The sequence below is a fragment of the Xenopus tropicalis genome, chromosome 5, assembly GCF_000004195.4.
Source record: "Xenopus tropicalis strain Nigerian chromosome 5, UCB_Xtro_10.0, whole genome shotgun sequence".
NCBI classification, from domain to species: domain Eukaryota; kingdom Metazoa; phylum Chordata; class Amphibia; order Anura; family Pipidae; genus Xenopus; species Xenopus tropicalis.
The window spans coordinates 41,461,786-41,567,080 of NC_030681.2; the positions used below are offsets into that span (position 1 = coordinate 41,461,786).

The 105,295-nt window shown below is 39.6% G+C and overlaps 5 protein-coding genes across 18 annotated transcripts; 3 read left to right on the plus strand and 2 right to left on the minus strand.

Annotated features, from left to right (window-relative positions):
- Positions 1–2,083: 2,083 nt before the first annotated feature.
- On the plus strand, positions 2,084–39,662 carry actn2 (actinin alpha 2). 2 transcript variants are annotated; one of them, XM_031901656.1, is made up of 21 exons: positions 2,084–2,224; positions 12,944–13,058; positions 13,937–14,056; positions 15,076–15,162; positions 16,145–16,232; positions 17,655–17,733; positions 19,523–19,604; positions 21,270–21,355; positions 21,815–21,907; positions 22,025–22,255; positions 23,007–23,154; positions 25,124–25,274; positions 26,493–26,601; positions 27,567–27,707; positions 28,551–28,733; positions 30,584–30,718; positions 32,696–32,875; positions 33,756–33,902; positions 34,500–34,565; positions 35,720–35,878; positions 38,077–39,662. In XM_031901656.1, the coding sequence occupies exons 1-21, from the start codon at positions 2,099–2,101 to the stop codon at positions 38,233–38,235; spliced, it is 2,685 nt and encodes an 894-aa protein (XP_031757516.1). In that variant the 5' UTR covers positions 2,084–2,098; the 3' UTR covers positions 38,236–39,662. The 2 variants fall into 2 exon arrangements, with proteins under 2 accessions (XP_031757516.1, NP_001005053.1); NM_001005053.1 differs by lacking the exon at positions 2,084–2,224 and adding an exon at positions 3,306–3,608 and having other exon boundaries at positions 38,077–38,458.
- A 6,024-nt stretch (positions 39,663–45,686) lies between these two features.
- Positions 45,687–62,897, minus strand: lgals8 (lectin, galactoside binding soluble 8). 5 transcript variants are annotated; one of them, XM_012962795.3, is made up of 11 exons: positions 62,389–62,897; positions 58,272–58,360; positions 56,278–56,316; positions 54,726–54,814; positions 52,512–52,722; positions 51,820–51,939; positions 50,253–50,309; positions 50,136–50,162; positions 49,056–49,144; positions 48,278–48,443; positions 45,687–48,153 (listed from the first exon to the last, which is right to left on the minus strand). In XM_012962795.3, exons 3-11 carry the CDS (start codon positions 56,314–56,316, stop codon positions 48,004–48,006), a joined length of 948 nt encoding a protein of 315 aa, XP_012818249.1. In that variant the 5' UTR covers positions 58,272–58,360; positions 62,389–62,897; the 3' UTR covers positions 45,687–48,003.
- LOC100491826 (centromere protein H) lies at positions 62,156–75,657 on the plus strand. 6 transcript variants are annotated; one of them, XM_004914691.1, is made up of 10 exons: positions 62,156–62,246; positions 67,833–67,973; positions 68,192–68,247; positions 68,436–68,478; positions 69,861–69,932; positions 70,562–70,618; positions 71,931–71,994; positions 72,088–72,139; positions 72,666–72,823; positions 75,437–75,657. In XM_004914691.1, exons 2-10 carry the CDS (start codon positions 67,927–67,929, stop codon positions 75,524–75,526), a joined length of 639 nt encoding a protein of 212 aa, XP_004914748.1. In that variant the 5' UTR covers positions 62,156–62,246; positions 67,833–67,926; the 3' UTR covers positions 75,527–75,657. The 6 variants fall into 6 exon arrangements, with proteins under 6 accessions (XP_004914748.1, XP_012819275.1, XP_012819274.1 ...); XM_012963820.3 differs by lacking the exon at positions 62,156–62,246 and adding an exon at positions 64,856–65,323 and having other exon boundaries at positions 72,070–72,139; XM_002933885.5 differs by lacking the exon at positions 62,156–62,246 and adding an exon at positions 65,111–65,323.
- Positions 75,658–81,281: 5,624 nt separating this feature from the next.
- Positions 81,282–92,877, minus strand: LOC100216148 (uncharacterized loc100216148). 4 transcript variants are annotated; one of them, NM_001142121.1, is given in 7 exon segments: positions 81,282–81,723; positions 81,778–82,841; positions 83,547–83,683; positions 85,442–85,538; positions 86,573–86,763; positions 88,078–88,237; positions 91,591–91,942. In NM_001142121.1, coding segments are annotated over 6 exon segments (1,437 nt in total). In that variant the 5' UTR covers positions 91,775–91,942; the 3' UTR covers positions 81,282–81,723; positions 81,778–82,173.
- A 715-nt stretch (positions 92,878–93,592) lies between these two features.
- On the plus strand, positions 93,593–102,401 carry LOC116410964 (HEAT repeat-containing protein 1-like). The gene is made up of 3 exons (XM_031902700.1): positions 93,593–93,667; positions 101,722–101,892; positions 102,093–102,401. Exons 1-3 carry the CDS (start codon positions 93,593–93,595, stop codon positions 102,384–102,386), a joined length of 540 nt encoding a protein of 179 aa, XP_031758560.1. The 3' UTR covers positions 102,387–102,401.
- Positions 102,402–105,295: the final 2,894 nt, after the last annotated feature.

Consider the following 105,295-nt stretch of genomic DNA (forward strand, 5'->3'; position numbering starts at 1 on the left):
CCCTGAGCACGTGTAAATGAAACGCAGCCAAGGGAAGCGGCAACAGGGATTGCGTCTGGGCCGCCAGGTTTTTTCCAGGTGTCCTAATGGCCCAGTCCGACCCTGCTGTTCTAGTTCTGTAAAACCTGCATTTTTTCTTAACAGAACAGTGGCTCCTTTGGTTGCAGAGGATTGTGGTTTACTATAGAAAATGTCTGAGAAGTAGCAATGTAGTTGCTTAATATTGTTTTGTGTCACTATGTAATCCATAACCTAACATACTATAAAGTAAAGCTTAAATACAGTATTTTAAAGGTGCAATCATTATTAAAAACTCTCATAGCTCACATTCTGTACAGATTGCATATTGTAGAGTCCTCCAATGATTCTTAGCAAAGTTCACAATCATAGTAAGGACTTTAAAATGCACATCCAAAATGTTTGAAAGTGTCTTAAAGTGAACCATATTAACCATCTGCAATGATTAAAATGTGTAATTGCTTAAAAGGGACATATTGTGAGAAAAACGATAAAGGAATGTGCATTAAAAAGTAGTGTTTCAGGCTGGTTTATTGAAATTTTCTCCAAAAACCCTACTAGTCCCACCCATCTGTCCCACTTCCTTCTGCCCACTTTCCCAGGCTGCCCAGGGCAGGCAGCAGCTGCAACACACTGCACTGTAGAATAGGAACCAATCAGCAGCTAGGCTGACCTGATAGGGAACTGGAGCCTGTCTTTGCTTGTGTGACTCCTAATGCGCTTCTGACAGGATTACACCCACCCCTCATTTGAAACACAGACAGAGACCTGAGAGGATCTATAGGGAGCTCCAATTAAGGGGCCATTTTTACAGATAGTATTTTTTGACCAAAGTGAAACTACAACTTATATTATTTATAATTGCCTACAAGATTAAAATTTTTATGATTATCTTATATGTCTCCTGTAAAAGAAAAAAGGCAAGCAGTTCATGTTTTGGTTATGGTACCAGGTGTGCCCACATCCACAGTATTTTCTCAAAGTATCCAGATTAATTGCTGGGAGTTTGTGGAAGAAGCCTCAGTGTCTGCTGGTTCTCCGAGGAAATAAACTACCTTGTTTTCATGCCTGTAGGGTGAAGAAGAAACCACATTTGTATGAAATACTGTTTTCCCCATGTTATTTGGTCATTTCTTTTTTTTTTATTCTTGGATGGGAGATGGTGCCGAGTCTTGTTTGATTTCAGTATGATTAGATTCTAGACTGAGTTTGGTTGTAAAACTATGTAAACAGCAAAGAATGTTGTGTGAGTGATGAGCTATGGGGGTCTCTGTCTCCAACTACTATTCTCAGAGTCCTTGGCCATTTTACAAAGAAGATAGATGTAAAGTTAGCTTTTTGCATGATGTGAAAAATGGTATTATATATTTGCATTTGGTCTTAATTTTGTGGCTGGGCATTTCAGCTTATTTTTGGTTGCCAAGGGTAAATTATCCTAGCAACCAGGCAACCAATAAAACTAACATACACTAGCCAATAAAAGCTGCTAACTTGGTCCCTCTGCATGTAGATCAACTATTTACGAGTGTTTGAGCCAAATTTCAGGCATATTACCACTTACACCTATACACATTCTGTGTTGTACTGTATCAAATGCTTTAACAAAAATGAAAAATATATCACATCCACTGCCACCCCAAGCGCTAGCCTTCTGCTCACCTCATAGATGGCAATATCTGTTGCACATAAAACAATGCTGACACAAACTTAAAGTACTGTGATTTGCAATGTATTCAGGTACTGTATCGTATCCCTTATTACCTCATTAAAAAGCTTTCCTTTTAAGGGCCGTGACACACAGGGAGATTAGTCGCGCCACGTCAAATCTCCGTTGTCAAGGGGCGACTAATCTCCCTGCAATGCCATCCCACCAGCTAGAATGTAAATCACCGGTAGGATGGCATACACGGCGCTGAGATTTGTTGAAGTTGCCTTGAGAGGAAACTTCTGCAAATTGCGGCGCTGCGTATGCCATCCCACCGGCGATCCATCCATCCTCCTCACACATTGCATACTTCTAGAACCAACATTTTCAAACAAATCAAAGTTATAATAATCAGCTTTAGCTCTAGCCACCACAATGACGCAAGCAGTGACCAATGAAACATACAACTATTGCTACGATGAAGAGGAGTATATGAATCAAGAGGAAGAATGGGATCGGGACATGCTTTTGGATCCAGCATGGGAAAAGCAGCAGAGAAAGGTTGGCAAAATGCAAATTTAATTTGTTGAATAGTTTTTGTAGGTAGAGAAAACACATCATTACTAATGCAGCATCTAAATAGGGTTTTGAGAAATTTAGGTGGGAAAATGCAGCAGTTTTAAGAACTGCCACCCTTATTACCTCATTAAAAAGCTTTCCTTTTAAGGGCCGTGACACGGGCGTGACGTGCGCCACGTTAAATCTCCGTTGTCGTAGGCGAAGAATCTCCCCGCAATGCCATCCCACCGGCTAGAATGTAAATCGCTGGCGGGATGGCATACGCGGCGCTGCGATTTGCCGAAGTTGCCTTGAGAGGAAACTTTGGCAAATCGCGGCGCCGCGTATGCAATCCTACTGGCGATTTACATTCTAGCCGGTGGGATGGCATTGCAGGGAGATTAGTCGCCCGCAACAACGGAGATGTGCGACTAATCTCCCCATGTGTCACGGCCCTAATGAAGGGGTAAGGACAGGGCCCCATTGCAGACTGCTCCTCCGGCCATTCAGGGTCAGGTACGGGTGGCAGAGGGGACACCTACGTGCCTCCCCCCATGACCCCTAATGCAGACAGCACTTTATTCAAGGGGTCTATGCAGTGTGCACAGTGAAAAAAATGGGTGGGCTTTTTTTTTTTTTTTTTTTGCATTTTGCACACTGCGTTTTACCATAACCCTTGATACTTTATTCAAAATAATATTGAGCAAAAACACTGCTTAGATGTCATGTAACAGAATATCAGATGGTAAACTTCCACGTGTCATGCAGTCTTTTTACCTTTTGATATTTGCTGAAAATAGATGATGATGCACTGAAAAGCAATGTGTTTAGGGCTGTCCTGACAAAATCCTGGATAAAGTAATATGGCTGGCAAATTTAAACTATGAAGTGATTATCAGGACTTTAAGATCACACTATGAGCAGCACATTGTTATAAGATATTACAGTGATAAGTGCAGCTACTAAAATAGCCTCCAGTGGGAGTGTTTTCTTATCTGGCATTATTTAAAGGGCATGTCACGTGGCTGTTGGGGATAATAGACAGCTGCATAGCTGAGAGTGAGCCGCACTAGGAAGGCAGATACGGCTGTTCAGTAGGGAGGCAAATGAATTGAGTGTGAAAGTTAACAAAGGTCATATCTTCCAACTTCAGCATCACATTTTTACTCTTGCATCCATCCTCACACATTGCATACTTCAAAAACCAACATTTTCATACAAATCAAAGTTCTAATAATCAGCTTTAGCACTAGCCACCACGATGACCCAAGCAGTGACCAATGAAACATACAACTATTGCTACGATGAAGAGGAGTATATGAATCAAGAGGAAGAATGGGATCGGGACATGCTTTTGGATCCAGCATGGGAAAAGCAGCAGAGAAAGGTTGGCAAAATGCAAATTTAATTTGTTGAATAGTTTTTGTACGTAGAGAAAACACATCATTACTTTTTTTCCTTTATATAATATTTCATGTGACCTCTTAAGAAGTTAATACAATTGACTGGCATTGTATTTTAGGGAAAAGCTTTGTATTGTAATTTGATAATTGCTTATGTTCTCTAGCTGGTAATCAAAGAAAATTGCAGCATCTAAATTCGGTTTTGGGAACTCTAGGTGGGAACTAACCACTGTGTTGCTTGGCAATTGTTGCAGAAAGTTGTCAAGTGGATTTCCTTTCACTATTTTTATTCCTTCTTTAATAATTTGCATTTTAGGGGTATTAGTAGTTAGCACTGCTGCCGTGTAATGCTGGGATTCCTGCTTGCACAACCTGCAAAGATTTATGTGTGAGCCTTATGTGTGCTTAGGTGTCTTTTCTACATTTCAAAAATACACAGGCAGATTAATTGGCTCCAGATGAAACTGACCTTAGTGTGTGTTGTTTGAATGAATGATTGTATGTATATCTTTATTTATAAATCGCTACTTATGTACATAGTGCTGTACAGTAGAATAGGTTAATACAAATGGGGTTATTAAAATAATAATAGATAAATACAAAAAGTATAACAATAAATACAAGGTACAGTTGCAATAAGTTAAGAGTTAAAGAGACAAGAAGATGAAGGTCCCTGCCCCGTAGAGCTTACAATATAAATGGGAATGTGATAAAGAAGACACATTTAAGGCTTCCATGGGGCAAGGACTGAATAATGTAGAGCACAAAAAGAACAAAAAAGTTGGTGCTATATAACTAAAGGACAATAAGAATTTTCACATTCACTAGGATAACAGATGTCAAAAAACATGTAACACAACTGTATCAGTAGAACAACACCCTGAATCTGAACTGAATTTGATTCTGCAAATTAGGATAAGGAAAGATTATAGACAACCGCATGCGCAACGTGCAGTAAAAAATGTTCAACTTCCGTTTCCATTTATGTGACAAAAAGTTACGTGGTTTTAAGGCTTCACATTCAGTTCGCCCAGGAGTGTGGATTAAGTTGAATCCTGCTGAAAAAGGTGGAATCTTGCCAGAATCCCGAACCAAATCCTGGATTCCGTGCAACCCTGTTACAAAGGAAATGCATCTTATAGGCTCATGAACCCAGTACTGCACAGTTATAAATGGAGCCGCAAGTGTGCTAGCTCTATAATGAACTTAATTACTACACATACTGACAATATTCATATAAGGAACTTCCATCCAATCATGATCCTCTTACATGTATTTTGCTATTTTGCCGGCCCATTCTCTCTAATGAATTATGTGCAGGTGGGCCTGTTGATGCAAGAGAAACCCGGAGCTACCGTCACCTCTGTGTCGGACTGGGATGTGCTGGGCCCACTGGATGCCATCATCTCAGGGCCCACAACTCCAGCCACAGGGCCCCCAATCTCTGTCATGAACCCCTCCTGCCCCTGATGCAAGCCCTCCCACTGCACCTGATACCCCACCTCGGCCGCCACAAGTTTATCACCCCGCCCCAGTCCTGGGCTGTGCTCCTGGGCTGTGATCTCCCAATGCCCCACCAGCCCAGATCAACACTGTTTCACCCTAAAGATGGCAGTAATTTCAACTGCGGGTTGAGTCAAAAGGTGCTTCAGCATCTAAGAATCATTCAGAGTGGTGGAAATAACCCAGACAAATTTGACTGTAACTTGCATCTGATTTGTCCAAGTATGCACATGCAATTGTGAATGTTTTAACGCAATGAATGTAATTGCAGCAGACGTAAATCTGTGTGTGGCCACAATTATGTTAAATTTATAGAGAAAAACACTTTATTGTGGGTAAACATCCAAAATTGTACTTTGCACTTGCTGTCGTAAATTATCCCTGTAGCGTTGTACTTTTTCTCATCAATATGTGTTTCATAAGAATTTCTGCATAAATAACAGTTTATTATACAACCAGAATATATGCCTGGAATTTTAAAATGTGTGTAGTTTCATTCAGTAAAATTACAGTAAATTCTAAATGAGATTTTTTTAAACTTACTTACAATGCAGACCAGCACCATTCATTTTCTATATATTAACCCATTCATTATGATCAAAATCAAAATATTTGTATTAAAGGTTTATCCAGCTGAGAACAAACTTTCATTTGAATTGGAAACTGAAAGAATGAACCTAAAACTATCCCCTATAAAGCTATTCCAAATGAACAGTGAAGAGATCATTCCTACTATATGATAACATGATTGTACCTGTTATTGTATGGTCTTTGTGTATTTGGCAGTTCATTTATTGTACCAATTCTATAACTACTACAAATGTCATTCTGCAACAAACTGTTTCATCACATGGGAGTTTGCCTTAAAAACCAAAATGTCTTTGAATTTTGGCCACCTTAACTCAGGAACCCAGAATTTATCGACCCTGTCACCTAATGATACAATGATGTAAAGCTACGGGTGTAGGATCATCTTTCCAGCAAGGATTTAGCATTTGACATTATCTGTTGCCATAATGAACTGCAGGTAATCCTCCCCTGAGCTAGAGTGCCATTGAATATACCTAAATGTCACACTTCGACTTCATCACTGCCTTTAAAGGGGAAGTTTACCTAAATATTATACCACATATAATAATATCTTTTATTTGTTACATTTTAAAAATGAATTTGTTTAGTTCCCTCACTATCACATTTTGCAGTAGCAGCTTGCTAAGCATGGTTGCCAACTCAAAAAGTGGCAGCATAATAAATGGTTTCAGTATTACACCCATTCTGTAAAAAATCTATAATACCCATAAATCTTTAGATATTCATATGGGAAAAATATACCTTCCCTTTATGCTAATTCATGAGAATACATGGCAATACAAAAAAAAAAAAAAGAATGTCTGACAGTAATTATGCTAACAAATAGAAAGACAATGAACACAATCTTTTTCATACTGTATGCAGTCTTTTAAAGGCTGTTTTTATTTCTTTTTAACTTTGCTATTTACATACCTAGAAATTAAAACTAAGTAAAATGCTGTCAGTAGTTCCATGATACACTTAATATCACATTGAACAGTAAGCCTTCCCAGCCTTTCCTGGCAAGCATTGCACATGTATGTCCTATGAGACAATCTCCTGGAAGAGAAGAGATATATCCATGCCATTGTTACTATTGTGGGCAGCAAGCTCTAGACTGTTGCCATTTGGCTGATATGCATGGTATGAAATCTGTCAACAGATGCTGGTAGCAAATGATAAAGTTTGCTGGATTACAATGGATGAGATAGCTAATTTTAGCTGCAGTTGGTAAGGAATCATAGTCGCCAGTAATCCAGCTGTCTTGATTTCAGATTCTTTTGTTGGAGGAAAAGCAGATATGGAACACAAGTTACACGCTGGATCCAAAAAAACAATATTTTCCATGACATTTTTAGCATACATGTATTTTCTTCAGTTAGTAGTAATTTTATTACAGAATATTGCATAATAACTGCAGTAAGCCTAACAGATAATGCTAAAATACTGCTCACTGTTATGGTCACTTTTCACATTAATATATATGTATCCTGCAGCAGATAGAGATATTTTGGAAGGAATATGGATTGGTGGGGTTTACCCCAAGTTTACCATCAAGTATCTCTGCACCCGTCAACCACACACCATCCTCTTCCATATTGCATTCTGCCACGAGTGGGAGAGACCCTGGTGCAGTCATGGGTATTAAGAGGGGCAAAGTTGGCAGCACTTTGCCTATTTGTTACATCATTGAGATGGGCAATTAGAGAGAAAATTGTGTTTATTGTGGATGGATATTTTGTATGCCAAAATGTCTTTTTATTTTGCCTGTGTGTTAAGAAGCACTCTTAAATCTATGCAATCGCCAAGTAAAGCTGGCCATACACGGGCAGATCCGCTCGCTTGGCGATGTCGCCAAGCGAGCGGATCTTCACCCGATATCCCCACCTACGGGTGGCGATATCGGGGAGGCATGTAGGCAAATTCGATCGTTTGGCCCTGGGGCCAAACAATCGAATTCTGCACGCAGCAATGGGGCAGTCGGTTCGGGGACCGCATCAACGAGCCGATGCGGTCCCCGATCTGACTGGATTTTCTAACCTGGCCTATCGATATCTGGCCAATTTCAGGCCAGATATCGGTCGGCCAGGCCCCTCGTTTCTGCCCCTACACGGGCCGATAAGCTGCCGAGTCGGTCCAAGGGAATAGCAGCTTGGAAGGTGAAGGGCCTGAATAGAATTATAAGTAGTAAAAATAAATATAATTGTAGTTTCACAGACCAGGGGTTAGTGACCGCCAACAACCAGATAACATTTTAAAATGCAAGCCAGAATGAAGCAGAAGAGGAAGACAAATAATGCCGTAAATATAAAAACGTAAAAATGATAACTGATTGAAAAGTTGCTTCGAACTTGCTAAAAGTTTATAAAAATGCATTAACCTTAATTTGGTGTAGACAGTTATGATCCAAGACAATTTTGTTATTCACATTTTTAGGTCTGCAGCACTCAGGGCTTGGGAACTGCTATCCTTTTGCTGGGGTCAGTGACCCAAAAAACATAACGCATTTTCAGTTGCAGGCTTAACATAGCAGAATGAAAATAGTTAAAAAAAAAACATAACAAATGAAGAGCCAACTGAAATGTTGTTAGTAGGTCCATATATTACATTGTAAAATGTAATACTTAAGCTTTTTGTGTTCTAGACTTTTGACAGTTTTAGTTGCACATTATTCATCCTATGGATTGGCACCCAAAACTGCACTCTATGAACTGAATCTACAAAAGGGCAATTATGCTTTCATCTAATAAGTCAATACCCTTTATTATAGCTGAGCAGTAACTGACAAACATTGTCTAAAATATTTTTCCACAATGGTCCCCAAATCCTTGTAGGTTAAGGCTAATATCACGCAGCAGTTTCCACAGTGGAGTGACAGCTAATTTACTCCCCCTGCCAGTGCTCCCATTGCAGATTTCAGCCCAAATATACACAGGAGACTTGGCATCCAAAGCCACCCCTTGAATTTCCACATAGTTATGCTTGGTGCTGCTGTGTCCCTCCATCCTCCTGTTCCAAACTGTCTCTATTGATGCTGGGGAATATGGGACCTACTGTCAGTTCAAAGGTGGTGGTAGCTTAGGGTTCCCACAGCAGCTTCCATCAAACAGAGCCAAACAAACACATGATTCAAAGGGTTGAATTTGGTGGACTTTGGCCTTTTTTCAGCCCAACTTAACTATGTAACTATGCAACTTAACTATCATTTGATGCCAATGGCGGAAATGACACCGCTGCATTTTCTAAAAAATCTTAGTGGGGAGTAGTTGATCCTAGTTACAAAAACTAGCTCTCTAGTTACACCACTGATGAATCACATCCCCTGCAACAAGGGGTGGGTCAAGCCGATTGGGCACCCAAGGCCACCTTGCCCCTGCACCCTTCCCCCTGCATGTATGCAATGCCATTGAGTGAGGGGGATCCCCCGCTGTGCAATGACAAGCGGCAGTGGCAGTGACAAGGGAGTGCAGATTACGGGTAGGCTGCCTTGAGCCCCCCCCCCATTGTTGCACCCTAGGCAGGTGCCTCTTCTGACTACTCCTAGTTCCCCCCTGCCTGCAACCTTTAGATCTAGGTGTCCTCTTTAGATCTAGGTGCCCTCGTAGAATGCAATTAGACTTGCACTAGCAAGTGCGGCCAGGTGTCTGATCCCAGTAGGGAGTCCCAACCAATACAATAATCCAGATTTATGAATATAGAATTTGCGGGGGTTGTTGGATAATCTGAGGGGTGCATGATTTGCATGGACCATTATTTACCTTCAAATGATCTACACGCTCCAGAAGCATTTATACTTATTATTGAATTGGGTCTACTAGTGACTGGGTATATTTATATGTTTTGTATTTAATGTTTGTTCCCAGCCTGTATTATTACGGCACTTTGTATACCAGTCATCATCATCATTATCAAAAGTGCAACAACCCTGGTTCGATCTTTGTTTTCCCAATAGTTTCAAAAAGTCCCTCTGCAGGGCTTTCCAGTTTGGCAGTCCTAGCTTTATTACATCACTAATAACCCAATCTTCCCACCAAAGGGGAACTCCACTTAAATTCAACTTAAGCTTTTTAAAAAGTAAATATAATTTCAAACAACTTTGCAATGTACATCAATTAAAGAATATAAATCCCTTTCATGATTTTTAAAGGAATTGTTCAGTGTAAAAATTAAACTGGGTAAAATAGATAGACTGCGCAAAATAAAAAAATGTTTTCAATATAGTTAGCCAAAAATGTAATCTATAAAAGCTGGAGTGAGCAGATATCTAACATAATAGCCAGAACACTACTTCCTGCTTTACAGCTCTCTAAGCTGTTAGCAGTCAGTAACTGCACACTACTTGTACACTGAACACTACTGGTCTCTTGACTTCTTCTACTTTGTTTTCAGTGTCAGAACCAGCAGTTCAGAGGACAGTAAAGGACAGTGATATAGTTTGTGGAAGCGGTGTCAGACTGGGACCTCAGGGGCCCAACAGAAAACCTTAGACCATAGGCCCACTATCCAAACTTTCCTCACCCAACCTCTTTATTTTCCTAGTCTCTTTTATTTACATTTTAGCATCTATTCTATTTACCATCTATTTCTCCTCTTTATTCCCATTCAGATATAGGGAATGACCCTGAAGCAGGCCAAATGGTCAGGAGCAGGAGGGCCCTGGTATCCTGGTGGGCCAGTCCAACACTGTGTGATAGCATTTACAAATTAATTTGTAAAACTGTAATAAAATGTATGTTTAGATTTATAATTTTTTAGGCAAAATTGTATTTTTAGTTTTGTATATCCTTTAAAGCTTTGGACAGTTAGTGATATATAAAGGCTAAAATTAATAATTCAGCTGCAATCATTATCAACTGCTGCACATTAATCAGAAGGATATGTAAGACTTCTGAGGGAGGTTCCCTATATGACGCCTGCCAAGAAGGAGTTAATGAAATGCTATGCATCCAGCAATCCATTGATCTAGTGCCCCTTTATATAAACATGTTTCAGAATATTTTGCCTCAAATGAAATCTATGACTTAAAGAATGAATTCCAGATAATATATATTGAAATAAATGGGATAATAATGGAGCCCAGCTCAGTCCATGCTAGTTGTGTTTCAGTTTGTTATTTCAGTCATACATTGCCATTGAGATGGGATGTTTTTTGTACACAGTGATGTCTGCGTTTTTGTAACTAAGTTTACAGTACAGTAAATCCTTTTGGAAGAACTCTAGGGAGGCTTGTAGTTTTAACAGTCTGACTAATAGGCTCTTGATAGACTGTCCTATCTATTAATATGTTTTTACAAGCCTTTTTAAATATACAGAATATAAAGGTCATAGCAATGGCCATACCTCATAATACACCATGAAAAATATAATAAAATAAATGTATTGTGGTTACTTTATGTTTAGTTATATTGTTTCCAACAAATAAAGCCAAGCAAGTTTAGTACTAGTTTTGACTGGTAAGCTGGTTACAAATTTATGTCTTTGGGTGAGTTCCCACATGTATGAAGAACCCTTAATTCAATGATAAATAAGACTACTTCTGCTTTATATCTTTAGTTTTCATAGAAACCTATGACAATCCAACAAATTGTAGTGACAGGCAGATGCGTTTTCTGCCGCTACCTACATTTTTCTGCCAGTGTATGACACTAGCCATAGGTCTTCCTAAACATAATAGTAAGCATTTAAAGGCAAAGACCTGCCCATTGCATTTGCTTGTATATACTTATAAACATTTGCTTACAGGGTAAGATAAATTTCAGTGGCCATTTTTGGTGATGCATTTTTGCATCTGGAAGTGGAATCTTCCTGTATCAGGTTGGGTCCCCTTTATTACCCATGGAATCAGTTAATATCTTCTTGTAGCCCCAGGTGCACGCAGTACCCCACCCTTATTACCCATGGCCCAAAGCAGTCATGTTTCTGGAGTCCCTGATTCACTGACCTTGTGGGTGGCTCTGGGTACCCTGCCCTACACTCTAATCCCTCCAGCCTGGCTGAGAAAAAAGATGACTGGTTGATCCTCCTCCGGAGCGAGATCACTTCTGCTCCACAATGACATCACAACTGGGTTTTTGGTTCCTGGGTCAGAAAAAAGTTAACCCTTTTTGGGTAGCAGGTCTGAGGAAAGAGGCATAACGATTCAGTTATTCCTTGATCACTATAACCTGGTACTTCCACAATTATTTGGCTTGAAACAGAAGCAAGAAGGACTCAGTCTAAATGCCAGTTAGGGTAAGATTTGGAAAAAGTGCTAATTCTTTTCTACATAAATCTAAAAGTTCAGCTTGGATGCCAGTTAGGGTTATATTTTCTGCCCCATATATTCTTGGAACTAACTGTAGTTGAACTACAGCTTCCAACATCAGATCTTTGCCTTGATATTCTGTATCCTTGCAGCCACTGCCTCCGCTCTTGAATGCAAATCGCCAAGTACCTTGATAACTTCCTGTGTTACCTGATAAAAAATGTACATTGTCACTATTATTATTATTATCAATAAGTAAGAGTTACATACAAGTAAAACACAAAGAAGTAGTAAGAGGGAATGATAAATGAGGACAAGGCTTTGATTCATTTTGGCTACAGGGGAATGTATGTTTTTTGAGGAGCATTTTCAGGACATATAATTTATCCTTTGTGCATTTGTGTATCATGTTACATATGCAACTATGTAAAACCCACTGTTTTCTTCGGGATGTGCTTTAAAGGGTATTTTAACTTGTAGGCAGTTAGTTCAACTTATTCAAGATCAGCTATTAAATTTGTACCCATTACAGCATTCACTCTCTCTCTCTCTCTCTCTCACATGGATTGAAAAGGGAACTCAAAAAAAAAAGTTTTTTGCATAATTAAATAAAATTTAATTCTAAGTAACTTTTCAATATATCTCAGTTAAAGATTTTCAATAGTTTTAAAGTTATTTGAGAATATAATGACAATTAAAACTAGTATTTGTGTATCCCTTTCTGTTGCTGTTCTGACTCTTGAAAGAACGTAGCAGAAGTCAATTTTCCTCCGGGTCTGTTAGCCAACTAGCGAGGAGTTTCAGAGAACTAGAAGGGCAGAGCTTATTATTTACAGCCAGCAACATACTGCTTTTGATAGCAGTTATGTTTACCAATAACATGCTGTATATTGGAAAGTTGCATAAAATTCCATTTCCTTCCATTATGCAAAAATAGCTGTGGGATCTTAGCTTCAATTTTTTCGTTTTCAGATTCTAACATTAAATATATGTATTTTGTAGACATTTACAGCCTGGTGCAATTCACATCTAAGGAAAGCAGGAACAATGATTGAGAACATTGAAGAAGATTTCAGAAATGGCCTAAAGCTGATGCTTCTTTTAGAAGTAATATCAGGTATGTTTCAAAGGCCAACATTTTTATTTCATAATTTCTGTAACCATGATATTTATTTCTTGCCATTAATGTAAAAATGCAAGGATGTTTGATTCAAAAGAGTGTGCAGTGGGCAGGGTTGGGAAGGAAAGCAGCATTTTGGTATGGGGCCTGACTGATATCAGTCAAGCAGATTTGACCACATCAACATGCCAATGCAGCGGCCTACATTGGTGGCTATTATGATCTGATCATTGGCTTGAGGGCCAAATGACCAGGTCAGCCTAATATCGCCCAGTCCAAGGTGTTCACTTATTTGGCAAGCCCACCAAATGAGCAGATCTTTAGGTGTCTCCCAGGTTTCTTTGTTAACAGACAGGCAGGTTGTACAGAGGATTAGGGGAACCAGAGGCAATAAGTGACTCTTTGGGAAAAGGCAGAATCTGCAACCAAGGTTAGGAACACATTTAGCAAAAGCAAGAGTAAGCTTTATAAAAGAAAAGTATAAATCTATAAAGGCTATACCAATAAAATACTTGGTCTCAGCATTGAATTTAGGTGTGCAAGGCCCAATGGGGCTACTACCCCAGGGGCCTCCACACTTGTTCCCACTGGCCCGGTCCGGCCCTGCTTGGTCTCTTTTATATACCCTTTGAATTATTGACTGTGCCTCTGGATAATTTTCCCCTTCTCATCTTTTTCTTTGCTACCTTTCAGTGAATGGAGGAATTAAGGGATTATAAAGTTTAATGCCTTCATGATTATAGCTGCCAGAGAATTGAACTCTTTCCAGAACTCATACCTGGGTGTGTTTCTCTTTTTACTGATGAGAAGGTTAAGGATGTGAGAAAGCATGCCACTTTATAACTGTTACATTGGCTGTCAATTTTATTCTTTAGGGGAGCGGCTGCCGAAACCAGACAGAGGAAAGATGCGTTTCCATAAAATTGCCAATGTCAACAAAGCTTTGGACTTCATTGCCAGCAAAGGAGTAAAACTAGTATCAATTGGAGCAGAAGGTATTTGGATTATTGATTCAGAGGCCCTGCTAAGTGGTGCTACTGTATGCCAAGCAATACCATATCCAGACTGCATTCACTTTAGTACACATTCCACGGAACTACAAAGCTGAAGAACATTCTGCTTGGAATGGATCTAAAATATGTTCAGAACCATAATAGATCACACCTAGGCTGTACCAATGATGTACCCTCATTTGCCCGGATGCATTTACATCTGCACATATTCTTTCTATCATTATCTTATTCCAGGCTTTGGCTATGTTTCGTATTATATGTTATATGGACTGGGGATGCAGGAAGGCTGACTTCCAGTCTGATGATAAACATTCAAATCTGGGATATTCAATCTGTTACCCATTGCAATTCCCAGCACTCTAGGCTCCACAAGGCTATCAGTGAGAAGTTAGATTTGCAGCTCAATGACAGCTACAGGGCAGCATGTTGCACATCCCTCCTGTATATACTGAACATATCTAAGGGGGCCATTTACTAACATTTGTGTTTTTTCCACAATTCGTGTTTTTTGTGCAAACTTGATTTTTTGTGGCAAAAAAATGCAAGTTTTTCACAATTTATTACACATGAAAACCATAAAAAAGCAAATGTAACAATGTACCATCTAAAAACTAACGAGGTTATGTAGAAGTCAATAGGAGCTGTCCTAGGCAAATTATAACAATCTTTATTTCATTCATGGTTATAGAGGTTTTCAGGTTTTTGTTTTTAAGTTCATGAAGATTCAGATGAAAACATAAAAACAAAATTTGTGGTTTTTGTTTCATTTTTGCGCCACATTTTAATTAATTAATGCTTTTTCAATTCAAATGTTTTAATAAATGACTAGACATTTGTTTTTTTTGTAGAAATTGAGTTGTAATTGTAATTTCAAAAACTTTAAAACCACTAAAATCGGAATATTGTTATATCGGCCTTCATGCATTATAAAATATATGCCAGGTAAAAATGGCAAGCGTAGGTAAATAATATATTTATTTTATTTTATTTTTTTTATAAAGAAATTGTTGATGGGAATGTAAAGATGACACTGGGCATGATCTGGACCATAATCCTTCGCTTTGCTATTCAGGACATATCTGTAGAAGGTAAGATGAGGGCCAGGTCTGTCCTGCAGAAGTGGTTGAAATAAGGCAAATCGGAGGCCACAAATCACATAATTTGCCAATTATATAATTTTGTTTTCTTTATGCAGGTTCAGAGAGTGTTAAACAGCTACTATAATGATTCTGTAACAGCAGCACCACCATCTGGTCATTGGGGGATTGACTGCAGTAGGCAAAAAAATTAGTTTTGAGGATAGAATCCTTCTGTGCTGTTGCTTTACTTAGGAAATGCAGGTTCCTTCGGGTTTCCTTTTTTTTCAAACTTAAAGGGCTAATTATATATTTTTATTCATTTCTATAAATTTTTTATTCATTTTGTTATAGTGTTTGGATTATTTGCCTTCCTCTTCTGCCTCTTTTCATCCTACAATGGCGTTTGCTGTCCCTGGTATCTAAAAAAACGATTGCTCTGTGAAGCTGCAATTTTATTGTTAGTTTTTAATACATATCTTTCTGTTCAGGCCTCTCCTATTCATCTTCCAGTCTCTTATTTAAACCACTGCCTTGTTGTTAGGGTAAACTGGACCCTAGCAACTAGATAACTTCTAAAACAAATAAACAATGAACACCAATTGCAGATTGTGTCAGAATATGACTTTCTGCATGATAATAAAAGTAGGTGAATGATTCCATTCTTTTTTTTTCCAAGTTGTAGTCGACCAAATGACTGGCATCTTATTCTGTGGTTATAATCTCATAATAGCAGCCATTAAACAACAGCTAATATTCTGGAATACTAGTTAATGTAAGTTGCAAAAGTGTTTAGAGCTTTATTCATAAATAAAAAGCATACATTAGAGGACACGTTTAACAGTTTATTCTTAGAGGGGAACTCCAATTGAAATTTCTGTGGGCTGTGGTTCTGCCTGAGCACAGTGCTGTAGCTGAATAGCCTTTACTCTCTTGTTAATTGTTATGCAAAATATATCCATCATATACTTGTTTTTTTTTTTTTATTTATTAGAAACCTCTGCCAAAGAAGGTTTGCTATTATGGTGCCAGCGGAAGACTGCTCCGTATCGCAATGTGAACATTCAGAATTTCCACACAAGGTAACTTGCTATTTTTAGAGAAAACCACTTGCAGTACAGCCATATCATCCAGAAAGTTTTCTCCGAATTCATTGATTTGAACATTTTTTTAAAGTTCCCAAGTATAGAAATCTTCTGTGTAATAAACTTGACCTTGTTTTGTTTAGAGGAGGATGGGGCTTACTATGCAGTGTTTATTTTTTCTCCAAGTGGATAATATACAAGGTATAAACAAGCTGCCTCATTCACTGTTTATTTAAATGAAATCTTGGCAACAGGTGGTTCATTCTGCATACTAAGGGCAATGTTTTGTGTGATTTAAATGCTGATTTTTTACTAGTAGCCAGTAAATGCCACAATAAATCTCCAGGACACTCCAACACAGACTAAAGCTGGCCATACACATTAAGATTTTTAAAAGATCTTTTAGTTATCGTAGGACCAAGCTGATCCCAGAACGATTGTTTAAAAGTACAATCTGCCATTTTAACAACCATTTCAAGTGATGCCGTCCAGTTGAAACTAGAAATACTACCAGCTTGGTCGTGCAAACAGTTGGACAAAGGGCAAATTCTATTGTTAACAATGAAAATTTGATTGCACTAAAATTGGTCATTGGGGAGAGAAAAACCTTAACGTGTATGGCAGGCTTGACAATGAAAGCATCTGTTTCAGGTGCTTTAGCACAATGTTTGGGCTACTTAAAAATGTGTCACTTTAAAGAGTATTTCACTGCAGGTGCCAAAATGTTAATTATCCCCCGATATGTTAAGCATCCCCCAGTAAAATAAATCACTATGGTTTTATTCCCTGGGTGCTGCTCCCGTGCAGAGAAAACTGCACCCACCAAGGGAAAAAACTCTCTAAGCGACGCACCCACATTTTACTTATCTTTTTGCAGACATCCCAGGAGAGACTGCCAAATGCCAAAAACCTAAAGACTTTAACATTCATATGTAATCAAATGCACTAAGATTTACCAGGAGCAGTAACCTGTAGCAACCAATAAGATGTTTGCTTTTAAACAGGTGACCAATAAATTCTACCTGTGGATTGGTTGCTATGGGTTACTGCTCCTGGGCAAACTTAGTGCCTCTAATTATATAACCCTGAAAAAAGGTAGGTAAGCACAATGCATAGAGAGTTTTTCCAAAGCCCAGTGCAGTTTTCTCCTAACAGGAGCACTGGCCTGAGGAAAGACCTTAGTGCTTTATTCTACTGGGGGGTCCTAATATTTTTGCAGTACTATACCCTTTACATGTTCTTTAAAGTCAGGCTCTTCACATAATGGTATCCAAGATACTTTTTTCTTAATTTACAACACACTCAGATTTCCAAGCTGGAGAATAAATCCCTAAATTCACTTTCTGCACTGTTTCATTTTAATTTTCTTTCTGTTCTTTAATTATGTTATTTTTTGTTTCTGCATTGTTTGCTGTGAAGCTGGAAAGATGGTCTTGGGCTGTGTGCCCTTATTCACAGACATCGGCCTGACCTCATTGACTACTCCAAACTAAATAAGGTCAAACATCCTTCCAAGCTAACCTGTTTGCTGTGGCCTGTATCTTCTCATCCATTCAAACCTGCATTACTAACTTGGCATCTGATCTGTCTGGGCAATTCTGTATTCCTCCAGCAAGTAATAGAAAGTGAACCATTTCTGTAGGTTCAGTTCTTCATTCCTGATAATAACAATAAATTAATATTGCACTTATAAAATATAGTTGTGAAGTTTCCTGTTGTTAGATATGCCGAGCTATGCCTGTTAAGGAGCCCTGGTGTATTTAAAGTGACTTCTAACATAATGGCAGTTTTGGAATCTTGAAGAGATAGCTTAGGAAGAGTGGACTTAAGTGCCATGTGGGGTGTCAGGGAGGTGGGACCTTTTTGTTGCACTGATGTTGAGCTTTGACAGATATGAGAATGCACTTGCGAGATCCCCAACCAGTGGCACAGGAGCAATATGTTGCTCACCAACTCTTTGAATGTTGCTTTAATGGCCTCAAAGCAGGTGCTTATTTTTGAACTCCTGGCTTGGAGCAAGTTTTGGTTGTATAAAAACCTGATGTACTGACAAACAGAACCTCCTGCAGGCTGCCAGTTCACATAGGGGCTACCTAATAGCCAATACCAACCTTTATTTGGCACCCCAGGAACTTTTTCATGCTGTTGTTGCTCCCCAACTCTTTTTACATTTATAGTGACTTATGGGTAAAAAAGTTTGGGGATCCCTGTACTAGATCAACCTGACTGAGAAAGCAAGCTGTGCAATAGGATAAGAACCCCCTCCCCACCCCAACCAAGAAAGGACACTGCATGGAATCTTTTAATTTTGTTCTATAGGTATTGGATCTCTTATCTAGAATGCTCGGGATCTGGGGTTTTCTGGATAAGGGATCTTTCAGTAATTTGGATCTTCATAACTTAAGTCTACTAAAAAATTATTTTAAGGGCACCTGTCACCCAGACATAAAAAGCTGTATAATAAAAGTCCTTTTCAAAATAAACTTGAAACCCGAATTCTTTTTTTATTAACATATCCATACCCATTATAAAGGCATTTAAAAATCCCAGCTGTCAATCATATATTGCCTGTCCCACCTCTATGGCATAGTCATAGAGGCGGGACAGACAATTACATTTACTTTCCATCCAGAACTCATTTTCCCCCTCCCTCTTCACAATCTAATTGTGTATTCTCTGCATGGGGTCCCCCATTCTGGTGCGTAATCAAGATTTTGGGGTGAAACAAAGCTTGCCTTAATAACAGCATCCACAAAATGGTGCCTGCCTATTTGCTGTGAGACTGAAGACTGAAGGAAACAAGGTTTATATTACTTATATAGTGTAAGTGAAGTTTATTTTGCTTAACAAACACAATAGAATATTATTTGGAATTTTATCTCAGGGTGACAGGTCCCCTTTAAACATTTAAAAAATGATAGGATGGTTTTGCTTCCAATAAGGATTAATTATATCTTTGATGGGACGAAGTTCATAGTGCTGTCTTATTATTACAAAGTATGCAGTTTGCTCGGGCCAATGGAGTTGCGCCTGGTGCATGCACAACTATCACATTTTTAAAGTGTGTTCTGACTTCATAGCTTAAATTCATTAATTGAATCCTTTCAAAATACAGGAGTCTAAGGGGGTTATTTTGCAACATTTGTATCCATGTAATATTCATACAGTATTTTTTATTTCTTCTAATAACCTCAAAATAAAAAAAAAAAAAACGAATGTTACCTTACTTTTCTAATGCACTTTTTTAAAATCTGTATTTTTTTTTTTTTTTTTTTTTTTTGAAACAGGATGATGCTGTTGGGAACATTAACCTAGCTATGGATGTGGCAGAAAAATACCTGGATATTCCGAAGATGTTGGATGCAGAAGGTAACACTCCCTTCTAGAATGTACAGGTATAGGACCCGTTATCCAGAATCAGTGTCGGACTGGGAACCCAGGGCCCACCAGAAAACCTTAGACCATGGGCCCACTCTCCAAACTAATTATCCTCCTTTCCTCACTAAAACCACTTTATTCTCCTAGTCTCGTTTATTTACATGCTAGCATCTATTCTTCCATCTATTTCTCCTCTTTGTTCCCATTCAGATATGGGGAATGACCATGAAACAGACCAAATGGTCAGGAGCAGGAGGGCCCACTGACACCTGGGCCCACTGGGAGTTTTCCTGGTATCCTGGTGGGCCAGTCCGACTCTGTCCAGAATGCTCGGGACCAAGGGCATTCCAGATAAGGGGTCACCCGAATTCAATTAATTCCTATAGGGTTTTTAGAGGCATATTCATCAATGGGTGAAAGATAGAACTCCCCAAATTCATAAATACGCTTCTAAAAATCCCATAGGAATAAATAGAACTTGGGTAAATTTTTATGTATTAAGCTCTAAACTCACATTTTCATAAATCTGCCCCTTAGTCTACTAAAAAATCAATAAAACATTAATTAAGCCCAATAGGATTATTTTGCCTCCAATAAGGATTAATTATATCTGAGTTGGGATCAAGTACAAGGTACTGTTTTATTTTTACAGAGAAAAAGGAAATCAATTTTAAAAATCTGCATTATTTGATTAAAATGGAGTCTATGTGAGACAGGCTTTCCATAATTCGGAGCTTTCTGGATATCTGGTTTCCGGATAAGGGATCCCTTACCTGTATATAAATGTATAACAAATGTCCAGCAGTTCCCACTAAAGCTCAGTCTCTATGCGGCCACTGTTCTCACTGTACACACACATGCAAAGTGTACATTGAGGATATGATGAAAATATATCTGCAAAGAGAACAGAAGCCCATCAAAGGGGATATAACACACAAAAAATTTTTTTCATTTTTTTCATGCCTTAAAATTGTATACTGCTTCTCCAGCAGAATCCTGCATTGCAATCTGTCTTTTAAAAGCACAAACTGATTTTTTTTTTAATATTTAAATTTGAAATTTCACATGGGGCTAGCCATACTCTTCATTTCCCAGGGTGCCACAGCCACGTGACTTGTGCTCTGATAAACTTCAGTGATATCCCCCCCCAGTAGCCGATCAGCAGAACAATGGGAAGGGAGCAAGATAGCAGCTCCCAGTAGATACCAGAATAGCACTCAATAGTAAGAAATCCAAGTCCGGCTTGGGACTCCTCCACTTACATTGGAGTAGGAGAAATAATAGCTTATCTGAAAGCAGTTTAGTTGCTGGCTCCTTCTGAAAGCTCAGACTCAGGCACAATGCACTGAGATGGCGCCTACACACCAATATTACAGCTAAAGAAAAAATACATTTGTTGGTTCAAGAATAAGATTATAAATAGTAGAGTGAATTATTTGCTATGTAAACAGTGTAATTTAGAAATAAAACATACACCATAACTATTATGGCAGTATTCCTTTAACTATCTTACTGACGTGTACCACTTGTAAAAGAGTAAATCATTATTATCTAACCATGAAAAACATACCTATATGCTAATGTTACAATGCAATTCCATTTACAAGTGATTTAAATCATAGAGGTAATACTCACTACTCTTATTATTTCTTTTAGATATTGTCAGTACTGCCAAACCAGATGAAAGAGCTATTATGACTTATGTGTCGTGCTTTTACCATGCATTCGCTGGAGCTGAACAGGTATCTCTCACACATTGCAGTTATTGCATGGTTTATAAGAAGTCCGGGCAATCAGTAGCAGTATAGAGACATTAGAAATTCAGGTTAATGTGCACTGTTGTGCTGTTGAGTTCTTTAGCTCCCAATGCAGAGATGTACATCTTTGCTTACAGCTAGTACTGACTAAATTGCTGCAAAGCGGCTCTTCTCCTACAGTTCACGTTGCCACAATTTATGTAGTGCAAAACTACTTTGTATCAAATTCTAGTTAAATATTTTATAACCTTGGTTTTCATCATCATAAACGGGCACATTTTAATCTTTCAGTAATCAGTAACAGGGCATTTTTCAGTTATTGTGGGAAAGCCATTGCTCAGGGAATGACAGGTAGTAGCTGGCTTTGATTTTGCAGCTTGAGGTCATTCTCTCTATAAATGATCAGTACACGCATCATTGCTTTAGTATAACCGTGTTTCACAGGCAGAAACAGCTGCTAATCGAATCTGTAAAGTCCTGGCCGTGAATCAAGAAAATGAAAGAATGATGGAAGAGTATGAGCGACTTGCAAGTGAGGTAATATGGTCATTTTTCATAAACTTATTAAAAGAACAAATATTTTACATTTCTTCTTACCAGTTGCCACTGCAATATGACAACCATATTCTAAAGTCAATAATGTAACTTTTTTAGCTACTAGAATGGATTCGACGGACTATTCCCTGGTTGGAAAACCGCACATCCGAGAAGACCATGCAAGCCATGCTGAAGAAACTGGAGGATTTCAGAGATTATCGTCGCAAACACAAGCCACCAAGGGTGCAGGAGAAATGTCAGCTAGAGATCAACTTTAATACCTTACAGACAAAACTAAGGATAAGCAACAGACCAGCATTCATGCCATCCGAGGGAAAGATGGTTTCCGTAAGTTTATAAGCCCAGCTATGTAGGACTAATTGTGAACAGTGATAACAACATTATTACAACCTGCGCATAGCTTTTGGTCATGGATGAAATACAGTATAAATATGAAACGTGATTGGTCAAGTCCATAACCAAAAAACATGAAAGTCTGGGGAATCCCTGGTCTTTGTTGTTACACTATTGCTCTTGGGGATAGGAGAATGGGAAGGTGAGACATTAGTGAATTTGATCAGCACCTGACTTTACCTGCCGGGCCTCCAGTATTTATAGATTCAAGCCTGACCCGCCCATTTTCTGAGGCCACTAAAGGGGCAGGGCAAGCAGGCACGAGTCTATAAATACCAACATCTGAAGGCAGAAGCAGGGCATAGTAAGGTTGCAGGCGACCCTAACCTGCCCACAACAGATGTGTGGCTGCCGGACCGAACTCGCTTGACCTGCAGGTCCTGTCTGTTTCATTTCATTGGATCCAATGTACCTACGTGTTTATTCATTCCAGCAATGGCTGTTTATTGTATCCTGTAGCAACCAATACTGTTGGGGTCTATTTGAATTTTTTTTTTTCTTTTCTAAGAAATAATATTTAAAAAATGCAAATGGATAGCAAATGAAAAAGGTATCTAAAGGGAAATACCAATATAATGTGTAATTTATGCTTATAAGTGAAACCAGGTAATCTTTACATGAAAGCTCAAACTCTTAAGATAATATATGGCTATGTAACAATCCAGATATCTCCATTGCTCTGCAGGATATTGCAAATGCCTGGCAAAGGCTGGAGCAGGGTGAAAAGGGATATGAAGAGTGGCTGCTGACTGAGCTGAGACGACTTGAAAGAGTGGAACACTTGGCTGAAAAATTTAGGCAAAAAGCCTCTTTGCATGAATCCTGGACTGCTGGTAACATGATTATAAATGATGCAGCTTATTGGGAATATACTGAAAATATTGGTTTGCAATAAGCTGTATTGTACCATCAGATTATTTTTTGGCTGCATATTCAGAAAATGTGGTATATATGCAGAATATGTTGGCACTTTATAAATTTAAATAAATAATAATAATATTAATGGTGATAGCACATTTGATAAATGTATGTATATTTGTATTTATATAGTGCTACTTGTGCATGCAGTGCTCTACAGTAGCATATTCTCTGCCAATGAATTCTGCCAACAGAGAAGCACCGGAATCCCTTCTGCCACTACCTTTTTATTTTAACTGGAAGTGTGTGGCAGCACTGGTTTTGCTGCTTTTCAGCCCTAAAATGTACTCAAATGAACATTTTCAATTGTACTGTCTTAAAGGAGAAAGAAAGGTAAAAACTAAGTAAGCTTTATCAGAAAGGTCTATGTGAATACAGTCATAAGCCCTCACAGAAAAGTCCTCTATCAAAAGAAACACAGGATTTCTTGTCTCCTTTTTTGTAAACATGTTGTTAGGGTATCTGACTTCCTCTCTCAGAAAAATCCTTCATTCCTGGGGTCAGAGTCTGAGCAGTTCTCTCCTCTCTCCCCTGTCCTGCTCCCCCCTCCCACAAGAATGCTAAGAACTCACTCCCCCCCCTCCCTTAGCAATGTGTAATGTGAGCTATAAGGGCTAGAGCTATGCAGCAGGCAGCTATGAAGACCAAGCTAAAATGGCAGCTGTAATCTTAAACAAAAGAAAGCTTCTAGGGCTCCTTACTCAGGTATGGTAATGCTTTCTGCAGAATAAATATAGGGTTCTAGGTGGCACTAATGTGGCGAATCTATTGGCAGTAAAATGCCAAAATGACGTTCCTTCTCCTTTGAGCTGAAAACCAATAGAACTGTGCGAAACTCCATTTCATATGATTTTGTGACCATGTGTGGGCTCAGAATTACCGTCCTGATAATTTTTGTACCATGACAATTGGTCGTTTAGTCGATCGGCAGGTTAGAAAATTTCGGTTGATTAACATTAAAATCTCCGCACGTATATCCTTGGGGGACCTATAATGCTGGAAGTCACTTCCATACAATTGGCGTCTGCCAACTATTTCATGTCAATAACCTCCTCCGATTTGTTATTTTTAGGGCTTCATCCAACTATTTCATTTTGATGGTTAGTTTTACACCATTGCATTTAAATGTATGACCAATATCTGAATGTTCATCAGAAGAAGACTAAAATCTAAAGTGTATGGCCAACTTTAGCAGCAGCAGCACATGAGGAAGAATACACCCAGTGTGCCATAGCTTTAAAGAGATATTGACATATTTCTACAGCCATCATAATTAATTAGTTATACCTTAGCTGGAATCAAGTACAAGGTACTGTTTTATTATTACAGGGTAAAGGGAAGTCATTGTTAAAAAATTTAACCTGTACTTACAAAAGCAGGCCTATCTTTATTTAACATGACTTATTGGTAACATTTAATGTGCATGAATATTTTCAAGGGTAGTTTTTTAGTGTCCGAATCACCAGGTTTTTCCCCAAATTCATTTACATCAAGGATTTTCAAAAATGAATCTGAAGGTTATTGTAGACTCAGAATCAGGGTTGGTAAATAGCCCTACAGAGCTCATATGTAGAGGAAGTATTTGAGCTAACCAACTAGTGCTGAAAGTTTAAGGGTGGCACATTAATATTTATGCATAGTATATGATAGATTGTTAATTGACAGCCTTTCTGTAAATAGTATTGCAATTTCAGCTTACCTTTGCTGAATAAAATGAAATCTGCATTTACAGCATAGGAAGAGAAGACATGTTTTGTTATTGGTGTCTGTATGGCTGCTGGCTAGTGACAAAGGTGGCAAAAGGGTGTCCAATTAACACTAAGGGAGTCCAATTAACACTATGAAAATAACCTAATGTTGAGTTTAATTGTTTTGTCTGTTTAGGGAAAGAGCAACTGCTGTTACAGAAGGACTATGAGACGGCATCTCTAACAGAAGTGCGCGCCCTGCTGAGGAAACATGAGGCGTTTGAGAGCGAGCTGGCTGCACGCCAGGACCGGGTAGAACAGATTGCTGCCATTGCACAGGAGCTCAAGTATGTTCCACTCACAGACAAACAGCTGCTGAAAGTGTGCTTGATAAAGTGATTTCATGGAATTTGATAATGCTGTACTCACTGTGCACAGAATTCCTAGCGTAGCCCCGTACGGATATTATCTTGGCCTTGTCAAAAACCTTCTGCTAAATTTAGAACTCATCATTTGGTATAGGGAAAGTGCTTGGCATAGAGGATCTCATGGTTGTTGTACTTTAATGGATATTCCACAGCATTGTGTTCATTGGGTGGCACAAAAAACGGGCTTTTGAAAACACATCACCATTTGCACCATCCTGAAATTTTTGGAATTGAGTGTGTCTGTCACCTCCCCTAAGCTGAAGGTCTGAGGTTTGAGAACCTGAAACTCTGCATATTTATTGTTGAGTTCTACCTCAAGTTGCAGTACACACTAGATCAGTGGTCCCCAACCTTTCTTACTCGTGAGCCACAGTCAAATGTAAAAAGACTTGGAGAGCAACACAAGCACCATAAAAGTTCATGGAAGTGCCAAATAAGGGCTAAGATTGGCTATTAGGGGCCCCTATGCACACTATCAGCTTACAGAAGGTAGTAGTAAATCTTTTTTTATTCAACCAGAACTTGACACCAAGTCAGGAATTTAAAAATAACTACCTAGTTTGGGGGCACTGAGAGCAACATCCAATGGGTTGGTGAGCAAGTATTAGCCTCGCTATATTGCTTTTTTTACAGGCTGTAATAGGAGGTGTGATTTGGTTATTAGGGAACACCAAAACATTATAGGGTGCAATGAAAGAAAATATTATTGCTTATGTTTTTATTCAGTCCCTCTCTTTTTCCATGCTAACCTCTAAATTGTGTCCTGGTTGCTAGAACCACCAACAAACAAGTGCAGCTAATTACTACTAGTCCAAGTCTTGAATGATGGGGAAAAGAAGGCTACCTGGCCTAGTAAGAATGGGTTAATTGAATCTGGTGCAACGGGGAGAGTATAACCAGACTCAAGTGCTTTTTGAATGCTTTCGTGCCCCTTGGTGATCTTGCACTTGCTTTCCAGGTCTCTGTAAATAACCCACAGGATGTTTTCATTTTCCTTTCCATCTGTCTTTAGAGAGTCGCCTGAATCATGTTAGCCCAACAATAAATTTGCACAAGCAGTGTACAAAACATACATGCCTAAAATAACCCGAAGATATTGATAAAAAAAATTTTAAGAATATTTTTCTATTTTCCTAGTGAGCTTGATTATTATGATGCAGCTAGAATTAATGAACGATGTCAGAAGATTTGTGACCAATGGGATCGCCTCGGAACCTTAACACAGAAAAGAAGGGAAGCCCTTGAGGTATCTTGAAATAAGCAGTCCTCAATTTCATTGTAATATGAAGTCAGATAATCACATTTACCATTTGGTCATGCTCCTAATCTAGAATAGAATTAAAGGCTTCTGATATTTGCCTTGTGTTCATATTGAGTCTTAGGGCTCTGGCACACGGGGAGATTAGTTGCCTCGCGAGGCATTTTCGGCTATTTGCCGAAATCGCCTGCGCAGCGTGTGCCATCCCACCGGCGACTTACATTTTCGCTGGTGCGATGGTAGTTCAGGGAGATTAGTCGCCTGCAAACAGGGAGATTTGTCGCGGGCGACTAATCTCCCCATGTGCCAGAGCCCTTAGGGGTTATGTAATTAAAGGTACTAAGTTTGCTCAGGAACAGTAAACACCAAGCAACCTATCAGCAGGTAAAACTTACTGGTCACCTGTTTAAAAAACAAGCACCTTATTGGTTGCTATTGGTTACTGCTACTGGGTAAACATAGTGCCTTTTTTATATATAGGTGTGAGAAGGAAATTTAAATTTCTGGCTAGGAAAATGGCTAAATACTGTGTCCACCAAACTTCCAAATTGGTTTCTAATGCTGGTTCCTTCTGCTTTTCTGAATAAGGTGCAAAGTACGGGGCACAAAGACAAAAGGCAACAATGAAATAAACACCTGTCTTGATTTATATGTAACTACAAGGGCTCTTTTTGCATATTGCCCCCTTAAGGTGGCCATACACGGGCAGATCCGCTCGCTTGGCGATGTCGATTTCTGCCCCTACACGGACCGATAAGCTGCCGAGTCGGTCCAAGGGACCGATATCGGCAGCTTCTTTCGGCCCGTGTATAGGGACCTTTACACACAATTTGTTTGCACCTAATGAATTGCAAGTGCAATAAATTGGATCCAATTAGCCCCACTGTGCCTTGTTCTGGATTTGTGTATGAGTATACTCTTCTAACCATTACTTTGTCGCTCTTCATGAACAGCGAACTGAGAAGCTCTTAGAGACAGTTGACCAACTGCATTTAGAATTCATTAAGAGAGCTGGACCTTTTAACATCTGGATGGAGGGAGCGATGGAAGATCTACAGGACATGTTCATTGTGCACAATGTGGAAGAAATTCAGGTGCTTTGGCTTTTAATAATGAATATTATAATAAATGTAGCCACAAATAGATTTCTTATAAATGTAACAAGAAATACCCTAAACTTCAGAGCAGAAAACTCTATTGTGTGTGCACTTCCCTTTCACTGCATTCCCTGTTTCCTTTATGTGAGTGTAGCCATTCTATAGCCACAGGCATCCATGGGACAAGATTTCCCACAAATCACAATAAATCTAGAGATTTTGCATCTTTGCAATTGAATCTGTTCCTTTGAGACACTTCATATTCTATTTGTTCTGCCTCAGTCAGAACCAACATCTCGTCAACAGTCATAGTTAAATTAGGCAAAGACTTTCAGGCATCAGTGTAGAACATGTAAACGTCCCTTTGAGATAAAGAGTAGGTGATATAGGTTTGCTACATGAGTGCTTATACCCTGAGTTATCTAGACTTATCTATACTCCAAGCCAGATGGGGCTACTGTAGTTTTTTCCATAGAGAGACAGTGACAAAAGTACCCGAAAAATACTTCCTTGTGAATATAACTTTGCAGAAATAAACAATTAGATTACTTAAATATAATCCTGCATTGTTCTCTGGTGTACTGACAGCAGTTTTAGTAAAGTTCAAGATATGTATAACATACCTGTATCAGTGTCCATATAAAATCACTTGGCCTTCAGGCTTGTGCCTTAATATGGTCATGGAACTTCACTGTGAGCTCTAACATCCTTATTTTTTAAACAGGGGGTACATTATTTCCTATATAAATGCATCTATTTTATACAGTATGAAAAGACAATACAATGACTTCCCTTTTTAACCATCCAGCATTTGTTGTTTGTCTATTTTTTTGTTTTTAGAAATTGATCACAGCCCATGAACAATTTAAAGCCACACTGCCCGAAGCAGACAGTGAACGACAGGCTATACTGGGCATCCAAAATGAAGTGGAAAAAGTGATTCAGAGCTATAACATAAAGATATCTTCTCACAATCCTTACAGCTCCATCACACTGGATGAGATTCGTACCAAGTGGGAAAAGGTACACATGGACTCCATGCCCCTTACCATCAGGTTACGGTCTATGGCAGCTAAGCTTTTGAGACCCCGGTTGCTGTTGAATTACAGCTTCCATTGCTTTTCAGCTAACACAAGGGTGCAGGATTTCTGCATCAGCTATCACCAGAATGAAAACAGATACAGCAATGTAAATCTGATATCTTCCGAGAAATCAGTGCATTAATGCTGATCAGTTAGGTTCTGGCAAAAAGTTGCCCTTGGTAATTTTAAGATCCCAGATGTTTTTTCTTTTCCAGAAATTTGTCTCTTCTAGTGCAGAGAACACACTCTGCTCTAGCAATGTATCTCCCACCCTCGCTCCAGTCAGAACACAGAAAGGGTAAGCATGGGGTGCAGGGCTGCCATCAGAAACCTTGGGGCCCCGCACAAGTTATTTATATGGGGTTCCCTATGAACACAAGTGCGCAGTACCAACATATAAACAGCTGATGTTACTCTGTAATAAGCAGTTCATATAAAGAGTTCCGCTAATTAATGTGCTATAATAATAATAATTCAGTTTATTGGGGGTCAGTGGAGTTTGCTCTAAGTTTAACCCCTTCCCTCCTAGCTCCCCTGCTCTGTACTGTCATTGCTTGATATGGAAGTTACGGAAGTCTTTGCATAAGTTAGGTAAACTGCATAAATTTAATGGCTCAATGATATGCTGTGGGGCCCAATAACTAGTCAGTACTAGTTCATGAAAATAGTAAAAATAATGTGATAATAAGTCAGTATTTTGATTGGGGGGGTCAGTAGAGTTAATACATAAGTTATAAATTAAGTTATAAGTTTCTTTGAAAGTAACATAATTTTTTGCATAAGTTATGTAAATTGCTTGAGCATCCAGTGATGTTGCTGTGGGCAAAAACTATTGTAGAAATCCAAAAAATAGGGAAAAAAAGCTTCAGCAGGTTTGCTGCAAAACATTTATTATGGGTAGTGGTAACACGTGTTTTCTACAATAGTTTTTGACCTTGTATTTGGTTGCAGCACAGAGCAACAACTAGGAACTAAAGTTTTTTTTCGCAAGTATTTTATACAAAGTTCACCAACAATTTTCTATTTTTGAAGGTCAAAAACTACTCTTTTTTTCTAAAAAATCTAAGCCCCCATTTGCAATGGCATGGGATATCATGGAGCCCCTTTTGCAGTGTTATTTTATGTTACAATATATCATACATTTGAACATAGAATGCAACAAAACTTGGAGGGAAGGTCCTCTCATCAGGTAGGGCATTGGCTATTTTTGGTTCACGAAGTATTGCCCCCAATCAGACTCTGGCATTCCACTGGGAAACATCACATACAACAAAGTAAATGTACCTATGGGTGCTGAGCTTGAATCTGCCATTAAATCCCAGGCTGATCAATGAGAATGCCACATTCAGTAGTATGGGAGAACTACTCAACAGCACATGGTGGCAAAGGACAAAACATATACCTAGGAGTGCTCCGCTTGAATTTGCTCTCCATCTACCTCAAATTCACTGGCTTCCCGATCTGACCAATGAGACTGCCCCATTCCATAACATGAGAGAGATACTCAGCAGGGGAGGTTATTTAAAGATCTGTGAAGAGATCACATTCAGTATGTCCTGGAGAACACCATTATAAGTGATCAGCACAGTTTTACGAAGGACAAATCTACCTGCCTTTTTATACAGTAAATAGAAGTTTAAGCATTGGTATTTCAGTAGATGTTACCTCCTTACATTTTTCCCAGTGGTTTTTATATAAATGATAGACACTTTTGTTTTCTAAAGAAATATTGGTGCCACTGGGACTTTTATCTGGATATTAAAAAATATTTCTGACTTTTATCTGCATTAGGTGAAACAGCTGGTGCCCATAAGAGATCAGACATTACAAGAAGAGTTGGCGCGTCAACAGAATAATGAACGTTTGCGCAGACAGTTTGCTGGACAAGCCAATGTTATAGGCCCTTGGATACAAAAACAGATGGAGGTACAAATCACTAACTTACTGACCCCACTTTTTATTCCTTTGTGTGGATACACAGTAATCATTCACTCATTGCTCAGTTCAGGGGAGGTATATTTGGTTCATGAAAACAGGATCTTGTTGGCCAGGAGAACCTCCAAATACATAACGAATTGTCCCCAAATTCTAAGGGGCTGATTTACTAATCCACGAATCCGAATCCCGAAATGGGAAAAAATCGGATTGGAAACAAACATTTTGCGACTTTTTCATATTTTTTGCAATTTTTTCGTCACCGTCGCAACTTTTTCGTAGCCGTTATGACTTTCATGAATTGTCGCGACTTTTGCATAGCCATTATGACTTTCGTGAATTGTCGCGACTTTTGCATAGCCATTACGACTTTCCCGAATTGTCGCGACTTTTGCATAGCCATTACGACTTTCCCGAATTGTCGCGACTTTTGCATAGCCATTACGACTTTCGTGAATTGTCGCGACTTTTTCGCATTGAGCGCTCGAAAAAATTGCAAAATAACGATCATTACAAAAAAAACGCATTTGGACGCTTTTCGGACGTTTGTGGATTATTAAATGTGCCCCTAAGAGTGCCTTAGAAAATAATCCTTCTCTTTCTGTTAAAGGAGACATATCATATAAAAATTAAGAATGTACCAGTGCATTATACTCCTCTAAATATAGAAGGATTGTGCTTAAAAAAAGTTGTGTTTTGGATTGATTTATTGAGAAATTCCCCCAAAACCCCACTAGTTCTGCCCATCTGTTTCACTTCCTGCTGGCTGAATTCTCTGGATGAACTGGGGAGCCGGCGGCCCTCCATACACTGAACTGTAGGACAGGAACCAATCAGCAGCTAGGCTGACCTGATAGGAAACTGAAGCCTATCTTTACTTGTGGGAGTGCAAGGCTGTGATTGGCTCCCTCTTACTGTGCTTCTGGCAGGCAACATTAGGACACGCCCACCCCTCATTTGAAACAGGGACAGAGACCTGATAGGATCTATAGGGAGCTCCAATAAAGGGGCCATTTTTACAGACAGTATTAGGGGCAGATTTACTAAAACTCCATAATTTTTAAACAAACATTTTTGTTTTCAAATTCAACTAAGCTAATTTTCCTGAATGCCTGATATCTATTAAAAAAATTTGCAAGGAAAGGTCGCTGCAAGAAAAGTCTTATAAAACGCAGCAAATTGTCGCAGCGGAAATCCCGATCTTATCAAATTGTCGCTGCGGAAATTAGAAAAAGTCATGATTTTCAGACAAAACCCAGTCTCGAAAAGAAAGAATTTCAAGGAAAGGGAAGGGACCTTTGCCATTAACTTCTACATGAACACGGAAAGTTTAATGGAGAAGGAAAGCTAAAAATCACTGAGGGATGCCAAACGTTAGGCACCCCCCGGTAATTGTAATGGCTTACCTTTTCCCCAGGTTGGTGCTCCTGTTAGGAGAAAACTGCGCCAGCCCGGGGGTACCTGCAGTGAGTGTTACATCTTCCTTCTTTCTTCTGAATCCCGGGGCCGGCGCATGTGCAATAGAATGAAACAACAACTTTTTTTGTTAAAGGTTGGCTTTTCACTCTACTGCGCATGTGCAAGCGTATGAAGAAGGAAGAAAGAAGAGGAAACACTCGCTCACAGGTACCCCAGGCTGGTGCGGTTTTCTTTTCACAGGATGCAGGATGAATGCAGCATCTAAGTTAGGAACATTGCTGAAGCTGGTAGTGGATATTGTCTGGATAAATATTGCCCATCCCTCTTTAGTAGAAGGAAGTTGGTTTCCCCTGCTGTTTGAATCATCTGGAGGTATTGTTCTTTGAGGGCAGGGTTGGCTTAATAGACAAGTGCCCTTTTTAACTTACATGTATGTAAGTCTAATAGGTTGTGATGTTCTGGAAACATCTCTGGTGCAATGTGTGGTGGCATGGCTGGTGCTGATTTATCACTGCTTGCCTTGTTTGTAACAACATATGTCTTGCCCAGGAAATTGGACGCAGCTGCATTGACTTTACAGGCACCCTGGAAGATCAGATGAACAGTCTGAAGATGCTTGAACACAACATTGTAAATTACAAGCACAATGTAGACAAGCTGGAAGGTGATCACCAGATGATCCAGGAATCCCTCATATTTGATAACAAGCACACCAATTATTCCATGGAGGTATTTGTAGCTGCAGTTCACTGAAAATAGTGTTTTCTGGTGATTTTGATGTTTTGTACTTCTTTATAACAACCAGAAAAGAACATAGAAATAAAGACAGAAGGCAAAAAAGAAAGGGATTTATGGATAGAAAATAGATTAGGGAGTTAGACAATCCTCGATATTTCTTTTTCCTCAATATATTATATATTGCAACTAGTTCATGTTCAATAATAGCCCTTACTAAAATGTATTCTTGGTAAAAAGTGAGAAGTTTTCTATTTTGTATATGTCTATTTATAACATTAGAAAGCATTTTCAATAAAGGACTGCCAAAACATAAGGTATTTGTGGTAGTATCAAAAGTAGTTGGAGAAAATTAGCTTGGGGATATGTGAAAATTAGCAGAGGGGGTATAAGAAGCATAATTTTGGGTTAAATAGGTTCTGTGTATTGTCAGTAATGGATTGATTGATGGATTGGGTGACAATTGCTGCAACAAATGGTTGGAGCAATATATATTCATATTTGGACAGAAGCTTTATAGTAAATACAAACTCCCCCAGGGCTTGACTGTGTGTGGGTTGGGGGAGCCGCAAATATCTAGATTCTTTTTGAATGTCTGTATAAAAGTGTAGTTCCAGGAAGTGGCTTTATCTAGATTCCTAGATTTGTGAAATATTTAAGTATTCATCAATAACCCATAATAATTTCATGTTGGAAAATGGCAGTGTCATTCTGCTGCATCTTTCTTCTTCTGTGGTAAATCTGTACATATATATATATGCCATGGAGCAAACTAAAGCCCTAATGCAATTGCAGTCATACTGTAAATCTCAGAATCATTGTAACTACTTAGTGTTTTGGTAACATGGATCCCTTGTTCCTTGTTTTCTTGCAGCACATCCGTGTGGGCTGGGAGCTAATGCTAACTACAGTAGCTAGAACCATCAACGAGGTTGAAACCCAGATCCTTACACGTGATGCTAAAGGTATCACCCAGGAGCAAATCAATGTATTCCGGTCTTCATTTAACCACTTTGACAAGGTAAACTTTATCGCTGGATTTATTTTAAAGCAGACGCTTTAGTGCAATTTCAGATGAATATTGCCATGGTTTATTTCCCAATAATTGCGCGATGCATCAAAACAAGCGCAGTTGCATGTGTATGTGGTACTAAATTGAATGTAGGGTTAGCACCTTTTTTTGCTACTGATACAGGCCTTTAGATTGAGGGAGGGCAGATGGTAGATGGTAGGAGCAGTTTGAACTGTTTTCTTCACATATTACTTATAATCGACACCACTTCATCCATGGAAATAGAAATAGTGATGCAAGAAAATATGTTGCAGAAATGTTGACAAGGCCATCTCCAGGAATATATGACAATAGTGTTTTGCTTACCATGTTGCCTCTGCTTAGTGGTCCCCACTTCTTTTTCTGTATACAAAGTTATTCCGTTGCAGTTCGATATCATTTCCCATCAGTGATACTTTTTTATATAGTTTTATGCTTATTTTTTGGTCTTTTTCTCAAGTCTAATGTTTAATAATACTGGGTACAGGAAATTGTAAATGGTGTGTTTTTCTCGACACATTCTAACAGTTTAATTCTTCTTTTCATATATACAAATTGTCTTGACAGAAGAAGAATGGACTGATGGAACATGATGACTTCAGAGCGTGTTTAATTTCAATGGGTTATGATCTGGTAAGAACTCCAAGCACACTGAAGTATATTAGAACTAGAACACGTGGCCATAACATTAATTTACAGGGCGACTCTTGCCAAGAAGCAAGGTAAGAGAACTTGCCTTAGGTGGCAGTGAGTGGCCACTTACCAAGGGTGGCAAAAAGCCATCTCTGGTAACTTTAAGAGCTGAATTTCCATTTTTCAACATGGAAATTTGGCTCTGCTAGTGCAGAGAGAGCAACAGTCACCCCTCTGCACCAGTGATGCGGCCCCTCTTGACCCGCTCTGACACTAAAAAGTTCGGAGCAGTTAGGGGGCAACATCAGGTGGCAGCAGCTCCCGAAAGGCCTATGCTCTTTTATTTACAAAAAGTAGGTTTGCAAAAATCAAATATAAATTGGGTTAACAAAAGAGGCTTTTTTTAATCAAAATTCAAATATGTGAGTTTTTTCAATTTGAATAAACTTGAAATTTTTGCTTACTCGAATGTTTGCTTATTTATTAAAAAATCGAAATCTAAACAAATCTAGAAAACTTGATCCAATTAAACCATAAAACACATTGAATGCATCCAAGTTGTATTTTACTCATCATTTTCAATGGGTCTACAAACTCTCAAAAAAATTTGAAAAAATCAAATTGAAAAAAAACTTAAACTAAGACAACTCCCGTTGATTTCTCTATTAACTCACAAGCTTTCAGATACTGAAGTTTTTCGAATTCAAAGTTTTAGTGCCAAAAATTTTGATACTTATATATCGATAATTTTTGATATTTATATTAAATATTTGAATTTGAACATTGATCAGTCAGCTCCTTAATTTCAGGGAAGCAAATTTTAGCACCATTACTTCAATGGGTACTGTACCATGTATTCCCATGGGGAAAAATGCGAAAAGCATTAAGGCCCACTAAATCTGGCTTAATATAGATGTAAAAAGGTTAATAAGAATGTAGTATTTAAAAATGACTACAAATAGGGACCTTAACCCAAAAATCTCTGGGTCAGGGTAAAGAGGAGGGGAGATTAACTGAATAATAATTACTTGATTCCTTATTTTTATTTTTCTGCACTTTAAACAATACAACTTACTTTGTACAGTACATGATCTATTTTGCTTGGAAAAGGAGACACTGAATTAATCTGCAAAATTTCCTATTTTATTTTAAAGGGAGAAGCAGAATTTGCTCGGATTATGGCACTTGTGGATCCCAGTGGAATAGGAACCATCTCTTTTCAGTCTTTTATTGATTTCATGACCAGGGAGACTGCAGAAACGGACACCTCCGAGCAGGTTATTGCTGCCTTCAGGATCCTTGCTGCTGACAAGGTTAGTCATATAAAGGAATACTGCGGGACATGGAAATGTACAACTCAGTTGCATACGGTATTTTGAAATGACAAGATGAAAGAATGGGAGCATGATAGATCTGTTGCTAAAGAGAAATACAAAGTAACTGCACTGGCCATTAACTTACACAGGAAACCACTGCTTTACACAAGCTTTAGTTGATTGGCTTCACTCTAGCCACTTGTCAGGCTCACTATCTGTCCTATATGTCTTTCATGCAAAGCTTCTACATATTTGTTCTTAAAACTTAAACCCTAACACAGCTTTTTATAACTTGGTCTGCGTAATGGTCCTCTGCTTTTGAGCCGCTGTCTGCACTTGTATTTCTGTGCTGCACTGTTTCTCAGAGAGCCATATTTGGGGGCTTTTTGTATACTCTTTGATGTGATTAGGCAGGCACTCCAGAAATCCAGTAATGTAGAATAGAAGCTCAAATGCTTAAGGTAAAATCAAAAGTATTTTATTGAAGAATACACATAAATTCTAAGCCTTACGCATTTCGGGAGGTACGAATGCTGAGACCCCTATGCTGAGGTTCTGGGGCATAAGCACCTGGACCAGATCTATACAAGGGTAAGCTTTCTTTCTACTTAGATTTATGTATCTTTTCAAGAAGATTTGTATTTGGGCTTTTTGCATACACAGTGTATTGGGTGGCACAAAATTAATCTTCTGTGCAAAATTATTTGTGCCAGTACAAAATAAATCCTGTGAACAGACTAGGAGGTGTGTGTATATATATATATATATATATATATATATATATATATATATATATATATATATATATATATTAATGAGTGAAACCAGAGCTTGACATTCCACCAATATCTATCTCATCTTTGGTAAAAACAAAAAGTCATGTTTTAACTTTTAAACCAGAGTCAGGGTTAGAACCCTTCTCCTCAATGTTCCAAATGAGTGGTGACTTGATTTCTGGTTCAATGTTGAAACCAGTTTAGACATTTATTGCTGTCGGCAGGAGCAGCCTCTACAAAATATATGTGCTGTTGAGATTTTTAATTTTCCTCCCTGCATCTCTCAGGAAAGATATGTGCGATATGTATAAACTCAGATTGGGAGCCACCCTATTTTACCCCTCCCTCAACCACAAAAGCCAAGTCACTTGATCCCTGAACCTTGTACCTGACTTCTTGTTTACCTCTTCCACTGAAAATATCCCAATATACCTAAAAAACAAGCTTTGAGTGTAAGTGGAAGTGTTGCTGAGGTGGAATGTGGCTTGATGAGGATGGAACGGGGCACTTTGCACGCTGTGCTTTAGCATTCCCAAACAGCTACAGGCCTCCATTCTGAATGCAAGAAGAGAGATCATATCAGGATCTGAGAGAGCATAGCAGGATCTGAGAGAGCATAGCAGGATCTGAGAGAGCATAGCAGGATCCGAGAGAGCATATCAGGATCCGAGAGAGCATAGCAGGATCCGAGAGAGCATAGCAGGATCCGAGAGAGCATAGCAGGATCCGAGAGAGCATAGCAGGATTCGAGAGAGCATAGCAGGATCCGAGAGAGCATAGCAGGATCCGAGAGAGCATAGCAGGATCCGAGAGAGCATATGAGGATCCGAGAGAGCATAGCAGGATCCGAGAGAGCATAGAAGGATCCGAGAGAGCAAAGCAGGATCCGAGAGAGCAAAGCAGGATCCGCGAGAGCATAGCAGGATCCGCGAGAGCATAGCAGGATCCGCGAGAGCATAGCAAGATCCTAGAGAGCATAGCGGGATCCGAGAGAGCATAGCGGGATCCGAGAGAGCATAGCGGGATCCGAGAGAGCATAGCGGGATCCGAGAGCATAGCGGGATCTGAGAGAGCATAGCAGGATCTGAGAGAACATAGGGTCTGAGAGAGCATAGCAAGATCTGAGAGAGCATAGGATCTGAGAGAGCATAGCAGGATCTGAGAGAGCATAGGATCTGAGTGAGCATAGCAAGATCTGAGAGAGCATAGGATCTGAGAGAGCATGGCAGGATCTGAGAGAGTCTAGGGCTCTGCTGTAATTCTACAGAGAAAGTTTCTGCCCCTTCTTAACTGTTTTTCTGCAGTGTGTGGGGATGTACAGTGCAGCCAAAGCTTTCAAACTTGACGTAACATTTCAGAACTCACAATTTCTAATAATATTCTGTAAAATAACTAATTTTGGTTTTTTTTTCTCCCCAGCCCTATATATTACCAGAAGAACTCCGCAGGGAACTCCCTCCGGAACAAGCTCAATACTGCTTATCCAAAATGCCCACTTACACCGGCCCTGGGGCTGTCCCTGGAGCACTTGACTTTACATGTTTTTCCTCAGCGTTATATGGAGAAAGTGATCTGTAGCTGGCCCTTGAGTAACAAAGAATAGAGAATAAAGCTTACAGGCATGCATTGAGCCCTGCCTGACATGTGCTTTACAAATATTAGAACTTAGAGGTGCTGTGACACAATCATTCTTTGATTAAATTTATATCTAAAGCAATCACTATCTAAAGAAGTACTTTTGTTTTTATTTATGGTTTTCTTTTCCATAGAAAGAATTGCTAAAATTAAAATTTAAAACTTTTGTTGATGTTTTCTGTCTTACTGTCTATCCAGGTGAAGTTTTAATATGCATAATAAAGGCACCACAGCCAACCATGGGTAATCTTGTACCATATCTCCTTAGGTTACACACAAAACTAGATGAGGCTTTGGGCACAATACAGGCCCTGTGTGTTCGCTCTCAGTCCTGACCTGATGTTCAAAGTTGAAACCAGTTAAAACGTTTATTGCTATGGCCAGGAGCAGGGGTGCAAGTGCTTCCTAGATGAGCACTAAGGGCACACACTTGCAACCCCCAGGGCCTATTACGTTATAGGTTTCTGTACCAGCCCAAGGTGACCACATCCTTTTAGCAGGGAAGATCTGTGCCTCAAAAACCCTCCCAGTAGCCCCCCATCTTCTCTTCTGCTGATTCACTGCCCATGCTCTGTGCTGCTGAGCTTAGGGACCGACACACAAAATATGTTTATAGAGAATATAAAAGTTACAATATAAGGCTGATAAGTAATTAATTTGGAGTCTCATTAAATGGCATGAAAACCAGTGCAATTTGTATTACAATTAAATAATCAGCCCTGTAGCATCAGCTTATATTACAGGCCGTCATTTTCTGTTTGATAATTCATGATATCCCCTCAGCTTATCACCAGCTGCTCAGAGAACACTGAGCATGATTAGTGTTACTGACACTTCTAACAAAAGAAGTTTATCAACAATGGTCTGAATTATTACTGGTATACAGATGATGACACAGTAAGTTTCGTAAATAAAAAATGGCATTTGTGCACACATTAGCAGAAGTTGCTACTGGACACTGCTACAGATACAGCTTTCTCTTGCAGTAACAGGCAGCATGTGTTCTAAATGTATTGAGCTCTATTAGAGTACTTGCTAAAAAATCCTGGGGTTTTTGTTCCTTTACACCAAAATCCTAGTCAGAAGCCTTAGAAGTAGAAGCCTTCGGAGACCCCCCCTCCAGGTGGTGGTATATTGTATCGCCCATGCAGAGAGAAGGGTGCATAGATAATGATTTATGTTACACTACTGAAATGCAAGAGTGGATGCAATCAACACAGTAGATTATGGTTATGAAAAAGGAGCCATCTCTGTTGTACATCAGCATCTCCATCCTTAGAGAACGCATATTGACTTAGTACATGCTTGTTGCAGTGTTTTCTGGGACTCCATGGGGATCATATTGATTTAATAAAGTTCCCTTCTTGAAAGCTTTGTTTTGTTTTGTTATTAGTAGAAATTTATGGATCCTCTGGGGTTCAAAGTAGGTAGAAAATGACTGGCCCATGTTGGTAATCACCAACACTTTTTCAGTAACACTTCTGCACTCAATGGCCATATCATAGCACATTACAGCATCATAGTCCAAACAGTGGCGCTTTCTGTAGGCAGGCAATTTTGCCTTCAGTTCCTGACACACCAGGCCCTCCTTAATGTTTGGGACAAAGACACATTTTTCTTTGATTTACCCCCCTGCTCCTCAGTGTAAAATTGTAAAAATCAAACAATTCAGACATGATTAAAGGGGGATTTTATGGGGTTTTTTTTACCTGTTTTAACAAAGATTCCCCTGGAATTTTGGCAACCTCATTTGCTAGATTGACCAATTTCCTTGTAAGAAATCCGTGTGCTGTCCTTAAACGAAGACAAGGTCCAACATCCCACAAAGGGACTAATATCTTGCTGCGTAGCTGCACGGCCTGTAACTCAAAGTAGGCAGTTTATATGTTGAAATGCCTTTGTGGCATTAAACATAAAAATGATATAAATATTTTTAAAAAGGATACACCCTCCACTTCTATTTAAATAAGCATAATGTATGCCAACTGAAATGGCTGGTTTTAGAGGTGGCGGAGAGACTTTAAAGAGGTGGTGACATTTACTGCAAAAGAAGACATTGTGGGTAAAAAAAACTCAATAGCCTATACCCATCAGGTATGAACAGTCAGTGGAGCATAGCATGCTTTCTTTATCATGAGTGATCTTGGGCTTTTTATATGTTCTATTGTTCATCTATAATTTACCCATTTTCATGATTTCATTTCCAGCGAGAATTATAGTTGCTGCCCTAGAATCGAATAATATAGCGAATTCTACATTGTTTGAGCTTCATAATTGTTAGAGTAATTGGGCAGGTTGCTTTATAGTATTGTTTCTTTTTTGAGCCAAATGTTCACCTCATGTATTATGAGTACAGTTTCCAGTTTATGGACTCCATGTAGGATGTATGCAATACAAGTGGATATTATATGGACTTATCTTTCACTTGGACTATGAATTGGACTTGTATACACTATGGACTATGTATTTAACTTACAGCCTATACACATGTACACTAGAGGTTAGGCAAACAAGCCCCATTGCAATTATTTCATTATTCAATTAAACTATAACCAATCACGGGGGTTGGTTTGTATGGATATAACTACCTGCTGTAAACACTGTTTAACACTTGATAAAGAAACATTGCTTGAAACATGTTGTGAATAAACTATGCAGCATCTGCGTTTTTTGAGCCTGTTTTCCACAATTTTTTGGTTTTCATTATCACTTTTCTAAGCACGAATTGTTATTTGGTATTGTTATTTTAAGTTTTAGTTATCTATATTTTCATTTTGACTGGTTTTTTTTTAATGCCTAATTATAGTATGGATTTTCCTTTGTGGCTATTTACTTAATTATCGATACTTTTACAATAAAAGGTAGAGCTGAGCTTTGGTGGTTTTTCATATACAATAGTTGAGTTTTGGCTATGCTTTATATCTAGGGGCACATTTACTAAAATGCGTTTTTTTCTGGCCTTGAAACACGATATGGTATAAATTCAAAGTAACCATGATAATTTCTTAAGTTCTAAAATGTCTCAACAATGCTTTTATCATTCATACGAAAATATCACAATTGCGTTCCGGAAGTCACAAAATTTTCGGGCAGAAAAGTTCGTAAACACCACGAAAACAGTTCTGGCTTTGGAAACCTTCCATAGGACTCAATGGCACTCGACAAATCAAACCTGCCAAAAAGATAGATGAAATGAATTGACACATTAATCACCATCAATTTTTGATTTCTTTTGTCCTCCAGTTCATCAGTGTTCAACTGGCTTATCTCTTCAGTCACCATGGGCAAAGATAAGTTTATTGGGCAGGTTTTTTTTCATGCCAGAGACAAGAGAAGCAGTAATAGCCTTTCCTAGCCCTTGATCCTCTAACTCTCCCCTGCTGCTCAACCGCCTGTATAAACCTCTCAAAGTAATCCTCAACTAGGAGGGAGAGCAAGGAGATAAGGACATACAAGGGTTAACAAGAATCACAAGGAGCGCAAAGGGCTGACAGACAGTACAAGAGATGCAGGAAGTTATACTGATATAACTGAATCCAGAGTCACCAGTCCACAAATGGGCAATGCCATAATGTGTAATGGGTCGTGAACGGCTTTCACACTAAAATCACAAAAGTGAGAAGGACATACAAGGGTTAACAAGAAGTACAAGGAGTGCAAAGGGCCGACAGGAGACAGTACAATAGATTCAAGAAGTTATAGTGATATTAGTGAATCCACAGTCACCAGTCCACAAATAGGCAATGCCATAATGTGTAATGGGTTGTGAATGGCTTTCACACTAAAATCACAAAAAGTGAGAAGGACATACAAGGGTTAACAAGAAGCACAGGGAGCACAAAGGGCCAACAGGAGACAGTACAAAACATGCAGGAAGTAATAGTGATATTAGTGAATCCGGAGTCACCAGTCCACATATGGGAAATGCCATAATGTATAATGGGTTGTGAACAACTTTCACACAAAAATCAAAAAGTGAGAAGGACAGACAAGGGTTAACAAAAGTACAAGGAGCGCAGAGGGCTGACAGGAGACAGTACAAGACACGCAGTAAGTTATAGCGATTTTAGTGAATCAACAGTCCACAAATGGGCAATGCCATAATGTGCAAAGGGTCGTGAACGACTTTCACGCTAAAATCACAAAGGCGAGAAAGACATACAAGGGTTAACAAGAAGCACAGGGAGCACGAAGACTGTACCATTGACCTTTCAGACTGGTGGGGAATGAAATCTTCCATGCAGAGCTTTGCAGTTCATCCTGGCTCATGGGAGATGACATGTTTACTGAACTGCAATCAATAAATTATGGATTTTATTTTCTAACTTAATTTACAAATTGTACATTCCTTTTATTCATTTAGTGACCAGAGCTCACAAGCACATTCACGCTGTTCCTTCTAGCACGTTCTGTCTCTCTCAGCTGTTCCACATTGTCCATTTTCCAGAATCTAAACAGCTGCTCTTTAAACACTCAGGCGCCTGCTTGGAAACCTCTGTCTCCCTTGTGAATAAGCAGTGGTACAGTCTGCAAAGCAACAGTGCAGGTAGGGGGTCAGGAAAGTGTATTGGTACCGATCTGCCACTAAGCACTTGGCACTGTTTGGGCCTGGCATGGTTGGTTAGGGTAGGGGGTCTATTTATGTATGTATACCCAAAATACATGTGGCATAATAACAATAAAGCCAAAAAATGAAAAGTCACAGCTCTCTATTCATCTAAAGTATATAGGGTTTTAGTGGTGTATTGATGGGTGAAAAAAAGAGTTCAACCTTAATACTTAATACAAATGAACAGAGAACTAGTCAGATCCACCCTTTGATAAATATGCCACAAAAAGACTGAGTGATGTGCAGCTGCGTACCTGCGGAAGGTAATGCCGCCTGTGGTTATGACTATATTCTCTTTTTGTGATTCTTCAGTTTCTTTATTCATTTTTGTTGTATTGTTCTTAATTTGAGTTCATCTCCAGATTTCGATTCAAAGACCAATAGTAACCTGTAATTTCTTGCACACAAATGTTTGTCACATGGTCTATATGTATCGTTGTTACTTGCCAGTGTTTGTTTGAAATGTTTACACATTGTAATAAAAACAAAAAATGAAATGTTACCCTTCCTACTTTCTCTATCTCAGCTATTGGGGTACAAACCTAGTACATCTGCATAGACAATGACTTTCAGTATATTAGCTACATGTGTAATAACAGGTCCAGTGCATCCCTGTGGGTCTGTATCCAGGGGAACATCACAAATAGGCAATTTCCTCCCCACTGGGTACAGAACCTCAGGGAGGAATGGATCCAATTAAAGTTGCCATGCAGTAGAAGACACTGGAATGCGCTGTCTAACAACCATGTAATGAAATGCCTTAGATACATACCTTGGACCTCAGTTATATAGTAAAAACCACTGTGCAAAGTTTGGGGACCCTGGTTTTAATAGTGTAAAAGGGGAATTTTCGATTTGTGTATGAAATCAGAAAATTTCTTCTCTATCACAGTGACCTGCTGACAACTGGAAATGGTAGCCCTGAGCCACAAGGCAGCAAGGCCAAACACTGATCATTTTGCACACTTGTAAAGCAGTGTAAATACAGGGACAAATGCATCAAGGATTTCTGCCCCTGCAACAGCCTAGGATCCAGTGGGCAGGAGCAGTGCCCTGATACCAGGGTGAGGGCTGGTTTGGGAAGCAGCTATATTCAATGGCCTGGCACTGGCACGCCTCTGAGTTGGTACAGTTCTAGCACAGCTAAAAGCCCTAAATACATCTTGCCAGTGTGTTTAACCCTTGCTTCAGGACTGCTATGTGATTTGCCCTTTGTGAGCACAGTAACCTGTACTATATCATTTATTATTACAGTGAGGAACATAAGTATTTGCGATTTTGCAAGTTCTCCCACGTAGAAATCATGGAGGGGTCTAAAATTCACAGTGTAGGTGCATTCCCACTGTGAGAGACAGGATTAAAAAAAACTATTCAGGAAATCACATTGTATGATTTTTAAAGAATGTATTTGTATTGCAATGTGAATTTCAAGCCCCTCCATGATTTCTAAGTAGGAGAACTTGCAAAACTGCGAGGTGTTCAAAAACTTATGTTCCTCACTGTAATTAAAAAAAAAAACATTTAAAAAAATGTGGATGATAAGCTTCTACTTAAAAATGTGGAATATGTTATTGGATCTGCCCAGTGGGGGATATATTAATTGGCTCTCAAGACATTTGCAGGGAAAATTATACTTTATTTAATAAGGGAATCCATATATCTGTTTTGGCAGCTTATGCAAGGGAAAATGGCCGAAATGTACACCCACCTGGCAATTTGTCTTTTATAATGTAGCAAAGGCCTGCAACCATGGACATTGCAATCCAAAGGTTTATAAAGATAAATAGCAGGAGCGCATATATGTAAAAAACTAATAGTGCAATACGTTTATAATATGTAATTCCTAAATGAAACCATCAACCAAATAAAAATAAAAAAGTGTGTGGTGCTTTATTATTAATAAGCTGATACACCAAGTGCAGTAATGCAAACAGCTCACCAGATGGCGATAAATAAGGGCCAAATGTATAAGATGTTTCCCAAACCGAGTTGCAGCCATATCCTCAATATAGGCACAAAGAGAGAAAAAACGGCAAATAGTGCAATATTATTTATTACAATATTGCAATCCAAAGGTAAGCGTAATCTGTTTGGGTCAGTTATATTCCACCTAGATTAGTGCTTTTGCTTTCAGCAACCATTGTAAAATCTAGGGACATTTTATGACCATATAAAAGGTTTTACACAGGTCATGGAACTCCGAGGTGACTTCTTATATCCTCATATTTTACAATAGGGGGAACTTTATTTATTATAATATACAAGTTTTAATGAGTCATGTGACAGAAATGACATCACTTAGCTCTGATTATAACTGATGACATCACTAGGCACCATCTATAAGGACATCATTTACAGGGTTTTCATGGCTCTTGTGTATTATATACTACGTTTTATATAGTGGTAATGATGCAACTCATTCATATTCTGATTATTATCCCATGATCATTAAGCACAAAAAAACACACTCAAGGACATGTCAACCCCAAAAAAATGTTTTGCCTAATAAAAGAAAACTTAATTCTAAGCAACTTTCCAATATCAATTTATTAAAAATTATATGTGCTGTAATAGTTATGTGTAAATGTTATTTCTATAGAAAGCAGCATTTGCTGAACTCCTGGTTGTTACTTTTTAAACAATGTTGCAAAGGTCAGTCTCCTCCAGCAATACAGGTCTGTCAGTCTGCTGCCTTGTGTTACATTGTTTCTGCCAGAGCCCCCAGGGCTATGTAGTAATAAGAAAAATGAATGCACGGAAGAATAAATAACACACACACGCAATATACCGGAAATTAATTTTATTGAAATTTCATCAAAATTAAAGATGCAATAGATTTTGGAATTTAATTCTAGTTTGACATTGATATTCTGCTTTTAGGTTTTGATAACAATTGTATTAAGTTTTGTAATGTCTACTTAAAGGGGAACTATCATGAAAAATATTTTTATAATATTGAAAATATAAAGTCTGCAATGTTGCACCGTTACAAAGTTATGGCTAAATATTATCCCCCACCCTCCCGAATCTGTGGCTCCCTGGTCTGTGTCAGTGACGCAGAAATGTGTGAGTGACAGAGCAGAGTGAAAGCTGATTTGCTGTGGCATGTCCTGAGGCCACACCCCTTAAGAGCAAAGATGTACAAAGGGAAAGTAAAGGAATGGAGGGCTGGGCTGGGTGCTGATGAAGCTGCATTTGTACATATAACAGAAAAGCAGCTTTATACCCATATATACACAGCACTTCAGGCTCTTTTGCATTCTTAGGCTTACTGTGGAGTTAGCCTAAGAAATGGCCATATATTCTGCTATCCATAAGTTGCATTTACTTGTTTATAAGTTATACAAAAGGTGAGTTTTAGTTTTACAGGAATAAAATGCCCTAAAGTTATTGTTTCACTACAACTCCCAGCATCACCTGCCTTGGCATGTATTTATCAAATTGCTGAGACTTTGTGCTAAATAACCTGATTGCTGCTGCTAAAAAAAAACAAGTGTTATGTGGCTTCTTTCATGTTTTTCTTATAAATTACAAAAAAATAAAGTTCTAGGTGTTTGTTAGTGACTCAGGTGAGTGAAAAGACAATGAAGTGTCAGACAATGTAAGGGAAATTGGGTTGAACCTTCAAAGTCTTTTCCAGGTTTTCTATCAGATAGGAAAGATAGGCAGGTGGGGGTTGAACTTTAGATGTCAGTCAAGATTGGTTGTACCACTCCCATTCCTCTCTGCTCAGAACACAAACTGCCTGTAAGTACTGAGTTATACAGATTCCCATTCATGATAGTTCCCCTTTTAAAAAAACTCTAAATTGCAGTAAAAACTTAATTCCAAATGTTGATACATTTTCCCCATAGTGTTATTTATTAAGTGGTCGCCTCATATAAAACATCGAACACCATCTAACAGTGTAAAACACTGGATAGAATCAGATTTACTATACAGGTATGGGATCCATTATCCGGAAACCCATTATTCAGCTAAGATATAATTAATCCTTAGTGGAGACAAAACAATCATATTGGATTCATTTAACATTTATATTATTTTTAGTAGACTAAGAGGCCTATTTATTATGCTGTGGAAAATAAAATTCAACAAAAAAGTGTAAAAAGTGTGGGAAATAAATGGAGAAGTTCACCCTCTCAACACCAGATTTTACGCCGTTATTTTACATAAGTTCTGGCGGAAGAAAAACGCAAAAATAGTCTGAAGCCTGAGGGTGTGTGACGATTTGTCTGCGTTTTTTTACACTGCATAATAAATCTGCCCTTTAAAGTACAGTGATCCAAATTATAGAGAGATTTCTTATTCGGAAAGCCCCAGGTCTCAAGCATTCTGAATAACAGGTCCCATACCTGTACAAGCAAAATAAACAAAGAAGTCTATAGAGCTTTTGAGCCATGCTATTGCCTTGGAGAACGACATCCAGTTTAAAGAATTCTGGTCTTTGGTATGATCAGTCTCTCCCAGACAGACAGACAGACTCTATGATTAATCTCTCCCAGACAGACTTATTTTCCTAAAAATATATAGCCTGCTAATAAAAGTGGGGGAAAAATACAATTTTACTTATACAGAGAGGGAAATAAAATTGTAAGGAACACTTTACAAGGAAATAAATGCCATTTAACTGATTCCATTAATTTTCACCCCACTGATCTCAAAGCCTGGATTTTTAAAAACAAAAATAATTGATGACAGTTTCCGTTTTGTGTTGAACAGTGTGGTTCAAGGTAAAAAATATATATACAGTATTTGCCATAAATTATTATTTACACTTTTATGTCTAGCATAAAATAATCATTATATCTATTAGTATTACAGCTAATATATATAATTAATAATAATGAGCAAAATTTTTCACAATATTTCGCTGCAAAAGAAAATGCCCCTAATACTGCAAGTATTGTAAAAAAAACACCCATTGACTTTAATGCGTTTTGCTAATTTTCTCCATTTTGTGAATTTTTTGGCAAAGCGAGACAGGACAGATTCACTCATCACTAATTAAGTAAAAAGTCAGTTAAGCTATCCCAGAAGTATAGTGTATTCCCTTATAATGCAGATAAATATTAAAAGACCTTTACAGCAGTTTTAACATCCTACCAGATGCGAACATCATGTAGTTCAACATCACCATTCACAGAAACCTCATTGATCTTGTTTAGATCTTTGAATCTGTGTTTATACTCCAGCTGATGTACTCCATTCACAGCAACCTTGAACTGCTGTAGCTCGCAGAAGATGAGAATCTAAAAAAACAAGAATGCATAAAAAATGCTTTATCATTATAATGCACTAAAGCAAGTTATTTCTCAAGCTGCTCATTCTACTGCTATGGAGAAAGAACAGATGTACATTTCAGTGCTAACCCACCTCAAAGTACATTTCCGGGCAAAACGGGAAGTCCAGCAGGTGTCTCTCCTCTTCCCCCCAGCTTTCACACAGATACGTGTTCCTGACAAACACCTTTTCTTTTATTCGTGGATTCAGATGTAATGCAATGTCCTTGGAGCCATGGGGCTTCAGATCAATGGCAAACCTGTCCAGGTCATTGGAACGCAACACTGTTAAACTATAGCTTGGCAAAATGAACATTTCTGCCTGTTGCTTCAATAAACAAAAATGTTTTGTTTTTTTCTTATTTGTTGTATTGAACAGTGATCAATAGTGAAATTAACTCAAATGAAAATTAATGGGTTAAAGAGGACAAAACACAATACAATTAACTGCTTACAGCAGAAAAAAAATGAGAAACTGAAACTGCAACACTGTGTAATAAACTTTTTTGGGGGGGCAAAATAACACAAAATACAAAAATATTTTAAAAAGTATATTTGTGTATGTATATATCATATACATGTGTGTGTGTGTGTGTGTGTGAATGTGTGTGAGCTCAGAGTGCCAAAAACCCTCAAAAAGTGTGTGCTAATAAAACAATATTAGGCAGAATGATCAAATTCCTATTTGGGCTCAGATCCCTTTAAAATACAAACTATATACTGGAAACATACATCTGGTAGATTGTTGTGGGTAAGTGGACAGAATAAAAGGTAAAGTGCCATTAGTAAGAAAGTGAAGAAAATGTGTGGTAATGCACATGATTCACAAAGGTTTTTGATTTACTTTAGTATTTGTATAAAAAGGGTTTCACCTCTTAGCATACTTGTGTACTTCTCCTTTAATGACCACAGTCTTCCCAGGGATGAGAGCACTAGGAAGGCATCCTGTATAAGGAACAGACTAAATAAAAAAAAGAGAATATGTTAGGGTCACGTATGTTTGTTAGAACTGTGCACAAATCAACACATCTTACATGTTTATTGGTGAAATGTTAAATATCATTAAATTGAGCAAAATAAACTTTACTTAAACTAAAATGATTTATATCTTGTTATATCTTGTTAAAGTTGCTAAGAACATACTGAATGTTCATTTGAAGGTGAACTACCCCCTTAATGCAAGTTTGGCATCACCCCCAAATCTTGTGAAAAATGTGTGAAAATGGAGGTCCTGAAGCCCATTTTCATGCTGCACAATTTTAGGGTGTGAGGAGGGAGAGGGAATGTGAGGACTGGAGGGATATATAGGGAGTGCTGAATGGAAAAGCAATATAGGATATCTCAGATCTTTTAACATATTTATAACAGGTATGGATGATTTAATAAGAAAAAGAATTTGGGCTTCATGTTTATTTTGCATTTTTTATCATTTAATTTTTATTATACAGCTTTTTATGTCTGGGTGACTCAGTAACTGCAACTTCCATCACATTTAGTTACTGGTTAACTACATTTCCCTAACAGGTTGGACAGCTACATGCTGTGACTAATATTACAGGCTATTTGGCACTAGCACAAACTTTTAGAATCCAAACTTTCTCTAATAACAAATTATTTGTAATGCCTCTCAACCCCCTAAAATCATAACAGTTCCCCATTCCTAACAGTTAACAGGGTGTGCTTTTCTTCAACCAAGTCTGTTTTCCAAGCATACCTGTGGTGATTGGCCGAGTTACATGTTTTACACATTAGGCTTAGTTACAAAGAGCTAAAACTGCTGTTTAGCAAAAATGGATGCATTAAAGGGGACCTGGCACCCAGACAGTCCTTTGCAAATAAACATGAAACAGGATATTCATGGCTCTTGGTTAATATATAAATAAATTGTTATGGCTTGAGATCATTACGAAACATTTTATTCCAATGTTATTTCCTTGCTCAAAAGCACTTACAAAGGTCAGCAGCTTTTCTGATCTTCCCTGTTTGTAATTAAAAAAGAAAACAACAGCATGAGAGATAGAACAGCATATGAAGTCCTGTCTTTTATTTTAATATCTAAACTATTTTACCTGATTTCCTTCTATGCTGTTTACAGCAAAAGATGTTGGCTGTGAACCCAGAATTGTCTAAAATGAACGAAGAATATTTTCATAAAAGCAAATGGCAAGCATACAATACACACAAAAAGCCAAAATGAAGCACAGAATAAATGATATTTCTCAGTAACAAAACTGGTTTTGTACATTATTACAATGAAAATCTTAAGGGTCATTTACAATGAACCATGGAAAATGCAAAGTACATGAAAAGGCAACAACCTATGCACTTTGTACACTGCATGGTGCATTGTGTAAGTAGCCGAGACCTGTAGCCTGCAGATTGAATCAAGTGCTGCCTGTGTTAGGCAGATCTTAAACCAAGAGGGGCAGGCAGAGGGTAGTACACAGACATACACCTGCCCCTATCACCCCTATCAGGATGTGCATGGTCTAACCCAGCGTTTTTCAACCACTGTTCCGCGGCACACTAGTGTGCCGCGAGATGTTGCCTGGTGTGCCGTAGGCAGGGCACCAATGTACTAGGGGGGCACTGCTCTTGGCACCAATGTACTAGGGGGGCACTGCTGCTGGGCACCAATGTACTAGGGGGGCACTGCTCTTGGCACCAATGTACTAGGGGGCACTGCTGCTGGGCACCAATGTACTAGGGGGGCACTGCTGCTGGGCACAGAGTTAAATTTTTTAACATTTTCTAATGGTGGTGTGCCTCGTGATTTTTTTCATGAAACAAGTGTGCCTTTGCCCAAAAAAGGTTGAAAAACACTGGTCTAACCTGCACAACCTTACCGCCTGCCTTTGGTGTGCCTTCTGGCAGCTTACTCAGGCTCTTAAGTGAGCACTAACCTTAGCACCCTAGCACTTGCACCCCAGGGTATTGTAAATGACCCCTCACTTTTAGTAGCAAGTTATGACTTAAAGTGCACATATAACCCTGTATTTGTTTCCCTTACAAGAGGTGCAAGCTAATAAGGCCCACATTCAGGTTAGGGAAAACAATAGCAGACAGCCTGTTCCAATATTTTTCGATTTCATTAATACAAGTCCTGCAGCATGGCTTCCGAGAAGGAGGCCTTGAAAACCAACCAAATGGACAAACCCTAAAGAATAGGCTGAGATGGGCTAAAAGAAGCCAAAAAGCCCACAACAATGCATAAAATGCAGTAAAAACCTTCCCAAAACAGGAGGTATTATCTTTACATGCTGTATGCTACATATATCATTACCTTGAAACCAAAAATGAGAGGCTTTAACCAGGGTGGAAACATGCAAATAAATACTGCATGGGGGACAACTGTGTTACGGGTGGCTGCTATATTCATGTCAGGAAAGCATCAGCCACCATGAAACCATGTGCATTCACTCACTGTTGCTAAAACACAGGGTGTAAAACCTCATTACATCCACTGCATGGGCATTTTTCTATTTCTACTGCATTTATTACCTGCTATTTGGGGGAATACTGGTGACAAAGGACAATGGTAATGGATAAGTTACATACATGTGCTTCACAAATACATGCAGGTATGGGCACAATTAACCCATTCCTATGGGTGGAAATATATGTATTCATACTTACTGGTTGAGATAAAAATCCAATTGAATTAATCTTCACTTTACCAGATATACCCAGCGTATCAACTTTTTCTAGACCGATTCTGTGTTTATAGACAAGTAAGTTTTTTCCATTTGAAGACACCTATACAAAAAATACAATACAATATAAGTACTAGAGAAATGTAGCTAGTGCTAGTCTTATCACCTGCTCACTAAAATAGCAAAGCAATCCCAGTATATGGCAACAGTGTTTAGTAGTATTATTATTTTTTCTTAGACACACATTTACAAATTGCCAACCAATTCCACATCACTGTATGACAAAATTTTAGTTATTTATTCCGCCAGCAAGTCTGAGCGAATGGTTTTTTCATGGTTTTTCACTTCCATTTGTAATTGAACCTAATATGGTGCCCCTGTTGATAGGCTGAATACAAGCACCAATTTTCCTACTTGCTTGCACATAATAAATGCAGTAGCACACACCTTGAGTCAAGTTAACTGAAAAGGAGTTAAAATTGCAAATAAAAAAATAATTTTCCTTAAAATGTCCTCACACGTATAGAGATCTTATTCCTTGCCCCTGTATTCTTCCCATCTTACAATATAAGGAATCAATTATGTTTATACTCAAACCACTTAAAAAAGGAACATACTTAGAATCAATGAACAGAGATTTATCATATTATTTGTGTAAGACAAATCTGAACTCACCTGAAATTTATGGTGAAAAACCAAAAATATAACTTCAAATGGTTGCCCCTTTGTAAATGGCAAGTGGTATGTTTTTTCCTCCCATCCCCATTTTTCATTTTGTAGGGTGTTGCATACAATGTGTCCGGACCCTTTAAAGCGAGGGTTGAAGTGAAAAGCCACATCAGAACGAGGATGGATGCTGCTTCCACACTGGAAGTCTATCTGAAATCTAATATTCAAAATAAATAAATAAAGCATGTAATTTTATTTATATTATCCTAAAAGCCATTTTTCAGATATTAAACTAAGGATTCACCGAATCCACTATTTTCAGATTTGGCTGAATCCTACTCCTGTGTTTTTGTGACAAAAAGTCACATTATTTTAAGGATTCAGGCAAATCCTGCTAAAAAAGGCTGAATCTTGGCCGAACCCCGAACCGAATCCTGGATCCCTATAGTAAACTAATAGACGTGTTTTACTTTTAATAAATATACCACTATGACTATAAAAACATTCTCAGCACTATACTTGCAATCAGTCCTCAACCAACCAGCTCTCTATACATACCAGAGCTGGACTCCATTCATTCTTCTCCCAAGTTGCTAGTGCTGGGGTAAAGAGCCAACAGGGTAAAAGAAAAAACAAAAACATAACATTTTTTACATCCTATCAGCCCCCTAATGCTGCTTTTACGCTGTTCATATTAGCACAGTTACTCATATATTAGTCAGAACCCACTGACACTGCTCTGTGGCCAACAGTGACAAGTGGTAAGTCTGCTGTACAACAGCCACAAGTGGTAAGTCTGCTGTACAACAGCCACAAGTGGTAAGTCTGCTGTACAACAGCCACAAGTGGTAAGTCTGCTGTACAACAGCGACAAGTGGTAAGTCTGCTGTACAACAGCGACAAGTGGTAAGTCTGCTGTACAACAGCGACAAGTGGTAAGTCTGCTGTACAACAGCGACAAGTGGTAAGTCTGCTGTACAACAGCGACAAGTGGTAAGTCTGCTGTACAACAGCCACAAGTGGTAAGTCTGCTGTACAACAGCGACAAGTGGTAAGTCTGCTGTACAACAGCCACAAGTGGTAAGTCTGCTGTACAACAGCCACAAGTGGTAAGTCTGCTGTACAACAGCCACAAGTGGTAAGTCTGCTGTACAACAGCGACAAGTGGTAAGTCTGCTGTACAACAGCGACAAGTGGTAAGTCTGCTGTACAACAGCGACAAGTGGTAAGTCTGCTGTACAACAGCGACAAGTGGTAAGTCTGCTGTACAACAGCGACAAGTGGTAAGTCTGCTGTACAACAGCCACAAGTGGTAAGTCTGCTGTACAACAGCGACAAGTGGTAAGTCTGCTGTACAACAGCCACAAGTGGTAAGTCTGCTGTACAACAGCGACAAGTGGTAAGTCTGCTGTACAACACACTTGCATGCAGCTGCAGTCTTTTGTTTAGCAGCCAGCAATTAATGTTGTGTGTGTTGGGACCACTGGCCATAATGATTGTGCAGAATATTAACCAATGCAGCACTGACACTGAAACACTCAGATGTGGCACACATAGCAACAGTCTAGCATATACAGTTACACAGAGGCAGTGTAACATACACACTCAGAGACATATGAGCTTAGAGTTAAACAGAGTGACACCTACAAAGACACACTACCGTTAGCACAAGTATATGCATTAGAGTGAAATGATTTCATTAGAATTATCATGATAGAAAGCGTGCTAATTCACTTTGCATAAGCTAAAAGGGAAATTGGGAAAGATTATTGTTGTATTTATTAACCTTATTATGCCAGAACTGGTAATACTTTTATATGGAAGTATTTGGGGTTTTTTTTTAGATCAATAGGAAAGAAAAAGGATTGTGAGAGCTGAACTTTGGATTTGTTCCTCTTGACTTTTTTCTACTTACTTACTTTGGCTACTTATTTACTTCCAACGCCGGAGGGTACGGTTCCCCCCAACCAGAGTGAGGACTCTATTAGCCAGCACCTCTGGTGGGGAAGCGTTTTTCGGGTTATATGTGCCCTTTAATGACAACCATTGCTTATTGAACACACGGGGCAGATTTCAAACTTCAAACAATATTTTCTGTCCAAAATCGTGTGACACTTGCCTAACAGTCTTTTTTTATTTACATTTTTCTGTAGAATTAAGTGTTAAAATATGAAATTGATATCCAATACTGTAAGGCATTTGCACAGTATCATGGCTTACCGATCTGCATCAGAAGGAACAGTCCCATGTACTACAACCATCTGTCCTGGTTCCAGGCCACCAAAAATTGTACCCACGTAAGGTACAACCTGCAAAACATAGTATTGTCATGCAGTTTCCAGTTCTTTTCTGACTGATGTTTTACAAGTAGACTGAACAAAAAACACATCACCATGGGCAACCAGTTAAATCATTCCTTGAAGTATACTATGATTCACATACCCATCTGTTTGGAGCCTTTATTTACTAGCAATAATTTAACTTAAAGCAATACTGTCATGAGAAAACATGTTTTTTTCAAAACACATCAGTTAATAGAGCTTCTCCAGCAGAATCCTGCATTGAAATCCCTTTTCAAAAACGCAAACGCAGAACAAAGGGAGGGTAACAAGATAGCAGCTCCCAGTAGATATCAGAATAGCACTCAATAGTAAAAATCCAAGTCCGGCTTGGGACTCCTCCAGAAACAATAGGTTACCTGAAAGCAGCTCTAATGTGTAGCACTGGCTCCTTCTGAAAGCTCAGGCACAATGCACTGAGATGGCTGCCTATAAGCCAATATTACAAGTAATAAAAAGTGAATTATTTGCTATGTATACAATGTAATTTAGAAATAAAAAGTATACCATAAAAATCATGACAGTAACCCTTTAAGACATTTCTCATAGTTCAGCTTTTTAGCACTAGGGGATGTATCTGACAGGCCCACTACTCACAAACTGTAATGCAAAGATCTCCCATGGGCTAACTAAAACATGCAGAAGGCTTCAAAGAAATCAAGTTGATCTAGTATTTCCTAGTTGTTCTTACACTGGATCTGTACTTCCAGCCAAGGCTTTTAAACACACTGGCTACTATGTGTTCTTCAGTCATAATCTGTTCTTCAGACAATATCAAAATCTGCCTTTCACTTCCATTCAAACATTTACATTAGTAATCACTAGGGTGGTTTGTTTTTTATCATAGTGAATATTTTCAGTGTGATAATGCATGCACACTTGTGCAAAAGGGTGGTTCAACTGCAGGTTAACTTGTAGTATGCTACAGAATGGCCTATTTATTTTTTTATACTATTTGAATTATCTGTCTTTCTCGTCTACCTCTTTTCAGCTTTCAAACTGGGTTTACCAACCTCAACATGCAAATAACTATTGATCTGTGAGACCACAACTTTATTGTTATTCTTTACGTTAAATTGGACCCTAAGAACCAGATAGCTGCCAAAATTCTAAACCAGGGTGCTGGTGAACAAAAAGCTAATTATTTAACAAATCACAATAAATAAAGAACAAAGACCAATTGCAAACTTTCTTAGAATTTCATTACCTGCATTATACTAAAAGTTAATATACAGGTGAATCACTCCTTTACAGTTAAAAACTTAAATAATGGGGAAGCTGAATTTCAATAGTTGATCAGGGCAGAAGAGAAGATTATGATGTAGCTAAGTAGAAGAGAAGTACAGTAAATAGAGATAAAGGAGAGAAGTGAAACTGAGACAATATTCAATACAAAAAAAGATAAATGGTTGAAACCTATAATTTTCATTTACCGGATTCAGAATTGTTCGCTGATGTCCTGTCTGCGCCATCTTTTTTTTATTTTAAAAAGAAAATGAAAAAGAAAGTTACATTTCTAAAAACTATTTAACATACATATCTAAGAATAGTTTCTGGACTCCAGTTAATATAATTTGTGGCCTTATTCAGATCTCTGAGCTTATAGTAAATACTAAAGATGACATAAACCCTCACAAGTATTTAATGTACACATGCTCACAAAAGAACAAACACTATAACCCCCTCCGCATCTCATGTTCTTAAAGTGGACCTGTCACTCAGACATAAAAAGCTGTATCATAAAAGCCCTTTTCAAATTAAACAAGAAACCCAAAATAATTTTTTTATTACCACATCCATACCCATTATAAAAGCATTTAAAAATCCAAGCTGTCAATCATATATTGCTTGACCCGCCTCTATGCCTTAGGCATAGAGGTGGGGCAGAGAGTCCTTTCAATTCAGAACTTTTTAGATGTTGCTGCCCTCCTCACATTCCCCCTCCCTTCGCACCATGTAATTGTGTAACCAGTGTATGGACATGGGTATCAGGTCCCCCCATACTGGCACAGAAACAAGATATTGGCAGGATGCAATGCCTGCTTTGATAACAGTGTCCACAAAATGGTGCCGGGCCTGCTTGCTGCAATTGTGAATTCCAAGGCTGAAGAATATAAGATTCAAATCATTTATATAGTGTAAGTAAAGTTTATTTTGCTTGACAAACACAATAGAAAACAATTTGGAATTAATTCTTAAGGTGACAGGTCCCCTTTAACCAAAAAGCTCTCTTATCCTCACTATTTTATATCACGTGACAATATTTCTAGTGCCCCTTATATCAGTGCATTGCATACATACCCATATGTTAATACTATTTCTGGGGCACTCAGTATAACTATACATCGCAGAAGACTTGCTCTTTAAAACAGTCATGGTGAGACTTCACTGACAAGCAGCAGGTATAATTTTTACCATTACACCAACAAAATGGAATTAAAGGTAATGTAAACCTTCAAAACTGAGTGCTTTTCTGAACACTTGTGCAATTTACCTATGTATTCTTCTAGTTTTCAAGATATTATCAGTTGTGACACTGCTGCTATAATGAATTTGAAGAAATGGGAAAAGGAAAGTCTTCTGATGCTGCCCTGCTTACAAAAAAGGAATGAAGAGTGATCTTTCACTGCTCTTTTCTAAATAGAACAACATTAGAAGACTTTTTTTTCTTTTTCTGAAACTGTCTCCTCATTGTCAGGTGTAATGTTTAAGGTGACACACATGTTCATCAGTGCCTTTTTCTATGGCAGTGGCTTGTTGCTCTGAGATCTCAAGAGCACGAGCCATTTTGAGCAGGTCTTGCAAGGTGCAATCATCGGGCATGATACAATAACTTGTGTTGTAATTTCATCATCCACATCTGTAAAAGAGCAGCTTTGAGCTAATTCTCTTAATCGTGTGACAAATGCATCCATAGTCTCTTGGGGTAGTTGTTTAGCAATTCTGAATTTGTATCTTTCATATCTGACATTTGTTTTAGGGCTGAAGTAGTCAGAGAGAGCTTTGGAGCATTTAGTGTAATTGTCAGTGCTGTCAGTAGGCAGGGTACAGTAAATATCATATACTGCAGAGCCAGCATAATGAAGTAACAGGGCTTTCTTTCTTTTATCCTCATTAATATCCACAGCCTCCATGAGATTTTCAAAACGAAGTAACCATTTTTTCCAGTTTTGTGCTAGATTATTTGCATCAGACATGTCAAAGCTGGGGAATGTGTGCAGCTGCTGTGCCATTTTGTGTTCACTTTCAGTTTCAGTAGGGAAAGGTGAAAGTTGCTTATATTTTGATGTAGCTGATATATAAAATGCAGAATATTGCTGAATTATATGCAGCAATGATGATATTTTGTGGCTGATGTGACTTTGGACAGGAGCTCTTAGTAACTTAGTTCCTTATATACAGTAGTGTTTTATATCAGAGTACTCACTTTGCAGGGTTTAATTTCCTTTTCCTCGTCGCCAGTTGTTATGTCTGAGTCTCTCTGTGTATGCTTACAATAAGGAATACACGTTCAGCCTGCAGTGGAGATCCAACTTTATTCATTGTACAGTTCCATTTCCTTTCCCTGCTCCTTTCTCATTCTATATCTCTCACTTCCTGGTTACTGCCCACCTTCCCAGCCTGCCTCTCTATCTTAAAGGTACACTGTAACTTAAACATGCAAACATTACATCAGGGTAGTTGGCAAAACTGACTAGCAGTTCTTTTTTATAAGGGATCGTCCCGTAATTTGGATCACCATACTTTAAGCCTGCTAAATATCATTGAAACATTAAATAAACCCAATTGGATTTATGCAGCTTAGTTCCATTAATAGTACAGAAAAAAAGTTTATTTTTTAAAAATTTGAATTATTTGCTTAGAATTCACACTGTGGGAAGATAGTCTTCCTGTAATTTGCAGCTCTCTGGATAATTGTTTTTTGAATAAGGGACCATATAACTTTAATATCTTAAACATTGGAAAAATTAACGTAAATTGCAAATGTACTAAGAAGAGCACTCTGGGCAATTTTACATGAATTTGTTTGGAGGGTTATATTTCCTTAAATCAATTCTTTTGAATAACTGACATAACTGGGGGTGCCAAAATACTACACACCCCCCTACGCATCCAATTATGAAGTGGTAACAGACAAATGTTTTGGTATCGCCCCAGTTAATAGCTGAGTTAGTTAGACAATGAGCTCTGAATAAACAACACCTCCCTCCCCCCCTCTGTTGAGACTGTTTTGGCTTGCAGAACATCAAACATTCCTTACTCAGGGTGAGCCTTTTATAGGTAGAGTCATAAAAACTCACCCACGTTCTATTCATTCCTATGGGATTTTTAGAAGCGTGTTTATCAATGGGTGAAAGTTAGAATTCACCATTTGATAAATATGCTTCTAAAAATCCCACAGGAATAAATAGAACGTGGGTGAGTTTTTTGGATTAAGCTCTAAACTCACATTTTGATAAATCTGCCCCATATGTCTAAATGTAAGACTTTCAGCTATTCTATATTTTGGTTAGGGGCCCTGCATAAACCTAACAGAATGCAACTGCATACCTCCCAACATTTGAAAAATGAAAATAGGGACAAAAAGATTTGGTGCGCGCAGCGCGGCAAATTTTTTTGGCCACGCCCCAATTACCACACCCCATTTTTAAAAAAAATACTCCTTTTATATAGATGAAATGGCGGGATCAGACGCAAATGTGCTATACCCTCATACTGTACTACCTAAGGAAAACCAATATAGCAACTCCTACATATAAAATACAAATATAGAGAGAAGGCAGTCAGTTATAAGTGAGTTATAACTATGTATCAGCTTTGCCCCCCATACACAGTGCCCCCATACACAGTAGCCCCCCATACACAGGTGCCCCCCATACACAGTAGCCCCCCCATACACAGGTGCCCCCCCCCATACACAGTTGCCCCCTATACTCAGTAGCCCCCATGCACAGTATCCCCCCAATACACAGAGCCTCCATACATGCTGCTGCTGCTGCTTCTTCTTCTGCAGCGGCTCCTATATACAGGTCCTTTTCAAAAAATTAGCATATTGTGATAAAGTTCATTATTTTCTGTAATGTACTGATAAACATTAGACTTTCATATATTTTAGATTCATTACACACAACTGAAGTAGTTCAAGCCTTTTCTTGTTTTAATATTGATGATTGTGGCATACAGCTCATGAAAACCCAAAATTCCTATCTCAAAAAATTAGCATATCATGAAAAGGTTCTCTAAACGAGCTATTAACCTAATCATCTGAATCAACAAATTAACTCTAAAAACCTGCAAAAGATTCCTGAGGCTTTTAAAAACTCCCAGCCTGGTTCATTACTCAAAACCGCAATCATGGGTAAGACTGCCGACCTGACTGCTGTCCAGAAGGCCATCATTGACACCCTCAAGCAAGAGGGTAAGACACAAAAAGAAATTTCTGAACAAATAGGCTGTTCCCAGAGTGCTGTATCAAGGCACCTCAGTGGGAAGTCTGTGGGAAGGAAAAAGTGTGGCAGAAAACGCTGCACAACGAGAAGAGGTGACTGGGCCCTGAGGAAGATTGTGGAGAAGGACCGATTCCTGACCTTGGGGGACCTGCGGAAGCAGTGGACTGAGTCTGGAGTAGAAACATCCAGAGCCACCGTGTACAGGCGTGTGCAGGAAATGGGCTACAGGTGCTGCATTCCCCAGGTCAAGCCACTTTTGAACCAGAAACAGCGGCAGAAGCGCCTGACCTGGGCTACAGAGAAGCAGCACTGGACTGTTGCTCAGTGGTCCAAAGTATGTCATTCGGAAATCAAGGTGCCAGAGTCTGGAGGAAGACTGGGGAGAGGGAAATGCCAAAATGCCTGAAGTCCAGTGTCAAGTACCCACAGTCAGTGATGGTCTGGGGTGCCATGTCAGCTGCTGGTGTTGGTCCACTGTGTTTTATCAAGGGCAGGGTCAATGCAGCTAGCTATCAGGAGATTTTGGAGCACTTCATGCTTCCATCTGCTGAAAAGCTTTATGGAGATGAAGATTTCATTTTTCAGCATGACCTGGCACCTGCTCACAGTGCCAAAACCACTGGTAAATGGTTTACTGACCATGGTATTACTGTGCTCAATTGGCCTGCCAACTCTCCTGACCTAAACCCCATAGAGAATCTGTGGGATATTGTGAAGAGAAAGTTGAGAGACACAAGACCCAACACTCTGGATGAGCTTAAGGCCGCTATTGAAGCATCCTGGGCCTCCATAACACCTGAGCAGTGCCACAGGCTGATTGCCTCCATGCCACGCTTCATTGAAGCAGTCATTTCTGCAAAAGGATTCCCGACCAAGTACTGAGTGCATAACTGAACATAATTATTTAAAGGTTGACTTTTTTTGTATTAAAAACACTTTTCTTTTATTGGGCGGATGAAATATGCTAATTTTTTGAGATAGGAATTTTGGGTTTTCATGAGCTGTATGCCACAATCATCAATATTAAAACAAGAAAAGGCTTGAACTACTTCAGTTGTGTGTAATGAATCTAAAATATATGAAAGTCTAATGTTTATCAGTACATTACAGAAAATAATGAACTTTATCACAATATGCTAATTTTTTGAAAAGGACCTGTATATGCGGCTCCTTGTTCGGCGGAGCCAGGCCCTTTTATAAGGGCATGGGCGCAACCTTATAAAAGGGCCTGGCACCGCCGAACAAGGAGCCGCATATAGAGAGGACCCTCTGCAGAAGAAGAACGCCTGACTACAGCCAGCGCATCCCGCTGTCAGGGATAGTTCCATGAATGTCCCGCATTACGGAAATGCGAGACATTCATGGAACTATCCGGGACAGCGGGATGCGCTACCAAAACCGGGACTGTCCCACGGAAAGCGGGCCAGTTGGGCGGTATGATTTCTTGCCATATTAACAAGGCCTAAGGTTCTCAGACTTATAAGGGCCCCTTTAAAATGTCTGCTATATTTTATGAATGAGCGATACCTTCCCCTGCATGCTGTGCTCTGCCAGAGATTCCCAGGAGTGAGAGATATATGTTAGGGGTGGGAAGGTGAAACTGCCCAGCACACAAATAAACACAGCAGCCTCTTCTGCCTGATAAAAGACAGAGCCCCCTCAGCCCCTGACCCACTGAGCAGGAGAGGAATGCAGCCAAAGCCAATAGTTAACCCTTGCCTGTCACAAATGCTCCTCCCAGGACGATTAAACATCAAGGTAAGGCTGTGAGCTTGAGTGTAGCAGGGGAGATTGAAGAGTTAAGGGGGCGGGCTTTATTCCCCAGAGCAGAGCAGGCACAGCAATCAATTAAATGGCAATGCTAAAAAGCGGGACATCTAACAGTGAATCCGGGACAGCGGGAAGTGCCATAAATATCGGGACAGTCCCCCTGAAAGCAGGACGGTTGGGAGGTATGCAACTGCTCTCTTTAAGAATTCACTTTAGTCATTCCGTAATACACACTCAGTGAGTGCCACTAGCAACAACACTAATGGCACAAGTACAATATGAAATAGGAAGCACTTCCGGTATATCAATTCACATTTCACCCACCTTTTCAGCACAGGTACCGACAAGATTCTATCGTGGTACAGTGGCAAAGAATAAATTCCATACACTTCCGGGTTTTCAAAGCGCCCACACCGTCCTCCAAGGAAGGCCACGCCTATTGTCACTATCTCATTATTTGATTGGCTTATCCATCGCCAGTCATCACATTCCTGCCCAGCGAAAGTGTTCCTTCATAATGAAAGTGTTTAGTCACATGAGCAGGCTGGGAGATCATGTGACAGTTGGCAGTTCGCTGTGCTTGCTCTGTGTTGTGCTGGGTCATTCGCAATGGTAGTGCGGGATGAGGGATCGTAGTCGCAAAAGAAGTGGTCGCAGCTATTTCAGCACGATTTTAAGAGGGAACCGCTATATGTTATAAGGGCGCAAGATGCAGGGGTTACCGAGAGATGACTAGTTGATTGGTTGGGAAACTGCACCGATTACTCCAGAATGAAAATAATAATAATAAAGTAGCGTAAAATGCAACCAAATGTGTGTGCTTTGAACAGTGAGACATTTTGGGAGAACTTATGGGTGCCCAAAGGGACAGTTGGGGGTGCAACCTGTAAATGTTTATGTTGAATAACATGGGTGCATACCTCCCAGCTTTCAGGGGGACTGTCCCGATATTTATGGCACTTCCCGCTGTCCCGGATTCACTGTTAGATGTCCCGCTTCTCAGCATTGCCATTTAATTGATTGCTGTGCCTGCTCTGCTCCGGGAATAAAGCCCCGCCCCCTTAACTCTTCAATCTCCCCTGCTACACTCAAGCTCACAGCCTTACCTTGATGTTTAATTGTCCTGGGAGGAGCATTTGTGACAGGCAAGGGTTAACTATTGGCTTTGGCTGCATTCCTCTCCTGCTCAGTGGGTCAGGGGCTGAGGGGGCTCTGGCTTTTATCAGGCAGAAGAGGCTGCTGTGTTTATTTGTGTGCTGGGCAGTTTCACCTTCCCACCCCTAACATATATCTCTCACTCCTGGGAATCTCTGGCAGAGCACAGCATGCAGGGGAAGGTATCGCTCATTCATAAAATATAGCAGACATTTAAAAGGGGCCCTTATAAGTCTGGGAACCTTAGACCTTGTTAACATGGCTAGAAATCATACCGTCCAACTGGCCCGCTTTCCGTGGGACAGTCCCGGTTTTGGTAGCGCATCCCGCTGTCCCGGATAGTTCCATGAATGTCCCGAATTTCCGTAATGCGGGACATTCATGGAACTATCCCTTACAGCGGGATGCGCTGGCTGTAGTCAGGCGTTCCTCTTCTGCAGCGGCTCCTCTCTATATGCGGCTCCTTGTTCGGCGGAGCCAGGCCCTTTTATAAGGTTGCGCCCGTGCGCAACCTTATAAAAGGGCCTGGCTCCACCAACAAGGAGCCGTATATAGAGAGGAGCCGCTGCAGAAGAAGAAGCAGCAGCAGCAGCATCATCATGTATGGAGGCTCTGTGTATTGGGGGGATACTGTGCATGGGGGCTACTGTGTATAGGGGCTACTGTGTATGGGGGGGCTACTGTGTATGGGGGGGCTACAAAGCTGATACATAGTTATAACTCACTTATAACTGACTGCCTTCTCTCTATATTTGTATTTTATATGTAGGAGTTGCTATATTGGTTTTCCTTAGGTAGTACAGTATGAGGGTATAGCACATCTGATCCTGCCATTTCATCTATATAAAGGGAGTATTTTTTTTTAAAAATGGGGTGTGGTAATTGGGGCGTGGTCAAAAAATTTGCCGCGCTGCGCTCGCCAAATCTTTTTGTCACTCTTTTCATTTTTCAAATGTTGGGAGGTTTATGTGGGTGAGTTGCTGCATTAATGATTATTTACTTGGGGTGAAGCAAGTATGGCTGCAAAGATACACATATGAAATTCTCCATTACCTGCTGGAGCCACTATGCTGTGAAATACTGAATCTGCTGTGTCTTAATTCTATGGCATCTGGTTACATCCATTGCTGGAGTCTTCCATAAAAAACTGGGGTCCCTATGTCATCAAATGCTAGGGTCTAAACCACATATATTTCTCAGGGCAATAGCCACTGTCAGGATATGACAGCCAGGGGGCAGAGTGTTGGGGGATCAGAAATCTGCCCCTGATTCTTCAAAATAACACTAGCTCTGTGCTCAAAATAATGGCCTGGGCGCTTCATATCCAGATCATCAGTGCCACCCCTGAAGGTATCATGAGAAACTTGCTGTACTGTGTATTATACTATGCAGATGAGACAGGCAGTCAACCAGAAATAGAGATGTTAATTGATTCCATGTCGTTAGGGTAATTATGGTCTAGTACTGGGTTTTTCAAACCCAATTCCTCTTCACTCTAGCATGAAATAAGGTATCAAAACTGTCCACATGAGATCATTATTGCTGCCCTGCCATAGGGTTAGTTGACACATCTGCATAAACAAAATATGAGTAGTTGACTGGTGGCTAGTCTACAGGCAGGCACTACCAGCCACAAGCTCAATGAGCAAAGTGGCAATAATAATTTAATTATCTGTGGTTTTGGGGGACAGTATATTTTTGCAGGGTGTTATGTAGCAAAGTCTCACCATGATGGGGATTGTATTTCAGATAAAGTTAAGTATACTTCTATTATACGTGGCTTGTTATACTGTATATCCTTGCAAATCTTGCATGGCTAATTTGCAGTTTATTTAGGTGTATGCGGCAGACTTCAACTATACAAACCATAAGTGGTTTCCCTTCATTTATGAACACTCCAGTGTATGAGTTATTCTCCCTGTGTTGTCTACCTGAGAACACGTTTAACATGGTAATTGGCTAAATACGTGTTGCTAACAAGTGAGCTTGCTTTTATTGGGTAGGATGGGCTATGTGTATATAAATTGCAATGGTGCAGTTAGAGTCATGGTTCACCTGCATTCAGCATGACGTCTAGGAAAAAGGCATCACAAAGAGAGGAAAGGTTAGCATGGAATGTTTTGCTCTAGGTGCATGCATGAATTCATGTGGGTTTGCTTCATTGCTTTTCCAAAGCTGTATGTAGCTCAAAGATTGCTAACTAAAAATATCCGGCAGAATTAGCTAGGTAATTTGATTTGATATAATTATGCTATAGGTTTAAGGTTGCCATGTGGCTGGTACAATTGTTACATGAAGCCAATGTTATTTATAGGGGAAAAAAACACAGGCAGGTGTTGGTAAGGTGTTAACTGCTGTTATAAATGACTGTTTCTGCAGGATCAAGTCAGATTGGTCCGTGAACCCTAGTTAGCAATTCCCAGCAGATCATCTCATTCATGACACATGATACAAGCCTTATTGGGATGGCACTCCCTGATCTGCTACTTGTAGTGCATAACCATGTAGTTTTTTAGTGACAGTTTATCTGGGACTCTAAGGCTAATGTCACCTGTTACTTTGTAGAAAATGCCAACACAGTGTCCATGTTCTCTCTAACTTTTTCATGCCTGTGTGTGATTTTCATTTTTTTTTTTGTGTGAACTTTTTAAACACATATATTGTGTGCTGGCCTCCAAGTTTAAGTGGCAGCTTAGAGGGAATATTGTCTGCGCTGTGCATTGGCAGACATTGTATCCAGTTGTCAGTTCATACACAGAAGATTTCTACTTAAATGCAGTTATTTATGCATGTATGGGCTCTGTGGGGAAATCAGTTATCCAGAAAGTTTCAAATTACAGAAAGCCCATCTCCCATAGACGCCATTTTAATCAAATAATTCCCATTTTTTTTAAATGTTCCTTTTTCTCTGTAATAATAAAACAGTACCTTGTACTTGATGGCAACTAAGCTGCATTAATAAATATTGGTGGTAAAACCATTCTATTCGGCTTATTTATTTTTGGGAGGATTAAAGTATGGAGATCCATATTATGGAGATCTCATAACCAGAAAATCCCAGGTTCCGAGCATTCGGGATAGCATGTTGCATACCTGTATAGCGCTGTAGTATTCTGCAGTGCTTTACAGAGGTAATACATCATTCACATCAGGCTAGTTTCAATAAGCACCAATTAATCGTCCTGCCTGTTTTTGAAATGTGGGAGGAAACCATAGAATACCCATGGGAGAACATTCTTGCAGATATATGTATGATTCTTTATACTAAGTGCTACAATACATTAATAGAACAGGGGTCAATACAATAATATATACAGATACATTTAAGATCAAGTATTAAGAGACAAAAGATTGGTGGTCCCTGTCTGAAGAGCTTACAATCTAAGTGACTGGGTATGCAAGTGCTCTGACTAGTCTCCAGAGGAATTTAATGATGGTGTTCCAAATGTAATGAGCAGGAAAAAAGACCAGTTAGGATTTCCTAGGTGGAGTTGAACAGGGGACCCAAGAGCTGCAGGTAGTGGTACTAACTGTTGCACCACTGTGCTGCTCAGATACAGTGGTTATGCTGACGGTCAGCAGTTTATCAGCCCATGTATGGGGCCCTCAGACAGGCCTACACGATTGATATCTGTCCGAAAATCCCCAGATGTCAATCGGGCAGGTTTGATCATTGGGATAAGGAGTGCATCGGTACATTGATGTGGACCTTGTCCTGACAGCCTGTATCCTGTCAACATGATTAGATCTTTTGGCCCTCGAATCAATGCGATATTGCCCACCTTGAGGTGGGGATAAAAGTGAAAGATCCGGATCTGCTTTCGAGAGAAGTATCTGTCTGGTTATTTACATTTGCAGGGGAAAATCAAAGAGTGAAGCAGGCAGGCACTCTGGATACTCAGAAAATTATAGGCTTTCCCTGTTTTTACATATGGATTAAATAAAATTTATACTTTTTTACTATAACCCCATTTTTTGGCTGCTTTTTTCTACAATTTTCTGAGTATCCGCAGTGCCTGCCTGCTTCACTCTTTGATTTTCCCATGATGGCTCCCTAAGCTGAAAGGTCTGGGGCATGAGCACCCGGACCCATCCTTACTACGGGTAAGATTTATTATATACATGAAAAAAAAGTTGTGATCATCCCTATAACTGTGTTTGGATTATATTTACATTTGCACTCTTATTTGTGACTCCTGAAACAATGTACCAAAAGCCAGCTGATTTAGGATGGTTGAAGGTCAACTAACCTTTGCTGCATTGTTTCAGGAGTCAGAGCCAGCAAACAGACTGGGATAAACATATACACCTGCAGTCATCAGTTGTGATGTGTGGGCTGATATGAAACCTTCAAGGTTGGGTGGGATTGGATTAAAATTTGTTCACCACTTCAGGTTCAGGCTGCACTTTTAAGCCTGAATTATTTAAAAAAAAAAAAAAAGGATAATAAGGTGCAATAATTAACTGCATCCTTTTAAAAAAACATGACATTTGTTTCCAACACAACCTGTTTCTGTGGCTTTTCCTTAATATAAATGTAAATTGACCCTTGATACATATTAGTTATAGCTCTGGTGTCTGTATATAATTAATGCTTTATTTATTGTTTGCAGGGAGGGTCCTCCTTGCATATTCACAAGGCTTCGTGATTTAAGTGCAAAGTGTTTGCAGACCACCATAAGCTATGTGCATGAAGACCAGGAAGAAATGCATGACTCTATTACACCTATCAGTTCCTGTGGGCAGATAATTGAGTTAGGTTCTATAATATACACTGTTAACATTCAAAAAATGCTTATTTTGTTATTTTTCCCAATATGTGTTTGTATTTGTTTATGTAAGGATTGTGTTGGATCGCACGGTGAAAAAAAGAAGATATTAATGTGACCTGGTGCTCTTTTGCTGCCATCTGTGCACTAAAATGAGCATAAATGTTTTATCATCTCTTCTGCTCCTTTTCCTTTCTTTGCAGTTTAAGGAACCAAATCAAGCAGCAATTAACTGATATGAAGACAGATCTGCAAATAAGTATGTCATTTTGTTGTGGGGTTAGAATGGGGATTCTGCGATAAATGCTAGTATGTACTAGTATGCCACAAAAGGTGGCACCCATAGTTGGAACCAGCACTGTTGCAAAATTATTACACAATGTTTAATCTACAAGAAGGATACATTCATGTGTCTTGTGTGATCGACTTTATGTTTAATGTATTTAGGGGGACTCTCCAAAGACATGGCAGATGGCCCTCTCAATATAAGGTATGCTGTATACATTAAGAATAAGTGTGGCTTCCTAATGCAGTCTGCATTTTTATATATCTAATATAAATTAACTATGCAGGATGAGTAGTTAAAGGCTAGTAACACCAACAATGAAAGGGTTTTCTTTACAATTAAAACACTGCTTCAGCATAAAATGTCTGTGCCATAAGCTCTAAAATAGTTTATATAGTACATAAGAGCCATGGATTTCCTGTAAATTATGTCCTGATAAACGGTGCTTAGTGATGTAATCTTTGAAACTTCTGTATTATAATAATGTAACCCCTGTTATATATATATATATATATATATTAGAAGTCACCTTGGCGAGTCATTACCTAGAGATAAAAGCACTCTGCCAGGCTTGCAGTTAGCCTCTGGGGATTGATGCATCCGGTTAGGCTGTGCGCTCAAACAACACTTGATCAAAAAAAGCACTCTGCCTTTAGCCTCATTTTTATTTATTTTTTACACAGCACTTTATTATATCTTCATATGGTCACGGAACACTAAGGTGACATTCTAATATATAAATATTTTACTATAGGGGGTAATTTATTACCTATAAATAAAATAATATGTAGTGGGGGGGGATGCTGTTCAAGTATAAGTAGGGCCCACATTTCCATAGCCAATGACCTTTTTTTGTGGAGATAAAGAGTTAATTATAATAAATCACTGTTTAACATGTCATAGATTACAGTATCTATGGGACTGATACAGAAGCAAGTACTAGCAAGATAGCACCATGTTTCCAGGTTGTACATAATCGTATGGGGGGATAAAAGACACTTTGCCTATCGCTTGGTGATGTTTCCCTATTCCCTACTTTTTTGCTGACCGGGTCTGGCAAACTGCCACATGGCTGATTTCCTTGAAATGCATTATTTTCTCCCCACTAAATTCCTCGCTTGACAGAGACTCTGGTACCACAGGAGAACTACCATCCTATAGACTGAGGTTCTACATTTGTAGCGCTGCTGAAAGGGCATTTTGCCATGTTATGCGCACTTGAGGAAAATTCTCATTGCCTTTTTTGTAATGTATATCAGTGGCGGGTTTTATATTTATTTATTTTAGCCTATTTGTCACCAAAAACCCAAATTTGTCGAGGAGAAAAATTTTTTTTGGGGTGATTTATGCAAATCCTGATTTGTGGTTTAAAACATATAAATCCTAAAGAATCAGGTTTTAGTAAATCCCCCCCCCCCTTACTGTGGAGGTACACACATATCCGTTAATTTACTAATTTGCAATGTGTTTGATAATAATTAGCTGATCAGGCTAATGTAACTTTGTAACCTCTGGCTTTTGATTACTGTATTTGGGGCTTAATAGTTTTTGCTGTCCTGTAAACCACTCTATTTCCCTTGCATTAGCCTGACCATGGCCTTCCAGCCCTTAGAAACTGAAATGTGCTCCATGAAAAATAAGGAAATTGCCATTGCACGGTAAGGGATTTGTTATTACTAGCTGTAAATATCAGGAGGTTGTAGCAATACCAAGAGTTGGACTATTGGCCAACTACATCTAATATATTCCTGTACCTCAGCTTGAGCATTAATGTGATCATACACTTTATAAATATGCAGTAAAACTATTTCCAACCAGCATTTTGGTGCCCTTAAGCCACAGTTTTGAGATACAGGGCCCCTTTTTGAAAGCCAGGTTAAGCCACATTAGCAAAGAAAATATACATAAATACAGCCATAATCACTCACAGAAACGCTGCACTGAGTCCTCTATCAAAAGAAACACAGGATATCTTGTCTCCTTTTTTGTAAACATGTTCTTCAGTATCTGACTTCCTCTCACAGACAAATCCTTCATTCCCTGGGCCCATGCATCTCTCTCTTCTGCTAACATAGCAGATAACAGATATGCCCTGTAACACCTCATTGTGTTCTACAGAGCTTATCCGTTATCTGCCATGTAACCTGTGCCATTAAACCCCATTTGAAAGCCCTAATAAAAATTAAAACTGGTAACACCGTGCTTCCCTTTCCACTCTTGCCAGTCTTGATTTAAAATGGTTTGTGTAATCTAGAGTAATGCATGTTGCTCCATTTCTGATGTCTAGAATGCAATCATTCGATGCTTTATTGAATTCCCTGCACCAGGATCATGAACAAAATAGGTAAGTGGCTATAGCCAGTCTCATGAACTTGCAGTAGTTACGTACCTCTATGCATCTTATTGGGAGCATTTTCATGTTGGGTCAGCATGAAGAGAAACTATAAACCTCTATTTTCAATGTATTGAGGAAAACGGACTTAAATAAAAGCCATACTAACATTCCTCCAGCTATCGGGAAGCAAGTTAGATTCATTAATGATGACTGACCACGCTATTAATTTCTTCCAAAATCCACCCTTACAACCTGGTTCAGCATTTCCAGATTGGTCTGCCATGCATCAGTCATTTAGCCTGCAGAAGAATCTTATTGTAGCCCTGCTGTACTCGGAGAACCTTTCCCCAGTGGGGGGACTATTACAACCCTCCTTTAACACTGGGCTGAGGATGGATTGGAGGGAGACTGATACTAGAGGAAGTGGGAAGCAATCTTTGCCAGAATATGCCTCGCAAGACCCTTCTTAAAGAGGTTGTTCACCTATATGGTTGTGTGGTTTTTGTTTTGTTTTGTTTTGTGCTTTTTCAGCTATTTAACTTTTTGTACAGCAGTCCTCCAGTTTGGAATTTCAGCAGCTAGAGCCTTGTTTACCTTAGTAACCAGAGTGTGGTTTAAATGAGAGACTAAAATTTGAATAGACAAGCATCTGAATAGAAAGTAACCAAAATAATAAAATTGTGAGTTCCTAGAGCAATAGATTTTTAGCTTTCAGGGTCAATGACCCCCACTTAAAGCTGGAAATATGTAGAAGGCCAATAAGAGGAACAACAATAATTCAAACTATAAAAAAATAATGAAGACCAAATGCAGAGTTGCTAGGAATAGGTCACTCTATAACCTTTTAAAATTTAATTTCAGACCAAATGCCACATGGGGCAGGGAATACAGACATACAATCTCCGCCCACGTGGCACTGCCCTATAGGTGAACCTTCTTTTAAGGTGCACATCCTGTTCTAAGAAATATCACATAGGCGACAACCGACTTTAGTTGCCAATCAGTGCATTCCACAAATTTGACTTCATGGAGGAATAAAGCAACTGTTGGGCTCCATAACTGTGTACATATATTGGACATTGCCATATGGTTTGCTTGCTTCAGATAAGGATGACCTATTGGTTGGGTAAAAGACCTTTGTTTCAATTTATAAATGATGAAGTTCCTTAGCAATGTATGTATTTGAATAGAATAGAAATGTATTCCTAGGTAGTGATGAGTGAATCTGTCCCGTTTCGCTTCCTTCAAAAATTTGTGAAACAGCTATGCCTGCCAAAAAAATTCGCTCATCACTATTCCTATGTTCTCTCCTCTTTTTCAGTTCCATACTGGCAGTGATCAGTCATACAGTTGATATTTGTAAGATGATCCAGGCTGTTCAGTCGGTGAGTGATTACTAATCCTAAATATCACCTATGTAGATGCTCTAATATGCCATTTTACAGCTGATTTAGAAACAGTTCTGTGTCTTGCTTCAGAGTAATAGAATATTGGAGGAGAAGCTGGCCAGTGTCCGCAAAAGCAGAATGGGTAAGCATTCTCCATTTCTGTATGTCCCACAGTCGCTGCTATATTATGGCTGTCCCAGCTTTATTCAACATCCATGATGGTGGTGGTTTTTGTTGGTCTACCCAAGGGCTCCACATATTACTTTTTTATAGCAGGGTGGGAACTAGGGGCAGGCATGTTTCCTAGGGCACAGTTGGGGGGGATACAGTTTCAAGTAAGTGACTGGGAATTAAGGAAGCAAGTGAGTTACTGGGAGGCCCAAAAGGATGGTGGAGTTGGGCAGTTGTCACGGGGTGGGCGGGCAGAGCATCAGGCCAAATAGTATTGCCTTGGCCCACATGCCCCAACATCCAGCCACATAAAGTACCCAGCAAGAGTAAATACAAACTAAACATGGCTAGAGGGACATTTCACATTCAAACTGTATTTTTGATCAACTGTGAATGTTTGCAACTTGGACAATATGACAAGGGCATCTCGATTTCAGTTACTTAAAATCAATGGCCTTTTTAAACTAACTTTTCTGTACGGACTCTTTAACTTACAGAAGTGCGACTCTTGCAACAGGAGCTTTTCAAAAAAGTGAAAATAACCGAAGAAAGGAAAAATAAACTGCAAGAGATCGAAATGAAGACCCAGGTTGTAGGAAAGGAAAACATGGACACAGTTGCAAATAAAGTGATCATAATTCAAGAGATTTTTCAGGTATGAATGTAGAAAAAGTCATAGCAGGCAAAAACAGGCTACAGAAAATGTAAGGCTTGGCTAATGCTGTTCTTTTTGAGCTTTTCCCGTTTCATTATTTTATTCACACCCTGGAGCTCTTCCTTATAAACCAAGGTGCTTACTGTAAGTCAGTGCTGTCCAACTGGCGGCCTGTGGGACCCCCCCGCTTGTCTGGCTGCTTTGGTGATTTACCTTTGTATAAACTTTAAATGGTATCAGTATTGAGATTAACTGGCCCCCTGCATGGTTCACACCTCAGATTCAGGCTGTAATCCACCTTTATTGTTTAAACATATAATCCCCTGTGTTGTTCACACCTTTCAATCCCTGTATTGTTCACTCCCCTGCATTGTTCACACCTCAGGCTGTAATCACCCATGTTGTTCACTTCTTTACACCTCAGACAGACTGTAGGAGCAGTGCCAACAGTGTGTCACTGTATGTACTGTGTGTATGGCACACACAGTCGGCATAGGGCAGGCAAGTATGGCACACACAGGCAGCTAAGGGCAGTAGTTGGAAATAGCAATTAAATGGTCCCTAAGGTATGTAATTATATGCTGGGGGTTGCTGTGCTATCCACAGGGGAGGAGGCATATGGATTTAAGGGTGTGCCTTAATATGACAATACAATTCTTTCACATATGAATGATGGTTGATATCCCTGCACTGAACACCAACCATTTGGGTTTTTGCTGTGCTACCACCATTAATGTGGGCATGGTCTTGTGATAACATGGGTGTGGTTTGAAGTGGGTGCAGTTTAAAAAAGGGGAGTGGTCAAAACTGGCTTCCATTAGCGGCCCTCCACTACAGTATATATGCTAGAGAAATTCCAGCCCTCGGCAGCACAGAAGTTGGACAGCATTGCTGTAAGTGATCAGTCCATTTTAGTCAGGTATGCTATGACATTCTAAACTTCTTTTCCTTGAAAAGGTAATTAGGCATTATATTTGGAATAAAGTCTGCTTCTTTAACATACCCTCTGTCAGGACCAGATTGGAAAATTGAGCGCCCCCAGGCCGCTAGCAAAACCAACCCCATTCCCCTACACGTGCACACACTTACCACACACTTGCACCTCCTGCTCACTCGCACCACTTCCCTGGACAGCTGCGCTGGGGCCTGGGCAGGAGATTCAAACAGCTGTCTGCGGTGCAGATGTGGCCAGCAGGCAGCCTGCTGCCCCCAGATCTTTGCCCCCTAGGCCCCTGCCTTTGGGGCCTGTTGACAAATCCGGAACTGTCCTCTATTTGCTCTAATAATTCTCCCTTAATTGCCTGACCAAGAGCACCTAATACTGTAGCCTTAAAGCATCACATCATCCTTGTGGAGTGGTGGTATGGATGTTGAAAAGAAGCTAATACTGCTGCCTCTTCTAATTTTTACAACAGTGGGGAGTTGCCCGATAGGGCCCAGGTTAGGGCATAAACCTCTATAAACTGAAAGAAATCTATAGAGGCCAGTATTAGATGAATCCCCTGCCACATGTTATGACGGCCAATGTACAGGTATGGGACCTGGGGTTTTCCACATAAAGGATATTTCAATAATTTGGATTTTTATACCTTAAGTACTAAAAATAATTTAAACATTAAATAAACCCAATAGGATTGTTTTGCCTAAGGATTAATTATATCTTGGTTACCAAAAATTACAAGGTTCTGTTTTATTATTACATAGCAAATAATTCTATTTATTTAAAAATGATTTCCTTTTTCTAATAATGAAGTCTATGGGAGATGGCCTTTCCAAGTACTTTCTGGATAGCAGATTTCCAGATCCCAAACCAGTAGTAGTTTCGGCACGTTTGCTTGCACTATAGCTGCATTACCGTGGGAGTTCTAATCATGCCTGTCCCTCTGTTTTATTGACTTTACTTTGTTTCCAGTGGGTGCAACAAAACATATTTGGGGTGCCATCATCAATAGTTTTGTTTTTTTGATTCTGAAATACAGTATTTTTTATACTAATAAGGTAGATCATCTTTTTATAGCTTTATTTACAGCTTCCAAGTCTCCCTTGTTTTTCTTCTCAGGCACATATATGTTGTGGTGCTCACCTCTTAAAGGGAGAACCACAGCACTCTGTACTCTGGGCGTGATACCTGTTTACCATTGTCTGGAAACCTTCTTACATTACTGTAAGATCTGGTGCCCTTAATAGGATTTATTAAGAGAGAATTTGAGTTTTAAAAAGGCCCACAGCCATAAAAACTGTTGCATACTTTAAGGGCAACGGCACATGGGGTGATTCAGTTATTCAGATTGCCTAGCGATTGCTGCGTTAGTGGGTGACTGTCAAAAGGACCTTCATTATTTCAGTGCCAATGATCCAGACCTATGGATGCATTTGCAGATCAAAATACTACCACATTTTCCAGCAACAATCACTTGGCCAAGTGGATCTTTTGGTCTAGGGCAGCAAATGATATTGAAATGAATGAGTGGGTGAGGAGGTGGAAATCACTTGTGAGGGCTGCAAAAAGTTTGAGGTCTATGGGGCACATAGCAACACATGTAAATAGTTGTAGTTACATCTCCCTGTTTCAAGCATAACATTCATACAGTAATATGTGCTTTGGTTTGGCAGCGGTGCATTCTGAGTACACACACAGACTGGTCAGAGGACCCACATTTAACACGTCTGCTGTTGAAGATGAAGGACTCTCCTTTTCAATGACAAGCTGTATATATTTTTCTAGATTCATCTTTGTTTTTTAAATCTCTGCTATTAAGAATACATTTAAAATAATTGTGCTTTTTCATTCTGTAACTGAAATGTTAAAATAAAAACTTTTTTCTTAACGTCAATGCAGCAGAACCAAATTGTTATGATGTGGTGCACTGGTTGCCTTGATAGATACACTATTTCCTACAACTCTAAAGGAAAACTTCACATTTTACATTGTGTTCCAGTACCACCTTGCATGCAGATGCTGGTTGCTTGGATGGCCATCCTTTATAACAGTGCTGTCCAACTTCTACGGTGCCGAGGGCCGGAATTTCTCTAACATACATGGTGGAGGGCCGCTAATGGAAGCCAGTTTTGACCACTCCCCTTTTTTAAACCACACCCACTTCAAACCACACCTATTTTATCACAATGGTGGTAGCACAGCAAAATCCCAAATGCTTGGCCTTACTGTGGGGATATCAACCATCATTCATATGTGAAAGAATTACGTCATATTAAGATATACCCTTATTCCATATGCCTCCTCCTCCCCTGTGGATAGCACAGCAACCCCCAGTACATAATTACACACCTTAGGGACCATTTAATGGCTATTTCCAACTGCTAACAAACTCCCGCAACATACCCCTGCCAGGTTCACCTCCCACAAGCAGAACAGGGCAAGCAGAGTATGGCACACACAGGCAGCACTCTGCCTGTCCTATGCTGTCTGTGTGTGCAATACTCTGCCTGTCCTACCCTGCCTGTGTGTGCCATACTCTGCCTTCTCTATGCTGCCTCTGTGTGCCATACTCTGCCTGCCCTACCCTGCCTGTGTGTGCCATACTCTGCCTGCCCTACCCTGACTGTGTGTGCCATACTCTGCCTGCCCTACCCTGACTGTGTGTGCCATACTCTGCCTGCCCTACCCTTCCTGTGTGTGGCATACCCTCCCTGACCTATGCTGCCTGTGTGTGCCATACTCTACCTGCCCTATGCTGGCTGTATGTGCCATACTCTGCCTACAGTACCTATGTCTGAGGTGTGAAGAAGTGAACAATGGGAGTGATTACAGCCTGAGCCTGAGGTGTGAACACTGCAGGGGGTGAACAATGCAGGTATTAAAAGGTGTGAAAAACACAGGGGATTACATTTTTAAACAATACAAAGGGATTACAGCCTGAATCTGAGGTGAGAGCCATGCAGGGGGCCAGTTAATCTCAGTACTGATACCATTTAATGCTTACTCAAAGGTAAGCCATCAAAGCAGCCAGACAGGTGGGGGGCCACATAGAGGGGGGTCGCGGGCCGCCAGTTGGACAGCACTGCTTTATAATATGTTCTCAGAATAGGATGTTGTCAAAGTATGGAGTCACAGACACCTGTTTGCATTAGTATCCCTATTACCAGATCTAGGATCTTTGTGAATACCAGAGGTGCTGTTGACAATCTAAATAGAAGATCTTTGAAATATAAGTATCTGTCTCCCTTCCAGTAACTAATATATACCTCCACAAGTGGGGGTGTTAGGGTATGGACAATAAAGAGGATTAACTGACTCCACTGCACTCCATCAATTTTTCATTCTAAACTTGGAGGTTTAGACTGAGCAGTGGGGAGAAGTATATTTCCTTCTCTGCTACAAGAAAGGAGTTTTTGTTTGTTGGTGCTGCTGCCTTTGGAGAATCTCTATGATTTGGGAGGCACTGGAGGTTGCACCAGCACTCCTGAATGATGTCTGTTATAGATTCCACTATTGACATGACCCTGGTTGAGGCTTGGAAGTGGGTTCTTTGGCAGCCAGTATCTATAGGCTTTTGTGGCAGCGCGTAGGATTGCTACGGAACCAAGTTGTAGAAGAGGCTAGAGCAGGGGTCCCCAACCTTTTATACGTGTGAGCCACATTCAAATGGAAAGGTTTGGGGAGCAACAAAAGCATAACAATAGTTCAGAGGGTTGTCAAATAAGAGCTATGATTTAGATATTTGGTAGCTCCTATTTGGACTTGGAGCCTACAGAAGGCTCTGTTTGGCATTACACAAGTTTTTATACAACCAAAACTTGCCTCCCAGCCAGGAATTCAAAAATAAGCAGCTGCTTTGAGGCCACTGGGAGCAACATCCAAAGGGTTAGTGAGCAACATGCTGCTCATGAGCCACTGGTTGGGGATCACTGGGCTAGAGTATGGGCAGGGATTTAGGAGTTCATGGAGAATGTGATGTTTAGGAAGGCTAGGTCGACCCTAAGTGTCCATGAACAGCTGGAATCAAGGAGGAAAGTTCGCTAGAAAGGGGACCATGTAATGCAGATGTGTGAGACCACCACTGTGAAACCCACACCTGGTAACTCCTTGACCTTACCTGCAGCACATCCGTGTAGGGGGGACAATAAGGCAATCATGAAACTGTATACTCACTGCATTCAGATGGTGGGAGAAGATTGCTAGGTAAAGTATAGGTTACCACAATGTGTTCTTTTGGCTATCTGGGATTTTTGTTAAGAGGCATCGTGTAATGCATGGTACATTGTTTATTCTAAAAAAAAAAAAAAAAAAAAAAAAGTACCTCCTATTTTAAAATATGATGATATTAACTGTCACTTTGGAGTTATGCAGTTAAGTATGTAGTGCACCATTATTGCAATATTTTATATTGGATACAGGTTACGTAGGTGCACATATAAAAAAGTATATATATATACAACAACAAGAGATCCTCTGCACTCACCCATTATCAATATATAGAACATTAAGACATTCGGTGCATCTAAGCTACTAAGAAATGCCCTTCCCTTTAAGCAAAACAGGGATTGTTTGTCCATATATTGCAATATACTTCAAGCTGGCCAACTGCGTCAAAGTCATCCCTTTTGACCAGTTCCTTCACTGACTTATGCGATTCATTAAGAATTCTACTGCTTCAATATACATTTAGCCAAGGGACTAAGTTTTACCTGCAACTTTCTTGCTTTCAAGGTTAAAACCCCCATATGGTTGCCCTTTTATTGGCTCCACTGGGATCACCTGACTGCAGCTGGGAGGGGTGGGAGCTACAACAAGGAGCTGGCCACTTTACCTGTATAAGCTATAGCAAAAAAAGGGAAAGTTGTGCTCAACCACTAAATTTTAAACCATTAGGCGGGGGTGCAATGAGGTTGTGACCACGAAATACATATATATAAATATATTATATATTATATATAATATATACATCGAAGAATAGAAGCCGCACTCACAGGACTTATGCAAAACAAAAAATATACTTTAATGCCAACAGGTGAACTAACGTTTCGGCTGTTACACCAGCCTTTGTCAAAGTTACAACACCAAGTGCAAAACAGCCCTAAAAACTGTGTATGGCAGGAAAATCAAACAAAGGTGAAAAAAAACATTGCGTGACGTATGCATTACACATAATACGTAACACCAATCCCGAAAATAACATATCATTGTATATATAACGCTAATTGCCAGGAAACAATAATCAGTTACTAATGATTGCATATACACAAGAGTTGTACACCGGGAATTAATAGAAATAATCATACAACATGACATGCAAAAATAAACAGTAAGAAGCACACAGCGGGGTTGGGTGCGGGTGTAAATGCAGGTAACATATATAGAGAAACGAATAAACATGAATCCATAAACGAAATAAGCTAACAAGCGACAGTGGAAATACACGAAAATGAAATAAAAAATAAACGAGTAAACAGAGAATTGGACTAGCATACGAAAGGTTGGGAAACAAGTGCAGGTACAGAAGGAGGCGTGAACAAGCGATCCCATAGGTGAAAGGTAGCTACCAGGTAGGTGGTGTATGGTCCATAACGTTCAAAATTAAAGAGCATCTGTGGAAAGGATCGTACCCTGTAAGCAGGGCAAGGAAGTATCATTGTGCATTGTATGCACCTAATCATAAACGGTAATATGTCGTATTACGATACACGGGGAGTCAAACTCAGGGGCAAGGGTGGTAGAGATAGGCAAGTATCGGGGGCGTAGGTGGGTGACTTCGATAAATGTTTACAAAGGGTAAGGCGGTAAGTTAAAAGCAAGGTCAGCGGCACCAGTATGGGCTCCAATGTGGCACCTTCCTTTGCCAATTTATATATAGCTCATTAAGAACAGTCCTACATTTTACCTGTCTATGGCAAGCATATTCACAGACTTTACTGCTACATCGATGACCTCTTCCTCATATGGACAGGGTCACTTGACCAATTTGACACGATGGTTAATGAACTAAATTCCTTGCCGACACCGATACGTTTTACAGCAGCCATTGATCCTTCACAAATCTCATTTTTGGATTTACTCATTACTATTACCCCAACAGGTATACTGTACATACCACTACCCACAGAACGCAAACTGACCGCAACACTTTATTGCATCGCAGATCATGCCACCCCCCACACCTGCTTAGAAGTATTCCGTATTGCCAGATGATTCATATGGTCAGAAACAATACACACTTACCTCAACTTGAACTTCAACTCGATGACCTCATTGAACGATTCTGTGCCAGGGGTTATGATCTGCCCTCTCTCTTGCAATGTAGAGACCGAGCTCTTACCCACAGACAGGAAGATCTTTTACGCAAGATTGACAATCCTGTGGGCAGTGCTATTGACGAGAGACTCACGTTCTTAACCACTTTTTCTCCAGATAAGAAACCATTTACAGACGCTATCCTTAACCACTGGACGGTCCTGGCAAAGGACAAAACATTGCCCCCAGTGTTTAGGACTCCACCACGGATCACGTATAGAAGGGGCAGCAGCCTCAGGGATTTGCTAGTAAAGACTGATCCCATACATTGCTATAACCCAAAGAAATCCACCTCGTGGCTTGGGAATTCAAAATTGGGCTGTTACAAATGCCCTTCGTGTACTACCTGTGGTTATTTAATGACGGGACCATCCTTCAATCATCCCCAGACAGGTAAACCAATCAATATCAAACATCGGGTGTCATGTACATCTAAGTATGTTATTTATTTCATTAAATGCCCTTGCGATCTATTCTATGTGGGAAAAACTATCACTACCTTTCGTGATAGAATGGCAAACCACCGTTCTGCTATTCGAGCTGCCTTGGACACTGGGAAAGCTGATACTCCATTAGCCTCTCACTTTGCAGCACAGCAACATTCCTTGGCCACTATGCGGAGCATGATCATTGATCATGTCCCAATTCCCACCCGAGGGGGAGATCGCGACCGATTATTGTTACAGATGGAACTCAGATGGATTCACAGATTGAACACGTTAAACCCCTATGGACTCAATGAATTGGTCTCGTATTCTTCCTTCTATTTGCCTTGACCTGCTATTTCTTTCTGCTTTATTGTAAATTTTAATATAATTCTGTGTTTGGAATTATAATGATATTTTTTCTACAGTGTAGATTTGTGTGTTATACCGATATCCAAGGTGCCCCCATCGGCATGGATTCATGTTTATTCGTTTCTCTATATATGTTACCTGCATTTACACCCGCACCCAACCCCGCTGCGTTCATTAAGCCTGTACTTTCTTACTTGCTGGAAAGGTACCCAATCCTTACTTACACTAATATGTGTTTGCTCACAGTATAAAAAAAAAAATTTTTTTTACACATGAAGATGAAACAACTTTCTTATCTCAATGGATGCCCCCCCCCCCCCCCCTCCCTCTTATCTGGCTCATGTATCTTTAACCACAACTAAATATTTTTCACAGGACAGTTGTATTATCAATGATAAAATAATTCAGATTTTTTTTTTTTTTTTAAAAAGACACTTTATTCCAACTACATAGAAGAAACAAGGTTGCATCTGCTATCAAAGCATTTCAACAATAAATGTATTTCTCCTCTTACCATGTCATTACAGGTGTTTTACTTCATCATTCGACTTTCATTTAAAATAAAAAAAAAAGAAACTTCAAGTAAAGGCAAAGTAATAACAGATGTACTACAGAACATAACATTCACTTTGTAAGGATTTTTTTTTTTTTTAACAAGCAAACGTTTTGAGAGGAGGGCGCAGATGGCATAGCTGAAGGGTAGTGCATTAATGTTTGACACAGCCTACACATTTTTTTTTGGAGCAAAGTCAGTTGCATTGTTGTGCTGCAATAAAAATATATCATTTAATATTATACACAATAGGTGTATAGTAAACTTACCAATGCAATGATGCATGTCTATTTGGTTCTTGTTGAATTACCGGTTTCCTCATTATCTATCCCAGGTGCAACTTATTTGGTCAGTCTTGAGATATTCCCCCCCCCTCCCCCCCGAGTAAAACGAGTTCTGAAGTTTACAACATCTGGATTATAATAGAAGTGGTGACCTCAATTTCCCAAATAAGGAATGCAAACTTGGTCCATAGCATCTCAAAATCAATAGAACATGCAAGGAATGCTTACTTGGAATGATAAACTTACATTCTAAAACATAAAAACAAATTCACAGAATGTAGTTCTGCATGTGCAAGACCTTTTTCACATTGACAACTTATTTAATGAAAAAAAAAATGGCTCAGTTCATTAAAAATGCTGTAGTTTCCTTTACTCTTAACACCATCTTACCAATAACAATTTACCCTAGGAAAATAGTTCTGTTGTAAGGAATGTTTCTGAAGGTGTGAGCAGCTATAGTCAAGTTAAATCTGTAGCACAAGCCCTGCTGCAGAAATATTATCTCCTCCACCTGCTGTCTGGAAAACCTCAGTACACACCAGCACTGGGGCTAAACATATCTCATAGTTGTCTTCTTCCCAGCAAGACACGGGGCGACTTTCCTGAAAGGGTATCCTCTGACTTCCCATCTCTCGGCTAACAGAGAACGAGTCATCCATAATTAATTTAGCTTTACGTGTGTCAATTTGTGAGGAACCACACACGTGGCGGTTGGCAGTTAAGGATGCTTTTGCAGTGGCAGACATTGTATTCTTCCACATGGAATCCTTGGTGACCATCATGGCTTGGAAAGCCAAGGTGTGGACATGTAACCTGGTGAGAGAGCGCTGGCCTTCCTTATGCTCCTGTGATCTAAGGAGCTGGTAAAGTTCACGCATTTGGTCAAGAATTGATGCTACTCGTGGGTAAGGGTCTGAAAGTACTGTAATATTTCCACCCTTGATCAGGCTAAGTAGATTAGGGAGCTCTTGTTCATTCATTCCAAGAGAGTCAGAATAAGGTATGACATATTCAAGTAAGTCCTTCATTAGGCTCTGCTCCACAAACGAGGCCATTTCAAAGTGGGAGCCGATTTTTGAGTCCATCGACAATAGAAGTTCCTGCATTGCCTTTAGCCTAGATTCACGTTGTCCTGTGTAGTACATAAACATAATGAAGGTAAAATGTTGAGATAATTAGGGATTTTTGGAATAAAGAGTATTATGAATTGCTACCAATCTATGTACCTGTATTGACAAGATCTCATTTTGCAGTTCAAACATGCCATTGCTATAGTAATCGTACAGTAAGCAGAAAACAATGGTTCAGAAAAATATTATTGCCTCGATCAGAGTAAGTCTCTTTTGGGGATTGCCATCAATCAAGAGAAGAAATAACTGCCTATTGTTTAAAAATGTTTTTTTTTGTAATTTCTTGATAACAGGGCAAACAGAGACACAAACTACTTGCAATGTTTATCCCCCCCCCCTCCGTTTGTTTTATTACTGCATTTAAAAAATGTACTTTGCTCTGTGTACAAGTAGCGATATGTAATTAAAAGCTATACAGACATGCATACAAAACAAAATATGTAAGGGTAAGAGCACCTCTAAGACTACAAGATTTGTTTTATGCTTTGGTGCTATTCTCACTATATGGTAAAATATGTTTTGTTAGGAGTCTTTCAATGCATTTGAGAATATATTGCTTTCTAGTGGGCCTAGGTAACAGAAAACATTGTAGAAAATAGCATTTACTTGTTGCCTTTTAAAAAGGAAACATCTTATTGGTTGCTATGGGCTAATTAACCTGGGCAAAATTAGTGCCTTTTATTACATATGGGAATGTACCACCTTACCTGACTTAAAAGGAAAGCTGTCCATCATCTGGAGCCCTCCAATGACCAGCAAATCTGGATTGAAGCTTTGCAGCTGGGATTTAAAGTCTTCCAAGGAATCAATCATGGGATTGTGGGAATCACTGTGTACTATATACCTGGAAAACATAATGTGTGGTGCTCAATAAAGGGGCTCTCTCTTTAAGCCTCAACAATTTACCAATGTTTGTTTACATAAATAAGGTAGCTATGCTGCAATTGCCCGCTGTTATTAAAGAAAGTGAGTAAAGGAAAAAGTATAAAAGGGCAAAATTATCTTTATTGCTTATTATTATTTGATTGCAAAAACATTTGCTGAAAAAAGAAATATAAATCAGGCTTAAAGGAGAAGGAAAGGCAAAGTCACTTGGGGGTGCCAGAATGTTAGGCACCCCCAAGTGACTTTAACCGCTTACCTTGTACCCAGGGCTGGTGCCCCTGTTCAGAGAAAACAGCACCAGCCCGGGGTACCTGTAGCGGAGCGCTTCCTCCTTCCTGCTTCCTTTTCCTAAAATGCCAGCGGTCGGCGCATGCGCAGTAGAGTGAAAAGCCGACATTTCTGTTAAAGTTCAGCTTTTCACTCGACTGCGCATGCGCGCACGAGTGAAGACGGAAGGAGGAAGCGCTGCAGCTACCCCGGGCTGGTGCTGTTTTCTCCATACAGGGGCACCAGCCCGGGGAACAAGGTAAGCGATTTAAGTCACTTGGGGGTGCCTAACATTTTGGCACCCCCAAGTGACTTTGCCTTTCTTTCTCCTTTAAAAGAGAAAGAAAGGAAAAAGCACTGGGGGTGCCAAAACTTACGACACTTCTTCTGCGGCAGTAGAATGAAAAAGCCAGATTTTTGTTAAAGTTTGGCTTTCACTTTACTGTGCATGCACACCCATGGAAGGAAAGAAGAAGCAGGAAGAGGGTGCTCACTGTAGGAGCCCTGGGCTGGGGTAGTTTGGGGTATTAGGTATGTAAATACAATGACTGGGGGGGATGTGCCTAAATTTTGGTACCCCCCCCCCAGTGATTTCAACTTTTCCATCTCCTTTAAGCACCCCACAGTGATTATAATCACTTTCTTGATAACCCTTTCGGCAAACAGTAGCACTGGCCCCAGGTACTACTGCAGGAGCGCCACAATACCATTCAATAGAGTGAAAAGCCAAACCTAAAAGCAAAAATCCATATTTTCAATCTACTGTGCATTTGCATTGGCCTGGACCAAAGGGAAGATCTAAGAAGGCAAGCATGATTGCCACATGCCACGTGCAGTTTTCAGCAAACAGGAGCACCAGCAAAGTGATTATAATCGCTGATGGATGCCTAAAATTTGGCACTCCCGGTGATTATAAATTTCCTTCTCCTTTACTATAAGATATAGTTTTTGCAGGATTTTTGCCAGGCTTTTTCGCAGTACCCCACATAGTCATTTCTTCTTGAGCTATAAATTTACCCAAGAAAGTAGCAAATCACCTTCTTTCTCTCATAGGCCAGAGTCACACACAGCAGATTATCCGCTCTACTCTCTCTTTGGCAGCTCTCTGTAGCTGCACTAACAGGCAGAGCATTGGCTTGAGTGCAGATACATGGACTACAGAAGGGATCAGCCCGAAAGTGCCTGCTCTCACATTTTTTTGGGACTGTGATCTGTGTAACTGGCACATGTTAGCCTGAATGTAGCTACATGGAGCAAAGCAGAGATCAGCCTGAAAGTGCCTGCTTTCACATTTTTCAGAACAATCTCTGATCCATGCAGTTGCACTTAAGCCAAAGCTACACAGAGCTGTGGATAAGCGCGGATCCCCTTTTCTCAGCCTGTGTAAGAAACACAATGAAGATACAAGAAAAACACTTTACTATCAGACAGAATAACAGACAATCGGTACCTGTTAGCCCTTCGAGACATGTGTTTTCCCCATTTAGCTCCTGTTGGATATTCCATAATCAAGTGAATATCAGGATCATTTATGGGCTCACCAGCAACTGTAAGTAAAGATCAGTGGTAACGGACAAGCCAACAAGTGAAAAGCATACAAGATACTCTAACTGCAGACATCAGTCCTTGGGAGTCCCATGCCTCATATAAAAAGCACTTGGCCTTCGGGCTTGTGTCTTTATATGGCCGTGGAACTCCTCAGTTACTTATAATATTCTTATTTTTTTTTTACTACAATATGGGTACATTTCAGTTTTCATTTAAGTTTTTGTATTCATATTCTGCCTCTTTCTACACTACAATTTAAAATGCTATCTAGTTCCTTGGGTCACTGACTGCCTGGTTGCTAGGAAAAGTGTAACCTTAGAAGAGAAGCGGTAAATCTATACTTGTATTATTAGTATATTTAGTCATTTTCATTTCAGCTCGGGGGAAAGCTTGACAGGAAAAACTACATTTTTGTTTTAGCCACCACTCTATACATAAAAAAGGTACACTAGTCTAGAACCTACAGCCACTGATTGGCATGGCTAAACCTTCATAACATCAGCATTCTAAGGCAATATAAAATGTAGTTTTCAGTGTTTCTGAAATATTTCTTTCTTTTTTGTTAATAGTTCATTTTTTTTTTTTTAATTTTCTTTTAGGATGGGAATTCTAACTGCTGTCAGGTTGCTAAGGCTTAATTACAAACATAACAAGGAGGGTTGTGGAACCCTCCAAGGCTAAGTAAAAATAAAAGTACAATGGAAGTGCAACTGATCTGGCTAAATTAGCTACAAGCAAACAAAAGACTGGGGATTGATTAATGCACATTCCCTGGTCCCCTTGTTTAGTAGTCATTTAGTATCTGTGCAAGTGTATGTATTCAAAACTCCTGTTTCTGTTACAAAGTTATGATCATAAAAACTACAATACAAACATTTTTTTGAGGTTCCATTTGACAGATCCATAGGGAAATGAAGTCACAGTGGTCCTTTAATCCCACAACTCTTTTCCATCTTGCCCCTAAGATGGCAGGTAGCAAATCAAGAACTAGCTTGCAGTTCCACATATTGACCTCTCTAATAGACAAACTTACTTGTGATTCGTTCAGAAAGCACACTAATTTCTTCTGGACTAAGGCGACCACCAAGTAAAACATCGCATCCCTCTGTGGCTAAACGATTAGCCATGACTGGCGCGTTTCCACCAAGGGCCCAGCGCATTTCCGTGAGCCTTTTAGAGGTGTCTACTAGTTTCTTAAACAATGTCTCATTGGATACATATCTCCTGTTAAGAAAGAGTTCTGCATTTATTTTAGGCATATATAAAAATACAGATATGTGGTCCTGTAAATGTGAACAAATTAACTTTAGGCTGCTAAAGGAAAATACACCTGACATTTCAGAACCGTATGTGGAATTACTTCTTCTATTGGTATTTTAAATTAGAATTTGCAGCTATGAAATTATAAATGTTGATGCTTCTTTGTGGAATGAGCATGCTTTATGCACACAATACGTCTTAAAAAGTTGGAGAAAATAAAATGTAGGTACTGTAGGCTGTATAATGAAGGCCATACTTATAAAGACATAGTTCAGGTTTCTATAGAAATATGACAGTATCACTTTAAAAACCTTCCTGTGTGGGACAATATAACCCCATTTTTTAACACTGGTGCAATGCAAAGGGCTAAACATACTTTTAAAGGAAAAGGAAAGGTCAAAGCTAAGTAAGGTTTATCAGAAAGGTATAAGTAAATATACCAATCAACACTCAGTAACGATGCTCTGAGTCCTGTCAAAAGAAACATCATTTCTTTCCTTCTATTGCGTACACATGGTTCTCTGTATTAGACTGCCTTCTCTCAGCTCAAACCTCCAGGACACAGGCTTGAGCCTGCTCAGCTTGCTCCTCCCCTTTCTGCTATAATCTGAGCTGAGAGCTACCAGCCAGCAGTGTGCTAAGGTGGCCATACACAATGCTTTAATATACCTACCATTACTTTGTCCCAAACATTATGGTGCCCTGAAATGAGGGGGTCTATGTATAAAAAGTTGTAATTTCTACATTTCTGCACCAATGTTGAGAAACAGGGCATACTGTCCCTATGATTACTTACTTGTGTCAGACTTCTGACACCTTTTTAGCCATCATGGTTGCCACATGCTTGGCACATTTAGCTTGGTTGGGCCTGATATAATGTAGGTATTTGTATAAACATCTATACAACACTTAACTGTTTGAACTGATCAAAATCTAGCAGCTGGAATCTGCACTCAAGTTCAAAATGCTTCCAACCTATTAGATCTTTGCCCAGCAAGTAGCCCAACATCAGTGTTGCAGCAATTATGGCTGAAGGCGTGTACTTGGGATAAGTACTGGGGACTGAGAAGAGGCAAGGTGCATTTTGATTTTCAATGTAATATCACTGCTGCAGCATTAAGAAATCCAGCAAAGGTATGTAAAGGGGGTGATGCAAGATGTTAGTTCTAAAAACAAAACTAAAAAAACATGAAATCAAATGTGTGGCCATTTTAGCATTCAAGGCCAACAAGTGAGGCCCCTGAATGTTGGCCTTCATTGATCTAGCCAGTTACTTACTCTGAAGCTGCACCTGGTGGGAAGAAGTAGGCAAAGCTCTCAGCCAACTGGGCCTCTGTCTCAATGTAATTGTGATGTATCGGATTGTAGCTGGGTTCAATTCCTGCTTCATCCAACAGAGCTACTCCATCTACTATTATATCCAGACATCCTCCAAATCCTGGTCAAGAAAAATAATGAGAATCTCAACTGCTGCCTCTTTGCACATGATAAATATGTAAAATGATTTAAATGGTTTTGTTATAACGTTAGATAAAACTATTGGCATTTGAACTCATCTTTGACATTATTATGCCCTAACAGAAATATGATTTTGAACATATTGGAGATGTGGTTTACACAAAGGTAGAGTATATCTAATACTCGAATACTTTTTTCTATTGAAATTGTATTACTCTAAATAATAATAACTAAATATTTATTCCTCCTGCAAACAAAAGGTGCATGACAATCCAACAGTCAATTGGTTGCACCATGACAGCTGAGAGAATATTAGGATGTTGGAGCAGGTGTCAGCTGGATTCACCAGAGAATAACCAATGCTAAAAAACATTACAGGATTAAGTGTACATATTGCTAAATTGTGATAAAAATGAACTTCACTTCCAACAGGATTCCATATAGATAAAATGGGTAGATCTCCTTGAAAAAGTATTTTAGTACTATGTGGACAGAAATGTTCTAAGTCAATTTAAACTTCATTTCCGACAGCTGACAAGCAGTGCCCTCTTTACCTGTAACAGTATTTATATGTAATAAGTATGTTTAATGTATACAACCTATAATGTTGGGACTATATATATATATGAATGCCATTACAGGTCTTACATTATAGACCCCTTGGGTCAAGCCTGCAATTAAAGTACATGAAATAGAGCAAACATCAAGATTCTTACACATACATCTGAGTGAACTCCATCTACAGCTTGGAATTCTTCCTGTATTTACCACTATTGCATATTATCCATGTAACTGCAACAATGTGCATGTAAATGTAACATAATGGTCACAGACTTGTCTCACTGCACATTTAGAGGAGACCTAATCATGATATATATTCGGATAGATCTGTCCCTAAACCTAATAGCTAAATTGGCAGGTCACTGACCATTTCGACTACACATAAAAGGCACCACAAGCCTGAACAATCTGACCATACAATTTGCCCCATTATCTATTCTGACAATAATGCAGATCTGCAACAATAATAATAATGTAGTGAATGGATCTACTAACATGTTTGACTGCAATCCAGGTCATTCAGAATTCAGTTGTTCTTACTAGTAAACAAGATGTCACATAGAGTGCTGGAAAACTGGCCCAACTGGCTTTGTGTGCCTATACCTGAGCTGACTAAATGGCTCCGGGTGCAGGCACATCCATAAGCTTTTTGGAGTGTAGGGGCGGATTACAGGGCTGTGTTTATCCACATGACGAGAATCCACCCCATGTGGCAGTGCCCATAGTGTCATAGCAAATTTTATCTTTAATTTGGTTAAGGAGATTTGTTCTACTTTATGCCTGAAATTTTATATCGTTGTAGAATATTTAGGGAGCAGTGGTACAAGTTTCTATGCTAAAGCCATTATTTACATCGTATTTCTAGTCCTTTGAATTATTAATTAGCAGAGTGAAAGAGATACAATAGATTAGCAAAGCAAAGGAAACTACTCCTCCCGCTATTCACTAGCATAGGAACTTTAGGAGCTTGGTTATCAAAGGGTTAAAAAAATAAAGCCCATGCTTGGCTGTTTAACAGGTCACATAGACCATCTGCAGACATTTTAAAGAAAAAACAGCAGCACTTCTGAATGAGGCTAAAGCTCTGCACACATAGGGAGGCTCTGGAACATTGAGAAATAAGCCCAGGAGCATGCACACACATCAGTTTTGAACACAGACACGTGCATAAGCACTAATGGGGCTAAAGTGCACCTGTATCATGTGCTTTTGCCATCTCACTGAGAACACTTCAATAAAAGTTTGTGATTAATGTTAAATTTACTTGTGCTACACAGGTTTTTATGCATTCACAATGCAATCAAAAAGCATTTTAAATGCCTAGTAAAACTATGACTCTGCAGCTGTGCGTATGAGCCCTTTAAAGTGTTCTACCTCTTAAGTTTTATTAGCCAATATACACATAAAATGGGGTAGCACACTTTAGCCTTGCTGGGAAGTGCTACTGTTTTATCTACAAACTATGAGCTCTGTGAACAATTACTGACTGTGAGCTGGGTATATTTCCCCTCCTCCCCCACACATTGATCGCCACTGAAAAGTCAAACTCCAGTTTACTTCTGTTTACATGAGCACGTTTCCCTCCCCTCATTACATACAGTCTAAAAATGGAATCGATATTGATTATATAGTGTACTCTAGGACACTGTAGTTGTACAGCCTCTTAAAATTACTAAAAGCCAAGCATAAAAGGAACAGCAAATAAGAATTCTAGTAATTAACCCTGCAGGCTGTGTGTGTGTTTCTTTAAAGTGTTCTGAGTAGCTCTAGCTAATTTGCAATTATCTGCCTTCAACAACCAGGACATAATATAGAACATGATATTCTGAACCTTATCTGTAACTCCCAGACCTTGTCAGGGCCTCTGATCCCCCACATTTGAAGGCTTATTTATTGGAGTCTGGTATTTATATAATGTCACAGGTATCTCCCTCATACTTCATCCATTTTGCCTGTAGCTCTTACTGCTTGGCAGGCCATAGCTTTGTGCATTAATTTGTTTTTATGATACAAAAATGTTTCCAATTTTTAAATTAAGGCAAAATGCCAAATCTCTGTTCTAAATTGCATGTTGCGATTAAAACTGCAGGTGGACTTTCAGCTATCCTCTTCAGCAGTCACATGAAAATTGCAGTTGAAATTGAGTCATAGGGCCCTGGCCTCAAGTGGTAAAGGTGTGGCGACAGCATGGTTTTAGGAGATATCAAGTGGGACACAAGAAACTTTGGCCAATAAAACGAAGAGCATACAGCCAACCTACTGCTCTATTTTAAAGGGAAGGTGTAGTAACATGTTCTAATTTCACATTTAAACGTTACTATGCCTACATAAACTCAAGCACTATTCTTTTTCAACTGATGTGTCCCACCAAGGCTCCCTTAGCTCACCCCTTACTAATCTGAGTTGGTCTATGGTACTGCTCTAAGGTAAGCAGTTTTTGAATGACAGGGCGCTTGGGAGCAGGAGTCAGGACTATGCACTCAAGAAACTTCTCAACTTCATGCTGTGCCAGAGACCAACGCAGGTCAGTAAAGGGTGAGCTGGGGGGAGACAGGGGGGAACATCAGTTAAAAAAGGAGGAGCGGTACTAGGGTTTAAGTAGGCATAGCGACACAGTTATATTGGAAATGTGTCACTAGCCCTTTAACGTTAAAGATGTCAAAGCCATTTCAGTAGGAAGTTTCCCAAGCGCCTTGGTTGTTGGCAGTTTCTCTACACTAATACGGCAAGATAGATTCCATTGCCCTCACACACAGAATTCAAGCCACTTACCTATTGCTATACGAGGAGGCTGGTGGGAATCCAGCCCAACTTTCTGTTCAGCTCGGAGAAGCGATGACAGGACATTGTCCAATCTGTTCTGCAGGCTGTTGTCATCCACCTGGTGGTACCAGTATGCGGCCAGCACAGCAAGGAGGGAGAGCAGAGGGACACACAGGACTTTGGGGGATGCCATTATAAAAGCAGCAGTTTGGGTGTCACTGCACTATCGTGACTTTAACCACCTGGAGTAGACTCCTTGGACCACCTATACTGCCGGAGCTATAAGCCTGTGCCAACAATAGTTGCCACAATGCAGCACCTCAGTCCTATGTGCCCATATACACCTGACTTTAAAAAGTGCTACAACCTCCTGTGCCAATCAATACCAAGCATACATACCTGGCACTATGCAATGCTACAACCTCCTGTGCCAATCAATACTAAGCACACATACCTGGCACTATGCAATGCTACAACCTCCTGTGCCAATCAATACCAAGCACACATACCTGGCACTCTGCAATGCTACAGCCTCCTGTGCCAATCAATACCAAGCACACATACCTGGCACTATGCAATGCTACAACCTCCTGTGCCAATCAATACCAAGCACACATACCTGGCACTATGCAATACTACAGCCTCCTGTGCCAATCAATACCAAGCACACATACCTGGCACTATGCAATGCTACAACCTCCTGTGCCAATCAATACCAAGCACACATACCTGGCACTATGCAATGCTACAACCTCCTGTGCCAATCAATACCAAGCACACATACCTGGCACTATGCAATACTACAGCCTCCTGTGCCAATCAATACCAAGCACACATACCTGGCACTATGCAATGCTACAACCTCCTGTGCCAATCAATACCAAGCACACATACCTGGCACTATGCAATGCTACAACCTCCTGTGCCAATCAATACCAAGCACACATACCTGGCACTGCAGCACTAAAGTCCCCTGTGCAAAGCTACAAGTTGTCACTGCTACTCCCAGTCCCAGCTACCTGATGACAGAGCAATAGGGTGCCTGCATGTTCTCTCTCCCTACACAGCCTTTACACTGCCCAGCAGCCCAATTTCCCTAAAACAGTCCCCAGTCCCGAATCGCTACTCACTCCTCCCGCAAAACTGGTAAGTGCAGGCTCCTAGCCTCCGGTGTTTCACAAAACCCCAACCCCAGAAGTCTCATCATGCGAGACTGGCGCCACGACTACACGTAAGTGCAGCTGCGCACACGTAGTGCCTTGTGGGAGTGGCGAGTGGGCGGAACTCCGCGTTGCACAGTCGGAAGCTGCATACAAGCGCTGCTGCCCCTTGTTCCTAAGCTTATATTTCTGTGCTTGTTTCTCATACTTATTTTAGAGAGAGAAATAAACACCTTTCTAACATTACGTGCCATTCAGAACCTCTTCTAACTTGAACAAAACCAATAGAGTTTTTGTCCAAACTGAAGCCAGCTGAAATGAAGTCTTTTTCTTATTTTTTGCCAGTATTTTTGTGTTTCTTCTGGCCCTAACTATGATGTATGCTGGTTGTCAGTTCCTCAGAAGAGAGTTCTGGGGCCCCAAATGGGTGTTAGTGTCTATGTTTTATGGAGGTGTTAGACCAAGTTGGCTTTCACTCAAGGTTACCCATAAACACATTTCCAGTTATTCTAAGAGCTCCCTGGCATTCTCTCAACCTGCTGAGAAAAGGTGGAGGAGTGTGGAGGCCAATGCTGTCCCTAGAGAGGCACCAGACCTCAGTGCACCCCATCACATGGGTTGAATCAGGCCGCCTACCATTGTCAGTGCTTATAAAGGGGAGTGTGGCAGTGATTTGGGGTGCATAGGTTTGTTGCAGGGGTTGCTTAATAGTCTTGGGTTTATGCTTCTGGAATGACCTAAAGGGCCAGTATGCATTACTGCACCACGTACGCAACATGGAGAATACCATCTGCTGTTGCCAAATTGCTTCCTGCAATTTTGCTCCCATGTAGTTTAAGAAGACAATAGAGATGTATGCACTGTATGAACGCTTTAATAAAAAAAAGCTTTGTGAGACCAGTGTCACTGCTTATAGAGAGAACCGAGTAAGAACAATGAGCAGCCCACACTTGTACACGTGTCATGGACACATCACACTGCTGTTGGAGCCAAGGGTTCATCCTGTGCACACATGGCACTCGCTAGTGTCTAGGTCAGGGATCCCCAACCTTTCTTACTCGTGAGCCACAGTCAAATGTAAAAAGACTTTGAGAGCAACACAAGCATCATAAAAGTTCATGGAGCTGCCAAATAAGGGCTAAGATTGGCTATTAGGCAGCTTCTATGCCCACTATCAGCTTACAGGGGGCTTTATTTGGTAGTAAATCTTGTTTTTATTCAACCAAAACTTGTCACCAAGTCAGGAATTCAAAAATAACTCCCTAGTTTGGGGGCACTGAGAGCAACATCCAAGGGGTTGGGGAGCAAAATGAGTGCCCACCTTGAGAGGAAACAGCACCAGGGATACAGGCCATCGGTGTGCAGTTCCATGTAGTACTAGGGCAGTGATCACCAACGAGTGGCTCGTGAGCAACATGTTGCGCCCCAACCCCTTGTATGTTGCTCTCAGTGGCCTCAAAACAGGTGCTAATTCCTGAATTCCTGACTTGGGGGCAAGTTTTGATTGCATAAAAACCAAGTATAATGTCAGAGTCTTCTGTAGGCTGCCAGTCCACATAGGTGCTATTAAATAGCCAATTATTGCTCTTATTGGCACCCCCAGGAACCTTTTTCATGATTGTGTTGCTCCCCAACACTTTTTCCATTTGAATGTGGCTCACGGGTATAAAAGGTTGGGGATCTCTGTACTAGGGCATTATTTATAAGTCACTTTAGGGAATTCAGAAAAGTGATGTTAAGGCATGATTGGTGTTAAATTGAAGTAAAAAGAAAAATTAACAATCATCTGCCATCATCAGCTTTTGTTTTTTCCATGCCACCCTATGCCAAATTTTGGGGTGCAGTAAACTCAAAGGGGGAATTCACAAAAGTGGCAATATTGAGACAAAATAAAACTGGAGATAGATTTGTCGGATTTTCCACCTTATTCACAAAACTATCTCTGCTTTTGTTAATTTTTCTTTTAAACAGTTTTCAGTGTGCCATCAAACCAAGTCTTACATCTACATGAGACCTGTAATAGTGATTTTGCCAGCAGGATTTTGCATTTTATTTGCTAGTCATTTTACTTTAGGGGCATTTCCTGATGTGAAATATTAGTTTTCCCATTTTCACTATTCATTGTCAGGGCAAAATGGGCAGTCTAATTCTCTCTAAATACCAAAAAAATAAAGACGTTGCTATTTTGCATAATATAGAGATATACAGTATATCACAGATATATTTTATTTGTGGAAATACAGCTGATTTAGAAATCTGCATCTTTCATGAATGTGACAATACCAAAGTTGTATCGTTTTATGGAGATCTCTAACTTGTATGTGTCAAAAACTCGGTACACTAACAAATTTCAAAGCACTACCACAGGAATCAGAATCCTTTACTTCAGGTTCCAGGGCTAAAAAATCCACCAGTAGGTTTACCCCAGGAAACAATAGGGTTGATTCACTAAAGTGCGATAATGCTTATCGCATGCTTTTTTGCGTTAAAATTGACGCGCAAAAAATGCACGATTCGCGAAAGTTTTATCGCATGCGTTAAGTCGCATATTGCGTGCATTAAATAGTGTGCCGCATGCGTTAATTTTGCCGCGTTGCGTTAATTCTCGCGCATAAATAATACGCATGATTCACAAACACTTAGACGCACTAAATATCGCATTAGTCTGTGCGAAAATTAACACCTTCTTGGGGCAGGCGGTAATTATAGAAAAGTACAGTTCATGAGCTTTTGGCAACACAATAAGGACTTTGCAGTGGGATTTATTCAAGTATGTGTTGGCCCTAGAGTGATGCAGCCTCCAGTTTGCAGAGAAATGGTCATATTCAAAAAAAGTAGTTTTAGGAACGTAATGCTGTGTATGGCTAATATGGCGTGCGCACAAAAAGTAGAGCACTGTGTTAATTAGCGTGCGTTGCGTCAAATACCGCACGAAAATAGTCTTCGCGACTTAAATAACGCAAACAGCATGCTATAAATAGCGCTCATTTTAACGCACTTTAGTGAATCAGCCCTAATATATTTTTGGAAACTACATATGAGAAATCCAAAATGGGTAAATATGGCTTTCTATTCCAAACAACTACAAAGCTTTCCTTCATTTGGGGTCTCGAAATGCTAGCATGGATTTCAACTAGGAACATGCACACAGTGTCAGACTGGTGTATTTGGGGGCTCATGGAAAGAAGTGAATCAAGGCCCCACCCCCTGCACTACTCTGCCACCTCACTGCTTCTCTGCCCCCCTACTCATTACCAGTTGTCAGCAATGCGGCTCACCCACCAACATGCCTTGTGAAAAGGAGCCAACAGGACCAGGGTCCATCAGGTTTTTTTCCTAGTGCCTTGTTAAGCCAGTCCAGCCTGGAATTCATAGTACCCCAATATCTAAGTTTGGATACCAGTGTGCATATGCTGCTTGCTGATCACCAAGATGGCTGCTGGAAAAAGAAGTGACACAGTTAAAGGAGGTGATCAATGCTGTCAAGCTATTGGGGCACAGATATGTTGGGGCAAGTGTCAATGAAGTGATTAAAGAGGGGGCACTGCTGCTAAAACAAAAAGTTTGCTTAGGAGGCTTTACTTCTCAATATATTCACTAAAAACGCTATTATTGCCTTATTCATTAAGCCTAGCGTAATAATGTAAATGTGAGGTAAAAACATTTTATACAAGAGATTTTATAACTTACACTTTTTTGTCTAATCAATGTTTCAATATTCAGTGTTAATCAATACATGTTTAGAAAAATGTTAATGAACTAAAATTGTTATTACAATGTCAGTTAAATGCAAACTCACAAGTATCTGTAAACTGTCTTTCTTTCACCAAAAACTGAAAAGTGGTGGTTGAGTCAGCAGATTTCTGTTTGTGAATATGGAGAAAATGTTTTACTCCAAAAAAAGGCTATTTCCACTTTTGTGATTTCCTCCCACCCCCATTGCCAGAAATGTGCTTGGTTGAGGTAGAATAATGAAAGCAAATGATCATTTCCACACTGCGTTACATTTGCAACCACGTTAATCTAATGAGGGTCATGGACTGCTGAGTGGGTGTTGAAACACTTGTTTATCTACTGATACACCCAAATGAACAGAAACATACAACATTATGCCCAGTTTTGTTATAATATTAGGCAAAAGTGAAACAAAATATTCACTGTTAATGAATATTTGCTACGACAAGTTTATTTAATTGCATTGTTGCTTGACACTGAATTACATAAGCCAGATGAAAGACATATACAGTATAGCCGTTAAAAAGTTTGCTTGGCACTTAGTAATCCATATCAGTGCAATAGGTATAAGGTAAAGAACACGTTAAAAGACAAGGTGGGTAATGTATTGATACCAACAAGAAAATTTCTTTTATAATACATAGAGAAATTGGTTGGAAGATATCAACATGGAAACAATTGCCATTGTGTATCTTATTTTCCAAATTGATTAAAAACATGATAGAATGGGCAGTACCATTTAGAGCTCTTAATACCAAAAATCATTTTTTATGATATAGGGATTGTATTTTATGGACAAAAATTCAACTGAATCAGAAAGCCTCATGTCTCCCAAATGTGCCAATAACTGATCTGTATAGTTTTATGGAGATTTCTGACTTCTAGATTAGAAATTCCCAGTAGTAAATTACCAAATGTTCAAAGCATTACAGCAGAATACGGCATACTTTAGATTCCAAAACCAAAAATCCTGAAACATTAGGTTTACACAAGGAAACCATATATTTTTGTAAATTACACATTCTGCTGAATGCAAAATGGGAAACCATGTCTTTCAACTCCTAAGTACCAAAAAGCAATGCTTTCCTGAACTGGGCAGTTTCCATAAAAAAATTATGAAAATTCTATATAATCACCTCAAAGCTTCCACTTTCAAGCATCTTATCTCCCACAAAGCGTTAGGTACCAAGAAAAAATATCCTAAATATGAAATCCAAGGGTCCACGGAATAGTTTGATGCCAATTGTACATTACCAAAGTATCCGGCATTTAGAGACCCCAAGAGAAAGTTAGTTCATACATATTTCATGGCATAGAAATCCATGGCAGTAGAATATATGCTGGAAATAAGTAAGTTGACCCCAGAAAACCTAATATTTTCAGAAAATACACATTCTGCCGAATGTAAAATGGGGAAATACATAGGCGGATTTTCAATAAGGCTAGGCTAAGCCTCCCCAAACCTGTTAAAAAAAACGAAAAAAAAAAACCTCACTCTGCACCTAGGACTCTGCACTGTCCTACAAATATTCTCCTGTTCCTGCAAGCCCCGGTTCTGCTGTAATTAGCTGTGCTCTGATTGGATCTTTCTTCTTGTGGTTTCTCTAATCAGAGCACAGTTTTCTTCACAGACACTAAAGTTGCCCAATCAAGGCACAGATGCAGACAGGGCTCGGGTGATATTACAAACTGAAGGCAGTGCAGAAATAAAGACTGAAAAGAAGAATCTGCAGGCTGTAAAATTTACCTAAGAACCTCACCAACACAGGTACTATACACAGGTGATATACACAGGTACTATACACAGGTGATATACACAGGTGCTATACACAGGTGCTATACACAGGCACTATACACAGGTACTATACACAGGTGCTATACACAGGTGCTATACACAGGTACTATACACAGGTGCTATACACAGGCGCTATACACAGGTGATATACACAGGTACTATACACAGGTGCTATACACAGGTGCTATACACAGGTACTATACACAGGTGCTATACACAGGCGCTATACACAGGTACTATACACAGGTGATATACACAGGTGCTATACACAGGTACTATACACAGGTGATATACACAGGTGCTATACACAGGCGCTATACACAGGTGATATACACAGGTACTATACACAGGTGATATACACAGGTGCTATACACAGGCGCTATACACAGGTGATATACACAGGTGCTATACACAGGCGCTATACACAGGTGATATACACAGGTGCTATACACAGGTACTATACACAGGTGATATACACAGGTGCTATACACAGGCGCTATACACAGGTGATATACACAGGTACTATACACAGGTGATATACACAGGTGCTATACACAGGCGCTATACACAGGTGATATACACAGGCACTATACACAGGTGATATACACAGGCACTATACACAGGTACTATACACAGGTGATATACACAGGTACTATACACAGGTACTATACACAGGTGCTATACACAGGTACTATACACAGGTACTATACACAGGTACAATGCACAGGTGCTATACACAGGCACTATACACAGGCACTATACACAGGCACTATACACAGGCGCTATACACAGGTGCTATACACAGGTACTATACACAGGTGCTATACACAGGTACTATACACAGGTACTATACACAGGTGATATACACAGGTACTATACACAGGTACTATACACAGGTACTATACACAGGTGCTATACACAGGTACTATACACAGGTGATATACACAGGTACTATACACAGGCGCTATACACAGGTGCTATACACAGGTACTATACACAGGTACTATACACAGGTACTATACACAGGTGCTATACACAGGTGCTATACACAGGTACTATACACAGGTACTATACACAGGTACTATACACAGGTGCTATACACAGGCACTATACCCAGGTACTATACCCAGGTACTATACACAGGCACTATACACAGGCACTATACACAGGCACTATACACAGGTACTATACACAGATGCTATACACAGGCACTATACACAGGTACTATACACAGGTGCTATACACAGGTACTATACACAGGTGATATACACAGGTACTATACACAGGTACTATACACAGGTGCTATACACAGGTACTATACACAGGTGATATACACAGGTACTATACACAGGTACTATACACAGGTGCTATACACAGGTGCTATACACAGGTACTATACACAGGTACTATACACAGGCGCTATACACAGGTACTATACACAGGTGCTATACACAGGTACTATACACAGGCGCTATACACAGATGCTATACACAGGTACTATACACAGGTACTATACACAGGTGCTATACACAGATGCTATACACAGGTACTATACACAGGTACTATACACAGGTACTATACACAGGTACTATACACAGGTACTATACACAGGCACTATACACAGGTACTATACACAGGTACAATACACAGGCACTATAGTGACCTTTATTGTCAAGTTGTGGAGTCTCAGCAGGTGATAATTACAGATCTGTGCCTTTTAAATTTGTCACTATATACTCCTTATTGATTTAGCTGTGCATCTGTATGCCAATCAATACACACACAGAATAGAGCTTAGACAATTGTAAGCTGATTATTTTTGTTTCCTGCCCAAAGTTAAATGCTCTTGGCATGCCATAGTGAATGACTTCTAATGTGAACATTTGTTCCTGTTCTTAATGAGATAAGTTTTTTTTTTTTTTAATAGTAAAAAGAAATGTACACAACAGCTTGTGTGTGTTTGCCACAGGCTTTAATGTGTAATAAAACCTATTTATTTTGCTTTTAACATGTAATTTTCTGGAATGTTAAAAGTAATGCAGCTTTTAACACTTTGTTGCAAACACTAGAATATCTGGAAACCCCTGACCCCAAGCATTCCAGATAACAGATCCCGTGCATGTGTGTACGTACAGTCTACGGATATTGCTCAAGGCTACCTGTAGGCTATGGCATGGCCCAAGTAAAGCAAGTATATAAGCATTTTAGTGCTGCATTTCTTAGCTAGAATGTAGGTCCAGGCCTGGACTGGGATTTAAAATAGACCCTGGCATTTCAAGTACACAGAGGCCCAAATAGCCCCCTACCAGCCCACTAAATAGTGACTGACTGTGGCAAGTTTGGGTATAAATCTATAACTAAGCCTATGACATTGTGGCTTTTAATTTATTAAAGAAACTACAAACATTCCTGAAACCTAAAGTTTAAATAAAAGACACAAAACGATAAATCAAGTTCTGGCAAAAACCAATTTATAAATCTCAAAATTATCTAGAAGTAAGAAAAAATCCGACTTTATCTCAAAATTGCTTAGTAAATGTGCCCCTATGTGACTGCATAAAGGAGAAATGTTTCTTGCTGAAAGCTGAAAGGGCTCTTCACGCTGTTTGCAGGCCATTTAATAAATCCCTTTGCTGACATTTTGACTCAAACTAACACCATAAACACAGGTATGTTGTGCTTTTAAAACATTTGAATTGTGCAATTGACCAGTGGTTATAAATGCAGAAAAGGTAAAAAATGATAAGCTGCACCTTTTTTGTACCCTATTTTTAAAAGCAGAACAGCCATTTTTATTTGACTGCCATTATCCCTTAAGCCCATTCACCTACATGGTAGAACTTTCACTTGTATGGTTATGTGATAATCCACTTTAACAATATTATAGTTTATTACAGGTATGGGATCCCTTATCCGGAAACCCATTATCCAGAAAGTTCCGAATTAAAGAAAGGCCATCTCCCATAGACTCCATTGTAAGCAAATAATTCTAATTTTAAAAAATGATTTCCTTTTCCTCTGTGATAATAAAACAGTACCTTGTACTTGATCCCAACTAATCAAGTAATCAATAATTAATCCTTATTGGGGGCAAAACAAGCCTCTTGGGTTTATTCAATATTTAAGTGATTTTTAACAGGCTTAACTTATGGAGATCCAAATTACGGAAAGATCCCTAATTTGGAAAACCCCAGGTCCCAAGCATTCTGCACAACAGGTCCCATACCTGTATTATATTGGGTCCCCCAATTCAGTGTACATTTTTCTACAGATAACAGAAGATGGGCTCTTTTTTTCTGTTTATGCCCTTTCTGTTTGTAATAATAATAATGCAATAAGCGACACAAAGATCCTTGAATGATCCATGAATGAGAGACACGTATGAGCTATAGTGCTGCAAAGTCAGCTCACTGTATTTTCCTTGAGGAAATTTCTCCTGTCTCCTAACAGTGTTTTCTCTCATCAGATAATCCATTTTTTGACTCAAAGAACAACACTGAGAAGAGCTGCTTGTTACTGGACTATGTCATCCACTGTCTCCACAAAATCTTTCTATATGATAACCAGCATTTCCTGAGCAAGGAGAGAACAGAAGCATTAATGATGCCATTGGTAGATCAGGTAACTGCTGCTTTGTGATTGCAGTTTGCTCTTTCATCTATTTAGAAATGTCTGCAATAATGCATGGACCCTAAAATAGAGCAGTTTAAACTTTTCTCAGAATGTAATGTTCTTATGTGAGTCAAAAAATGTTTGGCTTTAAATTTTGTGCATAAGGAAAATCACCCACACAAGTTTATTTTACTGTTTTTTTTTATTAGCTTGAAAATTTGCTTGGAGGAGATGAGAAATTCCATGCAAGAGTGAGCGAGAGCTTGATACCATGCATAGCCCAATTCTCTGTTGCTATGGCAGATGACTCCCTGTGGAAACCTCTCAACTATCGGATCCTCTTGAAAATGCAACATTCTTCTCCCAAGGTTAGAAAGGTCTTTGGAACAAAATACTCGAGGGCATCAAGTTTAAAGAGCGTGTGTGACACGCAGCATTGTGTTTCTCCTTGTAGTTTCCCCATATCTGCAAGCACAGTGACGTATTTGCTGACAAGTGCGTAGGGTCAAGGGAAGGGTTTTACACAGTTTTTTGCAGTAAGGTTTTAAGAAAGGAAGTACCCTTGTTGCAGAAATCATATTAGAGCTTTGAACTGATAAGGGATGGATTCACTCTAACTCTTATTACTCAACTGATTGGGGACATTCTGCTTAGGAACACACACATCAAACCTGAAGTGCATGAATCTTTCATAACACTCTCCCTGTTGGCCCTTTAATATTGGTATTGGAATAATACATTAGTACCAGATTAGTACCAATACTGAAACCAGCATCTTAATAACCACTATAAGGATGAAGGCAGACAAAGCGTTTCTGCCTGGCTGAGAGAAGCGGATCCGCTTCTGTACGCCGCTCTGTGTGCCTGTACTAAAACCTATGGCAACAGCCTGAGTGTGTACACACAGAGCAGTGTGTTTCCAGGCCGATTGCCGATCCGCTCCACTCTGTGTATGCACCCCCTGGCTGCTGCCATAGGTTTTAGTGCAGGCACACAGAGCAGCGTAAGGAAGCAGATCTCATTCTCCCAGCCAGGCGAAAAAGGCTGAGGCTTCTCTCGCAGGGCTGAGAGATATACGCTTCGTCTGCCCTCGCCCTTAGTGCCATTGTTAAAGGCTTAGTTATTCATTTCGAGTTTGTGAACTTTACAGTGTTTGTTTCAATTCAAATAAAGTCCAAATTTTGCTGAATTGGAATGTTTGCCTTATTAATAAAAGTTGAATATAAAAAAACTGAGTGAATTAAACTGTGAAAAAAAACCTTAAACGCATCAAATTTGGATTCTACATAACTTTTGCCTAGGATAACAACCATTGACTTCTACATGAGCTCACAAGTTTTTAGATGCCTAACTCTTACATTATTTTTATTTTTTGTGCTTAATAGTTAACATTTGCATTTTTTGAGACCATAATTAGAATTCATGTGTTTTAGTGCAAAAAAATTGATTAGCAGCAATAATGTAAATTAGACAGTTAATATAACACCCCCTTTATGTGTGCTGAAGCAACATGACAGCACAATGGCTGGCCATGTATAAAAACATGCAGAAAAGAAATATTCTTCCCATGTAATAGATATGGCTTTTCTGCAGTTTGGTCTTGGGACGATAAACCATGCAACTTTTCCACCACAGCAAAAACATAAGCAGTGGGTCTCCTCAAACACTGAACTCCTACAGGATTCCTATCCATTCAGTCTGGATATTTTTTTTAATAGACCCAACTGACCTATTAAGTCTTAAATTGGAACCAAATATATTGGATTTGTTATTTGCCTGCATGAATCCCACAAACATAATGGATCTGTATATTCGATCCTTAGTATATCTGTCTCTCAGTCTACAGACACCAGTGTTGTATAATATATGGCCATGGGACCTCTTACGCAGAAATTCGAATTACAAAAAGGCTATATCTTATGGAGTCCACTTTAAGCAAATAGGTCAAAATATTTTTTGTACATTGTACTTGATGGTAACCAGTTTAATATTGATGGTAACCCGTGTAATATATACATATACTTTGACAAATGTTTAGTTTCTGTCACTCAAAAAAATGTCATAAAATGTTAGCCAGCTACTGTGTGGCTGTATGGCTTGGGATGGTTTAGGAAAGTATACAAAGCAAGAATATTAAACTGGCAGCAGTTTAAAGTTGTGTAACAAGGAGAATGCAGGATAAATGCACTGGAGGGTGCTTGTTAGGCACCTCCCAACTCCAACATCTTCGTTCTTCTCCCAGGCTCACTCTGCTGTGAATTTGTTGAGCTCATGCTCCATACAGAAATATCAGTAAAAATTTTGTAATGCGCATACGGCCACCCTGCTCCTCAAACAGTACTGGGGTAATAGGAAAGTGATTGCCTAACAACTTGCCCAGTAATTTCACTTTTCCTTCTCCTTTAATAACACCAAATTCAAAAGATGTAGATAAACTGGGGAATTTGTGTGAATAAAAAAACATTTTGCATTCTAAAACAAATGGAATTTAGATGTTATTTCAGATGTCAGTTTGTTGCTCAACAATGTTCTGGCATATAAGAACACTTCTGTGGCAGACAGGCAATCACTGCTACTCTATTTTTATTTAAATAGTTCTGCAATAAAAAGCAACAGCACAATCTATTGTGTAACAATGCTTCTAAGGGCAATGGCACAAGAGATTTTATTACCCACGCTGCATCTGTGTTACCTCGGGCAGCAAAACATCCCTGGTTTCCTTCCCACCTGCAGTCGTATATATCGCTGGTGGAAAACTATATGCACACTTCCATTTTCTGAACTAGCCCAATGTTGCCTCTTTGGGGAAACTCGTACATTACTTTAGGCACTTGGGGGGGAGGGGTGATCGCTCAGGACCCTATAAAAAGAATTCTGGGCCCTTCTCCCAGCCTGCATCCATTCCTCCATTTGTATACCCTGGGAGGCACAGATGCACATCCCTTTATCCACTCATCCATCCTGGGGATGTGTACTCCCTCTATAATCATGGACCACTACAGGTGGTACCATAGTCAGAAAGTGGAAGAGCTTGAAGGAACCATGGAAGGGGTGGGGTTTGCAGTGAATGAATGGGGTTTGGGAGTCATAAGCAGAGTTTGGCATAATTAGGCAGTGGGCAAGCAGATCAGTGGTGTGCCAGTGTAAGGGTATTTTTTTCATAGGTTCCATATTTCACTTGTTGGCAAGTCCATAGCCCATGGGACCCCAGTTATAAATCCACTGGTTACCTGAGCCCCCTTTTAAAGGAGGAAAGGTCCTGATAACTTAGTAGCATGGGGTCCAGTGCCTATAAAAATGCCACTGGAGACAATTGTAATATCCATGTTGCGTCTGGCCTTTTTTTATACTCAAAGACAAAAAAATGTCAGCAAAATCCATACCGCCACCATTAGCCATTCATTTAGAAATG

Excerpts from the sequence above, each read along its gene's own strand:
- lgals8 (XM_031901564.1), bottom strand. Across the intron at positions 52,723-54,725 it reads GTTCCTTCTGATGCAGATCG|ATTTCAGATAGACTTCCAGT; the intron begins GTAAGCCATGAT and ends TTTGAATATTAG. Across the intron at positions 51,940-52,511 it reads TTTTTCACCATAAATTTCAG|GTGTCTTCAAATGGAAAAAA; the intron begins GTGAGTTCAGAT and ends TTTTTTGTATAG.
- LOC100216148 (XM_012962799.3), bottom strand. The coding sequence starts at position 91,774 with ATGGCATCCCCCAAAGTCCTGTGTGTCCCTCTGCTCTCCCTCCTTGCT. Across the intron at positions 88,238-91,590 it reads GCCTCCTCGTATAGCAATAG|GATTTGGAGGATGTCTGGAT; the intron begins GTAAGTGGCTTG and ends TTTCTTGACCAG. Across the intron at positions 85,539-86,572 it reads GCTTTCTGAACGAATCACAA|TTGCTGGTGAGCCCATAAAT; the intron begins GTAAGTTTGTCT and ends CTTTACTTACAG.
- LOC116410964 (XM_031902700.1), top strand. The coding sequence starts at position 93,593 with ATGTATGCACTGTATGAACGCTTTAATAAAAAAAAGCTTTGTGAGACC. Across the intron at positions 93,668-101,721 it reads CTGCTTATAGAGAGAACCGA|TGTTTTCTCTCATCAGATAA; the intron begins GTAAGAACAATG and ends GTCTCCTAACAG. Across the intron at positions 101,893-102,092 it reads TGATGCCATTGGTAGATCAG|CTTGAAAATTTGCTTGGAGG; the intron begins GTAACTGCTGCT and ends TTTTTTTATTAG.
- LOC100491826 (XM_012963820.3), top strand. The coding sequence starts at position 65,286 with ATGACGTCTAGGAAAAAGGCATCACAAAGAGAGGAAAG. Across the intron at positions 70,619-71,930 it reads CAGGATCATGAACAAAATAG|TTCCATACTGGCAGTGATCA; the intron begins GTAAGTGGCTAT and ends CCTCTTTTTCAG. Across the intron at positions 72,824-75,436 it reads TAATTCAAGAGATTTTTCAG|CGGTGCATTCTGAGTACACA; the intron begins GTATGAATGTAG and ends TTGGTTTGGCAG.
- actn2 (XM_031901656.1), top strand. The coding sequence starts at position 2,099 with ATGACGCAAGCAGTGACCAATGAAACATACAACTATTGCTACGATGAA. Across the intron at positions 2,225-12,943 it reads GGGAAAAGCAGCAGAGAAAG|ACATTTACAGCCTGGTGCAA; the intron begins GTTGGCAAAATG and ends TGTATTTTGTAG. Across the intron at positions 14,057-15,075 it reads AGTATCAATTGGAGCAGAAG|AAATTGTTGATGGGAATGTA; the intron begins GTATTTGGATTA and ends TTTTTTATAAAG.